The sequence below is a fragment of the Phyllobates terribilis genome, unplaced genomic scaffold (assembly GCF_046119375.1).
Source record: "Phyllobates terribilis strain yellow unplaced genomic scaffold, ASM4611937v1 Scaffold_10__3_contigs__length_209671492, whole genome shotgun sequence".
NCBI lineage: Eukaryota > Metazoa > Chordata > Amphibia > Anura > Dendrobatidae > Phyllobates > Phyllobates terribilis.
Window position 1 is genome coordinate 159,284,140 of NW_027362770.1, and position 143,846 is coordinate 159,427,985.

A 143,846-nucleotide genomic window follows, 5' to 3' on the forward strand; every position below is an offset into this window, starting at 1 on the left:
AGTACCCGTACGGGACTCAGTGGGGGACACTAGGCAGATGAAGTTCTACAAGAGAGGAACACATGTGACGCCCTCCCTGAGCTATGGGGGATACTCGGAGCCGGGCCTTGCAGATGTTGTTGGGGGGAAAGCAGTCGTGGCCTTGACCCGTTCCGTGCCCAGGGCTGTCACATGAAAAATGGGCTTTTTGGATGAGTGGTTGTTTGACTACGCCACCTGTGGTTTCTGGTGAAGGCCACCAGCGCTGCAACAGTCCTCTGAGGCTGATGTTCTGGCAGCTCGGTTGGCACTACTCCCCACAGGCGGAGTAGGCCTCAGGGCAGTGTTTGATGAACTGTGTGGAGGTATGGTGGGTGCAGTGCTGGGCAGGAATAAACAAGCGGAGGCGGTGAATGAAGTCATCCGGGTCTTTACTCACTTTAGATGAACTTTCAGCCGCAAAGCTTCTCTCTGCTACACACGGCGTACTGCGGCCACCAGGAAGGGGGTTCACCACTTCCCAGGTAGATCAGGAGCACATGTCGAGACCCCGCTGGTGTGTTCCTCTCCTTAGTAAGTTCTCCCACTGAGTCTTCTCCTGACTGTGTGTGGTATGAACGTGGTGTAAGGCCGGGTCCCACTGGGTAAACGCAGTTTGAGAGATACAAGTGGCGACTCCGCTCCATCCGTGCCCCCCTGGAATCCACTAAGCCTCCGGGCTTTTTTGACTGAGACGTGAAGTGACAAAGTCAGATGTCGGGGACCGGTTACCCCTCTTGCAGCAGGAATCCCTCTGGCTAAGCCAGAGTGAAGAATACAGGTGGCGACTCCGCTCCGTCCGTATCCCCCTGGGATCCTTTTGCCTGTGGAGCCTATCTCCTCTGCTCCCCTCCAAGTCCTTCTTAGAACAGGACCCTGACCGGGTAGAGACACTGGTTAACTCTGACCCGCTCCTCGTCTCAAGGCCAGAGTACGAGGACCGTGTATCTTCAGCCAGCTACAGACCCTTGCTGGACCCTGACAGAAGACCCACAATCAAAGACCTTGAACTAAAGATGGCCATAAATTATATATGATTCTATAAGTGCTTCCTGTAAGTGTTTCCTCTACCCTCACCCACTACATGGTTCCCCCTATCTTTGGTTCCCCCCAACTCCTCTATCCCCCAGGACGGGGCAGCACCCTGGTGCATTTAGGCCCCCTACAGGACAGGAGTGGTGTAGTGTTGAGTGTGAAGTGGGGTCCTGAGTGATGCTCCATCCTTACCTGGAAGAGGAGATACCACACCTCTATCTGAGGTGCAGTACCCCTGTGGCGACTGAACCCTCAGGGACGCCACATTCCCCCCCGGTGAAACACAGCATGTCCACGGGCTACAATAGAGCAAAGAATGGGTACAGACATTCAAAATTTTAAATGCTTTTGTAAACAGTAAAACAATCTTCCCTTTATGGGAGGTTTGGACACTTTTAACGTTGCAAGATATATATATAGTATAAATATATAAAACATTAAAGAGACATTATTCCTGTAGAAAAGTGCTAGTTCATAAAACCAATAGGGGGCACCTAAATAGGTGCAAACTATTTGCAATGTTAGTCCGTCTCATGCTCAGCTCCCGCAGGGACAAGGGTTTGTTTTAAATGAATCCGGGTGTAACAAAACTTGAGAAACAAATAACAGTTCAAACAACTGGGAGGTGCATCTCCCGGGGCTGCTTAGCAGTGGTATCCCCACCTGGAAAAAGGCTCATTCTTTCCAACGGAGCCTAACCGGTCCTCTGTAACTAGGTGCATGGGGGCATCCTCCTTGAATACCCTGTGGACATCCAGGGCATACCACCCACACTCCCCATGGTGGCGGGTGTAGGACACCAGATCGCCCGGGTAGAGGTTCCGGCCAGGGTGGCCCTGCTCCAGCCGCGGCTCGACGTCATGCCGGTTGACGAAGACTTCCCGGTTGAACTGTGGGCTACAAATGAAGCCCCATCCTGCCTCCTGGTGGAAGGGCACGATAAGGCCTTCTTCCCAGGGGCTTGGACGGGTGGCCTCCGCATGACGGGCCTGTGATTTGGCAGCCTTGGCGCGCACCTCCAGGCGCTCACAGCGGATCCTCCTCTCTCGCCGCTCCTTCTCGAGCTGGAGGAGCTCTTTACGGCAAGTCTCCTCCCGCCTCCGCGCTTCGGACTGGGTCTCCCGGGGGAAGCCCATCAGATCGCCCCCCCGGCTGTCCCAGGCAAACTCTTCTGCCGCCGGGCAAGCGACCGGTGGCGCGGGCAGCTGCAATAGCGGGGGTCGCTGCGGGCCCTCTATTGGTGCAGACCAGTCCGGGTTGGGGCAGGTGTACACCCAGGAGAGTGCAGGCTTTTCTGGACCGGGAGTCGGGAGGCATAGCAGACTTCCGGGAGTGGCGGTGGCTTGGGCCTCGGCCTCCGGAGCCAGGAGTTGCTCCCAAACTATGGCGCCCGGGGACGGGGGTGACAGCAGGAGATGTAGGAGGGCTTCGGTGCGTCCCGCGCCCGGGGTAGGGGTTTTTCGTCCTTACCCGCTCTTGGGCTGCACAGGGCCACCTGGGCTTCCTCCGCCTGGGCTGGGGCCTTTATGGTCAGGCGTGACGAGCTCTGGCGGCGGGCCTTGATCTTCCGCAGCATCTCTTCTCTCCATTCGGCGGCGGCCAGTCATTGGGCCTCTTCAACCCTCCGGGTCAGATCCTGCGTTTCACTGCGGAGGAACTCGGCCTCCTCCGCGGTCAGGTGGATTCCCTCCATAGTGAGGGAGGTAGCAGCTGGTGGGCCAGCGACGGAGAGCTTCTCCTTGGCTGCGTCCATCTCTGCTGCAGGGTGCGGTCTTCTTCTCCTCCTTCTTTTGGGGCGGCTCCAGGGTGGCTGGCTGACGGGCACTCCTTGGGACGTCCCATCCATCTTGACGCTACTATGCGGACTGTCTCTGCTGGAAGGGGTGGTCGGCACTTTTGGCGCCATTGGGGAGCCAGGCCCACGATGGGCGGTCTTGGGTTGCTGTTGTTTTTGCACATAATGGTTTCCGTTCTTCTTGGGCGGGCGCCACATTAAGTGTGTAACGACAGTCTTTTGTGAAAGGCGCACAGTACCCGGCGGCAATGGGAATTAACTTCCTCCGTTTCTGCGGGCACGCAATCCTGCTGACTACGCCAGTTCTGTGACGCCCTCCCTGAGCTATGGGGGATACTCGGAGCCGGGCCTTGCAGATGTTGTTGGGGGGAAAGCAGTCGTGGCCTTGACCCGTTCCGTGCCCAGGGCTGTCACATGAAAAATGGGCTTTTTGGATGAGTGGTTGTTCGACTACGCCACTTGTGGTTTCTGGTGAAGGCCACCAGCGCTGCAACAGTCCTCTGAGGCTGATGTTCTGGCAGCTCAGTTGGCACTACTCCCCACAGGTGGAGTAGGCCTCAGGGCAGTGTTTGATGAACTGTGTGGAGGTATGGTGGGTGCAGTGCCGCACAGGAATAAACAAGCGGAGGCGGTGAATGAAGTCATCCGGGTCTTTACTCACTTTAGATGAACTTTCAGCCGCAAAGCTTCTCTCTGCTACACACGGCATACTGCGGCCACCAGGAAGGGGGTTCAGCACATCCCAGGTAGATCAGGAGCACCTGTCGAGACCCCGCTGGTGTGTTCCTCTCCTTAGTAAGTTCTCCCACTGAGTCTTCTCCTGACTGTGTGTGGTATGAACGTGGTGTAAGGCCGGGTCCCACTGGGTAAACGCAGTTTGAGAGATACAGGTGGCGACTCCGCTCCGTCCGTACCCCCCTGGGATCCACTAAGCCTCCGGGCTTTTCTGACTGAGTCGTGAAGTGACAAAGTCAGATGTCAGGGACCGGTTACCCCTCTTGCAGCAGGAATCCCTCTGGCTAAGCCAGAGTGAAGAATACAGGTGGCGACTCCGCTCTGTCCGTATCCCCCTGGGATACTTTTGCCTGTGGAGCCTATCTCCTCTGCTCCCCTCCAAGGCCTTCTTAGAACAGGACCCTGACCGGGTAGAGACACTGGTTAACTCTGACCCGCTCCTCGTCTCAAGGCCAGAGTACGAGGACCGTGTATCTTCAGCCAGCTACAGACCCTTGCTGGACCTTGACAGAAGACCCACAATCAAAGACCTTGAACTACTGTAAAGATGGCAATAAATTATATATGATTCTATAAGTGCTTCCTGTAAGTGTTTCCTCTACCCTCACCCACTACATGGTTCCCCCTATCTTTGGTTCCCCCCAACTCCTCTATCCCAGGATGGGGCAGCACCCTGGTGCATTTAGGCCCCCTACAGGACAGGAGTGGTGTAGTGTTGAGTGTGAAGTGGGGTCCTGAGTGATGCTCCATCCTTACCTGGAAGAGGAGATACCACACCTCAATCTGAGGCGCAGTACCTCTGTGGCGACTGAACCCTCACACTAGAACGCGGGGTCCTGACAAGCGCTCCTGAACTACCGGGAGTGTGTTGAACCCCACCCTGGTGGCCGCAGCTCGCCGTGTGACAGCAGAGAGAAGCTCTGAGCTGACTACGCACTAAAGTGAGTAAAGGCTTCGATGACTTCAACTACCGCCTCTGTCTGTTCTTTCTCTCCGCGGCTCTGCACCCGCCGACGCTCTACTCTACACCCTCTCTACGCTGCCCTGAGGCCCCGCTCCACCTGTGGGGAGCCGTACCAACTAAGCTGCCTGAACACCGGCCTCAGAGTACTGTCGCAGCGCTGGTGATCCTCACCAGATACCACGGGTGGCGTCACGAACATTCCCCTATCCCATACAACTTCCCCCCTTTTTCTTCAAGAGTGACCCCAGGGTACGGGCCCGGGAGCCGGCCACCGCGACATCCCCGAAGATCAGGCAACAACAAGACCTGGGCGCCGAGTCGTCCGCCATTCCCCTGGGCGCGTCAGATGCATGGTAGTTTGTGGTCACCAGACCAGAACCCTGCGGACCTCCTCCTATCTGCTGGCTTTCCCGGCACCTCTTCTGATTCGTAGACCTGTGATGTTATCGTTGTGGCACAATACACACATGACATCGCAATATGCCTACTAACCAGTAGAGGTTCCAGGGATGCACAGTAGTTCGTAGTCACCAGACCAGAACCCTGCGGACCTCCTATCTTCTGGCTTTCCTGGCACCTCTTCTGATTCGTTGACCAGGTGTGATGTCATCGTTTTGACACAATACACACATGAAATCGCAACAAGCCTACTAATAAGAAAAGGTGCCAGGGATGCTGACAGGTAGGAAAGAGAGCCACATGGCTCTGGTTTGGTCACCACAGACTACCAACGTGGTCGCCGATCCAGGGTCCTTCAAATCTTTTTGCTCAACTCTATCCACAATCTAATGTTTGATATTCCATCAATTTTCAAATCCTGGATAACCACCTTAAAAGAATACTATATTATTATGTGTCCAAAGTTGAAGGGTGTAGCCGGCACAACGAGACACTTTTTTTTAATGGACCACAGATAATAATAATGATGACTGCTGTTGGTAGCCGACAAAGCACAGTAGAAGTGCTGACAACGAATTGTCCCACCGCCCAGAAGAAGCAGGAGCAGTTCCAAGGCAAGGTGCCCCTGCATGTGGCAAAGCAAACCTAACCTGCCTATTGGGCACTCTGCTTCCCAGACAAAGCTGGTTTAAATTATTAAGTGTGTTATAAAATCTTTGATGGATTTATCAGTTGAAGGGGTTGTCCAAGACGGTAAGATGGGTCATCGATATGAGATTCTGGGGACCCAACACTTGCCACCCCAAGTGATCAGCAATCTGCTCCAGCAGTGGCCATATACAAGCAAAGTACGGAGATTAACATATTTCTGTGTCTGATCTCCATTTAACAAAGATCTAGATGTGTATTGTGGGCATGTCACAGATATTGATATATTTTCCAAAAGTGGTATTGCTGAAGTTTGCTGTGGCCTGTGACATGCTTCTGCACCTGTTTCAAGCAGCGAAAAAAAAGAAAAACTTGATAATTTACATTTTTTTAACCATGGAGTAAAGTTTATTTTGGGGACTTCCTTTCTCTAATTTCCTGTAATGCAGAAACACTTCCCAAGATAAAATATACTTTCTGTTAGGCAGTTCACAAGATGATTTTCTTGGTTGTGTCCATATCTGGTCTTCTCGGGTCTTTCTCCGGTGAGCATTCATTGTGTTGATTATCACTGCTTTGGCTTATGGTTTGGTGGGTGCCGACATATTACCTAACTCTTCATATAGTACTTTCCACACCACGGTACCACAGAGAGAAGTGGGTCACACATGTCTGACCAAGATTGTCAACTAAAACTTTCTTGGTTTGGTTCCACCTGAAGTTGTTTAGACCACCAACCCTCTGCATAGAATAGGACTCCCCACACTCTCTAGTAGATGTGGCTCATTCTAGGGGCAGTATTATTTAATTACACAGAATTGATAATAATTGTAATTGTGTATGTTCTGACACTGCGTGTTCTGGTGTCTTTTTGTCTGAAGATAAGACATGTTGTGAGACAATGTACTAGTTGAGGAACATGTGAAGTAGAGTTACCAAGAAAAAATAGAGGTATCAATAAGAGATGAAGACGAAAGGAAGAGTGAGGCCATTCCCGGGAGATCTGAGAAATGGTGTACAAGTTCATCCCTCAAAACCGATTGCTGCTGTTGGTGGGAATATTTTTTTTACATATGTAGGAATATCGTTTCTACCTCACCTTGGTGGGATCTGTTTAAGAGTTTGGCAAAGAAGATTGATAAATAGACCTTTTTACCAACGTTTGTGATAGTAAGATCATATAACATTATCCAGCCACAGATGTCTCTGTGTAGCAGCAACCAAGACAGCATGTCCGTCACAGATAGCCCAGGAAATCATGTCCACCTAAGATGCCCCTAGAAGATCTTGTAATGTATGCCCCCAAAACATCATGTCCACCACAGATGTCTCTAGAAGAGCATGCCCATCACATATAGCCCCAGATCATCATGTGCACCGTAGATGTCTCTAGAATAGCATGCCTACGACATATGCCCCCAGAACATCATGTGCACCTTAGTTGCTTCTAGAAGTGCATGCCCACAACATATGTTCCCAAATTAGCGTGTCCAGCTTTGATGCCTCTAGAACAGCAAGCTTAGAACATCATGCCTACCATCTAGAAGAGCATGCTCACCACAGATTCTCCCATATTTCCTTCTTAGTGTTGAAATTTCAATGTTGAGTATGTCCTCAGACAGTTCTCTTCTCCTCTTTCTGTTCTCCATGCTTAGTGTGGCACAAACAGACATACAATGCAAAGATTGAGACAACTTTTCCCCTTTTTATCTGGTTTCAGGTGTGATTTTAATATTGCCCACATCTGTTACTTGCACATGCTTGAAACAAAGCTTTTTACCCACAATTTTGGAAAGGTGCCAACAGATTTGTCCGGCCCATTTTTGGGGGTTTTGTGTGAAATTACGTCCAATTTGCCTTTTTTTTGTGTTGTTCCAATACACACAAAGGAAATAAATATGTGTGTAAGAAAACGTAATAATTTTCATGGAAAAATACTTAATTTTCTGGAACAATTTCAAAGGTGCCAACACTTTTGGCCATTACTATATATATATCTATATATACATATATATATATCTATATATTTATACATTAACTGCAGGGACATGATGTGTGGATATTTTTCATACTGAATTTTGGGCCATTCAGAATTTAAAATCCCTGTTTTGGGAAATTACTGCATGAAATCAAGACACAATGATCAACGTTTATTTGTACTTTATTTCCAAATTCTTACAAGCCTCTTTGATGTGCAGTTGTATCTGTTTTGGCAAAACATGTGACCGTGACCGGATCAATTAATGGAACAGCAACGTTACCCTGCGATTATTCTACCAGCAAAGGGACCTACACTATGTGCTGGGGCCGTGGCAGATGTACTATGTTTTCTTGTAAAAATCGGATTATTGAGACTGACAGCAGAAATGTGACTTGGAGGATATCTAACAGATACCAGTTACTGGGGAATATTAGTCAGGGCAAACTGTCCCTGACCATTTCTGGGACCACCGAAAATGATGAAGGAGCGTACTGCTGCCGTGTGGAGATCCCTGGACTGTTCAATGACAAGAAGGAACATGTGTCTTTAAAGATCAAAAAAGGTAAGTGTTCTCTGGTGTGACTGCTAAAGACAACTAATACCAAGAAGAGCAAACGCTTCTTCCTTAAACGGAATGTTTAATGATCTATTGTTTTTGTCAAAGGTTTTTTTTTTTTTTTTTGACAAAGTTATTTTCAATATTCCATATATTATCTGTATATATTTAAAAAAAACACAAAAAACTTCCTGTTCTATTCAGAACATTTTTCAGCAAGCTCATTATCATTACAGTTGACTCGCCCCCTGGGCCGTGGGGCACTCGGATCCGGGCAGTAGGGGAACGATGGGAGTAGTAGTGGCAACCCGGTTCCGTGGCTCATGGTGATCAGGCCAGTGGTAGTCCGTTATGCGCTGATGATTACGTCCGACTACGCCACCCGTGGATTGCGGTTATTAGGAACCGCCGCTGCATGCAGACCGCTGGGGCTGATGAGGTGTGCAGCTAGGGTAGTGTGACTCCCCACGGGAAGAGTGCGGCCCCAGGGCAGTATAATGGATGGTGGGAGTGATGGTGGTGAGAGTCCCAGTACCGGTAGTGCTGGAGGCGCGAAGGAGCGCACAGACAACAGGTTGCAGTCCAGGGCCTTTACTAAAACAGGTAAACTGACCCATAAACAGTCCCGGCTAGGAGGGGACCTGGATGTCTGAGAGCAATGGGGAAATTGGCCCTGGTCAGGGTGAGGGTGTAGGCCTACCGTGCTTTCTGTGCTCCTTCTGGCTGTCTCCTCCTTATAGGGTAACAGCCCACGTTTCCGAGCTTTCCGTGTACTCTCGCCTGTATGGCCTGCGACGTGGGTTCCTTTCTACTCCCGGCCTGGTACGGCTTTACTGGTCCCTTCTGTTGTGGCAGAGCCTCTAGGTTTCTTAGGCCAAGGAACATACAGTCCTCTGCGGACTGGTTATCTGCTGTGGGATGTGGAATCCTCCCAGCCTCAGACACCAAAGTCTGGTAAATTAAGTCCTTTATCTGCCAAGACAGGCTCACTTCGCCTCTTGTCTCTGGCTTGTGGCTCTCCTCCTGCCACACTTCCTCTTAGGTGCAATACAACTTTCTGTCCCTGCTCTGCTCCGGGACACGTCTCGGTGCTGAGACAGGTCATCCAGTTCTCCCTAACCCTGCCCCCAGCACCAGCTTTTATAGGGGCAGCCTGCTCCCCCTACTGGCCTGAGACAGGAGGTACTGCATGCTAATGTTCCCCTGACTAGAGAACCTCCCCCTTGCTCTCAGACACAGCTTTATTACATTTTGTGGCATCCAGGCCAGGGTGACACATTCCCCCTAGTAAAATTTAGTACTCCGGGACTAAACAATAAACAAAGACAATATGCATAACCATAAAACATTAACAGACAGACGACGCACAGATTGAGTTCTTAAGGTCACAGTGTGGTCTGTGACCGGGTGTCCATATCACCAATACAATGGGGAGCCTTAACCAGGTGGGGGTCTGTCCTACCCCAAGTCCTTTACAGTCTTAGTTCATTCCTTGGTTAGGCTCCGAACGCAGTCCATACAAGGTCCCGGTTATTAAAAGTCCATAACCTTTGAGTCCTTACGGTAGCTGCAAGAAACTGAAACACAGAATTACCAAACATGCATGTAACTTGGCAAACATTCCAACATTTGGCAACAGGGTTATTTACAATTTTAGTGCACCCTATATTTTCCAGCGAGCGGGTATCTGCCCCTTTGTGCTCCTGGTTGATCTCCTTAACCCACTGTCTGGTGGCGGACCGACCTGGCTTTCTCCACTAGCGTTAGGGGTACAGCTACCAGCTGGACTTACAGGCAGGGCAGGCAGCTGTCTGCGGGTCCTTTGGCTTACCGCAGGCATGGCAGGCTCACTGTCAGCAGAGGGTTGACTCTCCTGGGCTGCTGGCACAGGCTCTTCTGCCTCTGGAACTGCTTGCTCCTCTTCACCTTCCGGCTCTGGTGTTGGTTGTTGCTGTGCCGGTTGCAGGAAATGCAGGACAGGTACCACTATGGCATCATTTATGCGAGTCCAGGACTGAGGGAACTCTCCGAGAACGGTGCTGATCATTTCTTCCTTGTCCTCTGTGGGTTCAAGGTCACTCTGATCCTCTTCTGCACTACGGAGTTGCTCAGGGCATCTTTTGAGGTGGTCTCTGGAGACGATACTAGTGGTTTCTCCTCCGTCCTTGGTGATCACGCACACCTTCGGGTTGTCGTGGTCAGACTGCAGTACGGTGTAGGGTTCCCTTTCCCACTGGTCGTCCAACTTATGTAGCCTTCTCTTCCGCTTCAGGACCTGCTCACCAGGTTCCAGGGGACCAGCAGGGGCGTGTTGGTTGAAGAGTTTTTCTTGCCTCTCTCTCACCTGGGCCAGGCTCTTCTCCACACTCTCCTGTACCTTCTTGTACTGCAGTTGCCTTTCCATATCCCAGTCCGCATCCGGGGAGGTGTCCTCAGGCGTTAGGACTCCCATCTCCAAGTCTACGGGCAGCTTACCTGGTCTGGCTCGCATCAGGTAAGCCGGGGTGCAATTTGTAGCATTCACCGGGACATGGTTGTATAGGTCTATCAGGTCCGGCAGTTTTTCTGGCCACAGGCTGCGTTCCTCCAGGGGCAACGTCTTCAGGAGGTCAATGACTATATTGTTCATTTTCTCACACATCCCGTTGGTTTGTGGGTGGTAAGGCGTTGTCCGAATCTTCTTACAGCCATAGAGGTCGCAGAACTCTTGGAAGATTTCAGCCTCGAACGCTGGACCCTGGTCTGTCAGGACCTGTTCCGGATACCCGTGTGGACGGCAGAAGTATTGCTGGAAGGCTCTGGCCGCTGTTTGGGCTGTCAAGTCCTTTACCGGGACCACCACTAGAAAACGGGAATAGTGGTCCACGATTGTCAGGGCATAGATGTATCCTGACCGGCTTGGAGCCAATTTGACGTGGTCCAGAGCTACCAGCTCAAGAGGCTGCGTGGTGACGATGGGCCTCAAGGGTGTCTTCTGGCTGGCACGGTCCTTCCTCCTTAGGTGACAAGGGCCACAGTCTCTGCACCACTTTTCTACAGCCCCTCTCATGCCGACCCAAAAGAACCGTCCTCTTAGCAGGAACTCCAGTTTATTCCAACCGAAGTGCCCCGCTCTGTCATGGTAAGCCCCCAGGACCATAGCTGCATCCCGCCTTGGGACCACGACTTGCCAGGTCAGCTCGCGCGTCCGGTGGTTGACAATCCTTCTGCACAGCTTGCCTTCGTAGAGGAACAGCTTGCTCTTCTCCTTCCACAGCTGCTTGGCTTCCTCTGGAGCATCTGGATCCATGCGGGCGTCCTCCTGGGTCAGCAGATCTTTCACCAGGCGGATGGCAGGGTCACTATCTTGGGTCTCGGCCCAGCTGTGGTGAGGTAGGGGATTGATCATCACGGTTGTTAGATCCACCTCCTTCACGCGGTGGGAGTATTGAGCGGCTCCATACCGGTGAAACGCGGAGAGTTCTACCTCCTCCTGCTCTTCTGGGTCTTCGTCACCTTCAGGTAAGTGATGCATCCTCGATAGGGCGTCAGCGTTGGCATTGGTTTTGCCGGCCCGGTACTTGATCACGAAGTCATAGTTGGAGAGACGGGTCATCCACCGCTGTTCCAGGGCACCCAGTCTTGCATTGTCCAGGTGTGTCAATGGGTTGTTGTCCGTGTACACTGTGAACTTTGCAGAGGCCAGGTAATGCTTGAAGCGTTCTGTCACGGCCCACACCACCGCCAAGAATTCTAGCTTGAAGGAGCTGTAATTCTCCGGGTTCCTCTCGGTGGGCCTCAGCTTCCGGCTGGCGTACACGATCACCCTTTCTCTGCCCTGTTGGTTTTGGGACAGTACCGCTCCCATTCCCACATTACTGGCGTCCGTGTGGAGAATAAAAGGCTGACCATAATCAGGGTAGGCCAGGATCTCATCCCCTGTGAGGGCCATCTTCAACTGGCGGAAGGACTCCTCTTCCGGTTTATCCCACTTGAAGGGCGGCTTTTGGCTCCTGGACTTAGACTGTCCGATTAGGAGGTCCTGCATAGGAGCTGCCATCCTAGTGAACCCGGGGATGAACCTTCGGTAGTAGCCTACCAATCCGAGAAACTGTCTCACCTCTTTGATGTTCGAAGGGCTTGGCCAGCTCTTGATTGCCGTGACCTTGTCAGGGTCGGGGGCCACTCCTTCCGCGCTTACCACGTGCCCTAGGTACTGGACCTTTGGTTTCAGCAGGTGAAACTTCGATGGTTTCACCTTCAGGCCATAGCCTGCCAGGGCTTCAAACACCTCGGCCAGGTGCTTTAGATGGTCCTCGTAGGTTTTCGAATAGACGATCACGTCGTCCAGGTAAAGGAGGACCGTCTCGAAGTTTCGGTGCCCTAGACAGCATTCCATCAGCCGCTGGAAGGTCCCTGGTGCGTTGCAGAGCCCGAAAGGCATACAGTTGAACTCGCTCAGTCCCATCGGGGTGGTGAAGGCGGTCTTCTCCTTGTCAGCCTCTGCCACAGGAACCTGCCAGTACCCGCTAGTAAGGTCCAAAGTAGAAAAGAAGTTAGCTGATTTTAGTGCGGCTAAAGACTCCTCTATTCTAGGCAGCGGATATGCGTCTTTGTGGGTGATACGGTTGATTTGTCTATAGTCCACGCACATTCTCATGGTGCCGTCTTTCTTTTTCACCAGAACCAAGGGGGCTGCCCATGGGCTACAGCTATCTCTAATGACCCCAGCTTCTTTCATTTCTTTTAGCATGCCCTTTGCGTTCTGATAATGTGCAGGGGGTACAGGTCTGTGTCTTTCTTTTATCGGTGGGTGGCTCCCTGTGGGGATGTGGTGTTCTATCCCCTTTACTCTGCCGAAGTCTAGCGGGTGCTTACTAAAGACTCTCTCGTACTCCTGTACCACCCGGTAGACTCCTTGTTTTTGGTGCAGGGGAGTGGAGTCAGCACCCACATGGAGTTTCTGGCACCAGTCCTCCTTTTGTTTCTGGGAGCCATTACCCTCCGCCTGAGGAGATGGAGGCAAAGGCTCCACGGCCCTGATAGCTTTGTGTTCGACATCAAACAGTTTGGCGAGTGTAGCGTACCTGGGTAAGTGTACTTCCCTCTCCCCAATGTTGAGGATACGGACGGGCACCCTCCCATGACGGACATCAACCACCCCCCGGGCTTTCAAAATGGTGGGCTTGCTGTCTGAGTACACGGGTTCTACCATGGCTTGGTAGTCTCTACCTCTCAACCCGATTGCAGTCCGACACCAGATCATCATTTCACTTTTGGGAGGCATGGAAATGGGGAATGGGTCACTCAGTCTTACGCTACTGATCTCACCACCAGACAGTTCTACCTGCTGCCGTCTCATCAGGGCTTTTATCTCCTTGTTGAGGACTCTCTGTTGGCTGGAACTAGCATTCACCGCCACCTGTTTTAGAATTACAATTACTTCTGAAAGACAATTTTCAATCACGTTAGTACCCACAGTTATTTTATGGTGACTTTCACGACGGTCAATGTCCACAATAATTACTCCCTGTGCCGGCAGTTCAACTTTACCAATCTTAATGGTCATCTCCTTGAACCCCATCTGCGGCACGGGTAAGCCATTACTGGCGATGATGCTCAAGTTACTGTCTGGATACCGTGCGATATCAGCATCAGTCCAATACTGCTTAAAAAGTACATAAGGGATAGTGGTTACTTGCGACCCAGTATCCAGCAAGGCGCTCATGGGGATACCGTCCAGCACCACGGGTAAAACCGGGCGCCCCCCAACGTACTTATCACGCCTATTATAAGGGCCTGGTGATCTTATGCCTCGGGGTTGGCCCTCTGCCCCAGGTTGGACCCGTTTAAATTACAGTACCTGGAAATGTGTCCGGGCTGGTTGCATCGACGGCAAATGGGCTGTCCATCCTCTGCATAGCGGTCTGTGGGCCTCCCTCGGAACGACGGGATCCTCCTCTGTTGACGCCACGGGACATCCTCCGGACTTGAAGCAAGCTCGATGGGTCTTGACGGGTCCACTTGTAACGCCTGGACGGTCCTGGTCAACGCCGCGACGCTCCTGGTCAGCTCCTGGACTTGGTGGTGCAGATCTTTCGACGGGGCTTGGTTCAGGGCCTTTGCATCAGCCCCCACGGAGTCCATAGAGGAGGGCGCCGCCTCCTGGTGGTAGGTAAGAGCAGGGCGCCGGGGGTTTATAGCGCCACTTGTTGCGGATTCACGGAGCACCCTTATGGCCCTGTCCTTGAATTGGGCAAAGGTCAGATCAGGGTTCTGAAAGAACATGAGGCGCAGCTGGGTCCTGTGGGCGCTAGACAGCAGACCTTCTATAAACTGTTCTGTTAGTAGCTTATCTGTTTCCTGCACGCTGCCAGGGTCAGCTTGTTGGATGGCCCTCAAGGCTTCCTGCAAATTTAGGGCATAGTCTCTGATGCTGTCCTGTGCCCGCTGCTTACATCCATAGAACCTCATTTTAATTTCAGCGGAGGTACGTGTGTCAAAGGTACCCCGCAGCCGGGCCAGAATACCCTTCACGGTCCTTTTCTCCTCAGTGGGCCATGATTTTACCTCCCTTTGGGCTGCGCCAGTTAACTGCCCTGTTAATATGCTGACCTTCTGTTCCTCTGTCAGGGGGTAGACTTGGAACAAACTGTACAGCCTTTCCTTAAAGTCAGTTAGGGCATGGGGCTCCCCTGAGTACTTGGGCAGCCAGGCCGCTCCAGGGATGTAGGGCAGGGAAAATGGCATCACCGCTGCTGCAGCTGTGTTGATGGTAGTGGGCGCCTCTGTATCCGACATCTTCCTCCCCCCTAGTTAAGCGTGGCCTACCTTCCGACGATCCTCTTCTGTAGGCCGCGGCTCTGCTGCTGCTGCTCTGGACGAGGACCTTGCGTCGCGTCCTGGTGACGTCAGCGTCGCTCTCTCTCCCTTCCAGGACCTTGCGCAGCGTTGGTGCGTGGGGCGGAGCTTCGGGTCTCGCGCGGTTTGGACGTCCACGCCCCTCTTCTTCCCGCGCGGCGTCCTGAAGATGGCGTCCGATGGCGGGAAAACGGCTGAAGATGGCGGGAACCGATGGAAGATGGCGGGAGACGGCTGGAAATGGCGGGAAACGGCTCCGGACGGCGGGAAACCTCTTTTCAGGTAAGTGCAAAGTCTTTTTCAGGCACGCAATACCCGTTTGTGGCGGGTTGGTTGCAATCCTGCCTACTACGCCAAAGCTGACTCGCCCCCTGGACCGTGGGGCACTCGGATCCGGGCAGTAGGGGAACGATGGGAGTAGTAGTGGCAACCCGGTTCCGTGGCTCAGGGTGGTCAGGCCAGTGGTAGTCCGTTATGCGCTGATGATTATGTCCGACTACGCCACCCGTGGATTGCGGTTATTAGGAACTGCCGCTGCATGCAGACCGCTGGGGCTGATGAGGTGTGCAGCTAGGGTAGTGTGACTCTCCACGGGAAGAGTGCGGCCCCAGGGCAGTATAATGGATGGTGGGAGTGATGGTGGTGAGAGTCCCAGTACTGGTAGTGCTGGAGGCGCGAAGGAGCACACAGACAACAGGTTGCAGTCCAGGGCCTTTACTAAAACAGGTAAACTGACCCATAAACAGTCCCGGCTAGGAGGGGACCTGGATGTCCGAGAGCAATGGGGAAATTGGCCCTGGTCAGGGTGAGGGTGTAGGCCTACCGTGCTTTCTGTGCGCCTTCTGGCTATCTCCTCCTTATAGGGTAACAGCCCACGTTTCCGAGCTTTCCGTGTACTCTCGCCTGTATGGCCTGCGACGTGGGTTCCTTTCTGCTCCCGGCCTGGTACGGCTTTACTGGTCCCTTCTGTTGTGGCAGAGCCTCCAGGTTTCTTAGGCCAAGGAACATACAGTCCCTTGCGGACTGGTTATTTGCTGTGGGATGTGGAATCCTCCCAGCCTCAGACACCAAAGTCTGGTAAATTAAGTCCTTTATCTGCCAAGACAGGCTCACTTCGCCTCTTGTCTCTGGCTTGTGGCTATCCTCCTGCCACACTTCCTCTTAGGTGCAATACAACTTTCTGTCCCTGCTCTGCTCCGGGACACGTCTCAGTGCTGAGACAGGTCATCCAGTTCTCCCTACCCTGCCCCCAGCACCAGCTTTTATAGGGGCAGCCTGCTCCCCCTACTGGCCTGAGACAGGAGGTACTGCATGCTAATGTTCCCCTGACTAGAGAACCTCCCCCTTGCTCTCAGACACAGCTTTATTACATTTTGTGGCATCCAGGCCAGGGTGACAAACAGTCAAGATATCAATGACTGATAACACCTCTTTATACAGAAGATGACACAGGATCCACCATTCACAATAGGTGATGTCACAGCTCACCTCCTACCCCTCCTGTACAATGACTGATAACACCTCTATATACAGTAGATAACACAGGATCCACCATTCACAATAGATGATGTCACAGCTCACCTCCTCCTCCTGTACAATGACTGATAACACCTCTATATACAGAAGATAACACAGGATCCACCATTCACAATAGGTGATGTCACAGCTCACCTCCTCCTCCTGTACAATGACTGATAACACCTCTATATACAGTAGATAACGCAGGATTCACCATTGACAATAGGTGACGTCACAGCTCACCTCCTCCTCCTGTACAATGGCTGATAACACCTCTATATACAGTAGATAACACAGGATCCACCATTCACAATAGATGATGTCACAGCTCACCTCCTCCTCCTGTACAATGACTGATAACACCTCTATATACAGAAGATAACACAGGATCCACCATTCACAATAGGTGATGTCACAGCTCACCTCCTCCTCCTGTACAATGACTGATAACACCTCTATATACAGTAGATAACGCATGATTCACCATTGACAATAGGTGACGTCACAGCTCACCTCCTCCTCCTGTACAATGACTGATAACACCTCTATATACAGTAGATGACAAAGGATCCACCATTCACAATAGGTGATGTGACAGCTCACTCCTCCTCCTGTACAATGACTGATGACACCTCTATATACAGTAGATAGCAAAGGATCCACCATTCACAATAGGTGATGTCACAGCTCACCTCCTCCTCCAGTGCAATGACTGATAACATTTCTATATACAGTAGATAACACAGGATCCACAATTCACAATAGATGATGTCACAGCTCACCTCCTCCTCCTCCTGTACAATGACTGATAACACCTCTATATACAGTAGATAACACAGGATCCACCATTCACAATAGGTGATGTCACAGCTCACCTCCTCCTCCTCCTGTAGAATGATACCACCTCTATGTACAGTAGATAACACAGGATCCATCATTCACAATAGGTGATGTCACAGCTTACCTCCTCCTTCTGTACAATGACTGATATCACCTTTATATACAGTAGATAACAAAGGATCCACCATTCACAATAGGTGATGTCACAGCTCACCTCCTCCCCCTCCTGTACAATGACTGATAACACTTCTATATACAGTGGATAACACAGGATCCACAGTTCACAATAGATGATGTAACAGCTCACTTCCTCCTCCTCCTGTACAATGACTGATAACACCTCTATATACAGTAGATAACATAGGATCCACCATTCACAATAGGTGATGGCACAGCTCACCTCCTCCTCCTGCACAATGACTGATAACACTTCTATATACAGTAGATAACACAGGATCCACAATTCACAATAGATGATGTCACAACTAGGTGATGTCACAGCTCACCTCCTCCCCCTCCTGTACAATGACTGATAACACTTCAATATACAGTAGATAACACAGGATCCACCAATCACAATAGGTGATGGCACAGCTCCCCTCCTCCTCCTGCACAATGACTGATAACACTTCTATATACAGTAGATAACACAGGATCCACAATTCACAATAGAAGATATCACAACTCACCTCCTCCTCCTCCTGTACAATGATTGATAACACCTCTATATACAGTAAATAACACAGGATCCACTATTCACAATAGGTGATGTCACAGCTCACCTCCTCCTCCTGTACAATGACTGATAACATCTCTATATACAATAGATAACACAGGTTCCACCATTCACAATAGGTGATGTCATAGCTCACCTCCTCCTCCTGTACAATGACTAATATCACCTTTATATACAGTAGATAACACAGGATACACCATTCACAATAGGTGATGTCACAGCTCACCTCCTCCTCCTCCTGTACAATGACTTATAACACCTCTATATACAGAAGATAACACAGGATTCACCATTCAAAATAGGTGATGTCACAGCTCACCTCTTCCTCCTCCTGTGCAATAATAACACCTCTATATACAGTAGATAACACAGGATCCACCATTCACAATAGGTGATATCACAGCTCACCTCCTCCTCCCTGAACAATGACTGATAACATCTCTATATACAGTATATAACACAGGATCCACCACTCACAATAGGTGATGTCACAGCTCACCTCCTCCTCCTCCTGTACAATGAGTGTTAGCACCTCAATATACAGAAGAGAACACAGATTGTTTTGGAGTTGTAGATTAACCTTTTTAAACAGTATTATCTTGAGCAGCGGGTTTACTTTTCTTGGGGAGGGGCCAGTGTATTCGAACCAAGTTGTAATGTATTTCTAGCAGAGAAATCTGCTTCTTTCTCCTCCTGGTCTGATCTTTCACTCTCAATTCACGGATAAAATGTGTCTTTAGTGAATACAGATTTTCATATTTCTGGGATAGGAGATGACAGTTGGTGCTCATAAAGTTATATGGAGAGGGGAGGAGGAGGAGTTAAAGTTACAGACACAGAGTTCTCCTGAAGTGACAGTTATACTTTAAATATTATAGGAAATCTTTTCAAAAATGTTCCTTTTTTTCCAGACAAAGATCATGAAGATGACGGGGATCTACAAACCAGCCGGCCTATCCACGAGACATTCACCAACTCCACTCAGGTTCTTATTTGACTTCTCAGGATTTATTTGATCCGTGCTTTTGTAAAAATATTTAACACCCAGGGCTTCTGTCTGCAAACAAGTGCAGATGGCCAGTATTACAGAGCTAAATTAGTGCAGTTCCTGACTTAGTTCCTCTTTCTCCGACGTCGTCACTTTCACTCTGTGTATTGGCTAAATGATATACATAAGCTTCTTATAGCAATGAACCTAATTTATGTGAATGTGTGTTTCTAAGGCTTCATTCACACCTATGTTTGAGCATCTGTTAGGAGAATCCATCGCAGGTTCCATCCATCATTTTCACAGGAAGAAAAAAAAAGCAACATTCACAATGACAGACACTCTTAAAGGGAATCTGTCAGTATGATCAAGCATCTATATGGACATGTAGGTCATCGGAAGCTGAATAAAATGATACCTTAATATCTTCAATCCGATTTCTTATTCCAAAGAAATCTACATTTTTCTTAATATGTAAATGAGCTGTTAAGATCTATGGGCGGAACATAGATCTCCCCGAGAATCTGCCTCCGGAGCATATTTTTAATGAAAGAAGGTGTTACCAGTGTGAGACATGTAATGACTGACAGTCTGCTCTCCTGATCTCACTGCAGAGCTGAACTTCATTACAACTGACACATAACAGCAGAGCTGAACTTTGTCTCATTACAGACACATCTGCTGCTGCAGCTCTCTTCTCATGGTGCTGTCAGCTCTGCTATACTGCCCCTCTTCTTTACACTAGTTGCCTTTGAGATGGAAGCTGAAACACAATGAGTAGACAACTTCAGTTGCAGATGTGTTTGTAATGAAACAAAGTTCATTTCTGCTTTACAGTGTTAGTTGTAATCACAAACAACTCTGAAGTGAGATCAGGAGAGCAGACTGTCAGTCATTATAAGTCTCTCACTGGTAACAGCATCTTTCATTAAAAATAATCTCTGGTGGCAGATTCTCAGGGAGATCTATGCCCGGACCATAGATCTTAACTGCTCATCTACACATTAAGAAAAACATGGATTTCTCTGAAATAAGACATCAAAGTATCATTGTATTCAACTTTCTATGACCTGCATGTCCATATAGACAGCTTAGGTGGGTCGATCCTACTGACAGATTCCTTTTAAAGAGTAACTGTCGTTTTCTGTATTTTTTTCAAAAATAAATAGTTCACTTGTAAATAAGAAACTTTTTAATATATCTTATCAGACAAATCTACTCCTTTCTGTTCCGTGATTGATCATTAATTTTCAAAATTCTAAATTCATGGGTATAATGTGTCTCTAGTGAACACATATTTTCCCATTGCTGAGATAACAGATAATTGGTGCTTATAACATTCTATGAAAAACTGTAACTGTCATTTCAGATGAACTTGCAGCAGAATGTTTGTGTCTGCCTCTAGCTCCTCCCTAGAATGTCTGTGTCTGCCTCTAGCTCCTCCCTAGAATGTCTGTGTCTGCATCTAGCTCCTCCCTAGAATGTCTGTGTCTGCCTCTAGCTCCTCCCTAGAATGTCTGTGTCTGCATCTAGCTCCTCCCTAGAATGTCTGTGTCTGCCTCTAGCTCCTCCCTAGAATGTCTGTGTCTGCCTCTAGTTCCTCCCTAGAATGTCTGTGTCTGCATCTAGCTCCTCCCTAGAATGTCTGTGTCTGCCTCTAGCTCCTCCCTAGAATGTCTGTCTGTCTCTAGCTCCTCCCTAGAATGTCTGTGACTTCCTCTAGCTCCTCCCTAGAATGTCTGTCTGTCTCTAGCTCCTCCCTAGAATGTCTGTGTCTGCCTCTAGCTCCTTCCTAGAATGTCAGTGTCTGCCTCTAGCTCCTCCCTAGAATGTCAGTGTCTGCCTCTAGCTCCTCCCTAGAATGTCTGTGTCTGCCTCTAGCTCCTCCTTAGAATGTCTGCGTCTGCCTCTAGCTCCTTCTTATAATGTCTGTTTCTGCCTCTAGCTCCTCCCTAGAATGTCTGTGTCTGCCTCTACATCCTCCCTACAATGTCAGTGTCTCTTGCAGCTCCTCTCTAGAATGTCGGTCTGTCTCTAGTTCCTCCTTAGAATGTCTGTGTCTGCCTCTAGCTCCTCTCTAAAATGTCTATGTCTGTCTCTAGCTCCTCCCTAGAATGTGTGTCTGCCTCTAGCTCCTCCTTAGAATGTTTGTGTCTGTCTCTAGCTCCTCCCTAGAATGTCTGTGTCTGCCTCTAGCTCCTCCCTAGAATGTCTGTGTCAGCCTCTAGCTCCTCCCTAGAATGCCTATGTCTGCCTCTTGCTCCTCCCTAAAATGTCTGCGTCTGCCTCTAGCGCCTCCCTAGAATGTCTGTGTCTGCCTCTAACTCCTCCCTAGAATGCCTATGTCTGCCTCTAGTTCCTCGCTAGAATGTCTGTCTGACTCCAGCTTCTCCCTAGAATGTCTGTGTCTGCCTCTAGCTCCTCCCCAGAATGTCTGTGTCAGTCTGTAGCTCCTCCCTAGAATGTCTCTATCTGTCTCTAGTTACTCTCTAGAATGTTTGTGTCTGCCTTTAGCTCCTCCCTAGAATCTCCGTGTTTGCCTCTAGCCCCTTCCTAGAATTTCTATGTCTGCATCTAGCTCCTCCCTAGAATGTGTGTCTGCCTCTAACTGCTCCCTAGAATGGCTGTGTCTGCCTCTAGTTCCTCCCTAGAATGTCTGTCTGACTCCAGCTCCTCCCTAGAATGTCTGTGTTGCCTCTAGCTCCTCCATAGAATGTCTGTGTCTGCCTCTAGCTCCTCCCTAGAATGTTTGTGTCTGCCTCTAGCTCCTCTCTAGAATGTTTGTGTCTGCCTCTAGCTCCTCCCTAGAATGTCTGTGTCTAGCTCCTCTCTAGACTGTTTGTGTCTGCCTTTAGCTCCTCCATAGAATGTCCATGTTTGGCTCTAGCTCCTTCCTAGAATGTCTGTGTCTACCTCTAGCTCCTCCCTAGAATGTCTGTGTCTGCCTCTAATTCCTCGCTAGAATGTATGTGTCTGTTCTAGCTCCTCCCTAGAATGTCTATGTCTGCCTCTAGCTCCTCCATAGAATGTCTGTGTCTGCCTCTACATCCTCACTAGAATGTCTGTCTGTTGTAGCTCCTCCCTAGAATGTCTATGTCTGCCTCTAGCTCCTCCCTAGAATGTCTGTGTCTCTTGTAGCTCTTCCCTAGAATATCTATGTCTGTCTCTAGCTCCTCCTTAGAATCTCTGTGTCTGCCTCTAGCTCTTCCCTAGAATGTCTATATCTGTCTCTAGCTCCTCCCTAGAATGTCTGTGTCTGTTCTAGCTCCTCCCTAGAATGTCTATGTCTGCCTCTAGCTCCTCCATAGAATGTCTGAGTCTGCCTCTAATTCCTCGCTAGAATGTATGTGTCTGTTCTAGCTCCTCCCTAGAATGTCTATGTCTGCCTCTAGCTCCTCCATAGAATGTCTGTGTCTGCCTCTACATCCTCACTAGAATGTCTGTCTGTTGTAGCTCCTCCCTAGAATGTCTATGTCTGCCTCTAGCTCCTCCCTAGAATGTCTGTGTCTCTTGTAGCTCTTCCCTAGAATATCTATGTCTGTCTCTAGCTCCTCCTTAGAATCTCTGTGTCTGCCTCTAGCTCTTCCCTAGAATGTCTATGTCTGTCTCTAGCTCCTCCCTAGAATGTATGTGTCTGTTCTAGCTCCTCCCTAGAATGTCTATGTCTGCCTCTAGCTCCTCCATAGAATGTCTGTGTCTGCCTCTACATCCTCACTAGAATGTCTGTCTGTTGTAGCTCCTCCCTAGAATGTCTATGTCTGCCTCTAGCTCCTCCCTAGAATGTCTGTGTCTCTTGTAGCTCTTCCCTAGAATATCTATGTCTGTCTCTAGCTCCTCCTTAGAATCTCTGTGTCTGCCTCTAGCTCTTCCCTAGAATGTCTATGTCTGTCTCTAGCTCCTCCCTAGAATGTCTGTGTCTGCATCTAGCTCCTCCCTAGAATGTCTGTGTCTGCCTCTAGCTCCTCCCTAGAATGTCTGTCTGTCTCTAGCTCCTCCCTAGAATGTCTGTATCTGCCTCTAGCTTCTATCTAGAATGTATGTGTCTGCCTCTAGCTCCTCCCTAGAATGTCTGTGTCTGCCTCTAGCTCCTCCCTAGAATGTCTGTGTCTGCCTCTAGCTCCTTCCTAGAATACATGTGTCTGCCTCTAGCTCCTCCCTAGAATGTCTGTATCCGCCTCTAACTCCTCCCTAAAATGTCTGTTTCTGCCTCTAGCTCCTCCCTAGAATGTCTGTGTCTGCCTTTAGCTCCTCCTTAGAATGTCTGTGTCTGTCTCTAGCTCCTCCCTGGAATGTCTGTGTCTGCCTCTAACTCCTCCCTAGAATGCCTGTGTCCGCCCCTAGCTCCTCTCTAGAGTGTATGTGTCTGCCTCTAGCTCCTCCCTAGAATGTCTGTGTCTGCCTCAAACTCCTCCATAGAATGCCTATGTCTGCCTTAGTTCCTCCCTAGAATGTCTGTCTGACTCTAGCTCCTCCCTAGAATGTTTGTGTCAGCCTCTAGCTCCTCCCTAGAATGTCTGTGTCTACCTCTAGCTCCTCCCTAGAATGTCTGTGCCTGTCTCTAGATCCTCCCTACAGTGTCTGTGTCTGCCTCTAGCTCCTCCCTAGAATGTCTGTGTCTGCCTCTAGCTCCTCCATAGAATGTCTGTATCTGCCTCTAGCTCCTCCCTAGAATTTCTGTGTCTGCCTCTAGTTCCTCCATAAAATGTCTATGTATTCCTCTAGCTCCTCTATAGAATGTCTGTGTCTGCCTCTAGCACCTCCCAAGAATGTCTTTGTTTGTCTCTAGATCCTCCCTAGAATGTCTGTCTGCCTTTAGCTCCTCCCTAGAATGTCTGGGTCTGCCTCTAGCTTCTCCCTAGAATGTCTGTGTCTGCCTCTTGCTCCTTCCTAGAATGTCTGTGTCTGCTTCTAGCTTCTCCCTAGAATGTCTGTGTCTGCCTTTAGCTCCTCCCTAGAATGAATCTGTCTTCCTTTAGTTCCTCCTTAAAATGTCTATGTCTGCCTCTAGCTCCTCCCTCGAATATCTGTGTCTGCCGTTAGCTCCTCCCTAGAATGTCTGTGTCTGCCTCTAGCTGCTCCCTAGAATGTCTGTGTTCACCTCTAGCTCCTCCTTAGAATGTCTGTGTCTGCCTCTAGCTCCTTCCTAGAATGTCTATGTCTGCCTCTAGATCCTTCCTAGAATGTTTGTGTCTGCCCCTAGCTCCTCCCTAGAATGTCTGTGTCTGCCTATATCTTCTCCCTAGAATGTCTGTGTATGCATCTAGCTCCTCCCTAGAATGTCTGTGTCCTGCTCTAGCTTCTCCCTAGAATGTCTGAGTCTGCCTCTAGCTCCTCCCTAGATTGTCTATGTCCTGCTCTAGCTCCACCCTAGAATGTCTGTGTCTGCATCTAGCTCCTCCCTAGAATGTCTGTGTCTGCCTCTAGCTCCTCCCTAGAATGTCTGTCTGTCTCTAGCTCCTCCCTAGAATGTCTGTATCTGCCTCTAGCTTCTATCTAGAATGTATGTGTCTGCCTCTAGCTCCTCCCTAGAATGTCTGTGTCTGCCTCTAGCTCCTCCCTAGAATGTCTGTGTCTGCCTCTAGCTCCTTCCTAGAATACATGTGTCTGCCTCTAGCTCCTCCCTAGAATGTTTGTATCCGCCTCTAACTCCTCCCTAAAATGTCTGTTTCTGCCTCTAGCTCCTCCCTAGAATGTCTGTGTCTGCCTTTAGCTCCTCCTTAGAATGTCTGTGTCTGTCTCTAGCTCCTCCCTGGAATGTCTGTGTCTGCTTCTAACTCCTCCCTAGAATGCCTGTGTCCGCCCCTAGCTCCTCTCTAGAGTGTATGTGTCTGCCTCTAGCTCCTCCCTAGAATGTCTGTGTCTGCCTCAAACTCCTCCCTAGAATGCCTATGTCTGCCTCTAGTTCCTCCCTAGAATGTCTGTCTGACTCCAGCTCCTCCCTAGAATGTTTGTGTCAGCCTCTAGCTCCTCCCTAGAATGTCTGTGTCTACCTCTAGCTCCTCCCTAGAATGTCTGTGCCTGTCTCTAGATCCTCCCTACAGTGTCTGTGTCTGCCTCTAGCTCCTCCCTAGAATGTCTGTGTCTGCCTCTAGCTCCTCCATAGAATGTCTGTGTCTGCCTCTAGCTCCTCCCTAGAATTTCTGTGTCTGCCTCTAGTTCCTCCATAAAATGTCTATGTATTCCTCTAGCTCCTCTATAGAATGTCTGTGTCTGCCTCTAGCACCTCCCAAGAATGTCTTTGTTTGTCTCTAGATCCTCCCTAGAATGTCTGTCTGCCTTTAGCTCCTCCCTAGAATGTCTGGGTCTGCCTCTAGCTTCTCCCTAGAATGTCTGTGTCTGCCTCTTGCTCCTTCCTAGAATGTCTGTGTCTGCTTCTAGCTTCTCCCTAGAATGTCTGTGTCTGCCTTTAGCTCCTCCCTAGAATGTATCTGTCTTCCTTTAGTTCCTCCTTAAAATGTCTATGTCTGCCTCTAGCTCCTCCCTCGAATATCTGTGTCTGCCGTTAGCTCCTTCCTAGAATGTCTGTGTCTGCCTCTAGCTGCTCCCTAGAATGTCTGTGTTCACCTCTAGCTCCTCCTTAGAATGTCTGTGTCTGCCTCTAGCTCCTTCCTAGAATGTCTATGTCTGCCTCTAGATCCTTCCTAGAATGTTTGTGTCTGCCCCTAGCTCCTCCCTAGAATGTCTGTGTCTGCCTATATCTTCTCCCTAGAATGTCTGTGTATGCATCTAGCTCCTCCCTAGAATGTCTGTGTCCTGCTCTAGCTTCTCCCTAAAATGTCTGAGTCTGCCTCTAGCTCCTCCCTAGATTGTCTATGTCCTGCTCTAGCTCCTCCCTAGAATGTCTGTGTCTGCCTCTAGCTCCTCCCTAGAATGTCTGTATTTGCCTCTAGCTTCTCGCTAGAATGTCTGAGTCAGCCTATAGCTCCTCCCTCCTCCATAGCATTTTATAACCAGCAACTGTCATCTCCTATCTCAATAATGGAAAAGTCTGTCTTTGCTGAATACAGATTTTGCGGGTACAGATAGGCATCAGGGAGTGAGAAGAGGCTAAAACGGGCTATACCTTCTTAATGGACGGTCCTAGGGAGCTGCTTCTGTTGCCATCGGACCCAGTCTGGCCCCTGCTACACGTGGATACCAAGCACTGGGGCCCTAGGGGCCACCGCAAGGCTATGCCATGTATCTCCCTTTCCCTACACGGTGGACTGTGCTGAAAGCCAGGGTGACATTCCTCATTCTCTTGGGTTTCCAAAAATCTATTTGGTGTATCACTGGGATGTATCGTATTCCCATAACTTGGTGCTGAATTATAATATCCGACACAAAGGACCACATGGCTTGGGGATCCACAGGGGGTCATCCTGTGCAGCTCACAGCTGCTGTGAGGTATGTCACTCACTGCCTCTCGGCCCCCTCCCTTGCAGGAGTGTCGAATTACACTGCACATTGAAGATCTCTATAATCCCAGCCAAACAGGGCACAATGATTGCCATGGGATTATCTTGAATATTCTTCACACCTGTGAAATGAGAGTGAAAGATCCATACAGGAGGAGAAAGAATCAGATTTCTCTGATAAGATAATATTACAAAATTTCTTATTTTCACGTGTACTATTGATTCATGAAATAAAAATAATAACAGTTATGCTTTAATAAATAAAGAGGCTGTGTAACCCATACAGTCCCTTTAACTAGAGGTGCCATAAGTCAGATTGCTGAAGCCGAGTGACCAGTGTCTATTAGTGTTGAGTGAGCACTAAAATGCTCGGGTGATCGAAGCTCGGGCCGAGCTCACCGTGATACTCGGGTGTTCGACCCCAGCAACGAGCCCAATGTTAGTCTATGGGAGACCCGAGCATTTTTGCGGCGGCACCCCCGGCAGTCTATAGAAATCCTAAAAAGTGCCCAAAACAATAGTGACGGTGCTCAAATGACATGCGGACAGCATGGGGATCACCCCAGGAAGCATTTCTGACCCCCAGGTCACTGCTGTCAACAACGTGGTCAGAGGTATTAAGCCACTTTTACGGGCTCACAATAAAACATTCAAAAACGAAACTGAAACTGCTTTCCTGTGAATTACGTTAAGGAACATCCTTTCCAGGGTAAAGACTTGTGTATAAGGTAAAATAAATAACCAAAAACAAAAATACTCCTCCACACCTTGGGCTATGTTCACAAGTAGCATTTTTTATGCGTTTTTGCACTTTTGTATTGCTTTCAACCGTGACAAATGCATTCACCGGGAAATGTCATTTTAACATTTTACAACTTTATCTGGCCATGTGCTGTGTGACACATGCATACAGTGCTGAAAAGACACGGGAACAGCATGGGGAAGACCACTGGAAGCATCTCTGACACCCAGGTCAATGCCTAAAAGTGTGCCCATCAGAAGTGATCCTTGCTGCATCAGAAGATGCAGACTTGCAACTATCCCCGTGCAAGTCCTTGTCCCAGGGCAGTGTTCAATTGTACCTCCACCATTCCTTGCAATGCAAGCGCAAGTATGCAGCCTGCCACCCACCCACCCTCAGGCTGCAATACCATACTGATTGCTTGCTTGCACTTGAAATTGGGCCTTTTAGGCATGTGGAGGCGGAATTTGGCCACCATGTCATGGCTGCGTCGGCGGCCTGGTATCCATACTCAGTCCCCAGCCACCCGGCGGCTGGGTGTCCACGCTTGGTCCCCAGTCACCAGGGGGCGGCCGGGTGTGCATAAACGGTCCCCAGCCGCCCCTATTTGTCCCGGTGCGCCTTATACACAAGCGCGCATACCAAAACATTACCTGTTCCCTCCCCAGTGCATTTAGTGGGAAGGACAGCCTAACCACAAACACGTAGACAAGTGAATGTGGCCAGGGATGGTCCATCTCACTGACGCCTTCACACTGGGTTAATATTGTGGAAGCCGGGACACAGTTGGACACTGAGATGCAACACGTCCTCCAGACATAGAGAATTGCGGGTCCTGGGTCAATCAGGCTTCAACACAAAGTTCAGAAGGTAGACAGCAGCAGTGGTCGGCCTCCTACACAACGAGTAAATTATTCATGATCATGAGGCCATCCATCTCCTTAGCTTTCTGTTCCTTGGAATGCAAGCGCATGTATGTAGTAGCGGCTAGGCCTGAGGTGGTCAGCGTTTTGGCGCATATCCTACCTCCTCCGAGGATTGCTGGATGTTTTCCTGCTACTATCCCAGTTCTATGACTCCCATTAAAACAAAGCTTCAGGTGATGAATGATGGATGAGGTGGTGGCAAAGGAGAAAGAGCAGGAGGAACAGGGACCATTCACATCAATATCAGGCCAGTCAACCACACATGTCTTGTAGGATATGTTTCTGTACCAAAAGGAGCGGTTCGGCTGCACAGTTATAGGGCATACAGTAAGTGCAATGCCTACCAAAAATTTCGAGGCACTCCAATGCCCCTTGGAAGTGACATGGAGGTCAGAGGGCATTAACTAAAACGTTTTTTCCATTTATAGCAACTGGGTCTCCTGTACACTGTTGGCCTAAGCAGTGAATGGAAGGCTTTCCAAAAATTATGAGGAACTGCAATGCCCCTTGAAACAGACGTGGATTACAGCGTACTAAAAACCTTCTACCCATTATTGGGGAGTGGGTCTCCCTTAGTGTTCGCCTATGCATTGAAAAGCAAAAGCTGACTAAAATTAGGAGGCAATGCAATGCCCGTTGGAAGAGTCGTGGAGGTTAGAGTTAATTAAAAACAACATTTCAATGCCCCTTGGAAGAGCTGTGGAGTTCAGAGTGGTTTAACAAGACGGTTTTAATGCCCCTTGGAAGAGAAGTGGAGGTCAGAGTGGTTTAACAAGACGGTTTTAATGCCCCTTGGAAGAGACGTGGAGGTCACAGTAGCTTAACAAGACGGTTTTAATGCTCCTTGGAAGAGTGGTGGAGGTCGCAGTGGAATAAAAAGACAATATCAATGCCCCGTGGAAGAGACATGGAGGTCACAGTAGCTTAACAAGACAGTTTTAATGCCCCTTGGAAAAGTGGTGGAGGTCGCAGTGGAATAAAAAGACAATATCAATGCCCCGTGGAAGAGACATGGAGGTCACAGTAGCTTAACAAGACGGTTTTAATGCCCCTTGGAAAAGTGGTGGAGGTCGCAGTGGAATAAAAAGACAACATCAATGCCCCTTGGAAGAGTAGTGGAGGTCGCAGTAGCTTAACCGGACGATTTTAATGCCCCTTGGAAGAGACGTGGAGGTCACAGTAGCTTAACAAGACGGTTTTAATGCCCCTTGGAAGAGACATGGAGGTCACAGTGGAATAAAAAGACAATATCAATGCCCCTTGGAAGAGTGGTGGAGATCGCAGTAGCTTAACAAGACGGTTTTAATGCCCCTTGGAAGAGACGTGGAGGTCACAGTAGCTTAACAAGTCGGTTTTAATGCCCCTTGGAAGAGACGTGGAGGTCACAGTGGAATAAAAAGACAACATCAATGCCCCTTGGAAGAGTGGTGGAGGTCGCAGTAGTTTAACAAGACGGTTTTAATGCCCCTTGGAAGAGTGGTGAAGGTCGCAGTAGCTTAACAAGACGGTTTTAATGCCCCTTGGAAGAGACGTGGAGGTCACAGTAGCTTAACAAGACGGTTTTAATGCCCCTTGGAAGAGACGTGGAGGTCACAGTGGCTTAACACTACGGTTTTAATGCCCCTTGGAAGAGTGGTGATGGTCGCAGTAGAATAAAAAGACAATATCAATGCCCCTTGGAAGAGTGGTGGAGGTCGCAGTAACTTAACAAGATGGTTTTAATGCCCCTTGGAAGAGTGGTGGAGGTCGCAGTAGCTTAACAAGACGGTTTTAATGCCCCTTGGAAGAGACATGGAGGTCACAGTAGCTCAACAAGACGGTTTTAATGCCCCTTGGAAGAGTGGTGGAGGTCGCAGTGGAATAAAAAGACAATATCAATGCCCCGTGGAAGAGACGTGGAGGTCACAGTAGCTTAACAAGACGGCGTTAATGCCCCTTACAAGAGCCATGCAGTACAGCATATTAAAAACATTATTTCCATTATTGGGGAGTGGGTCTCCCATAGTCTTTGCCTATGCCTTCCAAGCAAAAGCTGCCAAAAATTAGGATGGAGGAACTAGCAATGCTGGCAACACGGACCACGGTGGTATAGTGGCATAGTGGTGGTGGAGGCTGAGGATAAGGAGAAGAGCAAAAAACAGCCGAAATGAGGAAGCGTATACCCATGTGTGGGTGTGAAGCGGTGCATGGGAATACACCTCCCGAAGCAACACAGTGGATTTGACTTTATGTTTCTCTGCTGTCATTTGGTGGTGATGAGAAGTCCAATCCAGCCCTTGTTCATTTTGATAAGGGTCAGCTTGTCAGCATTGTCAGTTGACAGGCGAGTGCGCTTATCAATTATAATTCCCCCAGCGGCACTAAAAACACGCTCCGATAATACGCTAGTTGCAGGGCAGGCCAGGACCTCCAAGGCGTACAGAGCGAGTTCATTCCAAGTGTCAAGCTTGGATACCCAATAATTAAAAGGCACAGAGGAATCACGGAGGACGCTGGTACGGTCGGCAAGGTACTCCCTCATCATCTTTTGAAACTTTCCACTCCTTGTGAGAGTACCCCGCGCCTCAGGGCATGTAAGCTGGGCGGGTCTCAGAAAACTGTCCCAGAACATTGACAGTGTTCCTCTGCCTCTGCTGGATTGGAGTTGCGTCTCTCTCACCTGTACGCCTTGGTTGGTCAACGAACTGTGACCTCTGCCGCTAGCGTGTTCAGATGGGAATTTTTTTAACAGTTCTGCAGCAAGGGCATTCTGGTACTGCCCCATTTTTGTAGACCTCTCCACCTCAGGAATAAGAGAGTGAAAGTTCTCCTTGTAGCAGGGGTCTAAAAGTGTCACCAACCAGTAATGACTGTCACCCAACATTTTGACAACGCGAGGGTCACGGTTAAGGCAGCGTAACATAAAGTCAGCCATGCGTGCCAGACTGGTAACGGGCAAGTCTTTCGTGTCCTCACCAAAATGACGACTGACCATGCTCTGCTCCTCCTCCTCCTCCTCCCCCCTGTCCTCAGGCCACCCACGCTGAACCGATGGTATGACAGTTGTACAGGTACTACCGTCTACAGCGCATGATCCCAGTTCCTGTTCCTCCTCCTCCTCCTCCTCTCCCTCATTGACCCCCAATGCACGTTGGGATGAGATGAGGCTGGGCTGTGTGTAATCGCCTGCTACGGCTTCTTGATCCATCTCATCATACTCTGGCTGCAATGCCTCCTCTTTAATTCTCTGCAGAGCGCGTTGCAAAAGACAGACAAGTGGGATGCTGACGCTAATGATGGTGTCATCGCCACTCACCATTTTGGTGGACTCCTCAAAGTTTGTCAGGATGGTACATATGTCAGACATCCAGGTCCACTCCTGAGGTCTTATGTGTGGAGTCTGACCTGAATATCGACGGCCTTGTTGCAGCTGGTACGCCACAATTGCTCTCTTCTGCTCACAAATCCTTTGCAATATGTGGAGGGTAGAGTTCCAACATGTGGGGACATCACAGACCAGTCGGTGTGCCGGAAGCTGCAAACACTGCTGCAACACAGCAAGGGCGGCGGAAGCTGTAGCCGACTTCCGAAAATGAGCTGACAGGCGACGTACTTTGACGAGCAGATCTGGCAACTCGGGGTACGATTTAAGAAACCGCTGAACCACGAGGTTAAGCACATGAGCCAGGCATGGTATGTGTGTGATCTCGCCTCGCCTCACAGCCGCCACCAGGTTATGGCCATTGTCACACACAACCATGCCTGGATGTAGGTTCAGCGGTCTCAGCCACAGATCTGCCTGCTCTTTCACAGCTGTCCACAACTCACAAGCAGTGTGAGGTTTATCACCTAAGCTTATGAGTTTCAGCACAGCCTGTTGCCGCTTGGCTGAGGCAGTACTGCAGTGCTTCCAGCTTGTAACTGATGTAGTGATATCCGAGATGGAGGCTGAACATGAGGAGGAGGAGGAAGATGCGCAGGAGCTGTACACTGTGGGGGCAACTCTGACTGACATAGGGCCCGCAATCCTCAGTGTGGGGAGGATGTGTTCCGTCCCAATGTCCGACTGGGTCCCGGCTTCCACTATGTTTACCCAGTGTGCCGTCAGGGAGATGTACCGTCCCTGGCCACAAGCACTTGTCCACGTGTCCGTTGTCAGGTGGACTCTCCCAGTAACTGCGTTGTTGAGGGCACGGCAGATGTTTTGGGACACGTGCTTGTGTAGTGAAGGGATGGCACACCGGGCAAAATGGTGTCGGCTTGGGACCGAGTACCGAGGGACGGCCACCGCCATAAGGTTGCGGAAGGATTCCGTCTCCACCAGCCTAAAAGGCAGCATTTCCAATGCAAGCAGTCGTGAAATGTGCGAATTTAGGACTGTGCCCTGTGGAGCGTTGGCTGCGAATTTCCGCTTTCGTTCAAAGGTCTTGGATATGGACAATTGAACGCTGCGGTGGGACGTGGACGTTGATGCTGTTTCTTGAGAAACTGCCATAACAAGTGAAGACTGAGAGGAGGGGGCATCTTTGCATGCAGTATGGACAGGGGATTGCCTTGCACGCACAACAGGGGGTTCTCTTACATGCACAACAGCGGAAGAAGCAGTGGTGACACCCGCTGACACTGGTCGTGGACCCTGGGGTTCGCCCCACAAAGTCGGGTGCTTTGCTGACATGTGCCTGATCATGCTGGTGGTGGTCAGGCTGGTAGTTTTGTCACCCCTGCTGATGCTGGCCTGGCAGGTGGTACAAATGGCCTTTTTGGAGTTACCAGCAGAGTCTTTAAAAAAATTCCTGACTCTGGAAGACCTACCGGTTGTACTGGCAACGTCCCTCGTGTTGGTGTTACGGGGAACGGTTTCCCGCCTTCTGTCTGCGGCCACCACACTGCTTCTTCCTGCCTGTTGGGGTACTCTGCCTCCCTCCCCCTGTGTGCTGCTGGCCTCGCTCTGCGTGTCCTCCTGCCACGTTGGGTCAGTTACTAGATCATCCACCACCTCCTCCTCTTCCACTTCCTCACCACGGTCTTCCTCCTCACTTCGTGGCAATTGTGTCTCGTCATCGTCCACCTCTTGTGACAAATTGCCAGCGTCGCCTTCCTGTGGCCGTGGCTGTTCAAATATTTGGCCATCGCTACATGGGTTCTCCTCTTCCACCACTTCAAGCGGAGCAGGCGAGGGGCACAAATATGGAAATGGACCAGTGAACAGCTCTTCAGAGTGTCCAACTGTGGGATCAGTTGCTGTCTGACGACACTCGGCATGGTGGGAGGAAGGAGCATCAGGGTGAGGAGGAGTATGCAGTCGAGACTCACGGCTACTAACACTGGACCGTGTGGAAGGCAGACCGGAGGTGGTGGTGCCCAGGTGACTAGAAGTATTATCTGCTATCCAATTAATAACCTGTTCACACTGATCAGTTCGCAATAGTGGTGCTGTTGTGTGCTTCTGACATGCCCCCAGGGCAGTGGGGTACTCGGTGTCTAGGTCTATGGATGCTGGGGGGAGAATATGTCACAGTGGCTGGCCCGATTGGTGGCCCAGGGCGGTCAACAAAAGTGGGATAGTTTATATGTGATTTGTAGTTTGATCGTGACGCCACCTATGGTACCTGGTAATTATTACCAGTCCTGCTTCAGACCTCCGGGGGTGTTGGGATGGCAGATAAGGTGTTTCTGCTCCCCACAGATGGAGCGGGCCCCCGGAGCAGGGATGGTGTGAAGGGATGCAGGAGAGAGGAGACCCAGCCGGGTCAGAGGAAGAACAGACACGCACACAGGGGTTCGCTTCAGTACCTTTACTGATGATGGTAGTCAGGTACGGTCCGGGGTACTTGTAGGTGGTGTGCACTTCTGGACTTGCTCCCCAGTGAGCGGGTGTAAGGCCTCCTTGCCTGTATCTTCCTGTCTTTCTCCCTGGAGCTTCTGACCTGCCTGGAACAGGGTCTAGCTTCCTTGATGATTCTCTCACCCGTCTGCTTGGCGGCGAGGGCTTTCCTCTGGTTACCACTATCCCTGGACGCTGGGGCCTTCGTGGTACCTAGTCCTCTGAATGTGCGGTATACACGGGTGGACCGAGGGCTATAAAATCCTCCTCGGTATGCCGGATTCCCTACTGGGCATAGAGATCCCAATAGGCACAGGCCCGGTGCCCGGCTTGCGTCTGGGATGAACCTTCTAAGATCCCTCTTTCCCAGATGGCTCTTCTCCTCTACTCTGCCTTCTGGACCACTCTAGGCCCTCACTGGCCAGACTATCCCGCAGCCTGGGGCCTAGCCTGGGCTTCAGCCACACAGACTGCAGCTTGCTCTCTCTAGTTCCTCTCTGTCTGGAAACTGACTGAGAACTCCACTCAACTGCACTGAGACCTCCCTAGCTAAACTCCACCCCCCAGTATCTGCATACTTGTCAGGGCTCCATCTAGTGGGCTTGGATGGAGATGTCTGCATGTATTGAGGCCACTGGGGAGAATCCGTCTGTGCAACACCCAGGAGTTCTGTGACAGCCTGCATCTGCAGGGCGTCACACTTCCCTAGTAATTCGGTCAAGAACTGGGAGCGAGAAGATGTGGCTTTTGGTTGTGGCACATTTTCACCTTGGCCACGGCCCCATCCTCTGCACGCACCATCACCAGAACGTCCAGTTCCACGTCCCTTGCCACGTGCCTTGCCCATTGTAAATGAAGTAAAATAGCTTACACTCGCACTATCAAAGGCAAAAGGGTAATAAAAAGGGGATTTGAACCGTGGAAGAGGAAAACCACAGTTCTATTTCTCTGGCCTACACCAGACTCTTTTAAACAGATATATTGGTGTCTGAACAGTCAGCGAGACACTGAAAATGTTTTTTTTTATGCAAAAAAGACAAAAAAGTGGATAATACAGAGATTTGAACCGTGGAACTGCAAAACCACAGTTATAATTTCCTGGTGTATACCAAACTTGTTAAAATAGATATATTGGTGTCTGAACAGTCAGCGACACACTCAAACTGGTTTTTTTTTATGGAAAAAAGGCAAACAGGTTGATAACACCCAGATTTGAACAGTGAAAGAGGAAAACCACAGTTCTTGTTCTCTGGCCTACACCAGACTCTTTTAAACAGATATATTTGTGTCTGAACACTCACAGACACACTCAATTTTTTTTTTTTTTTGGGGGGGGGGATACCAAAAGGTTAATAAGACGGGTATTTGTACAGTCTGACTGAGGGAACAAAAAAAAACAGGATTTAGATGAAAAAAAAAAAGGATTTTTCCTGGCCCCTGAGACCTGGGGCTAAGTCTAGAAATTTGACCAGAAAGAGCATACAGGACTGTAATGCAGTGTTTGCTGGTATAACCTAGTCTCCTATACAGCCTGCCTGCCTGCCTGATATGTGGGATGGATATTAGTCCTGAGAAGGACTCTTTGTTTGATTTTGCAGGCTTTAGAGACCCTACACTAACTATTTCGCAGTATAAATCTCTCCCTAGCTCAGCAGCGCTGTCCCTACACTGTCTGATCCGGAGCGACTGTGTCCAAGATGGCGGCGCCCGGTTTTAAATACTCGAGGTGACGCTGTGCGGCCAGCCAATCACTGTAATGCCCACAACCAACATGGCTGCAGCATTACAGTGACTGGCTGGCAATCCCTGCATGTTCATTGGCTCTGTAAAGAGCGCCAAACATGCAGGGCGGAGACCTGAGCTCCCACCCGAGTAACCCGGAAATGCTCGGTGCTCGCCGAACATCCCGAGTAGTGAGATGCTCGGGCGAGTACCGAGCAGTGTCGAGAATGCTCGCTCAACACTAGTGTCTATTCATTAAACTGAGAGTCACAGAAATCTACAAAGTCTGGTTTTGTTTTTTTAAAAGCAACCACTCTTGTCCACGGGCTTTGTCTGCTATTGAAGTTTGTTTTTTGTTTTTTTTAATCTAATTATTTTTCCATGTTTTTTAGTTAAATTCAAAAAAAGAAAAGCTTCTATTAGGTAAGTAACAGAATACTATAGGGGTGGTTTCCATCCATGCCATTAGATGTGGAGGGTCTGGAGCTTTAGTAATTATAAAATATCATGGATATGTTACATACTTGCAGCAAAGGGCAAAAAAAACCTGTTACCCTCTTTTTTTCTGGAAGATCACCTAAAATATGAGAGTTTGCAATTGGATTTTTTTAGAAAAAATATTCCTGAGTCTAGATATTGCTGTTATAAATGTAGTATCGCGCCCCCCTGGTGTTCTTCTGATTTCCTTTTATGACGTCCACCTAATAAAGGCAACTTACTGATCTGTTAGAATATCAACGATCTTAAAAATGGGGCTTGAGGTACCCCTTTTGAATTGAGTCATGGGTGCGCATGTGTAACCCCTGTCTATTCGGTATCTATGAGAATGGGGTTCTCTATGTTCACAAGGCCCATAGACAATAATTGGGGAATTTTAAGTCCTTATTTCTGCTCTATTTCCCAAAATAATCTTCCTTGTAAAATGTCACATTTATTACTTGCTTTAGCAGCAGCTGCCTGGCATTGGGTGCTACAGACCAGTTTCCTGTCCATTAATGTCTCTATCAGTTTTATCCTATATTTTTTTTATTTTTGTATGTAAAGTTGAAATTGTCTTTCCTTTTCTTATAAGTATAATTGTACATTTAATATCAATTTTTATTAAAAAATTGATTTCATTTTTTTTTTAATTTAACAATTATTTTTATTACAGGACTGGACAAGCGACACAGTTGAATAACTTAAGCAGGCCTGTCGATCTGAAGGGGGAAAATTTTTATATCATGGACTAAAATTATTTTCATTTACTCGTTACAATCTTGGATAAGAAAAAAAAAATTCTCTTTTTCTGGAAGTGCTAGTTGTGGACCCCAAAAGACTTTATAAGCCTAGAATATCATTGACCACAGAATCATTGCTCTATACTGTAATGTAGAATCTACTATAATGTTTCTCAGTCCAAGAAAACCACAAAAATCACATCGCTGCAAGGTGAAACACTAATTCTCACAATTCCAAGGACTATTCATGAAGACTCAAGGAAAAATTAGGATCAAACATAGAGAAAAGGCCAATAGTAAAAGTAGAAACGGGGCTCCTTTTAAAGGCTGGTTGACTCTTCCCCAGTGATGTAGCATGGGGAGCGGAGGGTAGGGGGCAAGGGCATAAAATTTTATGATGGTGGGAAATTTTGTCCCTTCGTCACCCATGCTATCAAATGGTCCAGCAGCAAGCACTGCTTCTTCTTGGAGCAACAGAGACAGTATTGAATCATGTGCACTGTGCTGTGCTCTGCCGCTTCTTTATAAATATCCTCTTATGTGTTATTTTGTGAGAGGAACAAGAGAGCTCTGCCCCCCAAAAAGGATCTCCTGTAGAAAACTCCCCCTCTACTATTATAATATATTTTATATTTTTACACACTTTTTCCAACCCTAAGTAGGGTTAGGGCTAAGGATAGAGTTAGGGATACGGTTGGTGCTAGTGTTAGGGTTAGGGCTGGTTAGAGATAGGGTTGGTGGGAGTATTCGGACTAGGGTTAAGGTTGTGGCTAGGATTAGGGTTAGGGTTAGGGCTGGGATTAGGGTTAGGGCTAGGGATACAGTTAGGGTTAGGGCTAGGAGTTTGGGGCTAGGGTTGGTGCTAGTGTTATGGCTAACGTTAGATCTAGGGTTAGGGATAGGGTTGGTGGGAGTATTCGGGCTAGGGTTAAGGATAGGGCTGTGGCTAGGGTTAGGGCTAATGTTAGGGCTAGGGTTAGGGTTGGAACTAGGATTAGGGCTAGCAATAAAGTTAGTGTTAGGGATAGGGGGTTGGGGCTAGGGTTGGTGCTAGTGTTATGACTAATGCTAGATCTAGAGTTAGGGATAGGTTTGGTGGCAGTATTCGGGCTAGAGTTAGGGATAGGGTTGTGGCTAGGGTTAGGGGTAATGTTAGGGCTAGGTTTAGGGTTGGAACTAGGGCTAGGGATGGAGTTGGTGCTAGTGTTAGGGCTAATGTTAGGTCTAGGGTTAGGGATAGGGTTGTGGCTAGAGTTAGGGCTAGGGTTAGGGTTGGGACTAGGGTAAGAGTTAGGGTTGGTGCTAGGAGGTTGGGGCTATGGTTAATGCTAGTGTTAGAGCTAACATTAGATCTACGGCTAGGGTTAGGGCTTGGGTTAGGATTGGGGGTAGGGATAGGGCTAAAGTAATAGTTATACAGAAAAAAATGGAATGCAAATAATAAAAAAAAATGTAACAATGTATAACCTTAGTATTATCTTAAAATACAATATATGTGTTTGTGGGGACAAGAGGTTGCATCTCCCCGGGCGTTGCTACCACTTGCTACATCACTGCTCCATCCCAACATCAGTGCATTGATCTCTGTGGTCAGAAAACCTATGGAGTTTTGGATTTAGCTTTGGATGTGACCAGAGAAACAAAATGGAAGATTACTGTATATGATGATAGGGATTTTATGGTTTTGTGTAAATATGTAAATTATAGAATGGCTCCTACTTCATCCCTTTTCTCATTGCAGATTCTATTTTATGGCTATTTTGTTTATAATAACATTTTTTTTACTTTATTGTTTTACCATTAAAGAGTTAATTACAGTTTTAATTACTGTTTAGGAACTTACTTTATCATCGTGATTTTAAGAAATTCTCGTGTGTGTGCTGGCATGTAAGTTTGCGGTGAGCCTGTGCTTAGAAATAGAAGCTAGTCACAGCAGGTAGAGCTGCAGTGTAAAGTATGGTGCAGTGAAAGAGCTTTTGTCACTGATGAAACAGGTGACTTGATGTAGACAATGAAGCTAAGCCTGAGCTGGAAATTAATAAAATCTAAACAACGAAATAAGAAAATAACTTTTTGACCACCTTAGGAATGCAAGTAAACTACAAGTCAGTAAACTGACCTCTTCACCAAAAAATGGCTGTGATAGGAGGTTGGGTGGTGCCAAGGTACCAATAGGACAGGAACTTCTTGTGTCATACACCGCCCTCTATTAAGAGTATTACAATCTAATATTTTTGCATGGACTGCCCCTTTAACTGGATGGAGCAAAATCTACAACCATTCTATAATATTAAAGGATGTGGACTACTTTAGGGGCAATTCATGTTACTATAATCTATGCTTTTTAAGCTAATAATTATTTTTACAATTGGGTTGCATTCAATATTTTGCACCTTTTGGCTTTTACAGGCTTTTTCCACATTGCAGCCTGCAGAATGATTCAACTGAGAATTCATCAGTGAGCTGATTCTCACAGGAGTTTGTAACGTTATTTTGTATCTGTCTTTTTCAGAGCTCATTGTGGTCATAAATTAGCACAAAGGAGTTCAGAAAAAAAGACAAATAGAAGAGTTCCAAATTTTCCATCACAACAAGCTCACTGATAACTTCTCAGTTAACTCATTCTGCAGCCAATATGCCTGTACAAGCTAAACGGTGCAAAATTTTTAATGAAACCCAATTGCAAAAATGATTTTGAGGGCAAATTACATGCATTTAAGTAAAAAAAAATGTTTATATCCTTTAAAGTGAACATTTCTACTTTATAATAAACATTAAAGATGTGACAACTTGTGCATATTTCAACGTGACACCGGCCTCAAGCCATGTTCTGTGTGTTCACACATAAGTCAGTTCCTATGTCTGTGTTGTTGCTAGACGTCTTATTCTACAGTCACAAGATTCTCTTACAGAAGTTTTTGTAAAGCAGAAGTTTCCTCTAATTTCCTTCTGCAGTAAATATAAGTATCTCCGAGAGCCCCACACCCATCATCTCCTCTGCATGCAAAGGACATGAGGCAGGAACGTGTCCTTAATCACAATTTTATTTACCAAGTCTCATGGGCTTCCAAAAATGAGGATGAAAGTTTCGTGGAATCTTCATTCTTTATCTTCATTCAATCTTCATCATTGAGTTTTTATTTTAAAATGAAAAAAAATAAAATAAATAAAAAAAATGCCGGTCATGAAGGGGTTAAGCTTCACGACCATCAAAATTTTGACAAAAATCTAAAAAAAGGGACGAAAAAAAATCCCCCTTCTTCTTTCTACCGTCAGCAGTTTTGTGTAAAAGTTTCCCAAACTATCTAAAACAAGACGATTGTGCAACAATTATTTCCAAAATGAAGAACTATCCCATCCACAATGTATAGGTAAAGAGTAAAAAAGTATTCCCCCCTCCCCAATTTTTGATTTCTCATCTGTATGCACATTTATCACAGTTAAAGGGGTATTCCGTATCCACTCAAATTCACATTGGGAGGTCACGTCTGAGGATTCCTGTAGGGTGAATGTGACCTATTCATTAGTGTCTTGCTTTTTTAGAAGATTCATTGATGATATTCAGATCGTAGAAAGTCCTACTACTGTAACCGGCAGCGATCAGTTGTAATCTGTAGGAAAACCCGTCAGCAAATGCAATGTTTCCCTACAGCACCTCCTCAGGCAGAAGTAGGTATTACATCAAGCTTATTGAAATGGACCAACAGGAACCTGAATCATTGTCTGGCTTTACACTGACGACAGATGTGGATTTTTTCTTAGGATTTTATTTTTTAAATGTCACCTATTAGTTCCTTTATTTTCGGGTTGACCTTTTCACCAATTGTCTATCTTCTGGTGGGGAGGAGGTGAGATAAGGTGACTAATAATACAGCAATTACTGACGACTGAGAACGTATTGGGAAATTATGGTCATTATGGAAACACTTGTCTTTTCCTTTAATTTCTAAAAGTAAAGTTTACATCGTTATACGATTAAAAGAAGGGCAGCATTAATAAGGGTTTTCCATCCCTACTTGTTAGAAGAGTCCCTTGACAATAAGCTGACAAAGTGTCCAGAGTGCGGAGACCTCCTTTATCAGCCAGAATCTGTGAGGACACCTGGCAATAGGTGCTTAGTTTTCCTGTAGTGCCACCAATGGTGAAATGAAGTATTGCAGAGTTCTCATTAAACTAATGTTTTTTTCTGTGCAATACAGGAAGGACAGGTCCTCCAGAGTAAGAGACACTCTTCACTGTGACAGAAAGATGAGGACCCTGAATAGAGAATCCCCCTCTATAAAGTCATTAATAGGCTTTGTATAGACACATTCGTAGTTGTATCTAAACCATACAGTCCTTCACAGAGTCAGTGCTACTCTGTATATCTCATTCCTTCATAGACCCCCTGCCTGCAACGTTGTGTCCACCTGACAGAGCCCCTTCCTACGACTTTGTGTTCACCAGACAGAGCCCCTAACTATGACTTTGTGTCCACCTGAGAGAGCTCCTTCCTGTGACTTTGTGTCCACCTGAGAGAGCTCCTTCCTGTGACTTTGTGTCCACCTGAGAGAGCTCCTTCCTGTGACTTTGTGTCCACCTGAGAGAGCTCCTTCCTGTGACTTTGTGTCCACCTGAGAGAGCACCTTCCTGTGACTTTGTGTCCACCTGACTAAGCCCCTTCAAACAACTTTATGTCCACCTGACAGAGCCCCTTCTTATGACTTTGTGTCCATCTGACAGAACCACTTCCTACGACTTTGAGTCCACCAGTCAGAGCCCCTTCCTACAACTTTGTGTCTATCTGACAGAGCCCCTTCTTTCGACTTTGTGTCCACCTGACAGAGACCCTTTCTATGCCTTTTTGTTCACCTGAAAGATCGCCTTACTATGACTTTGTGTCCACCTGACTGAGCCCCTTCCAACAAATTTTTGTTCACCTCACTGACCCCCTTCCTACAACTTTGTGTCCACCTGACAGAGCCGATTCCTACAACTGTAGCCACCTGACAGAGTTCTTTCCTATGACTTGTCCACCCGACAGAGCCCCTTCCTGCGACTTTTTGTCCACCTGACAGAGCCCCTTCCTACAAATTTTGTTCACCTGACTGAGCCCCTTCCTATGACTTTGTGTCCACCTGACAGAGTCCCTTCCTACGACTTTGTGTCCACCTGATTGAGCCCCTTTTAATGACTTTGTGTCCACCTGACAGAGCCCCTTCCTACAACTTTGTGTCTACCTGACAGAGCCCCGTCCTATAACTTTGTGTCCATCCAGCCGAGCCCCTTCCTATGACTTTGTGTCCACCTGACAGAACCCCTTCCTACAACTTTGTGTCCACCTGACAGAGCCTCTTCCTACAACTTTGTGTCTACCTCACAGAGCTCCTTCCAATAACTTTGTGACCATCTGACAGAGCCCCTTCCTACGACTTTGTCTCTACCTGGCAGAACCCCTTCCTACGACATTGTGTCCACCTGACTGAGTTCCTTCCTTCAACAATCCCCTGCCTACGACTTTGTATCCACCTGACAAAGCCCCTTCCTACAACTTTGTGTCCACCTGACAGAGCCTCTTCCTACAACTTTGTGTCTACCTCACAGAGCTCCTTCCAATAACTTTGTGACCATCTGACAGAGCCCCTTCCTATGACTTTGTCTCTACCTGGCAGAACCCCTTCCTATGACTTTGTGTCCACCTGACAGAACCCCTTCCTACGACTTTGTGTCCACCTGACTGAGCCCCTTCCTATGACTTTGTGTCCACCTGATTGAGCCCCTTCCAACGCCTTTATGTTCACCTGACAGAGCCCCTTCCTAAAAGTTTGTGCCCACCTGACAGAGCCTCTTCCTACAACTTTGTGTCCACCTGACTGAGCCCCTTCCTACAACTTTGTGTCTACCTGATAGAGCCTCTTCCTCCAACTTTGTGTCTACCTCACAGAGCTCCTTCCAATAACTTTGTGTCCATCTGACAGAGCCCCTTCCTACGACTTTGTCTCTACCTGGCAGAACCCCTTCCTACGACATTGTGTCCACCTGACAGAGCCTCTTCCTACAACTTTGTGTCCACCTGACAGAGCCTCTTCCTACAACTTTGTGTCTATCTCACAGATCTCCTTCCAATAACTTTGTGACCATCTGACAGAGCCCCTTCCTGCGACTTTGTCTCTACCTGGCAGAACCCCTTCCTACGACATTGTGTCCACCTGACTGATTCCCTTCCTATGACTTTGTGTCCACCTGACTGAGTCCCTTCCTTCAACTTTCCCCTGTCTACGACTTTGTATCCACCTGACAAAGCCCCTTCCTACAACTTTGTGTCCACCTGACAGAGCCTCTTCCTACAACTTTGTGTCCACCTGACAGAGCCTCTTCCTACAACTTTGTGTCAACCTGACAGAGCCTCTTCCTACAACTTTTTGTCTACTTCACAGAGCTCCTTCCAATAACTTTGTGACCATCTGACAGAGCCCCTTCCTACGACTTTGTCTCTACCTGGCAGAACCCCTTCCTATGACTTTGTGTCCACCTGACAGAACCCCTTCCTACGACTTTGTGTCCACCTGACTGAGCCCCTTCCTATGACTTTGTGTCCACCTGATTGAGCCCCTTCCAACGCCTTTATGTCCACCTGACTGAGCCCCTTCCTCCAACTTTGTGTCTACCTCACAGAGCTCCTTCCAATAACTTTGTGTCCATCTGACAGAGCCCCTTCCTACGACTTTGTCTCTACCTGGCAGAACCCCTTCCTACGACATTGTGTCCACCTGACTGATTCCCTTCCAACAACTTTGTGTCCACCTGACTGAGCCCCTTCCTTCAACTATCCCCTGTCTACGACTTTGCATCCACCTGACAAAGCCCCTTCCTATGACTTTTTGTCCACCTGACTGATTCCCTTCCTACAACTTTGTATCTACCTGACAGAGCCCCTGCTGTAATAGGTCCTTATTATTCAATGATTTGTGGCTTTTAATTTTTATAAAGTGTTCAAGAAATGCATTATTTTCATGTTTTTTTCGTAGTTTTTTTTTTTAAACCTCTGACTTTTATTTTACCAATAGTATATTGGTATGTAGAGATGCACTGGTATATAGAGATGTATCGCAATGTACCAGCATGCAAAGAAGGAGAGTATTATTTAGATCTTTAGGCAGAGAAAATCCTCCTGTCCTTAGAAGCATACTCTGTGGCTCAAAAAAACGAATAATTAATTACCTATGTATGAAGTCATCTACTGAGCACAGACAGATTCCGGTGGCCTATTCCCAACTTTTGGAGATGGAGGACTCAACACAGCAGCGTATGTAGTGAATATCACTCAACTTCCCCACCCTCACGAGCCCCTCTGCAGATGAGCAGGCAGCACATACCATATGCCAACCCATGATCTGCGCAGTCCATAATCTACTACTAGGTTAATTGTTTTTTTGCCTCAGCATTCTACAGACTTGGCATATGTTTGTATTACTTGGAGAGGGGTGGAGAGAGCAGGGGCCGTGAATTTCTAGGAAGCCTGGATGACTCTGTGACTAAATGATGGATACTAAAAATTACAGCTGTAAGAATAGAGCAGAAGTGTAGTTAGCAGAGCACAAAAAAAGAGAGCACATTCATGAAAATACTATAATATTGTAGGGGAAGGATTTCTGGTGAGAAAAGTCAGGTTCAGATGTTCAGAAAGGTCATGGTAATAGTGGTACTGCATGAGCAGCTCTAGGAGTCATCTAGTGAACTTTATAGAAAGCAGATTCATGTGGGTGGATGGAGCTGAGTCAGGTCAGTAAGGTAGGACGAGTAACTTTGTTTTAATCTTTTTGTATGAATTTAGATTTATTTCTACACGTTACCATTATAAATAGACTACAGGTCAGTTGTACTCCGTTGGGGAAAGAAAGAAAGAGTGAGAGAGAGCACCAGCTACGGATGTCTCTGTGGAGGGCAGTAGAGGGTAGTAGAAGACAGTTGTGAGGGTGTCTATGAGGGGGGGGGGACTAGGGGTGAAGCACTAGATAGCAAGGACTCAATGGGGGTAAAGATGGCAGGCAGGGGTTCTGCCAGGGGGGGCACAACGTGGCAGAAAAATTTCTATCAGGGGGCTCAAGGCCGTAAATTGGAATTCAAGGAAGCACATGGTGGCCAGCAGGGATTCTGTATGGGGCACAAAGTGGCAGGCAGGGGCTCTGTCAGGCGGATACAAAGTGGCAGGCAGGGGATCTGTCAGGCAGACACAAAGTGGCAAGCAGGGGTTCTGTCAGGCAGACACAAAGTGGCAAGCAGGGGTTCTGTCAGGTGGACACAAAGTGGCAGGCCGGAGCTCTGTCAGGTGGACACAAAGTAGCAAGCAGGGGTTCTGTCAGGTGGACACAAAGTTGCAGGCAGGGGGTCTGTCAGGTGGACACAAAATGGCAAGCAGGGGTTCTGTCAGGCAAACACAAAGTGGCAGGCAACAGATCAGTCAGGTGGACAAAGTGGTAGGCAGGGTTCTGTCAGGTGGACAGAAAGTGGCAGGCAGGGGCTCTGTGGGGAGAATAAAATGCACAAATTCTCATTGACTCAGTGGAGGACTGTATGAGTTAGACACAAGGTGTCAGGGACTCTGAGAGTGGGGGACACTGGAGGGGGCACATAAACTTTGCCCTCCGCCATCTGTGTAGATATCAGATCATGGAGTGGAGCCTTGGCAGTTTCTTGCTGTATATTATGGCAGGCTGCTGATGTCAACCCAGCTTATTTCTGAGTCGTTTTTCTTGTGCCCACCAAAGTTTACAGCTTCATAGAAAGAATTATATCTCATTATTGTGTCAGCAAATCTGAGTCATCCACAGTATATACAATATATACGTAGAGCGGCTGTGGCGGAGTAGGAATTCCGTGATCACTACAGAACTATTGGTTTCTCAGACACATTTTGGTGAGGTCCAATGGTTTTCACACTGTGAAGCTGCCGGTCTGTGTGAGTCATCACCACACAGGGAGCTTCTCGCTTCCTTCTAGAAATACATAACCATGTAAATGTGTCAGCACAAATGTATGAGAACAGCACAGGGATCAGAAGTGCGGCTGCAGAGGAGAAATGTCACCACGGGGTATAACAATCTGCGTACTGGTGATACTGGTCAAAGGTAAGATACTGTAGCCCCATCTGCAAAATGTAGTAATAATATCTATCTATTATCTATCATCTATCTATTATCTATTTATTATCTATCTATTATCTATTTGTTATCTATCTATTTGTTATCTATCATCTATTTATTCATATATATATTATACAGTTGTGTGAAAAAGTGTTTGCCCCCTATCTGATTTCTTATTCGTTTGCATCTTTGTCACACTTAAATGTTTCAGGTCACAAAACAAATTTAAATATTAGACAAAGATAATCCAAGTAAACACAAAATGCAGTTTTTAAATGAAGGTCTTAATTATTAAGGGAAAAAGAAATCCAAACCTACAGGGCCTGTGTAAAAAAGTGATTGCCCCCTTAAACCTAATAACTGGTTGGGTCGCCCTTAGCAGCAACAACTGCAATCAAACATTTGCGATAACTGGCAATGAGTCTTTTACAACACTCTGGATGAATTTTGGCCCACTCATCTTTGCAAAATTGTTGCAATTCAGCCACATTGGAGGGTTTCCGAGTATGAACTGTTGGTATGATGTTCCTTTTCTGAAATGCTGTGTTATTTCTACGCCACATGTAATGGGACATACACTTTCCAAAAAGTTCAACTTTTGTCTCGTCAGTCCACAGAGTATTCTCCCAAAAGTCTTCGTGATCATCAAGATGTTTTCTGGCAAAACTGAAATGAACCTTTATGTTCTTTTTGCTCAGCAGTGGTTTTCATCTTGGAACTCTGCCATGCATGCCGTTTTTGCCAAGTCTCTTTCTTATGGTGGAGTCATGAACACTGACCTTAAGTGATTCAAGTGAGGTCTGCAGTTCTTTGGATGTTGTTGTGGGGTCTTTTGTGACCTCTTGCATGAGTCGTCGCTGTGTTCTTCGGGTAATTTTGGTCGGCCGGCCACTCCTGGGAAGGTTCACCACCATGTTTTCGCCATTTGTGGATAATGGCTCTCACTGTGGTTTGCTGTAGTCCCAAAGCTTTAGAAATGGCTTTATAACCGTTCCAGACTGATAGATCTCAACTTCTTTGTTTCTCATTTGTTCCTGAATTTCTTTGGATCGCAGCATGATGTCTAGCTTTTGAGGATCTTTTGATCTACTTCATTATGTCAGGCAGGTGCTATTTAAGTGATTTCTTGATTGATAACAGGTGTGGCAGTAATCAGGCTTGTGTGTGGCTAGGGAAATTGAACTCAGCTTCCCAAAGATGTGATAAACCAGTCAATTTATGTTTTAAGGGGCGTGGGGAGGAATCAGTTTTTCACAGAGGGCCCTGTAGGTTTGGATTTCTTTTTCCCTTAATAAAATCCTTAATTAAAAAACTGCATTTTGTGGTTACTTGTGTTATCTTTGCCTAATATTTAAATCTATTTTGTGATCTGAAACATTTAAGTGTGACAAACATGCAAAAGAATAAGAAATCAGGAAGGAGGCAAACACTTTTTCACACTAGTGTATATATATCTGTTTATTATCTATCTATTTATTTATCTATCTATCCATATATTATCTATCTATAAATTATCTATCCATTAATTATCTATCTATCTAGAGATAAGTGGATTGTGGAACAGCACCAATTAGTATCTACTCACAGTGGGAGCCATGCCTCCAGACAAATATCCAATTTGTTCCATAGTATGCAGCATAAAAAAGGCAGCACTCCAATAGAAAATGCTAAATTGAAAAAAGTGGACTTTATGAAGTCCAAATGGCAATGTTTCGGTTCACAGAACTTTTCTCAAGCCTTTTGGGCTTAATAAAGTCCACTTTTTTCAATTTTGCATTTTGTATTGGAGTGCTGCTTTCTTTTTATGCTACATATCCATCTGCCTCATTTTCTATCTATTATCTATCTATCTATCTTATCTATTATCTATCTATATATTATCTATTAGATATCTATCATCTATCATCTATTATCTATCTATTATCTATTATCTTTCTATCTATTATCTATCATCTATTATCTATCTATCATCTATCTATTATCTATCTATCTATCATCTATCTATTATCTATTATCTATCATCTATTATCTATCTATCATCTATTATCTATCATCTATCTATCATCTATCTATTATCTATCATCTATTATCTATCATCTATCTATTATCTATCTATTATCTATCTATTATCTATCATCTATCTATTATCTATCTATCTATCATCTATCTATTATCTATCATCTATTATCTATCTATTATCTATCTATTATCTTTCATCTATCTATCATCTATCTATCTATCATCTATTATCTATCTATTATCTATCTATCTATTATCTATCATCTATTATCTATCTATCATCTATCTATTATATATCTATCATCTATCTATTATCTATCTATCATCTATCTATTATCTATCATCTATTTATCAGCTATCTATTATCTATCATCTATCATCTATCTATTATCTATCTATCTATCATCTATCTATTATCTATTATCGATCTATCAACAATTATCTATCTATTATCTATCTATTATCTATCTATCATCTATTATCTATCTATTATCTATCTATCTATCATCTATCTATCTACCTATCTACAGTCCTGCTGATCGTTATTGACTCCCATGAAGTGTAAGTACATAATGTGGAATATCTCCTGAAAGAAATGAATCAAGTGAAACAGTTTTTTTGTATAGAGACTCGTGTTAAATACAAAAGAACAAATGATAAAGAATAATTGAAAACAAAAAACAAAGGGAGGGAATAATAGAAAAACCTAAATCTTGCTGTGTCACTGGTGTTGGCTCCCTTTACATTAATTTAGTATGGAAACACATTTTGACTCGCCTGTGGTAAATCACAAAAGAGATTTACCTGTGATTAATTGTAGGTGCTCATGTGACATGAATTAGCCAATGAATGATGACTCCACTGTTTTAAAAAGCCACATAGTAGGTCCTGTTCCTTTGTCACAATGGTGAAGACAAAGGAGCTGTCTGAGGACATCAGAGCTGCTATTATTAGCAAAAACAAGACTTCCAAAGGGTATAAGACCATCTCCAAAGACCTTGTTATCCTAGTTTCAACAGTGTCCAATGTTATTAAGAAGTTTGCCAAGCATGGAACCGTCAAGAACCTCCCTGGACGTGGGGGAAAGAGGAAAATTGACAAGAAATTTCTTCGAAGGTTGGTGGGAAGGGCGGAAAAATCACCACGTCAAACATCCAAAGACCTGAAGGCCAACCTGGAACAGGTTTCAACAAGTACGATACGCCACATACTAAACCAAGCAGAGCTTTATGTGCGAATGCCAAGGAAGAAACCATTGCTGAAGAAAAGACATAAAAAGGAACTACTGATCTTTGCCAAAGAGTACCTTGACAAATCACAATTCTTCTGGGAAAGTGTTCTGCGGAAAGATGAAACAAAAATAGAGCTTTTTAGCAATGCAAAGCAACAGTTTGTTTACAATGAAGCTTATAAGGAAAAGAACACCTTTCCAACAGTTAAACATGGTGGAGGATCCATAATGCTGTGGAGTTGCTTTGCTGTGTCTGGTACTGGAGGCCTTGACAGGATTCACAGGATTCATGAAATCAGAGAATTATCAAGAGATTTTATAGCAAAATGTCCTACCGAGTGTAAGAAAACTTGGTTTGAGTCGAAGATCATGGGTCCTCCTGCAAGACAATTACCCAAAGCACAGATCCAAAAGTACACAGGAATGGTTGAAAAATAAAAAATGGACTGTTTTAAAATGGCCAGACATGAATCCTGACCTCAATCCCATAGAAAATCTTTGGGGTGAGCTGAAATCTGCCATTGGGAAAAAGAACCCTGGAAACATTCAAGAGCTTGAACAATCTGGAAAGGAAGAGTGGGAGAAAACTCCAGCTGAGAAGAGCAAGAAGCTTATAGATGGCTACAAGAAACGTTTGGAGGCTGTCAGCAAAGCCAAAGGGTGTGCAACCAAGTATTAATTAGGGGTGCCTTTATTGCTGCACATGCTGTTTATTCTGTTTCTTCTCTGAAATTGCAACATGGACATTGAAAAGCAATGTTTTATTGTTCTATTACTTTAGACCACTAATTAAAAAATCCTGAGGATATAACTTTGGTACATTTCCATTTATTTCTGAAGATATTGTACAGTCTATGAAAAAAATTAAGGGGTGCCAATAATGGTGAGCAGCACTGTGTCTATCTATCTATCCTTCTATCTATCTATCATCTATCTGTTATCTATTATCTGTCTACTATCTATCTATCTATCTATCTGTTATCTATATATTATCTGTCTATTAGCTATCTATTATCTGTTATCGATTTATCTGTTATCTATCATCTATCTATCTATTGTGGTAGATCGCTCACTCAGCTGCACACGGAGGTAAACACAGGTACACTGTCTCTTTAAAACTTCTGGTTGGTTTATTAAAAATGCAGCATAAACTAACACTGAATCCATAAAAGAAAACAAAGCCCGCTGGGCAAACAGAAAAAAACAAAACAGGGATCTGCCTGCTCAGAGTGCAGATACTCTGTGTGGTTCAGGTTAGCTCCACATAAACAGATATGGAGTTCCTCACTCCAGTCGTACTGAAACCTGAATGCCTCAGCTGGCCAAGTATTTAAACCTTCCCCCCAGACCACACCCTGGGGAGGAGATATGGAGAACAACCTCCCACAAACTCTATAGTTGTTCTCATAAAAATACGCCCTTTGGAAATGGAGACTTAACAAAATTTATTGAATATTTTAAACTTTTTTAACAAATTAAAAACTGAAAAGTGGGGCGTGCAATATTATTCGGCCCCTTTACTTTCAGTGCAGAAGTTCAGTGAGGATCTCTGAATGATCCAATGTTCTCCTAAATGACTGGTAATGATACATAGAATCCACCTGTGTGTAATCAAGTCTCCGTATAAATGCACCTGCTCTGTGATAGTCTCAGGGTTCTGTTTCAAGTGCAGAGAGCATCATGAAGACCAAGGAACTCACCAGGCAGGTCCGAGATACTGTTGTGGCAAAGTTTAAAGCCGGATTTGGATCCAAAAAGATTTCCCAAGTTTTAAACATCTCAAGGAGCACTGTGCAAGCGATCATATTGAAATTGAAGGAGTATCTGGCCTTTATGGAAGAGTGGCAAGAAGAAAGCCATTTCTCAAAGATATCCATAAAAAGTCTTGTTTGAAGTTTGCCACAAGCCACCTGGGAGACACACCAAACATGTGGAATAAGGTGCTCTGGTCAGATGAAACCAAAATCAAACTTTTTGGCCACAATGCAAAATGATATGTTTGGCGTAAAAGCAACACAGCTCATCACCCTCAAAACACCATCCCCACTGTCAAACATGGTGGTGGCAGCATCATGGTTTGGGCCTGCTTTTCTTCAGCAGGGACAGGGAAGATGGTTAAAATTGATGGGAAGATGGACGGAGCCAAATACAGGATCATTCTGGAAGAAAATCTGTTTGAGTCTGCAAAAGACCTGAGACTGGAACGGAGATTTATCTTCCAACAAGACAATGATCCCAAACATAAAGCAAAATCTACAATGGAATGGTTCAAAACTAAACGTATCCAGGTGTTAGAATGGCCAAGTCAAAGTCCAGACCTGAATCCAATCGAGAATCTGTGGAAAGAGCTGAAAACTACTGTTCACAAACGCCCTCCATCCAACCTCAATGAGCTCGAGCTGTTTTGCAAGGAAAAATGGGCAAGGATTTCAGCCTCTCGAGGTGCAAAACTGATAGAGACATACCCCAAGCAACTGGCAGCTATAATCACAGCAAAAGGTGGCGCTACAAATTATTAATTCAAGGGGGCCGAATAATATTACACGCCACACTTTTCAGTTTTTAATTTGTTAAAAAAGTTTAAAACATCCAATAAATTTCGTTCCACTTCACAGTTGTGTCCCACTTGTTGTTGATTCTTCCCCCAAAAATTAGAATTTTATATCTTTATGTTTGAAGCCAGAAATGTGGCAAAAGGTAGAAAAGTTCAAGGGGGCCAAATACTTTCACAATGCACTGTATTATCTATCTATCTGTTATCTATGTATCTATTTATCTATCATCTATATATATAATCTATCTATTATCTATCTATATATTATCTATCTATCTACCTATCTATCTGTTAATCCTCCCACCCCATATTTGAATTCTCCCCAGTAATCGAGCTGTTATAAAGATATAATATAACAACTATTTTTTGCTAGGTCAGTGTTGGGGCTCAGTAACATTTCTATAAAGAGCATTAGACCAGCACTGGATGCCACCGGTGAATGTCTAGAGGCAAAAAAAATCATCCAACCGGTTCCTTATACTTATTTACTAACAGTTTTAAACACTCCTTCATTTTATATTGTCTTCTCGATTTGCAGGTCTGGTGGCTCCAGCGGCACTGGAGGTGACTGTATCATTGAATGGCACTGCTGTATTACCCTGCTCATATACCGGCAAGATAACCACAATGTGCTGGGGGCGAGGCAGATGTCCAACTTCTAGGTGTAATGATCAGATTATCAGGACTGATGGCCAAATTGTGCCCTGGAGGAAATCTGACCGATATCAGCTACTGGGGGCCATTAGTCAGAGGGACGTGTCCCTGACCATCTCTGGGGTCACTAAAGAAGATGAAGGAACGTACTGCTGCCGAGTAGAGATCCTTGGACCATTCAATGACCTAAAATTAGAGAGAACAGTAAAGATTCATCAGGGTGAGGAGACTGTTACACTCAAACTTTAAAATATCATTAAAATGGTTCTCTCATCACAGACAGACCCTTTAATAAGGACTCAGCTTCAGAGAGTCCTGTTACTATATATTTCTCCTGCACTGGCCACTAGAGGAGAAATGTGGTATTACATGGTGGCATGGCGCTCATGGTTCTTGAGCGGTGGTTGGCCTTGCTTAGAATAGGTCATCAATGTTTGATTGGTGAGAATGAGCTTCAAATTCAGGCACAACATTTATTTGGAAGAGTTGCTGTATCTATGTACACATAGGGGCACCTTGACTCTGTAATTGTGCTCATTGATGAGTTCTGGAGCATGAACCCCTATTGATATACCCCAACTCACCAACTTTTGCAGTCAATGCTCCTAGAGAGGTCTGTCTCTCCATTTATCCCATTAAATTGGCAAGTATGGATAAAACATTAATGGTCTATACTAAGGACAGATCAATATTATGGTCCTATAGAACTCTTGGAAAGGATAATCACTTTGTGAGTGTCATGTATTTTTACTAACTTCTCAATATTTTTTTATTTCAGCAACTCCAAATCCTCTAGAACCTACTCATAAGACTGTGCACACTACTCATGGTAAGTCTGACGTGCCTACTGATGATGTGGGCACTTATACTATTGTGTTTCCAAGGCTCAGCATCTACTGTGTTTCCCATCTGGCATAGAGGGGACAAGAGTAACTATGGCTGGTAAAGAAGTTTTCCTACTAGCCATCCCTTTCCAATTAAGTATTTGGGTACATGGTGTGGCAACAAAGTCACTGGCAGGGTGTCGGAAGGAAGATATGGAAGTTTCTCCTGCACATTAAGTGCAGAGAGGGTTAACGGCCCAGGTCTACAAGGGAATGTTTTTTAATGGATGGCGAAGTGCAGGGCGGGACGTCATCCACCATATCTCCAATCCAGGGAGTACTCTGGGTTTTAAATAGCCAGCCCTGACACTCAGGTGTGTTCAGCATCTGGGGAAATCTTGCTCCAGAGAGGAGTTCACACATGCTGTGCTGAATCGTGGGAGCTTAATCAGGCTGGGATGGTCTATGGTTATTTGACCCTTCCCAGACTAAAATTACAAGCCCGCAGCCTCCCCAGAATTGGCGCATCACATTAGTTATCACATCTAATGTGATGGGCCAATTCTGGGGTCACTGAGGGCTTGTATTTTTAGACTGGGAAGGGACCAATAACCAAGGACCTTTCCAGCCTGATAATATAAGCCCACAGGTGTCTTCTTTATCTTGGCTGGTTATCAAAAATAGGGGGGACCCCATGTAGTTTTTTTCAATTATTTATTTAATTATTATAAACCAGGCTAAAAACACCTGCTTAAACACACTTACAATGCATGTGCTTTTTTTAACTGCAGATTTACAGCAGTCAATGGGGAAATTCCGCACATTATAGTCAGTACGTAAAAGTGGCGTCATACTCTGACAACATTTTCAGAGATGCTTCCAGGCGTCTTCTCCATGCTGTTTCCATCCATTTCGGTGATTTCCCTGCCCCCAAACCTACCGTTAGGGTCTTCCGGAAAAATGCTTGAGTTTCCCATTGACATTCCCATAATACTCGGTACTCGAGGCAAGCCCATCCGTCTGACCTGCTCGATTCGAGTACCAAGCACTTAAGCATTTTAGTGCTTGATCATCACTACTCACAATCTAAATTGAATATCAGTATGTCTTTGTAGTGTGGGAGGAAATCCACACAATCACAGGGAGAACATTTAAACTCCTTGCAGATGACATTCTTGGTGGGATTTCAACCCAGGACCACAGCCCTGGAAAGCAACAGTGCTAACCTCTGAGCCACCATGCGGCCCTATGGCACCAATATATTTGAATAGTCACTATGGCTACCTCTGGCATTTAGTCTGTTTTAAGAAACAACTTGTACCTACCATTGACTGGGGCCTGGCATTTCTACTATTATAACACTGCAGTTACCTACAGTCACAACTAGGTGGAGCTCACCACGCTTCTATAGCTCCCACTGAGTTCCACATGTAGTGAGTCCCTCTAGTGGTGACTGCATGTGGCCAAAATTATATCATTTATCAAGTCAAGAAACTATCTCTCCAGTACAGATATATTATTACTAGATGGTGGCCCGATTCTAACGCATCGGGTATTCTAGAATATGTATGCGGCAGACCGGGCGCAATCAGCAGAGCGGTGTTTAAATTTGGCGCCAAAATCGCTGATTGGTCGCGGCCGGCGAACGTGACCAATCAGCAGAGCGGGGTTTAAATTTTGCGCCAATAATACTGATTGGTTGCGGCCGGCGGTCGCGACCAATCAGCAAAGCGGTATTTAAATTTGGCGCCAATAATGGTGATTGGTCACGGCCGCGACCATTCAGCAGAGCGGTGTTTACATTTGGCGGCAATAATGCTGATTAGTCGCGGCCGGCAATTTGGCGCCAACAATGCTGATCAGTCGCGGCCGGCAACCGTGACCAATCAGCAGAGCGGGGTTTAAATTTGGCGCCAAAATCGCTGATTGGTGGCGGCCGGCGGTCGCGACCAATCAGCAGAGCGGGGTTTAAATTTGGCGCCAATAATGCTGATCGGTCGCAATCGCCGGCCGCGACCAATCAGCAGAGCGGTGTTTAAATTTGGCGCCAATAATGTTGATTAGTCGCGGTTGGCAACCGCGACCAATCAGTAGAGCGGGGTTTAAATTTGGCGCCAATACTGCTGATTGGTCACGGCCGGCAACCGCGACCAATCAGCAGAGCGGGATTTAAATTTGGCGCCAATACTGCTGATTGGTCGCGGACGGCGACCGCGACCAATCAGCAGAGCGGTGTTTACATTTTGCGCCAATATTGCTGATTGGTCGCGGACGGCGACCACGACTAATCAGCAGAGCGGTGTTTAAAATTGGCGCCAATACTGCTGATTGATCTCGGCCGGCAACCGCGACCAATCAGCAGAGCGGGGTTTAAATTTGGCGCCAATACTGCTGATTGGTCGCGGCCGGCGGCCTCGACCAATTAGCAGAGCGTTGTTTAAATTTGGCGCCAATCTCGCTGATTGGTCGCGGCTGGAGTCCGCGACCAATCAGCAGAGCGTTGTTTAAATTTGGCGCCAAGCTCACTGATTGGTCGCGGACGCCAGCCGCGACCAATCAGCACAGCAGTGTTTAAATGTCGCGGCAAGATCGGTGATTGGTCGCGGCCGCTATTTAAATGTGGCGCACAAATCGGTGATTGGTCGCGGGCAGCGGCAGCGACCAATCAGCAGAGCGGTGTTTAACTTTAGCGCCAAGATCACTGTTTCGTCGCGTTCGGAGAGCGCGACCAATCAGCGAATCATATTGGTGAGGACCGGGGAGCGCCGCTGCCTGTGCGGCTACTTCCGCTGCGAGAAGCCGCGAGATGAGCGACTGCTCACAGCAGAAGTATCCCGACCCGCAGCGCCGCTCCCCGGTCCTCCCTTGACACGCTAGCCGCTGATCTCCCCACAGTATCCGCATGGTGTTACAAAGGTCCGGACATTTGTGTTAAAAATCGCTTATTGGTCGCTGGCGCTGCCCGCGACCAATCACCGATTTGGGCGCCAAATTTAAATATCGGCCGCGACCAATCACCGATCTTGGCTCCACATTTAAACACCGCTGTGCTGATTGGTCGCCGACGCTGGGCGCGACCAATCACCGATTTTGGCGCCACATTTAAATAGTGTCCGCGACCAATCAGTACAGCGGTGTTTAAATGTGGAGACAAGATCGGTGATTGTCGCGGCCGATATTTAAATTTGGCGCCCAAATCGGTTATTGGTCGCGGGCAGCGTCAGCGACCAATCAGCACAGTAGTGTTTAACTTTTGCGGCAAGATCAGTGATTGGTTGCGGGCCAAGACCGCGACCAATCACCGATTTGTGCGGCACATTTAAATAGCGGCCCCGACCAATTGGATGTCAGCGCCGCTCCCCGGTCCTCCCTTCACACCCTAGCCGCATGGATGTCAGCGCCGCTCCCCGGTCCTCCCTTCACACCCTAGCCGCATAGATGTCAGCGCCGCTCCCCGGTCCTCCCTTGACACCCTAGCAGCTGATGTCCCCACAGTATCCGCATGGTGTTACAAAGGTCCGGACATTTGTGTTAAAAATCGCTCATTGGTCGCCGACGCTGGGCGCGACCAATCACCGATTTTGGCGCCACATTTTTGCGGGTCGGGATACTTCTGCTGCAAGCGCCCGCTCATGTCCCTGGTTCTCGCAGCGGAAGTATCCGCACAGGCAGCGCCGCTGACATTCATGCGCCTAGGGTGTGAAGGGAGGACCGGGGAGCGGCGCTGACATCCAATTGGTCGTGGCCGCTATTTAAATGTGCCGCACAAATCGGTGATTGGTCGCGGTCTTGGCCCGCGACCAATCACTGATCTTGCCGCAAAAGTTAAACACTACTGTGATGATTGGTCGCGGACGCTGCCCGCGACCAATCACTGATTTGGGTGGCAAATTTAAATATCGGCCGCGACCAATCACCGATCTTGGCTCCACATTTAAACACCGCTGTGCTGATTGGTCGCGGACGCTATTTAAATGTGGCAACAAAATTGGTGATTGGTCGCGCCCAGCGTCGGCGACCAATCAGCACAGCGGTGTTTAAATGTGGAGCCAAGATCGGTGATTGGTCACGTCCGATATTTAAATGTGGCGCCCAAATCAGTGATTGGTCGCCGGCAGCGTCCGCGACCAATCAGCACAGCGGTGTTTAACTTTTGTGGTAAGATCAGTGATTGGTCGGGTCCGAAGACCGCGACCAATCATAAATCGTCTTGGTGAGGACCAGGGAGCGGCGCTGCCTGTGCGGGTACTTCCGCAGCGAGAACCCGGGACATGAGCGGGCGCTCACAGCAGAAGTATCCCGACCCGCAGCGCCGCTCCCCGGTCCTCCCTTCCGCATGGAGGTCAGCGACGCCGGGGGTCCTTCCGCTGCTACCGGCCGGGAGATGAGCGCCTCGCGCCGGTCATCTCCCGGCTGCATCTCCGTCCCGCAGATGGGTCCGGCGGTCGAGGTCCTTCTGCTGGTACCGGCCGGGAGATGAGCGCCTCGCGCCGGTCATCTCCCGGCTGCATCTCCGTCCCGCAGATGTGTCCGGCGGTCGAGGTCCTTTTGCTGTTACCGGCCGGGAGATGAGCGCCTCGCGGCGCTCATCTCCCCGCTGCATCGCCGCTGAGCTCCGTCCCGCAGATGAGCCACTAACGACCGCCATCTTTTTTCAGAAATCCCGCGGCGCTGATTGGCCGCTGCCGGACCAATGAGCGACGCGGGATTTCCAGGACAGACAGACAGAAAGACAGACAGATAGACAGACGGGATAAGACAATTATATAGTAGATATTAATCCACAAATAATTTTGGAGATAAAACAAAATAGTACCAACTACAGGTGTAGTTCATAACTTGCTTTGAACGTGTCTCTTAAAAGTTTTTTTTAACCACAGACCATGAATCTCCTTATGTTACCCCAAAGACAACCTCTTCTGACCCTCCACCCTCCAGCGTGAAGCGAGTGAGCCAGGTAGACTTTATTAAAATTGAATCGGTAATATGACTTATGTGTGCAGTAAATAGAAATCTCAGAACTGCTTCCTATACCAGCATTTTTCTGCAGCCACCCCTAGGGAGAGCTCCAGCTATACAAATTCTTACACTTCCCATTGAGTTCAGTGATGACTGTATAAACCTATGTGTAGTGAGCTCCCCCTAGTGGTGGTATTTGAAATTATACATGTGAAAAAAACTCATTTATGACCATATGCCAACACCTAGGAGCTGCCAGGATGACTATGTCCTATTTTCTACATAGTAATTTGTCTTTTTGCAGGATAGCAAAATTGAAGACACCCTAATGGCGGATAATCCTTTCACTCATATTATCGCTGGCGTCGTCATCGTTATCATCATCCTGATTTCAGTGACTACGTTAATATTTACTTGTAAGTTACTCTTATAGATTTTCCGCAAATTTAAAAAAAAATACTTTTTCTTTAATCCAACATCTGATAATTAAGAAAGTCTGACAAACCAGCGTAGGAGAGTAGTATGGAATTGATGGGAATTTCACAAGACCAAGAGGAGATGACTCGAAAATATCTGATAATCTTTCACCTGTCAGGTCCCATTGAAACATGTTAGCGGTTAAAAAATTCAGAATTTTGTAAAAAAACAAACAAATTTTTTTTGTCGCCATTTTCAATCACCTTTAATTTTTTATTTTCCCATCTATAAAGCTGTGTATGATCATCCCGAGATGTTGTTGATACATTGTTGGGGTATCTACAATTGTTTGATCGCTTCTTATTGCTTATTTTATAGGAGGTGCGATAATAACTAAAAACAGCCATTCTGGCATTTCCTTTTTTTTATTGGCTTTATTAAATGTATATTTTCATAGATTTGACTTTTACAGACGTAACAATACCAAATATGTTAGTTTTTTTAAATTGCTTTTTTATAAATTAGATGATTTAATTTTTTTATATATATTTTTTTATTTTTTTTATTAAGATCAGGGGTTTAATCGCTTGCACTATAAATTACATTACTACAGTATTTCAGTACATTATTAAGGAAATATGAGTTAATTCAGGGGGTCCCATATTGAGGACCCTCATCTCTTTCACTCTGGAGGACCTAATCTGTTCATTGATGATATTTTGAATTGTGTAATGCTCCATTTCACCTATGGTGGCGCTGCAGGGAAATTGAGCACTTGCTGATAATTCTGGCTGATCGTTGATGATCTCCTAAAGCAGGACACATCAGTATTAAATTGCAATCTTCTTTTTTTTTCAGACAGATATTGTAAAAGGAAAAATAAAAACTCATCTTCAAGGTCAGTGATAAACCTTATTAATATTTTGCAAGTCTACTGTCTGTGGATCTGCAGGTCATAAGCTTAGAAAGCTCGATGCCCCTGTCCCTCCCTCCTCTCTGTGCTTGGACATAGTTATCACACAGTGACATATCTTATCATCATGGCGATCTCATGGGGGCCGTTAGTACACCAGTAAGATCAGGAGCAGGGTAAGATCACACAGCTCTGCTCCTGACACAAATTCTGGGATCAGAGATAACTCTGATCCCCACAAATTAACTTCTTGAATGTTACAGTCAGTAGCAGACTGTGACCCTGCTCAGCCTTAACACCACCAAAATTTGGAGGTGGTGCTTATGTACAATCTACCCCTTTTTGGCATGAGACGCAACAAATTTGCCAGGTTTGTTTCCAACTTATTGAGCATGAACGCAATGTCTCTGCTGTCTGGACATGCAAAGTCAGACAACGATGCTGTGGGAAATACTCCCGTGTTTACTGTGCATGCTCAGGAAGCAAAGACATTGTGCACGTGCGCAGGCAGGAAACACATTGTGCTCATGCACAGCAAGTAAAGACAGTGTGCTCACGCACAGGAAGGAAAGACATTGTGCGCATGTGACTCGCCCCCTGGGCCTGTGCTGTGCTGCTGTGCAGGGGGAATACCCGGAGCCGGATCACTGGGGGTTGTAGTTCTCCGTGGCGGTGACCCAGTCCGTGCCCAGGGTGGTCAAACCAGTGGCAGTCTAAATGTTGTAATAAGTGTCCGACTACGCCACCCGTGGATTGCGGTCAGTGGGGACCGCCGCTGCGCTGCCGACCGCTGAGGCTGATGTTGGTTGCACAGCCGAGTATGGGATAACTCCCCACGGGAGGAGTATTGCCTCAGGGCAGCTAGTGTGGATAATGATGGGAGTGATGGTGTGAGCGTCCCAGTACTAATGGTGCTGGTGCGGCGAGGAACCACAGAGACGTGCAGTTGCAGTTTTCAATGCTTTACTCACAGTTCTTTATCAGGTCACTTGTGCACAGTTAGGACCGCCTGAGCCGTGCTGCGTTCACCAGGTGAGGGACTCGGTCAACTCCCAGGCAATTCCGGAGTGTGGTTCAGAGCTCCCTTCTCTTTCCTTTCTCTGGCTGTCCCCACCAGTGACCCACCTTTGTCCAGCTTCCTCGGGCCTTCTGTTGGCGAAACCTCTCTCCGGTTTCCCTGACCCTATACGGTATGCCTTTCTGGTGGATGTAGTGAGGGGTCGCACCAAGATGTGGTAACAACCTCCGGTCTTTGGCTGAGGAATCTGTTGCCTCCACCAATTTGGGTTCCGGTACCCTGTTCTGCCAACCCTTCACCCTGTATCTCCTGGGCATATGGGGTTCCTTCTGTCCTCGTGTCTCTGGGCCTTTCTCTGTGTTCCTTACTTCCTTTCTCCTCTGTTCCAGTTCCTTTCTTACTGTCCTTTCTGTTCCTTCTTCTCTCTCTCTCTCTCAGGCTCCAGCCTCCTGACAAGGCCTGCCTGCAGAGCAGAGCCCATGCAGGGGCTCTGCTTCCTGTCTTCTCCTCAGACTGTCTGTCTGAACTGACTACTGGACTGGACACTGATCTAAGATGGTGCCCACCTTTTATACCTCCTACTGACACCCGAGCCCAGGTGACTAGCAACCAATGGGCTCCTACCTATGCCCAGAGACCCACCCCTATCTGCTCCTACACCACTGGGTTTTCTTCCCCCTCCCCACTCCAGCCAGGAACAGATGCTGTCGTGCCTGCACTTCTGTCTAGTGGGAGCACCGTTGAGCTGTCCCTTGGAAATGGGGTGTGTGTGGTGCATGCAGCTTACCGAGCCCTAGTCCACACTCCATCCTTACCCGGGAGTGGAATATCACACCTCTGGTTCGAGGTGCAATACCCCTGTAGCAGCCGAGTCCTCGGGGTGCTACACATGCGCAGGCTGGAAAGACATCGTGCGCATGCGCAGGCAGGAAAGACAGTGTGCGCATGCGCAGGAAGGAAAGACATTGTGCACATGCGCAGGAAGGAAAGACATTGTGCACATGCGCAAGAAGAGAAGACATTGTGCACATGTGCAGGAAGGAATGACATTGTGCCCATGCGCAGCAAGTAAAGACATTGTGCTCACGCATAGTAAGGAAAGACAATGTGTGCATGCGCAGGATATTCAACATGGGTAGTGCAGAGAACATTAAACACATCCAGGGAAGGTGATTGCAGCATCTGAGGCTGAACTAGTCTGGATCGTGTGACAGAGTCACTGGGGTCATATGTGAGGGGAGGTATGTGTCCCTACGGCTGCCAGCCTGTGTGAACTGAACCTACAACTTTTCCCCAGCATGTTATACAGGTACTTCTCACTAAATTAGAATATCATCAAAAAGTTTATATATTTCAGTTCTTCAATACAAAAAGTGAAGCTCATATATTATATAGAGTCATTAAAAACAGAGTGATCTATTTCAAGTGTTTATCTTAAATCAGTAAATTAGAATACTTTATAACAACTGCTTGAAAAATGTTTTTAAAATCCGAAATGCTGGCCTACTGAAATGTATATTCAGTAAATGCCCTCAATACTTGGTCGGGGCTCCTTTTGCATCAATTACTGCATCAATGCGGCAATGTGGCATGGAGGCGATCAGCCTGTGGCACTGCTGAGGTGTTATGGAAGCCCAGGTGGCTTTGATAGCAGCCTTCAGCTCGTCTGCATTGTTGGGTTTGGTGTCTCTCATGGGGTTAAGGTCAGGCGAGTTTGCTGCCAATCAAGCACAGTGATACTGTTGTGTGTAAACCAGGTATTTGTACTTTTGGCAGTGTGGACAGGGGCCAAGTCCTGCTGGAGAACAAAATTTCCATCTCCTAAAAGCTTGTCAGCAGAGGGAAGCATGAAGTGCTCTAAAATGTCCTGGTAGACGGCTGCACTGACTTTGGTCTTGATAAAACACAGTGGACCTCCACCAGCAGATGACATGGCTCCATAAACCATCACTGATTGTGCAAACTTCACACTAGACCTCCAGCAGCTTGGATTGTGGCCTCTCCACTCTTCCCCCAGACTCTGGGACCTTGATTTCCAAATGAAAATTGGAACTCTGGGACCTTGTGGAGTGTGTCAATGACTGCCTTCTGAACATCTGTCAAGTCAAGAGTCTTCTCCTTGATTGTGGAGCCTACTGAAACAGACTAAGGGACCTTTTTAAATGCTTGGGAAGCCTTTGCAGGTGTTTTTCATTAATTATTTTAATTTACTGAGATAAGATGGAGAGGGGGCGCCAATAGCGCTGTTACCCAGACAAGTAGTGGTATAAAGGAAAAAGGATGTTCACCTTGGTGAGTTGTGAAATGCACAACTCATATGATGGTATAGTGGAGTGCTGCAGGAGACACCAAACCTCTAGGGTCCGAGTACCATAAGTTGTGGATGCAAGCACTGGGTATTGTGACTCACCCCCTGGGCCAGTGTTGTAGTGCGGCGCGCGTGCGCGCGGGGGATACCCGGAGCCGGATCCGATGGGGGTAGTAGTCTTCGTGTGGCGGTGACCTGGTCCGCGCCCAGGGTGGTCAAACTAAGTGGCAGTTATTGGTAGGATGGTATTAGTGTCCGACTACGCCACCCGTTGAATGCGGTTATGAAACCGCCGCTGCAGGGCAGACCGCTGAGGCCGGTGGTATAGGTGTGCAGCAATGTTGATATAACCCCCAACGGGAGAGGTATGGCCTCAGGGCAGCGGATGTGGGTGATGTTGGGAGTGATGGTGTGGATGTCCCAGCACTAACGGTGCGACAAGGAAGCACGGAGACGCGAGGGTACAGTTCAGGGCCTTTACTGATGGTACAAGGCAAATTCCCCCGGGAGTACTGGCTAGTAGTTGGGGCCTGGTCAGTCTGCGAGCAAGCCGGAGTTCCCCTGGCCAGGTGGAGTTGTAGGCCTTCCCGTTAGTCTGTACCCTTCCTGGCTACCCTGCTTTCGGCGGTTACAAGTAGCCCACGTCCCTGGGTATACCGTGTGGTGCTCACCCGTATGGCTGGTGACCTGGGGCCTCCTGTTAACCTCCGCTCCGGGATGGCGGTGCTGGTCCCTTCGTTGTGACTGAGCCTCCGGGCTTTTATGGCCAGAGGACCTGGAATCCCCTGCCGGATGGATTCTGCTGCTGGGTATATCTTAGTCCCCACAACCTCGGACTCCTGTGTCCGGTTTTAGTACCTTCTCCCAGGGCGAGCTCTGCACAGCTCCAACCCCTGGCGCTTCTCCTTGGCTCCTACAGAGCTCCTGATGTCTATCTGTCCCTGTTTCTGCGTGTCCAGACCAGACTCCGTCTCTGTCTGGAACTCCTCTCTCTAACCCTGCCTCAGCCCCAGTTTATGTAGGGGAAGTTCTTCCCCTCCCAGGACTGGGCAGGAGGTGTGGCATGCTTAGGATTCCTGCCCAGGAGACCTCCCACCTGCTCACAGACGTAATACTACTATTACTGTGGAAACCAGACCCCTGGGGTGCCACATTCCCCCCTAGTGAAATTTAGTACTCCCGGACTAAACATATATATATTTTTTTTTTTCAAAACATAACAGGGTATAAACAATAACAATTAAATACATGAGATGGTCACGGCGTGTCCGTAACCGGGAAGCAATAAGGGTGTCCATTTCACCAAAGAACAGGGAGCCGTAACCAGGTAGGGGTCTGTCCTGCCCCGAGTCTTCAACAGTCTTTAGTCCATTCCTGGGTTACGCTCCAAACATATTTACAACAGAGTTCCGGTTACTCACTGTCCATAACCTGTCAGTCCATATAAAGAAATCTGTAACTGAAAAACATAATTAGCAACGGCTACAACAAAACAGGTAAACATAAAATAGTTAAAGCAACTAGCCAACTTAGATTCTCCAACGTACGGGCATCTGGCCTCTGGTAACCCTAGTGGACCTACGGAGCTCACTAACTGGTCCTGCACTACAGGGTGTAGGAGGTGTTATGGGCAGGCTGGGCAGCTTTCTGCGCACTCTTTGGCTCACTAGGGGCACGGCAGGCTCACTACTAGCAGAGGGTTGATCCTCCTGTACTGCTGGCGTGGACTCTTCTGCCTCTTGGGCCGGCTGCTTTTCCAGCTCTACTGGTTCCTCTGTAGGCACTTGCGGGACTGGCTGGAGAAAGGTGAGGACGGGTACCACGACAGCACCGTTTACTTGTGTCCAAGACCGGGGGAAGTCTCCGAGTACAGTCCTGATCATTTCTTCCCTTTCCTCTGCGGGTCGAGGGTTTTCTTGATCTTCTTCTTCAGGGTTTTGCAGCTGCTTGGGACACTTCTTCAGGTGGTCTCTGGAGACAACGGCTGTGGTTTCTCCTCCATCCTTACTGATCACGCAAATCTTTGGGTTCTCATGGCTTGATGGCAGTACGGTGTACGGGTCCTTCTCCCACTGGTCGTCCAACTTGTGGAGCCGTCTTTTCCTCTTCAAGACCTGCTCTCCAGGTACCAGGGGAACAGCGGGAGCATACTGATTATAAGCCCTCTCTTGCCTTTCTCTAGCTTGAGACAGACTTCGCTCCACGCTCTCCTGCACTTTCCGATACTGCTGCTGCCGTCCTGTATCCCAGTCTGCCTCTGGCGAGGTGTCTTCGGGCGTCAGGACTCCCATATCCAGGTCGATAGGCAGCTTACCAGGCCTCGCTCTCATTAGGTAAGCCGGGGTACAGTTGGTAGAACCTACAGGGATGTGGTTGTATAGGTCCACCAGATCAGGCAGCTTCTCAGGCCACAGACTGCGTTCTTCCAGGGGCAATGTTTTCAGGAGGTCTATCACCACCTGGTTCATCTTCTCGCAAAGTCCATTAGTTTGTGGGTGATAGGGCTTTGTTCTTATCTTCGTGCAGCCATACAGGTTGCAGAACTCCTGGAAGACTTCCGCTTCGAAGGCTGGCCCTTGGTCTGTCAGCACTTGGTCCGGGTACCCGTGTGGACGGCAGAAGTGCTGCTGGAAGGCTCTAGCTGCTGTTTGAGCCGTTAAGTCCTTGACCGGGACCACCACCAGGAACCGGGAGTAATGATCTACGATTGTGAGGGCGTAGACATACCCAGATCTGCTTGGAGCCAGTTTCACATGGTCCAGGGCTACCAGTTCCAGTGGCTGTCTGGTGATGATGGGCTGCAAGGGAGTCTTCTGGCTGGCACGATCCTTTCTTCTCAGGTGGCACGGGCCACAGTCTCTGCACCACCTCTCGATGGCTCCTCTCATGCCTACCCAGTAGAACCGTTCACGCAACAAGAACTCCAGCTTCTTCCATCCGAAATGCCCTGCTCCGTTGTGGTATGCCTCCAGGATCATAGCCGCGTCTCGTCTTGGGACCACTACCTGCCAGGTCAACTCATGTGTTCGAGAGTTAACCATTCTCCGGCACAGCTTTTCCCTGTAGAGGAACAGCTTACTTTTCTCCTTCCACAGTTGCTTGGTCTCCTCCGGAGCGTCTGGGTCAAGACTGGCATCGGCTTGGGTCAGCATTTCCTTCACCAGACGGACTGCAGGATCACTGTCTTGCGTTTCTGCCCAGTTGTAGTGGGGCAAGGGATTGAACGTCACAGAGCGCCTGTCCTTCACACGGTGGGAATACAAGGTAATCCCATGACGGTGGAATGCAGGGAGCTCGACTTCTTCCAGATCTTCTGGATCTTCCCCTACGTCCAGTAAGTTCGGCATTCTAGACAGGGCATCCGCGTTGGCATTTGAGCGTCCTGCCCGGTATTTGATGGTGAATTCAAAGTTGGACAGCGGGCCATCCATCTCTGTTCCAGGGCACCGAGCCTTGCAGTGTCCAGGTGTGTCAACGGGTTGTTATCCGTGTACACGGTGAATTTGGAGGAGGCAAGGTAATGCTTGAAACGTTCGGTCACTGCCCACACTACTGCCAGGAACTCCAGCTTGAATGAGCTATAATTCTCAGGGTTCCTCTCCGTGGGCCGTAGCTTTCGGCTGGCGTAAGCGATTACCCGTTCTTTCCCTTGCTGGATCTGGGACAGTACGGCTCCTAGCCCGATGTTGCTTGCGTCCGTGTGGAGGATAAAGGGCTGGCTGTAGTCTGGATATGCCAGGATTTCATCCCCCGTGAGGGCCATTTTCAGCTGGCAGAAGGACTCCTCTTCCAGCTTTTCCCACCTGAAGGGCGGCTTCTGGTTTTTGGCTTTTCGAGATTGACCTATCAGGAGGTCCTGCATAGGGGCTGCCATTTTGGTGAAACCGGGAATGAATCTTCGGTAGTAGCCTACCAACCCGAGGAACTGCCGCACTTCCTTTATGCTGGAGGGTCTTGGCCAGTCCTTAATCACAGTGATCTTATCAGGGTCGGGAGCCACTCCGTCAGCACTCACCACGTGTCCCAGGTATTGCACCTTTGGTTTCAGGAGGTGACACTTGGAGGGTTTCACCTTTAGGCCGTAGTTTGCCAGAGCTTCAAACACTTCTGCCAGGTGTTTCAGGTGGTCCTCGTAGGTCTTGGAATAGACGATGACATCGTCCAGGTATAACAGGACCGTCTCGAAGTTCCGGTGTCCCAGACAGCATTCCATCAACCGTTGGAAGGTTCCTGGTGCGTTGCAGAGCCCGAACGGCATACAGTTAAATTCGCTGAGACCCATCGGGGTGGTGAATGCGGTCTTCTCCCGGTCCGCCTCTGCTACAGGAACCTGCCAGTACCCGCTAGTGAGATCCAAAGTAGAGAAGAAGTTAGCAGATTTTAATGCAGCTAAGGACTCTTCTATCCTTGGTAACGGGTACGCATCTGTAGCACCCTGAGGATTCGGCTGCTACAGGGGTATTGCACCTCACTCCAGAGGTGTGGTATTCCACTCCCGGGTAAGGATGGAGTGTGGGACTGAGCTCAGTAGGCTGCATGCACTACATACATCCCATTTCCAGGGGACAGAACAACGGTACTCCCACCAAGTATATGTGCAGGTACGACAGCGTCTGTCCCTGGCTGGAGTGGGAGGGGGGTGGAACATCCCAGTAGTGTAGGGGCAGATAGGGGGAGTAGTCTGGGTAAAGCTAGGAGCTCATTGGGTGCTAGTCACCTGGGCTCACACATAGAGGGAGTATATATGGTGGGCACCATCTTAGATCAGGGTTCAGTTCAGAGAGGAGGAGAAGCAGAGCAGAGGAGCTCAGCCAGGAGGGCTGACAGGGAGCTGTGGCTCCGGCTGGGCCCAGCTCCAGAGCCAAGCCTGCAGAGGAGAGAGGAGAAAGAAGGACCCAGAGAGAAAGACAGAGGGAACCCCAAGAACCCAGAAACAGACCAGAAAGGGTGAAGGGTTGGCGGACACGGGTACCGGAACCCGAACTGGTGGAGGCCACTTATCCTCAGCCAGGAACCGGAGGTCGTGGTCAAGATTTGCCACGACCCTCACCAAATCCACCAGAAAGGCACACCAAGCATAGGGTCAGGGAACCCAGAGGAGGTTTGACCACTAAGAGACCCGAGGGAGCCGGCCAAAGGTGGATCCCTGGTGGGAACGGCCAGAGACAGAGAGAGAGAAGGGAGCTCAGGACCACGCTCCAGAACTGCCTGGGGGTTAGCCAAGTCCAGGACCTGGTGGACGCAGCACGGCTCGGGTGGTCACTCAAGGCCAGAGTGACTGAGAGAACAACCGTGAGTAAAAACCCTGAAACTGCACCTCAAGTCTCTGACTCTCCTTTCTACAACATAACTACACCCATCATCCACACCTGCTGCCCTGAGGCCATACCCCTCCCGTTGGGGGTTATACCATCACTGCTGCACATATACCACCGGCCTCAGCGGACTGCTCTGCAGCGGCGGCTTCAAAGCCGCACTCAACGGGTGGCGTAGTCGATCAAATTAACATCTACTGCCATAGACTGCCACTTAGTTTGACACCCTGGGCACGGACCGGGTCACCGCCACAAGGACTACTACCCCCATCGAGATCCGGCTCCGGGTATCCCTTGCACATGGCCCAGGGGGCGCGTCAACTTTTGGCGTAGTCGGCAGGATCACGTGCCCGCAACCATCGGGTACTGCGTGCCTGAAGAAAAGTTCACATTTACCTCAAAAAGAAGTCTCCCGCCAATTCCGGAGGGTCCCCGCCATCGGACGCCATCTCGGATCGTTCCCGCCATTTGCCCGTCATCTGCAGTCTTTTCCCGCCATCTGCAGTGTTTCCCGCCATTGGGAAGCGGTTCCCGCCATCTGAGAAGATTTCCCGCCCTGGCAGAGCGGACGCCATTATGGGCGTGCCAGAGGGTGGCAAGAGGCCACCTCCCATCGTGGGCCAGGACCAAGAATGGCGCCAAAAACGAAGACCGCCCCCACCAGCAGAGGCTGCGATGCTAGTGATGTCCATCAGTGTGAGAGAACTGCCCCTGGAGCTGTCAATCACCAAGTTGCCCCAGGACCGCCCTCAATGGGGGCGGAGACAGAACAAAAGAGCGAAGATGGGTGCAGCCTGGAGAAGTCTGGAGGAGCCGTACCCGGAGATGGAGGGAGAGGCAGGCAGCACCGACCCTGTGGTCAGGAGCCTGATGCAAGCCACCACCCCACAAGACCTGGTGGAGATCCTGGCACAGCTCCCCCGAGACCGGGAGCATGCACAGACCGCGCTGGAGGGCCTCGCACGGAGGATGGCCCAGGTGCAGCGAGAAACGCTGACGGAATGGAGCAGGGAGGTGGCCCAGCAGGCTGGAGCCCGCCAGCGGAGCACACCACCCGCATCGAGGAGCACGCCTGCCCCTGAAGAGGATGCAGAAGGGACGGAGGCCGGAGACGACGCCGCAGAGGGAGCTGAAGAGACGGAGGCAAGTAAAGGGGACGTCACTACCCCAAACCCAGCCACCGTAAGCCTACCCCCGCTCCCCGTCGCAGAGCCCGAAGTCCCACTGATCGTGCCCGTTGCCGCACCGCTACCGCTCCAGACTAGGCCCCAAGCAGGAGCCGCGACCACGCCCCCTGTGACGTCACGCGCCTCAACCCTGAGCGCGGCCAAGCAGGAGACGCCACCGGCCTGGTCGCAAGGCCGAGTGCCCCCGGGCGCCGCCGTCTTCACGGTGCCCTTTACCTTCAGGGTACCCCAAGCCTGGTCGCAAGGCCTAGTGATCCCGGGCGCCGCTGCCACCACCGCGCCCTCAACTTCCACTGTGCCGCACCTGGGTGAAGACTTGCTTGCCCAACACACTTGCCCAGATGGGCAGCCCTTTGCGTGGCCACCGGAGTACCACCATCCCCGACTCCGGAAAGAAAGACCCCTGGATGAGCCCCTGATCCCAGCTCCGGCGCCCGCCAAGATCACCCCACTGGAGGAGACCTCATCGGGTTCACTCAAGAGGACCCGGACGGGTCTGAAGAATACAGAGAGGAAGCATCAGGAGGACGCCGTTATTAGAGTACGGTAAAAAAAAAAGAACTGTATATAGTTACCCGTCGGGGTATGAGAACTGTTATAAGTACTGCTGCTAGTTAAAATATAGTCCCCGTTGGGACCAGTGAACTGTTCCAGTGTGTCCCATATCCCTTAACAGGCTGAGGACTGTGAGCAGCCATCCCTAATCCCACTGGCCGAGGACTGAGAGCGGCCACCTTCCCTTGTATATAGTTGCGCTTCCTAAAGCGCCCCCTACCGGTTTTATAGGAAACTGTTTTTTCTACCAGAGACTGTGGCACTTACCTGGTCACAATTTGCACAAGTGGCCAGAGGACAAAAATGTTTATAATGAAAAGTTTTATATGAAGAGTATTATGCTGCTGATATATATATAGTGTTTTATATGTTTATGATGTTTTGAAAAAAAAAATTGTATGTTTTATGTTTTTGCTCTTTTACAGCCCGAGGACGTGCTGTGATTTACCAGGGGGGAATGTAGCACCCTGAGGATTCGGCTGCTACAGGGGTATTGCACCTCACTCCAGAGGTGTGGTATTCCACTCCCGGGTAAGGATGGAGTGTGGGACTGAGCTCAGTAGGCTGCATGCACTACATACATCCCATTTCCGGGGGACAGAACTACGGTACTCCCACCAAGTATATGTGCAGGTACGACAGCGTCTGTCCCTGGCTGGAGTGGGAGGGGGGTGGAACATCCCAGTAGTGTAGGGGCAGATAGGGGGAGTAGTCTGGGTAAAGCTAGGAGCTCATTGGGTGCTAGTCACCTGGGCTCACACATAGAGGGAGTATATATGGTGGGCACCATCTTAGATCAGGGTTCAGTTCAGAGAGGAGGAGAAGCAGAGCAGAGGAGCTCAGCCAGGAGGGCTGACAGGGAGCTGTGGCTCCGGCTGGGCCCAGCTCCAGAGCCAAGCCTGCAGAGGAGAGAGGAGAAAGAAGGACCCAGAGAGAAAGACAGAGGGAACCCCAAGAACCCAGAAACAGACCAGAAAGGGTGAAGGGTTGGCGGACACGGGTACCGGAACCCGAACTGGTGGAGGCCACTTATCCTCAGCCAGGAACCAGAGGTCGTGGTCAAGATTTGCCACGACCCTCACCAAATCCACCAGAAAGGCACACCAAGCATAGGGTCAGGGAACCCAGAGGAGGTTTGACCACTAAGAGACCCGAGGGAGCCGGCCAAAGGTGGATCCCTGGTGGGAACGGCCAGAGACAGAGAGAGAGAAGGGAGCTCAGGACCACGCTCCAGAACTGCCTGGGGGTTAGCCGAGTCCAGGACCTGGTGGACGCAGCACGGCTCGGGTGGTCACTCAAGGCCAGAGTGACTGAGAGAACAACCGTGAGTAAAAACCCTGAAACTGCACCTCAAGTCTCTGACTCTCCTTTCTACAACATAACTACACCCATCATCCACACCTGCTGCCCTGAGGCCATACCCCTCCCGTTGGGGGTTATACCATCACTGCTGCACATATACCACCGGCCTCAGCGGACTGCTCTGCAGCGGCGGCTTCAAAGCCGCACTCAACGGGTGGCGTAGTCGATCAAATTAACATCTACTGCCATAGACTGCCACTTAGTTTGACACCCTGGGCACGGACCGGGTCACCGCCACAAGGACTACTACCCCCATCGAGATCCGGCTCCGGGTATCCCTTGCACATGGCCCAGGGGGCGCGTCACATCTTTGTGTGTGATACGGTTGACCTTCCTGTAGTCTACACACATTCTCATAGTGTTGTCCTTCTTTTTCACTAAGACTAGTGGAGCTGCCCAGGGGCTACAGCTGTCCCTGATTACCCCAGCCTCCTTCATGTCTCTAAGCATCCCCTTGGCGTGTTGGTAGTGTGCAGGGGGTACGGGTCGGTATCTCTCCTTTATGGGAGGATGGTCTCCCGTGGGGATGTGGTGTTCTACCCCCTTTACTCGCCCGAAGTCTAACGGGTGTTTACTAAACACTCTCTCGTACTCTTGAACCACCCGATAGACTCCTTGTTTCTGGTGTGAGGGAGTGGAGTCAGTACCCAGATGTAGTTGCTGACACCAGTCCTCCACTGGTTTCTTAGAGCCGTTACCTTCCTCTGGTTGAGATGGAGGCAAGGGTTCCACGGCCTGTACAGAATTCTGGTTTATGGTGAACAATTTAGCTAGCGTGGCATACCGGGGCAGGTGTACTTCTCTCTCACCGATATTTATGATGCGAACGGGCACCCTCCCATGGCATACATCGACCACCCCCCGTGCTGTCAAAATGGTGGGCCTACTGTCTGAGTAGACGGGTTCTACCATTGCTTGGTAGTCTCTACCTCTTAGACCAATAGCTGCCCGGCACCAAATCATCATCTCACTTTTTGGGGGCATGGCAATAGGGAACGGGTCACACATTCTCACGCTACCTATCTCACCACCAGATAGTTCCACCTGTTGCCGCTTCATCAGTGCCCGGATCTCTTTTTGGAGCACACGCTGCTGGCCGGAACTGGCGTTCTTGGCAACCTGCTGTAAAATGAGAATCACCTCTGCAAGACAATTTTCAATTACATTGGTTCCCAGGGTGATTCTAGGGTGACTCTCATGACGGTCTATGTCCACTATAATCAGTCCTTGTGCCGCCAGTTCGACTTTACCGATTTTAATGGTCACCTCCTTGAATCCCACCTACGTCACGGGCTGACCATTGCTGGCGATGATACTCAGGTCGTCGTCTGGGTAGCGGGTTATGTCCGAATCATTCCAGTACTGCTTGAAGAGCACGTACGGGATGGTGGTGATCTGTGACCCAGTGTCTAGTAGGGCACTCATAGGAATGCCATCCAGTACCACAGGCAAGATTGGACGTCCCCCTACGTATTTATCATGCCAGTTTGATGGGCCTGATGGTCTTATGCCTGGGGGTTGGCCCTCTACCCCAGGTTGTGCCCGTTTAAATGACAGTACCTTGCCACATGTCCGGGTTGATTGCAGCGGCGGCAAATAGGTCGTCCGTCCTCGTTGTATCGATCGCTGGGTCTTCCTCTGGCCGGTGGGGTCCTCCTTGGTCAGCGCCACGGGATGTCCTCCGGTCCGGATGCCAGCTCGATCTTCCCTGCAGTAGAAACCTGTAAAGACTGCACAGTTCGGGTTAGCGCGGCAACGCTTTTAGTTAGCTCTTGGACCTGATGGTGCAGGTCTGTAGCCGGGTCACTGTTTAAAGCCTGCGCATCAGCTCCCACAGGCCCTGCAGACAAGGGCGCCGTCTCCTGGTGATAAGTGATAGCAGGGCGCCTGTGGGTCACAGCGCCACCTGGTGCCGGTTCTCGGAGCACCCGGATGGCTCTGTCCTTGAACTGTGCAAAGTCCAGGTCAGGGTCCTGTAAGGCCATTGCCCGCAACTGGGTTCGGTGGGCATTGCACAGTAGACCCTCAATGAATTGTTCAGCCAACAGCTTATCTTCATTTCCCACGCTGTCAGGGTCTGCCTGCTTAATGGCTCTCAGGGCCTCTTGTAGGTTTAGAGCATAGTCTCTTATACTCTCATGTGCCCGTTGTTTGCACCCATAAAATCTTAGTTTTATTTCGGCTGAGGTGCGGGTGTCAAATGTGTCTTTCAGCCGGGTTAGTATGTCTCTGACAGTCCTCTTCCTCCCAGGTGGCCAGGACTTTACCTCTCTTTGGGCTGCCCCGATTAATTGGGCCACCAGGATGCTCACTTTTTGCGCCTCCGTGAGGGGATACACCTGGAAGAGGCTATCCAGCCTTTCTCTGAAGTCATTTAGGGTATGTGACTCCCCTGAGTACTGGGGTAGCCAGGCTGTCCCCGGGATATAGGGCATGGTGAAAGGCATGACCGCAGCAGCGGTGGCGCTGGCGGCGGCTGTGGCGGTGAAGCTCTCCTCCGTATCCGACATCCTCCTCCCCCCTAGTGGACCGTGGCCTACCTTGCGATGATCCTCTTCCGTAGGCCGCGGCTCCGCAGTGGATCGTCAGGGTTGAGGACCTTCCGTCGCGCTCCTGTGACGTCGGCGTCTGCTGGGCTCCTTCCAGGACCTTACGCAACGTCCGGACGTGAGGCGGGGCTTCAGTTCTCGCGGGCTTTCGGAGTCCACGCCCCTCTTCTTCCCGCGCGGCGCCCTCAGGATGGCGTCCAATGGCGGGAAAACTCCACGGATGGCGGGAAGAAGGCAGAAGATGGCGTCGGATGGCGGGAATCGGCTCCAGATGGCGGGAAACGACTCCGGACGGCGGGAAACTTCACCACAGGTAAGTATAAAAGTCTCTTTTTTCAGGCACGCAGTACCCGGTGGTTGCGGGCACGTAATCCTGCCGACTACGCCAAAGTTGACTCACCCCCTGGGCCAGTGTTGTAGTGCGGCGCGGTGACCCGGTCCGCGCCCAGGGTGGTCAAACTAAGTGGCAGTTATTGGTAGGATGGTATTAGTGTCCGACTACACCACCCGTTGAATGCGGTTATGAAACCGCCGCTGCAGGGCAGACCGCTGAGGCCGGTGGTATAGGTGTGCAGCAATGTTGATATAACCCCCAACGGGAGAGGTATGGCCTCAGGGCAGCGGATGTGGGTGATGTTGGGAGTGATGGTGTGGATGTCCCAGCACTAACGGTGCGACAAGGAAGCACGGAGACGCGAGGGTACAGTTCAGGGCCTTTACTGATGGTACAAGGCAAATTCCCCCGGGAGTACTGGCTAGTAGTTGGGGCCTGGTCAGTCTGCGAGCAAGCCGGAGTTCCCCTGGCCAGGTGGAGTTGTAGGCCTTCCCGTTAGTCTGTACCCTTCCTGGCTACCCTGCTTTCGGCGGTTACAAGTAGCCCACGTCCCTGGGTATACCGTGTGGTGCTCACCCGTATGGCTGGTGACCTGGGGCCTCCTGTTAACCTCCGCTCCGGCATGGCGGTGCTGGTCCCTTCGTTGTGACTGAGCCTCCGGGCTTTTATGGCCAGAGGACCTGGAATCCCCTGCCGGATGGATTCTGCTGCTGGGTATATCTTAGTCCCCACAGCCTCGGACTCCTGTGTCCGGTTTTAGTACCTTCTCCCAGGGCGAGCTCTGCACAGCTCCAGTCCCTGGCGCTTCTCCTTGGCTCCTACAGAGCTCCTGATGTCTATCTGTCCCTGTTTCTGCGTGTCCAGACCAGACTCCGTCTCTGTCTGGAACTCCTCTCTCTAACCCTGCCTCAGCCCCAGTTTATGTAGGGGAAGTTCTTCCCCTCCCAGGACTGGGCAGGAGGTGTGGCATGCTTAGGATTCCTGCCCAGGAGACCTCCCACCTGCTCACAGACGTAATACTACTATTACTGTGGAAACCAGACCCCTGGGGTGCCACATTTGCATCCCTTTTTTGACCTGGAGGAGCACGGAATCATTGGCACTTTCTTGCATCCACAACTTAATTTACTGAGATAATGACTTTTGTGTTTTCATTTGCTGTAAGCCATAATCATCAACATTAACAGAAATAAACACTTGAAATAGATCACTCTGTTTGTAATGACACTATATAATATATGAGTTTCACTTTTTGGATTGAAGAACTGAAATAAATTAACTTTTTGATGATATTCTAATTTTGTGAGATGCACCTGTATGTTGGGGGTGTAATCACCATTGTGAAAGGAGTGGTTTTGTGTGAATGGCATAGAGATCGTGTGGGAAGTCATTCACCATACCTCCCCTCAGGGTGTGGCTGAGCAAGCTTAAATGCTCAGGCACTATTTTCTTTTCTCTCTACTTCTGGAAGCAGCCGAGTGAGTCGTCTTACCACAGTGGGTAGACACCTTGCCGGACTAGCCCTAGTTTATTTGCAGATGATGAGCGACACTATATAACTTGTTTTTGTAAAAGTATCTACATTTGGATGGAACATCTAGAACATTCATTTAGTGTGAACATAAGACTCCATAGTGTTATATTAGTGGTTTAAACATGTTGGGGGAAATGCAGGTTGCCTTTGTTAGCAGTTTCTAGTACCCCAACAGGACAAAGACCGAAATTAGGATCACAATTTTTTATAAAATAATAATTGCAGCATAATATCTTGTTTGTTACCCAATTCTTCATATTCAATACCTGCAAAAAATGTTTTTATCCCATTCTTTCCATTTAATACCTGTAAAATTGCTGTTTTTTATCCAATTCTTCTGGTCCAATACCTGCAAAATAGTTTGTTTATAAAATTCTTTGCATGTAATACCTGGAAAACTGCTGTTTTTTATCTAATTCTTCCCATTCAATACCTTCAAAATTGCTGTTCTTTATTCAGTTTTGCAAATTGCCCCTTCAATACCTGCAAAATTGCTGTTTTTAGTCAATTCTTCCCGTGTAAACCCAACAAAATTATTGTTCTTTATCCAATTCTGCCAATTGCCCATTTAGTGTCTGATATATTACTGTTTTTATCCAATTCTACCCATTCAATACCTACAAAATTGCTGTTTTTTATCTAATTCTTCTTATTCAATACCTATAGAATTACTGTTTTTTATTCAATTCTGCCAATTGCCCTTTCAATACATGTAAAATTGCTAAGTTTTACCCAATTATTCTCATTAAGTAACCTCAAAATAGTTTTTATATCCATTCTTTCTAGCCAATACTTGCAAAATTGCTTGTTTTTTTATCCAATTACTTTGATTTAATACCTGAAAAATTGTTACTATCCCATTCAATAACTGCAAAATTGTTTTTTTAGCCAATTCTTCCCAGAAAAATGTGACAAAAGTCAAACAATAAATTATAAACAGCATCACTCTTGCACATGGGTTCACTGTTGCATTGCAGCTCAGCCTTATTTAATTGAATGTAATACCAATTAAAGCCTCTGGCAAAATTGCTGTTTTTTTCATCCAATTCTTCCCATTCAATACCTTCAAAATTTTTGTTTTTTTATGCAATTCAATACCTGCTAAATTGCTGAATTTTATCCAATACTTCACACTCAAAACCCGTTAAATTGTTTTTTTTTTATCCAATTCCTCCCATTCAATACCTGAAAAGATTGCTGTTTATCAAATTCTTCAAATTCAATACCTGCAAAATTGCTGCTTTTTATCCAATTTTTCCCATTAAGTAGCTGCAAAATTGCTGTTTGTCATCCAACTCTTCCCAGAAAAATGTAATAGAAGTCAAACAATAAATTATAAGCAGCACCACTCTTGCACATGGGTTCACTGTTGTATTGCAGTTCAGCCGTATTTAATTGAATGTAATACCAATTACAGCCTCTGGACATGAGGGGCGCTGTTTCTGGAAGAAAGTAGTCAGTATAGGAAGTTTTTCTAATCTTATCCAACTCCTAAGGTTTTGGTCACATGATGACTTATGTACTTACTTACACATCCCATATAACATGACTTTTTTTTTGTAGGATTCCAGCAATCTTATCACTGGAGGGCCTAGAAAGAACACAGGACCAAATCGAACAAAATATTTATATGATAAATTAACTTTTTTTTATCTGTACATATGTAAATATTGTCTATAAGTCCTTAATAAATCAAACCATTTGTGAACACATTGATGATTATTGAAGAACATCCAACCTCGAGCTGTACATGACTTTTCCAGTCATACTGGCCAATACGAGGATGGAGCCGGCTGTTACTCATATGCCCACACTCACAGTTATTGGAGCAGTGACTTCATTGCTGTTTTCAGAAATGTACCTGCTTCCTATGCCACTGCTGCTTGCGGAGCTTCAAGTCCAGAGTTCAGTGGGTGTTTCCCGTGAAGCCTTGATTCTCCCTATCTCTGCCATTATTTAATCTCAGTCTCCCTCTTACATAATGATCTTGATGCCCAAACTTTGAATTATGTGATTACATCAAATCATAGGACTTCTTTGAAATAATCATGGAGACACATAGGTTTGTATAACAGCTGTATACAGAAAACGGTAGATTAGTTTATTTATTTTTTTAAGATTTTCAAAGTTTTTTTCATTTTTTTATTTTAAATACAGTAAAGAAAAGAAAAATTATCTCAAACTTTTACATAGCCATTGAGTAATGCATCCTTTCAATCCCTCATCCAAGACCATCCCTTTCAGAATCTTCTCCTGGGTTGATCAACTGGTCGGCTCTCGACACAAAGAGAGTTGGTCAACCAGAATGACCCTAATTGATGACCATCTAGTACATGTTCGAGTTTACCAAAGTTCTTAATTAGAGATTCTCCATTTTGACTACTAAAGGAGGGTCTAAACTGCCAACAATATGGGAGGGGAGAAGAACCAACATAAGGGATATTGACAAGGGCTGTCTTCATGAGACATCCCTTTAAGGGGTAGTTATTGCATGCAGTATGTTTTCCAGTTTCTTCTGAACAGTAGGATTATAACTCGCAACCTGCAAAATAATAAAAGATGGAGTGAAAATAATGACACCATATACACTTAAATACTTCTTATAGACACAATAATAAATATATATTAAAGTGAAACTCAGCCAACTTATCTTAAGGTCCAAAATTATAAGTTAATTACTTTCTTAACTAATATTTATAGCTTCAATATTCTGATATAAAGCTCCAAATTCCCTGCATGAACATAAATTCCGCATGATAAAATTTTGTCTACCTGCAATCAGGGCTGTGTTTAGACAAAGTGGGGCCCTGGGCCAAAGTTTAAATGCTCACATATTGCACCAACACACTCAAACATTCCAGACAGTTAAATGGGCGAGATTGACAATACTGAAGTCGTTCTGCGCTTGTTTACTGGCCTCTTCATAGGTTGACAAAGAATGATGGGCACAGAACTATCACTGGGAGATCAATCTGTCCCCATACAGTATCAAGTTATAGGCAGCACTTCTGCATTTTACACCAGGTAATGTGCCGCTGAGAACAATAATTTTCTTCCACCATAAACAATCCAGTCACTCAATGAATGATCAGCATTTTGCTCATTCGTAGGGTGATAACCAACGTGTTTACACCTATGAACTGTCTGTGCAGTCGGGATTTATAAATGGATGCTACATACACCGTACTTGACACAAACAAATGCATGTATACACAGAGCACATACACACATATACACAGAGCACATACATACATATAAACATATGTGTATTCACAGACAAAAAGTACCTTCATACAGACACAGGCATACATAGAGCACATACATACAGACACATATATACCTACCAGCAGCTCAAACATTTTAATGTTTTCATTAATATACAAGTGCTTCTCACAAAATTAGAATATCATCAAAAAGTTAATTTACATTACAAATAGAGTGATCTATTTAAAGTGTTTATTTCTGTTAATTGTGATGATTATGGCTTACAGCCAATGAAAACACAAAAGTCATTATCTCAGTAAGTTAGAATAATTAACAAAAAACAACTGCAAAGCCTTCCTAAGCGTTTAAAAAGGTCCCTTTGTCTGTTTCAGTAGGCTCCACAATCATGGGGAAGACTGCTGACTTGATAGATGTCCAGAAGTCAGTCATTGACACACTCCACAAGGAGGGTAAGCCACAAAAGGTCATGGCTAAAGAAGCTGGCTGTTCACAGAGTGCTGTATCCAAGCATATTAATGGAAAGTTTAGTGGAAGGAAAAAGTGTGGTAGGAAAAGGTGCACAAGCAACCGGGATAACCGCAGCCTTGAAAGGATAGTTAAGAAAAGGCCATTCAAAAATTTGGGAGAGATTCACAAGGAGTGGACTGCTGCTGGAGTCATTGCTTCAAGAGCAACCACACACAGACGTATCCAGGACATGGGCTACAAGTGTCGCATTCCTTGTGTCAAGCCACTCATGACCAATAGACAACGCCAGAAGCGTCTTACCTGGACCAAGGAGAAAGAAGACCTGGACTGATGCTCAGTGGTCCAAGGTGTTGTTTTCAGATGAAAGTAAATTTTGCATTTCATTTGGAAATCAAGGTCCCAGAGTCTGGAGGAAGAGTGGAGAGGCCACAATCCAAGCTGCTTGAGGTCTAGTGTGAAGTTTCCACAATCAGTGATGGTTTGGGGAGCCATGTCACCTGCTGGTGTAGGTCCACTGTGTTTTATCAAGACCAAAGTCAACGCAGCCGTCTACCAGGAAATTTTAGAGCACTTCATGCTTCCCTCTGCCGGCAAGCTTTCTGGAGATGGAAATGTCATTCTTCAGCAGGACTTGGCACCTGTCCACACTGCCAAAAGTACCAATACCTGATTTACAAACAACAGTATCACTGTGCTTGATTGGCAGCAAACTCGCCTGACCTTAACCCCATAGAGAATCTATTATAGAGAATCTATGGGGTATTGTCAAGAGGAAGATGAGAGACCCCAGACCCAACAATGCAGATGTGGCACCCTTCTGTTCACAGGTACCACAGGACCCAGGGTGCATGGATGAACTTCTACACAGGAGGCGCTCACTACATACAAACACCTCCACCCTTCCACCTCATACCACCAGAGGGAGCCAGTTAGGGATATATATATGGAGGGTGGAGCCAGGCAGTTCAGTCAGAGTTTAGAGTCAGACAGAGTCAGAGAGTCTGAGAGCGTGCTGACGCTGAGAGCAGCGAAGACGCAGCACATCTGCTGCTGAGATCTGAGAGCCCCGAGTGTGTCCGACAGCAAGGAGGAGAGGAGAGAGGAGTTGAAAGGGGCAGAGTAGCATTCTAGGCTCACCCCAAAGATACAAACCGGACACCGGGTCCGTGCCTACAGAGTCCTTTATACCCAGTAGGGACCACCGGCATTCCAGGAGGACTACAAGTCGCTGGCAGACCTGAAGCTAGACCCATTACAGGACCAGGAACCACGAAGGCCCCGGCGACCAGGGATAGTGGTTGCCAGCAGAAGGTCCCACTACCAAGCGACAGGTGAAGGAACAGCACGACACATAAGCTAGGCCCAGTTGCAGGCTGGCCAGGAGCATACAGAGAGGCAGACATGGACCAGGAGGCCTTATACCCGCTCATTGGGGAGAAGTACTGAAGTGCACCCATCCTACTGAGTACCCTGGACCGTACCTGACATCCGCACCAGTAAAGGTATTGAAGCGAATCCCCTGTCTCTGTCAGTTACTCCTGCTGCGCCATCCCGCCTGCACTACAAGCCCCAGCATCACCACCCACCATCAAACTACACACTGCCCTGGGGGCCCGCTCCGCCTGTGCGGAGCCGAAACATCCCAGCTGCCATCCGATCACCCCCCTGGAGGTCTGCAGCGGCGCTGGTAATCCTTACCAGGTACCACAGGTGGCATCACAAACTATTTACTTTATTTTTATTTCTAACCAAGTTCCAGTCCCCTTTTTAAAGAGTGACCCCAGGGTACGGGCTTGGGAGCCAACCACCGCGACATCCCCAAACCAGGCAAAGGCCTGGGTACAGAGTCGCCCCCATCCCCTGGGCGCGTCACAGACGAGCTGAAGGCTGCTATCAAAGCAACCTGGGCTTCCATAACACCTCAGCAGAGCCACAGGCTGATCGCCTCCATGCCACATTGCCGCATTGATGCAGTAATTGATGCAAAAGGAGCCCCGACCAAGTATTGAGGGCATTTACTGAACATACATTTCAGTAGGACAACATCTCGGATTTTAAAACCATTTTTCAAGCTGTTGTATAAAGTATTCTAATTTACTGAGATAATGACTTTTGTGTTTTCATTGGCTGTAAGCCATAATCATCAACATTAACAGAAATAAATACTTGAAATAGATCACTCTGTGTGTAATGACTCTATATAATATAGGAGCTTCACTTTTTGTATTGAAGAACTGAAATAAATTAACTTTTTGATGATATTCTAATTTATTGAGAAGCACCTGTATACTGTGACCTGGCGACATTCCAGCAGGAGGAGGTGACAACAGATTTGAATACTTATTCCATATCTATTATTTCTTTAACTTTGCACTGGTCGCTATTTGGACATCTATACTCGGACTGTTACTATTATAGCATTTTACCTTTCACATATATATCCTGCATATTGTGATCATATACTGACTTTTATTCATCTTGTCTCCTCCTGCTGTCATGTGTCCCCCCCCCCCCTTTTGGGTACTCCTCTTATTTTTAACCCTTTGTGTTATTTAATATAACTAATAAATATAAAAAATTGTATACCTCTATCTTGGCTGTATTTTTTGTGAATAGGTTTTGGCGTAGCTATTTATTTATGACCATATGTACCACCATTATCCAAACATTAACATCTACTGACATTATGTATTCTAAATAATGGGACTTTTTGATATACATAAAAAATATAAAAACTTTTTTTAAGTCCTTGCTCTCAGGCACTCATTTATTGGCTGAGATTTTTGTTTTACTAATATACACCACCAGGATCTCATACATTGTACAGTCATGGCCAAAAGTTTTGAGAATGACACCAAAATTATATTTTCACATGATCTCCTGGCCTCTGGTTTTTATTAGTGTTTGTCTGATGTTTTTATCACATACAGAAATATAATTGCAATCATATTATGAGTACCAATAGGTTATATTGACAGTTAGAATGAGTTAATGCAGCAAGTCAATATTTGCAGTGTTGCCCCTTCTTCTTCAAGACCTCTGTAATTCTCCCTGGCATGCTCTCAATCAACTTTTGGACCAAATCCTGACTGATAGCAGTCCATTCTTGCATAATCAATGCTTGCATTTTGCCAGAATTTGTTGGTTTTTGTTTGTCCACCCGTCTCTTGATGATTGACCACAAGTTCTCAATGGGATTAAGATCTGGGGAGTTTCCAGGCCATGGACCCAAAATCTCTATGTTTTGTTCCATGAGCCATTTAGTTATCACCTTTGCTTTATGGCAAGGTGCTCCATCATACTGGAAAAGGCATTGTTGGGCGCCAAACTGCTCTTGGACGGTTGGGAGAAGTTGCTCTTGGAGGACATTCTGGTACCATTCTTTATTCATGGCTGTGTTTTTAGGCAAGACTGTGAGTGAGCCGATTCCCTTGGCTGAGAAGCAACCCCACACATGAATGGTTTCAGGATTCTTTACAGTTGGCATGAGACAAGACTGGTGGTAGCGCTCACCTCTTCTTCTCCGAATAAGCTGTTTTCCAGATGTCCCAAACAATCGAAAAGGGGATTCATCAGAGAAAATGACTTTGCCCCAGTCCTCAGCAGTCCACTCCCTGTACCTTTTGCAGAATATCAGTCGGTCCCTGATGTTTTTTCTGGAGAGAAGTGGCTTCTTTGCTGCCCTCCTTGAAACCAGCCCTTGCTCAAAGAGTCTTCGCCTCACAGTGCGTGCTGAAGCACTCACACCAGCCTGCTGCCATTCCTGAGCAAGCTCGGCACTGCTGGTAGTCCGATCCCGCAGCTGAAACAGTTTTAAGATACGGTCCTGGCGCTTGCTGGTCTTTCTTGGGCGCCCTGGAGCCTTTTTGACAACAATGGAAGCTCTCTCCTTGAAGTTCTTGATGATGCGATAGATTGTTGACTGAGGTGCAATCTTTGTAGTTGCGATACTCTTCCCTGTTAGGCCATTTTTGTGCAGTGCAATGATGGCTGCATGTGTTTCTTTAGAGATAGCCATGGTTAACTGAAGAGAAACAATGATACCAAGAACCAGCCTCCTTTTAAAGTGTCCAGTGATGTCATTCTTACTTAATCATGACTGATTGATCGCCAGCCCTGTCCTCATCAACACCCACACCTGTGTTAATGGATCAATCACTAAAACGATGTTAGCTGCTCCTTTTAAGGCAGGACTGCAATGATATTGAAATGTGTTTTGGGGGTTAAAGTTCATTTTCTGGGCAAATATTGACTTTGCAAGTACAGTAATTGCTGTTAAGCTGATCACTCTATGACATTCAGGAGTATATGCAAATTGCCATTACAAAAAATGAAGCAGTAAACTTTGGAAAAATTACTATTTGTCTCATTCTCAATACTTTTGGCCAATGCTGTAGGATCAACCACATACACAATAATGTATAATAATGCTTTTAGCAGTGAAGCTCCTGTTGTAGGTGCTGAGGGCCTCCAAGGAAGTGGGGGCCCTGGGCAATTGCCCAGTTTGCTTCCCCATGCCAGTCCTGTCTGCAGTCACCACCAGAGGGAGCTCAGGAGCTAACTGCTTTAAGTTCTATGTAGAACAGTATGCAGTGAGCTCCCTCTAGTGATGGCTACAGACAGAATGATATCATACAAATCTATGTCTGCACAGGGGGTTTGGAGCTCTGTATCATTATCTCCTCCACATTGGCGACCTACAGATCTGACCACAAAATGAGTACATTCTGGCACATAGTCAATGAGTAAATCGTACTTACGTTTATAGACGAACAGGGCCATGGCGGGTACCATGAGAATTATAATCCCTCTTATCACGTTTCCAAGTGTTCCCCAGCTAAGTTTCTCATCATCTACATATATAAATTATATTTAGATTAATAATATAGAGATCAGCCATTATGCATCTTGATTTTGACACTATCAACAATAAATTGCTTTCCAAGGAACTGTATTATGTCTTCTTAAAGGGGACCTTTCACTGGATTATTTAATTTAAACTATGTACCTCCTATAATTGCCTCTTCTCCACGGATTCTGGAACAGTTTTTCTTTTTCTTCTGTGCCCCTCTATTCCATAGTTATGCCCCCAGGAAATACTGATGCAAATTTTCCTTTTCTTTTTTCCTGTTTGCTTTTGCTCCTCTGATGCTGGCCAATCAGAACATAGCCACGCCCACAGAGAACTTCTGTTTTATGTGTCCAGTAGGTTGAAGGGAATTTTTGCATAATTATTTCTAGGGGGGCATAACTTTGGAATGGAGGGGCTCAGAAGAAAAAGGCTGGAAAAATTGTCACCAGGTCAAAAGTATCCAGTTTTTGTTCTTAACTTATTCCCGTTGCTTCCCAAAATATTACATTTTCTGTTTTGCTTTTTTTTAATCCATCATACAGGTCCAGAGATATGGGGCTTTTAATTTAGTCCTAATTTTTATGGACTTTACTAAGTGAGCGTGGCTCACATGACAATTATGCAGAGCAGCGAAAGACACGCCCCAGAGGATCCTTTGATCCTTTGGTAAAGGCCATAAAAATTTGCATTGACTTAAAAAGGCCCATATCTTTGGACCCATAGGCCAGAAAATACATAAAACAGAATACTAAGGGGAGCAATAAGAATAAAAATAAGAGCACAAACTGGACACTTTTGACCTGTTGACAGCTCCTCTTTAAATTAAAAGTATTTCCCATTCATTGGCTATAGCGTACACAGGAACTCAAACAATGGAGTGAAAGACAGCCAATCACAGGCTTAGAGACATCTTAATCTTATTGACTGCAAGGTGCTCATTTGATGTCACCCCCTCTCTTCACTGGCACTGCCAGACTATGTAACCTCCTCCCCTAGTTCATCATTGAATGGTAGGAAGTCTTCAGCTGGTCATACATGCAAGCCAAACCTGACAATTTCAGTGAGACCTGAAGACTATTGTGTATGAGGGCCTCTTTCCCCTCCCAACAGATGATGATGAAGGAAAGAGATCAGGCAGATGGATTTCAACAAGCCCAATCCTATTATTCCCAGGAGACATAAGCCTCCACCAGAGGTGTCTGGCAGAAACTTACTACCCTTTTCCAATTGGAAACTCAATCAACCCAAGTGTGCCCGACTATGGGGAAATCAACAGAGCAGCCTATCGGCCAAACGAATGATCGGCGTCAGCTATCTGGTCAGCTTTAACCAAAAAGCATACTCCACCCCCCCCCCCATTGCATTGTTTTTGACTTGAGGTCTACAGAGACCTTAAATCAGACCTTGAATTCACATGATAACCTCTGTTCATGGAAGTTCTCAAGTTCCATTCATAGTTCACTATTTAAGGATATTCCATAGACTGGAGCAAGCGGCACCCATGATAACCCCCATGAGCTGCCCATAATAATTTCACCCATGTCATACTAAGGAAATAGTGGAAACATGGCTTGTTGAAGGTTCTTGAGACCTGGAGTAGCCTGTGCGTTCTCTAAATTCTGTATTCGTATATAATACTTGAAAAAACTTTTCCTTACATTCCATGACCTGTAAATGTATTTCTCTTCTCACGTCATTGCATGGTCCTGGGATTGATACTTTGCACCAGTAAGTTCCTTTATCTTTCGTAGCCAACTTGGTGATGGTCAGGGATGCGTCGCCCCACGTGACATTCCCCAGTAACTTATATCTTTTAGATGTCCTCTTGTTTACTCTGCTGCCATTAGTGTGGAGGATGGTAGAAATGCATGTAGTGTTAGTACAGCTGGCTCTTCTCCAGCGCAGCCCAGCGGCCGCCTCTCTGACAGAATATGTGCAAGGTAAAGTGACCGTGTCATTCACCAATCCGGTTATATCTTCGATGGTCATACCTGTTCATTAAAAAAAAAAAGACTTGATTTTGGTACTACAGCAGCAAAAGATGCCAAAAATGACAACACAAAGAAATATGTTATATTTTGTAGCAAGAGTCAATGGAACCAAGGATCAATTTGAGGCTGAATTTAAACTGGTACAACGAGTTATCACTCATCTAGACAGATTGATCACCAGAAAAGAGGTCCCATATGGAGTACATGCATAGTGCCGCACCAATAAAAGTCAATAGGACTGAGATATAAGACTTCCCATCTATCTCTGACAGTCCCATAGACTTTGAAAGGAGTCTCATATGTGGCACCCCTGCGGGTTCAGTCGCCACAGAGGTACTGCATCTCACCCAGAGGTGTGGTATCTCACTCTCAGGTAAGGATAGAGTGCTGCCCGGGACCCTAACACCTGCATGCAACACATTCCACTTCAGTGGGGGTAGCGCGAGATTGCTCCTAAGGGAGAGCACAGTCCCTGGTCCCTAGCTGAAGGGTGGAACTATGTAGTGGGTGTGGGTGGAGGATGTAGTTCAGGGGAGCACAGGAAAGGAGGATATAAAAGAGGGAACCATCTTGGAAAGAGAGTTCAGTCAGAGGAGAAGTAGTGGGAGCAGGAGCTCTGCAGGAGCTCTGCTCAGGAGGAGGGCCTAGCAGAGAGGCCCAAGACTGTGAAGGAGAGAGGAGCAGGAGAGAATGCTCCAGGAGGAAGGAGGGGATCCCAGGGGTACGGGCAGTGCTGGAGGCCACCCGTACGCCCGAATCTACCAGAGGGTGGAGGGATCAAGCCGCAGAGGGGACCGGCCCCTGACCAGTGAGAATTACAAGGTTCAACTGGAAACCGGAGGCTTCTGTACTTTTAGGGTGCAGTTGCCACAGCCACAATTACATCACCGAAAAGGTGGTCACAGAGGGTCCAGGGGACTGCAGGTCGCCCGACAAGACCCGAGGCTACTGGCTTGGGACACTGATTGTGAGATGCAGGGCAGGAGGGTGAGAGCCAGCGCAGGAAGACGACTGAGAAAGGCACACAGAAGAGGGTCCCGTTAAGTGCTCTTGAAAAACCTGAGGGATTGCTGAACCCCTCCCTGAGTAAGCACAGGATGACGTGGGAAGTTACACCGGTACCTGTAACTTGGATTGCAACAACTGTGTGTAAACTCTGAAGACTGCACCCCACTGTCTCCATGAATTACTGCTGCGCCATCACCCCCTGCACTACACCGCAACATCCATAACATCTCAGCACAGCCCTGGAGCTAAGCTCTACCTGTGGAAAGCTAAACCAACTCTGCTGCATTAACAACCGCTCCAGAGGACTTGCTCCGCAGCGGCGGCTCCCTTTAGCCGCATACCACAGGTGGAGTCACGAACTGTATATAAGAACTAGAAATCCCCTGTAAATAATATTCCCCTTTGGATTGACCGCCCTGGGTCATGGACCGGGTCACCGCCATTGTGACATCTCCCCTAGCAACAACCGGCCCGGCACCGAGTACCCCACGGCCCAGGGGGCACGTCACATACACAGCCACTCCTCCATTTTAACGGGACACTGGACTTTTGTTCTGACAATTGGTGAGGCTCCCACTGTTTGGTAGCCCCCACCAATCCAGCAGTTATTCTCTACCACATGGATAGGTGATTACTTGCTAGAACCAGAAATAACCCTTTAAAGGGGGTATTCCATGATATGGATGACCTATTCCTAGGATGTGTAAATATTATCAGATCGGTGGGGGTCCTACACCTGGTGCTCACACAAATCAGTTGTTCTCAGGTCTGTCGGTGACTGGATGTGAATAGCTGCAGACCTGAGTAGCACAGCTGTCAACTGTTTAGTTGCTACTGTAATACCTGGCATCGGCCACTAAACAGTAGACAAAGTTGTGCTGTTAGGTTCCACAACTGTTAACATCCATTGGTCTTGATGCTGATACCGCCTTTTTCGGGAATACCACAGTTCCAGCTTTCCCCTCTCTTATTCTGCCAAGACCCAAAACGACAAATAACTAGGAGAAACTTTAGGACCGGATGTAATCAAGAAAATGTTCTCACTTACCTGACGAGCAGAGAACGATCACAGATGTTGTCAGGGCATACAGGAATATCATCTTGTGTGCAAAAATAGAAAAATGCAAACAAGCCGATCAATGGGTCACAAGAAAAGTAATAAAATTTTGAAGTATAATTGCTAATATATTGGTTTCTTACTAAGACATTGCAAAAATTGTATAACTTCTGGAGATAAAAAAGGCAAGCCCCAACCCTAAAGTGCTTCCAAACAGAGTGAAAAAAGTGTAAGTGACTTTTGATTTTATCTGCGCATGTTATTTTTTCCCACTTCTTCTTAAATCTATAAATAAAATGGCCATATGAGATCACAGTTTATTACTCACAGGAAGTTTCCTCTTGAAAGACATAATTAGTTAAAGTTTTAACTAAGTCCGAGCTCCAACCACAAGCAATAAACTGATGTTTTTAATTCATAAAAGTATAATTCAATTAATAACATTTCATTAGTTTTTTAATTTTTGCATTCATTTTCAGACCTCTAGATATACAGTTTGCTGCCTGATCAAGTTTGAGATTTTTCTCTTGTGGCAGTGTTTCTCCCAGTAATATAGGCCTGGACGTGAGAACGATGTCTCTCTCCCAGTAAACATTGAATATATGAAATTGGAATTGCATTACTGCTGTAGAAAATAAGTTAAAAAAATGAAGGTACTCAGCGTATAAATTGGCCAATTCACGTCTGCCCAATAACCAAAGACAAAGTGTACCTCTTTGTTGGGACCTGACCTAACATGATACTGTACCTCTCCTGGGCTAAAAGCCTACAATTATATTGGCAGGTAGGATCAAACTCTATTTAAAACCGCCATAGGCTAATGGCTGGAGTGCTCAGTCAGTTCATTTTTTAACTTATTTTCTATAGCAGTATTGCAAGTTCAATTTCATATATTCAATGTTTACATACAATAGCATTCCAGAGTGCAGCTTTAATTTGTTAGTTACATATAGAGTGGCTCTCTTAGCTTGCACCTGTTCAGTCTTTTGATATTCGTAGTACACACTTTCTGACTGAACACTCCACCCACCAGCCTATGGCAGTTTTAAATAGAGGTTGATGCCTATATAATTGAAGGCTTTTAGCCCGAGAGAGGTACCATGTTAGATCAGGGTCCCAACAAAGGGGTACGCCTTGTCACTGGCTATTGGGCTCATATGAATTGGCCAATTTATGAGCTAAGTACCTTCATTTTCAACTTCTTTTCTATAGCAGAAATGCAATTTCATATATTCAATGTTTACGTGATATAGTGTTTCAGAGCGCAGTTTTAATTTGTTATATATAGAGTGGCTCTCTTAGATTGCACCTGTTCACATATGTCTTTCTGTTTGGAAGTGACGGTCAGTCCTTTGATATCCTATATGCCTGATTGTACAGACTACAAGCTGTCAAGTAAAAGTTTGATTACTTTTACTACTCTCTTGTCCCTTGGATTATTTGCTCCAAAGGCTCTGGAAGAAGAAGGTCTGGAGAAAGAGGAGGCCTATAGGCCAGAAGTAAGTATGATGCACCTCACACACAGCAGCATACCGGGACGGGGACATGTTTTGTCTGTAAGGTGCCAGAGGCCGGAGCTCGCCCATGACTAACTCGATCGGTCACCTAACAACTGCACATATTATACTGCAAGAAACGTGACTGCCAAAAGAATATCAAATTATTAGATAGAGGACTGAATATTTGCAGACGTTATACTTAGGGGAAGAGTACTGTAAGCTCCTGCAACATTGCGCTCTGACAAAGCAGAGGGAACAACAAATAACATTAAATTACATAACTCAGGTGAAAGATGAGACGGTGGAAAGGTATTTTGGCTGTTTTCAGATGAGTTGGATGGACTATCTTTAATGTATACATATTTCATTCTGCTTTTGTAAATGAAGCGTGGCCCAAGTGGAGAGGGAAGGATTCAAAAGACCTGTTAAAATTAGCTAAAGGGGAGGATCAGCAATTATTATCTCTCACTCTCTTCCATTATTCCATGGCGCTTTACATGTGAAAAGAGGTATGCATAATAAAAAACAGGTACAATAATCTTGAACAATACAAGACACCGAGTGGTAAAGGAAGAGAGAGGACCCTACCCTCGAGGACTCACTGTCCATAAGGGATGGGTGAGGATACAGTAGGTGAGGGTAGAGCTGGTCGTGCAGCGGTATGGTGGGTAGAGGGTTACTGCAGGTTGTAGGCTTGTCGGAAGAGGTGAGTCTTCAGGTTCCTTTTGAAGGTTTCCACAGTAGGCGAGAGTTCTGATATGTTGAGGAAGAGAGTTCCAGAGTAGGGGGGATGCACATATATATTCAGCTCTGACTCGGGATAGCACTATTTAAGTGTAATAGTTAAAAGTGCAGTTATACATGGCCGGAAGCTGATAATCCACTCTCCTCTCTTCTTCTTCTTCACACAGGTATTTAATTCATCCATCCGTTTGCGTGCTGTCTGATAAGTGTGAACAGAGTCATATTCTCTAGCAATATTTTTCCATGGTATTTAATTCATCCATGCGTTTGTGTGCTGTCTGATAAGTGTGTACAGAGTCATATTCTCTAGCAACATTTTTCCATTGTATTTAATTCCTTGGTCCTGTGTATTTTTGTCTTTTTTGTTTTTGTTGTCTTGTTTCTATTTTAAAATGTTCAAAGCCTTCTATTTCACTGTTTTATGGCCTCTGTGTTTATCTTACATAGCATTGCCTGCTCTAGCCCTGTGCTAATTGGCTAATTACTCAGTATGAACAACTGGTGTTGGACTCTAGCAGACATTTCATTTCATATATATTCAGCTCTGGCTCAGGGTAGCACGCGTGCTGGGTCACGTGTGCAATAGATTTTAAGTGCAATAGTTAAAAGTGCAGTTATACATGGCCGGAAGCTGATAATCCACTCTCCTCTCTTCTTCTTCTTCACACAGGTATTTAATTCATCCATCCGTTTGCGTGCTGTCTGATAAGTGTCAACAGAGTCATATTCTCTAGCAACATTTTTCCATGGTATTTAATTCATCCATCCATTTGTGTGTTGTCTGATAAGTGTGAACAGAGTCATATTCTCTAGCAACATTTTTCCATGGTATTTAATTCATCCATCCGTTTGTGTGCTGTCTGATAAGTGTGAACAGAGTCATATTCTCTAGCAACATTTTTCCATTGTATTTAATTCCTTGGTCCTGTGTATTTTTGTCTTTTTTGTTTTTGTTGTCTTGTTTCTATTTTAAAATGTTCAAAGCCTTCTATTTCACTGTTTTATGGCCTCTGTGTTTACCTTACATAGCATTGCCTGCTCTAGCCCTGTGCTAATTGGCTAATTACTCAGTATGACCAACTGGTGCTGGACTCTAGCAGACATTTCATTTCATATATATTCAGCTCTGGCTCAGGATAGCATGCGTGCTGGGTCACGTGTGCAATAGATTTTAAGTGCAATAGTTAAAAGTGCAGTTATACATGGCCGGAAGCTGATAATCCACTCTCCTCTCTTCTTCTTCTTCACACAGGTATTTAATTCATCCATCCGTTTGCGTGCTGTCTGATAAGTGTGAACAGAGTCATATTCTCTAGCAACATTTTTCCATGCGTTTGTGTGCTGTCTGATAAGTGTGTACAGAGTCATATTCTCTAGCAACATTTTTCCATGGTATTTAATTCATCCATGCGTTTGTGTGCTGTCTGATAAGTCTGTACAGAGTCATATTCTCTAGCAACATTTTTCCATTGTATCTAATTCCTTGGTCCTGTGTATTTTTGTCTTTTTTGTTTTTGTTGTCCTGTTTCTATTTTAAAATGTTCAAAGCCTTCTATTTCACTGTTTTATGGCCTCTGTGTTTATCTTACATAGCATTGCCTGCTCTAGCCCTGTGCTAATTGGCTAATTACTCAGTATGACCAACTGGTGCTGGACTCTAGCAGACATTTCATTTCATATATATTCAGCTCTGGCTCAGGATAGCACGCGTGCTGGGTCACGCGTGCAATAGATTTTAAGTGCAATAGTTAAAAGTGCAGTTATACATGGCCGGAAGCTGATAATCCACTCTCCTCTCTTCTTCTTCTTCACACAGGTATTTAATTCATCCATCCGTTTGCGTGCTGTCTGATAACTGTGAACAGAGTCATATTCTCTCGCAACATTTTTCCATGGTATTTAATTCATTCATGAGTTTGTGTGCTGTCTGATGAGTGTGTACAGAGTCATATTCTCTAGCAACATTTTTCCATTGTAATTAATTCCTTGGTCCTGTGTATTTTTGTCTTTTTTGTTTTTGTTGTCTTGTTTCTATTTTAAAATGTTCGAAGCCTTCTATGTCACTGTTTTATGGCCTCTGTGTGTATCTTACATAGCATTGCCTTCTCTAGCCCTGTGCTAATTGGCTAATTACTCAGTATGACCAACTGGTGCTGGACTCTAGCAGACATTTCATTTCATATATATTCAGCTCTGGCTCAGGATAGCACGCGTGCAATAGATTTTAAGTGCAATAGTTAAAAGTGCAGTTATACATGTCCGGAAGCTGATAATCCACTCTCCTCTCTTCTTCTTCTTCACACAGGTATTTAATTCATCCATCCGTTTGCGTGCTGTCTGATAAGTGTGAACAGAGTCATATTCTCTAGCAACATTTTTCCATGGTATTTAATTCATCCATGCGTTTGTGTGCTGTCTGATAAGTGTCAACAGAGTCATATTCTCTAGCAACATTTTTCCATGGTATTTAATTCATCCATCCGTTTGTGTGCTGTCTGATAAGTGTGAACAGAGTCATATTCTCTAGAAACATTTTTCCATTGTATTTAATTCCTTGGTCCTGTGTATTTTTGTCTTTTTTGTTTTTGTTGTCTTGTTTCTATTTTAAAATGTTCAAAGCCTTCTATTTCACTGTTTTATGGCCTCTGTGTTTACCTTACATAGCATTGCCTGCTCTAGCCCTGTGCTAATTGGCTAATTACTCAGTATGACCAACTGGTGCTGGACTCTAGCAGACATTTCATTTCATATATATTCAGCTCTGGCTCAGGATAGCATGCGTGCTGGGTCACGCGTGCAATAGATTTTAAGTGCAATAGTTAAAAGTGCAGTTATACATGGCCGGAAGCTGATAATCCACTCTCCTCTCTTCTTCTTCTTCACACAGGTATTTAATTCATCCATCCGTTTGCGTGCTGTCTGATAAGTGTGAACAGAGTCATATTCTCTAGCAACATTTTTCCATGCGTTTGTGTGCTGTCTGATAAGTGTGTACAGAGTCATATTCTCTAGCAACATTTTTCCATTGTATTTAATTCCTTGGTCCTGTGTATTTTTGTCTTTTTTGGTTTTGTTGGCTTGTTTCTATTTTAAAATGTTCAAAGCCTTCTATTTCACTGTTGTATGGCCTCTGTGTTTATCTTACATAGCATTGCCTGCTCTAGCCCTGTGCTACTTGGCTAATTACTCAGTATGACCAACTGGTGCTGGACTCTAGCAGACATTTCATTTCATATATATTCAGCTCTGGCTCAGGGTAGCACGCGTGCTGGGTCACGCGTGCAATAGATTTTAAGTGCAATAGATAAAAGTGCAGTTATACATGGCCGGAAGCTGATAATCCACTCTCCTCTCTTCTTCTTCTTCACACAGGTATTTAATTCATCCATCCGTTTGCGTGCTGTCTGATAAGTGTGAACAGAGTCATATTCTCTAGCAACATTTTTCCATGGTATTTAATTCATCCATGCGTTTGTGTGCTGTCTGATAAGTGTGTGCAGAGTCATATTCTCTAGCAACATTTTACCATTGTATTTAATTCCTTGGTCCTGTGTATTTTTGTCTTTTTTGTTTTTGTTGTCTTGTTTCTATCTTAAAATGTTCAAAGCCTTCTATTTCACTGTTTTATGGCCTCTGTGTTTTTCTTACATAGTATTGCCTGCTCTAGCCCTGTGCTAATTGGCTAATTACTCAGTATGACCAACTGGTGCTGGACTCTAGCAGACATTTCATTTCATATATATTCAGCTCTGGCTCAGGATAGCACGCATGCTGGGTCACGCGTGCAATAGATTTTAAGTGCAATAGTTAAAAGTGCAGTTATACATGTCCAGAAGCTGATAATCCACTCTCCTCTCTTCTTCTTCTTCACACAGATATTTAATTCATCCATCCGTTTGCGTGCTGTCTGATAAGCGTGAACAGAGTCATATTCTCTAGCAACATTTTTCCATGGTATTTAATTCATCCATGCGTTTGTGTGCTGTCTGATAAGTGTGTACAGAGTCATATTCTCTAGCAACATTTTTCCATTGTATTTAATTCCTTGGTCCTGTGTATTTTTGTCTTTTTTGTTTTTGTTGTCTTGTTTCTATTTTAAAATGTTCAAAGCCTTCTATTTCACTCTTTTATGGCCTCTGTGTTTTTCTTACATATCATTGCCTGCTCTAGCCCTGTGCTAATTGGCTAATTACTCAGTATGACCAACTGGTGCTGGACTCTAGCAGACATTTCATTTCATATATATTCAGCTCTGGCTCAGGATAGCACGCGTGCTGGGTCACGCGTGCAATAGATTTTAAGTGCAATAGTTAAAAGTGCAGTTATACATGGCCGGAAGCTGATAATCCACTCTCCTCTCTTCTTCTTCACACAGGAATTTAATTCATCCATCCGTTTGCGTGCTGTCTGATAAGTGTGAAAAGAGTCATATTCTCTAGCAACATTTTTCCATGGTATTTAATTCATCCATGCGTTTGTGTGCTGTCTGATAAGTCTGTACAGAGTCATATTCTCTAGCAACATTTTTCCATTGTATCTAATTCCTTGGTCCTGTGTATTTTTGTCTTTTTTGTTTTTGTTGTCCTGTTTCTATTTTAAAATGTTCAAAGCCTTCTATTTCACTGTTTTATGGCCTCTGTGTTTATCTTACATAGCATTGCCTGCTCTAGCCCTGTGCTAATTGGCTAATTACTCAGTATGACCAACTGGTGCTGGACTCTAGCAGACATTTCATTTCATATATATTCAGCTCTGGCTCAGGATAGCACGCGTGCTGGGTCACGCGTGCAATAGATTTTAAGTGCAATAGTTAAAAGTGCAGTTATACATGGCCGGAAGCTGATAATCCACTCTCCTCTCTTCTTCTTCTTCACACAGGTATTTAATTCATCCATCCGTTTGCGTGCTGTCTGATAAGTGTGAACAGAGTCATATTCTCTAGCAACATTTTTCCATGGTATTTAATTAATCCATGAGTTTGTGTGCTGTCTGATGAGTGTGTACAGAGTCATATTCTCTAGCAACATTTTTCCATTGTATTTAATTCCTTGGTCCTGTGTATTTTGTCTTTTTTGTTTTTGTTGTCTTGTTTCTATTTTAAAATGTTCAAAGCCTTCTACGTCACTGTTTTATGGCCTCTGTGTGTATCTTACTGGGTCACGAGTGCAATAGATTTTAAGTGCAATAGCTAAAAGTGCATACATGGCAGTTGGACAGGGCAGGAGACAGGTAAGGTGCATAATAGATTCATACAAACATGCTTCTCGGTCACTCATACTGCATTATGCATTAGTCTTATCAATCTGCTTTTTATTTGTTTTCACTTCTGCTTTCTCACAACTCGCCTGACTTTTAACACATTCTGTGCACTCTCTCTACATGAACCCCTCCCTTCTCCCCTCTCCCGTGTATAACTCTGAGGCTCTACTGACATTCCTCACCCACTGCAAACCATCCTCTACCTCCATACAGCACTCAAAATGTTCATACAAATCATTAGACCACCTGCTCTTTCTCTTCTTTCTCCTTTTACTAGTCGCAGACGACATCTCCCCCAACCCTGGGCCCCCCTCCACTAGCATACATTACTCTCCTCCAGCTGCATATAGAAACCCTGCTAATCTTATTAACCTTCAGTGCATGCCCTCTCCTATCGATTTCCATTGTGCTCTCTGGAACGCATGGTCTGTGTGTAACAAACTAACTTACATCCATGATTTTTTCCTCTCTAATTCCCTTAACCTTCTGGCTATCACAGAAACCTGAATTCAGCAGCCAGACACCACCGCTGCTGCTGCTCTCTCGTTTGGTGGGCTGAAATTTTCACATACCGCCAGACCTGGCAACAGACAGGGTGGAGGTGTTGGTCTGCTCCTTTCCTCACAATGTGCTTTCCACGTCATCCCCCCGGTTCCCTCACTTATGTTTCCTTCCTTTGAAGTCCACACCATCAGACTCTTTAAACCCTTCTCCCTGCGAGTGGCAGTTGTGTATCGCCCTCCAGGCTCCTCCCGCCAGTTTTTGGATCACTTTGCCACCTGGCTTCCTCACTTTCTATCCTGTGACATCCCCACTCTCATCATGGGCGACTTTTACATCCCCATCGATGATCCCCTCTCCCAATCTGCCTCTCATCTACTTTCTCTAGCCTCTTCATTCTGCCTCTCAGTTTACTAATTCTCCTACCCATGAAAACGGGAATACTCTGGACCTGTTTTTTTCCAGTCTCTGCTTGCTGGATGACTTTACCAACTCCCCTCTCCCGCTCTCGGACCACAACCTTCTTTCCTTCTCTGTTAAGAATTGTCTCCTCACCCGTGACACCCCCACTTACCACACTTATAGGAATACACATACTATTAATATCCAGCAGCTTATGGATAATCTCCACACATCTTTATCCCCCATCTCCCCTTCTCCTGTCCAGACTTAGCATTTTCACACTACAATAATACACTGAAGCATGCCCTAGATGAAGCAGCTCCTTCTACTCGCAGAAAGATCCGACACAGACAACGGCAGCCCTGGCACACGATGCAAACACGTTTTCTTCAACGATGCTCAAGGTGTGCTGAGCGTCAGTTGTGAAAATCTCTTTTAGCAGAGGACTTCATCCACTATAAATTCATGCTCAAAACCTATAACTCTGCCCTTCATCTGGCCAAACAATCCTACTTCACCACCCTCATAACTTCAATGTCCAACAATCCAAAATGACTTTTTGAAACCTTAAACTCCCTCCTGAAACCTAAAGCACAGGCCCCCACCACCAACCTCAGCGGGGAGGATCTGGCCACTTATTTCTTTGAAAAAATCAACCACATCCATCAGGACATTTCAGCCCAATCTCCTCAGCGCCTGGATCCCCTTTCCTGCCGCACTTCAAGCTCACTTGCCATCTTTGAGCCTGTCACAGAAGAAGAAGTTACCCAGCTCCTCGCTTCTTCTCGGCCTACATCGTGCAACAGTGACCCCATTCCTTCACATCTCATGCAGTCCCTCTCACCGGTGGTCACCACTCACCTGACTAAAATATTTAACCTCTCTCTTTCTTCAGGTATCTTTCCCTCCTCATTTAAACATGCCATCATAACCCCTTTACTTAAAAAGCCATGCCTGGACCAGAACTGCGCTGCTAACTACAGACCTGTCTCTAATCTTCCTTTCATCTCTAAACTCCTGGAACGCTTGGTCCACTCCCGTCTAATCCGCTATCTCTCAGATAACTCTCTCCTCGACCCTCTACAATCTGGTTTCCGCTCCTTACACTCCACTAAAACTGCCCTCACTAAAGTCTCTAATGATCTACTAACAGCCAAATCCAAAGGTCACTGCTCCCTGCTGATTCTCCTGGATCTCTCTGCAGCATTTGACACTGTGGATCACCAGCTCCTCCTCACTATGCTCAGCTCTATAGGCCTCAAGGAAACCGTTCTCTCCTGGTTCTCCTCCTACCTCTCTGACCACTCCTTCACTGTATCTTTTGCCGGCTCCTCTTCCCCTCATCATCCCCTTACTATTGGGGTTCCGCAGGGCTCAGTCCTAGGCCCCCTCCTCTTCTCTCTATACACTGCCCCTATTGGACAAACAATCAGCAGATTTGGGTTCCAGTATCATCTCTATGCTGACGACACTCAATTATATATTTCTTCCCCTGACATCACCACTACTCTAATACAAAATACCAAGGATTGTTTGTCTGCTGTGTCTAGCATCATGTCCTCCCTCTATCTTAAACTGAATCTCTCCAAAACCGAACTTCTTGTGTTTCCCCCCTCTACTAACCTAACTCTACCTAACCTCGAAATTACCTTGGAGGGTTCAACCATAACTCCCAAGCAGCACGCCCGCTGCCTTGAGGTCATATTCGACACTAACCTTTCCTTTACTCCCAATATCCGATCACTCACTCTTGTCACCTGCATCTTAAAAACATCTCCAGAATCCGATCTTTTCTCACTTTTGAAACTGCTAAAACTCTTACTGTTGCTCTTATTCACTCTCGTCTGGATTACTGCAACTCTCTTCTGATCGATCTCCCTCTTACCAAAATTTCCCCTCTCCAATCTATCCTGAATGCGGCATCCAGGGTCTTATTTCTGTCCAGCTGCTTCACCGATGCCTCCACCTTGTGCCAGTCATTACACTGGTTACCCATTCGCTACAGGGTCCAATATAAACTCATTGCTCTCACCCACAAAGCTCTCCACAGTTCTGCACCACCTTATATCTCCTCTCTCTTCTCAGTCTATCATCCTACACATGCCCTCCGTTCCACAAATGACCTAAGATTAACATCCCCCATAATCCGAACCTCGCACCTCCATCTCCAAGACTTCTCTCGTGCTGGGGCAGTTCTCTGGAATGCTCTACCCCAGAAGATCCGATTGATGCCTAGCCCCGATGTCTTCAAGCGAGCTTTAAAAACCCATCTCTTTAAACAAGCCTACCACCTCAAATACCCAGTAAACTAACTTTCCCCTGTTCCCTCCTAAATACTATTCAGAATCTGCTCCCTACTGTTCATCTGTCTCTACACTCTCCATGCACACGATAACTGCACTCGGTAATTGAGTATTGCACTTGAACATACAGGCTGATGACCGGATCATACAGCTTTATATGATAATCCTGACTTATTATAATTGCCTGACCTGAAATAACAAGCACTTTCCACCTATTGTCCCCCCCCCAATTTCCTTGTAGAATGTAAGCTTGCGAGCAGGGACCTCACTCCTGATGTAACTGTTAAACTGTCTCACCTTGTATTGAATTTATTGTTTGTACATGTCCCCGCTTAATTGTAAAGTGCTGCGGAATATGTTGGCACTATATAAATAAAAATTATTATTATTATTATTATGCACAGGAGAAATCTTGTATGCGATTGTGGGAAGAGAGGAGATAAGAGGGGAGTAGAGAAGGAGATCTTGTGAGGAATGGAGTTTGCGTTCAGGTAAGTACCAGGAGACTAGATCACAGATGTATGGATTAGACAGGTTGTGGATGGCTTTGTATGCCATGGTTAGGGTTTTGAACTGGAGTCTCTGGGCACCGGGGGGACAGTGAAGGGATTGATAGAGAGGAGAGGCCGGGGAATAGCGGGGGGACAGGTGGAATAGTCAGGCAGTAGAGTTTAGGATAGATTGGAGGGGTGCGAGAGTGTTAGAGGGGAGGCCACAGAGCAGGAGGTTGCAGTAGTCGAGGTGGAAGATGATGAGTGCATGGACTAGGGTTTTTGCAGATACTTGATTAAGGAATATATGAATCCGGGAAATAATTTTGAGTTGGAGTCGGCAGGAAGTGGAAAAGGCTTGGATATATGGTTTGAAATAGAGATCAGAGTCCAGGATTACCCCGTGGCAGCGAGCTTGCAGGACTAGGGAGAGTGAGCATCCATTTACTTTAATGGATAGGTCCGTTGGGGGGGTTGAGTGAGATAGTGGAAAGATGATGAATTCTGTTTTGTTCATGTTAAGTTTTAGAAATCTAGCAGAGAAGAAGGATGAAATAAGGGACAGACATTGTAGGATTTTGGTTAGTAGGGAGGTAATATTAGGTCCAGAGAGGTAGATCCGTGTGTCATCAGCATAGAAGTGATACTGAAAGCCGTGAAACTCTATGAGCTCTCCCAGGCCGAAGGTGTAAATGGAGAAGAGCAGGGGCCCTAGGAATGAACCTTGGGGGACACCGACAAATAGGGTGTGAGGTGAGGAGGTGGTGTGTGAGGGGGAGGAGGAGTGCGGAGTAGTTATGAGGAAGGGCTGTGGGGGTTGTAGGTCAAAGCTTTCTCTAATGTTATCAATCTTTTTCTTGAAGAATGAGGCAAAGTCTTCAGCTGAGATGAGTGGAGAGGGAGGAGGTCTTGGAGGACAAAGGAGAGAATTGAAAGTGTTGAATAGCTGTTTAGGGTTGTGAGACAGGGAGGATATGAGAGATGAGAAGTAGATTTGCTTTGCTGCAGTGAGTGTGGACTTGAAATTAGTGAGGAACTGTTTGAATGCAATGAAGTTCTCGTTGGAGTGTGATTTTTTCCATCTCCGCTCAGCAACCCTGGAAGCCTGCCACAGTTCTTTAGTCAGGTTGATGTGCCAGGGTTTCCTGTTGATTTTGAAAGCTTTGGTATTTGTGAGAGAGGCGACCGATTTGAGAGCTGCAGCTGTTATGGTGTTATATAAAGTGGCAGCAGCTTCTGCATTGTATAAGGAACTGTAAGAGTGAAAAGGTATTCAGAGAGTGAGTGTAGGTCAAGGTGTTTGAGATTTCTGCGAGGCTGTGCAAGTTTGTGGAGTGGGGATTGTGGACCTAGAGAGGAGAGGGAAGAGAATGTAAGTAGGCTGTGGTCAGAAAAAGGGAGAGGTGAGTTAAAGAGGTTAGATAGGGAACAGAGACGGGTGAAGATGAGGTCCAGTGTGTTGCCATATTTGTGAGTGGCTGTGGAAGACCATTGAGTGAGACCAAATGAGGAAGTGAGAGATAGAAGCTTAGAGATAGCTGAGAGGGAGGTTTCAATGGGGATGTTGAAGTCACCCATGATGATAGTAGGGATATCAGCGGGAAGGAAGTGAAATAGCCAAGTGGTGAAGTGGTCGAAGAAGGTGGCAGCTGGCCCTGGGGGACCGTAAATGACAGCCAGTTGGAGGTTAGAGGTGGAGTAGATGTGCACAGAGTGAACCTCAAAAGAAGGGAGGGTAACGGAGGGTGGCAATGGGATTGGGGTGAAGGAGCAGTTATCTGACAGGACAAAACCAACTCCTCCACCCTGCTTGCTGTGGGGGTTGGAGAGTGTGAGAAAGATGGAATTCACCGTAAGAAAGTGCAGCAGGAGAGGCTGTGTCAGAGGGGGTGAGCCAGGTTTCAGTGATGCCAAGGAAGGTAAGATAGTAATGAAAAGATCATAAATGTAGGAAATTTTGTTGCAGACAGAGCGAGCGTTCCATAGAGCTCCTGTTAGTGGAATTGAGGAAGCAGGGGCTGGGCAGATGGGTATAAGGTTAAAAGGGTTATAGAAATTTATAATAGATTGTGGATGAGAGATAGAAGTGACTGTAGGGATGTGGTGGGGAGGACCAGGATTTAGAGAGATATCGTCGGCAGTGAGGAGGAGCAGAGAAAGTGTTAGCAAGTGAGAGCAGTAGAGGGCTAGAGGTGGCTGTCTGTGTTTGGAGACACAGGATTGTATGTTGAGGAACAGATCTGAGGAGGAGGTGAGATTGATGGGGAGGATGGAGGAAGAGATGACCAGGTCCTTACTAGGTTCAGGGATTAGGGGGGGGGGGTTAGTAGAAAGGGAAGGATTAATGGGGTGAGAGTGAAAACAAACAGAAACATTGTTTACCGTGACTATGTATTCAGTTACCTTCTGTATCAATTCTAGTATAATTCATAGCTGCACATGACGCACCCCTGGGCCTGTGTCGCGCAGCGTTGCGCATGTAGGAGCTTACCCGGAGCCGGATCTGTTGAGGGTTGTAGTCTCGTGGCGGTGACCCGGTCCGTGCCCAGGGAGTCAGACTAAGTGGCGTTGTATTAGCGGTAGATGTTGGACGACTACGCCACCCGTTGAATGCAGCGAAGGAGCTGCCGCTGCAGGGCAGACCGCTGAGGCCGGTGGTAGGATTGTGCAGCGTGATAGTATCACCCCCAACAGGAGGGGTATGGCCTCAGGGCAGCCGACGTGGATGATGGGGGTAGCAGGAATCACTCGGAGACGATGCGGTGTAGTTCAGGGTCTTTACTGGTGATAAAGATAGACCCTCCCGGAGTACTGGCTAGCGATCGGGGCCTGGTCAGTCCTTGAGCAGATGGGATCTCCCCTGGCCAGGCGGAGTTGTAGGCCTCCCAAACTGACTGTACTCTTCTGGCTACCTTGCTAGAGGCGGGTATAAGTAGCCCACGTCCCTGAGTGTACCGTGTGGTGCTCACCCGTATGGCCGGTGACTCGGGGCCTTCTAGTGGCGTCCGCTCCACGACGGCGGTGCTGGTCCCACGCGTGTGACCGCGCCTTCGGGTTTCTTGGCCAGAGGACCTGAAATCCCCTGCCGGGCGGTTTCTGCTGCTGGGTAAGGATTAGTCCCCACAGCCTCGGACTCCGGGTCTGGTGATAGCTTCTCAGTCAGGGCGAGCTCTGCAGCTGCCAGCCCCTGACTCCTTATAGCACTGCTCCCACAGAGCTCCTGATGTTCTTTTCCTATATCTGCTTCTCTTCTCTGTCTCTACTTCTTCTCTACTCACTAACCCTGCCTCAGCCCTAGGTTTATATAGGGGAAGTCCTTCCCCTCCCAGGACTGGGCAGGAGGTGTGGCATGCATAGGATCCCTGACCAAGAGACCTCCCACCTGCTCTCAGACATAACATAGCTGTTACTGTGGAAACCAGACCCCTGGGGTGCCACATTCCCCCCTAGTGAAATTTAGTACTCCGGGACTAAACATATTTTTAGAAAAACATAACAAGGTATAACAATAATAATACAATAAGAAAAACACATAAAGATGGTTACGGCGTGTCCGCAACCGGGTGCAGTTTTGAAGAAAAGCAAGGTGTCCATTTCACCAAAACAGGGAGACGTAACCAGGTAGGGGTCTGTCCTGCCCCGAGTCCTTATCAGTCTTTTAGTCCATCCTGGGTTACGCTCCAACTATATGCAAAAAGGATTCCCGGTAAATCCACCAAGGACTCCTAAAAATAACTAGAAACACATAATTATTTACAAGTAACAGACAGGTGACCACAAATAAAACAATTTAAACGCTTCAAATCCTCCAACGTGCGGGTAACTGGCCTCTAGTGGCCCTAGTGGACCTACGGAGCTGACTGTCTGGCCCTGAACTACAGGGTGTAGGAGCTGTCAAGGGTAAACTGGGCAGCTGTTTACGGGCTCTTTGGCTCACTAGGGGTACGGCAGGCTCACTATGAGCAGAGGGTTGATCCTCCTGTTCTGCTTGTGTGGAGTCTGCTGCCTCCTGGACCGGCTGCTCTTCCAGCTCTACCTGTTGCTCCGTAGGCACTTGGGATGCTGGTTGGAGGAACGTGAGGACGGGTACCACAACTGCACCATTGACTTGAGTCCAGGACCGAGGGAAGTCTCCGAGCACAGTACTAACCATATCTTCCCTTTCCTCTACGGGTCGAGGGTCTTCTTGCTCTCCTTCTGGGTTCCGTAGCTGTTCGGGACACTTCTTCAGGTGATCCCGGGATACAATGGCTGTGGTTTCCCCTCCGTCTTTACTGATGGTACAAACCTTCGGGTTGTCGTGGCTTGAGGGCAGTACGGTGTACGGGTCCTTCTCCCACTGGTCGTCCAACTTGTGGAGCCGTCTCTTCCTCTTCAAGACCTGCTCTCCGGGTACCAGGGGAACAGCGGGAGCATACTGGTTGTAAGTTTTCTCTTGTCTTTCCCTAGCGAGACAGAGACTTCGCTCCACGCTCTCCTGTACTTTCCGGTACTGCTGCTGCCTCTCTGTGTCCCAGTCTGCTTCCGGTGAAGTGTCCTCAGGTGTCAGGACTCCCATCTCCAGGTCAACAGGTAGCTTACCAGGCCTTGCCCTCATTAGGTAAGCCGGGGTACAGTTGGTGGAACCTACAGGGATGTAGTTGTATAGGTCCACCAGGTCGGGCAGCTTCTCAGGCCACAGACTGCGTTCTTCCAGGGGCAACGTTTTCAGAAGATCCATTACCACCTGGTTCATTTTCTCACAAAGTCCATTAGTTTGCGGATGATAGGGTGTCGTCCTTATCTTCCGGCAGGAATACAGATTGCAGAATTCCTGGAAGACCTCCGCTTCAAAGGCAGGTCCCTGGTCCGTCAGCACTTGGTCCGGGTACCCGTGTGGACGGCAGAAGTGCTGCTGGAAGGCTCTAGCTGCTGTTTGAGCTGTTAAGTCCTTAACGGGGATGACAACCAAGAACCGGGAGTAATGATCCACAATGGTTAACGCGTAGACGTAGCCACTTCTGCTTGGGGTCAGTTTTACATGATCCAAGGCTACCAGTTCCAACGGCTGCTTGGTGACGATGGACTGAAGGGGGGGTCTTCTGGCTGGCACGGTCCTTCTTTCTTAGGTTGCACGGGCCACAGTCTCTGCACCACCTCTCGATGGTTCCCCTCATGCCTACCCAGTGGAACCGCCCGCGCAGCAGGAACTCCAGCTTCTTCCATCCGAAGTGTCCAGCCCCGTCGTGGTATGCCTCCATCACCATGGCTGCGTCTCTTCGTGGCACCACTACTTGCCAGATTAGTTCATGCGTCCGGGAGTTAACCATTCTGCGGCACAACTTCCCCTTGTAAAGGAACAGTCGACTCTTCTCAGCCCACAGTTGTTTGGCTTCCTCCGGAGCGTCTGGGTCAAGGCGAGCCTCTGGCCGAGTCAACATCTCCTTCACCAGTCGGACGGCAGGGTCACTGTCTTGCGTTTCCTCCCAGTTGTAGTGAGGCAAGGGGTTAAACGTAGCGGCTTGCTTACTCCTTACCCGATGGGAATACTGGATAGTCCCATGACGGTGGAACGCGGGGAGTTCGACTTCTTCCAGCCCCTCTGAATCTTCTCCTACGTCCGGTAGGTTTGGCATCCTGGACAGGGCGTCCGCGTTGGTATTGGAGCGTCCTGCCCGGTATTTGATTGTGAACTCGTAGTTGGACAGACGGGCCATCCATCTCTGCTCTAAGGCACCGAGTCTTGCCGTGTCCAGGTGTGTCAACGGGTTGTTATCCGTGTACACGGTGAACCGGGAAGCAGCGAGGTAGTGCTTAAAGCGTTCGGTGACTGCCCACACCACTGCCAGGAACTCTAGCTTAAATGAGCTGTAATTCTCAGGGTTTCTTTCGGTGGGTCGCAGTTTTCGGCTGGCGTAAGCAATTACCCGTTCCTTCCCCTGCTGGATCTGGGACAGTACGGCTCCTAGCCCGATGTTACTGGCGTCGGTGTAGAGGATAAAGGGCTGGCTGTAATCAGGGTACGCCAGGATTTCATCCCCCGTGAGGGCCATCTTCAGCTGGCGGAAGGACTCTTCTTCTAACTTCTCCCATTTGAAGGGCGGCTTCTGGTTCTTGGCCTTCCGGGACTGGCCTATCAGGAGGTCCTGCATAGGAGCTGCCTTTTTGGTGAAACCGGGGATGAATCTGCGGTAATAGCCTACCAACCCGAGGAACTGCCGCACTTCCTTTACACTGGAGGGACTTGGCCATTCCTTAATTGCGGTGATCTTATCAGGGTCGGGAGCCACTCCGTCAGCGCTCACCACGTGTCCCAGGAACTGCACCTTTGGTTTTAGGAGGTGACACTTGGAGGGTTTTACCTTTAGGCTGTAGTTTGCCAGAGCTTCGAACACTTCCGCCAAGTGTTTCAGGTGGTCCTCATAAGTCTTGGAATATACGATGACATCGTCCAGGTACAACAGGACCGTCTCGAAGTTTTTGTGGCCCAGACAGCACTCCATTAATCGTTGAAAGGTTCCTGGTGCGTTACAGAGTCCGAACGGCATGCAGGTAAACTCGCTAAGTCCCATCGGGGTGGTGAATGCGGTCTTCTCCCGGTCCGCCTCTGCTACAGGAACCTGCCAGTACCCACTAGTGAGATCCAAGGTAGAGAAGAAGTTAGCAGATCTTAAAGCAGCCAAAGACTCCTCTATCCTTGGTAAGGGGTACGCATCCTTGTGTGTGATACGGTTGATTTTCCGGTAATCTACACACATCCTCATGGTGTTGTCTTTCTTTTTGACTAAGACTAGTGGAGCTGCCCAGGGGCTACAGCTATCCCTGATCACCCCAGCCTCCTTCATGTCCCTAAGCATCCCCTTGGCGTGTTGGTAGTGTGCAGGGGGTACGGGTCGATACCTCTCTTTTATGGGAAGATGGTCTCCCGTGGGGATGCGGTGTTCTACCCCCTTGACTCGCCCGAAGTCTAACGGGTGTTTACTAAACACTCTCTCGTACTCTTGAACCACCCGATAGACTCCCTGTCTCTGGTGTGAGGGAGTGGAGTCAGTACCCAAATGTAGTTGCTGACACCAGTCCTCCATTGTTTCCTTAGAGCCGTTACCTTCCTCCGGGGAAGATGGAGGCAAGGGTTCTACGGACTGTATGGAATTTTGATTGATGGTATACAATTTGGCTAGCGTGGCATACCGGGGCAGGTACACTTCCCTCTTCCCGATATTTATTATGCGAATGGGCACCCTCCCATGGAGTACATTGACCACCCCCCGTGCTGTCAAAATGGTGGGCCTACTGTCTGAGTAAACTGGTTCTACCATTGCCTGGTAATCTCTACCTCTCAGACCAATAGCTGCCCGGCACCAAATCATCATTTCACTTTTTGGGGGCATGGCAATAGGGAAAGGGTCACACATTCTTACGCTACCAATCTCACCACCGGAGAGTTCTATCTGTTGCCGTCGCATCAGTGCCCGGATCTCTTTCTGGAGCACTCGCTGCTGGCCGGAGCTGGCGTTCTTGGCAACCTGCTGTAAAAGGAAAATCACCTCTGCAAGACAATTTTCAATTACATTAGTTCCTAGAGTTATCTTTGGGTGACTCTCGTGCTTGTCAATGTCTACAATGATCAATCCCTGTGCCGCCAGTTCAACTCTACCGATTTTAATGGTCACCTCTTTAAATCCAATCTGTGGCACGGGCTGACCATTGCTGGCGATGATACTCAAATCATCGTCAGGGTAGCGGGTGATATCCGAGTCATTCCAGTACTGCTTGAAGAGCACGTACGGGATAGTGGTAACCTGTGACCCGGTGTCCAGTAGGGCACTCATAGGGATGCCATCCAGTACCACAGGCAAGACTGGACGTCCTCCCACATATTTGTCGCGCCAGTTCGATGAGCCTGATGATCTTTTTCCTGGGGTTTGGCCCTCTACCCCAGGTTGTGCCAGTTTAAAGGACAGTACCTTGCCATATGTCCGGGTTGATTGCAGCGGCGGCAGATGGGTTGTCCGTCCTCGTTGTATCGGTCGCTGGGTCTTCCTCTGGCCGGTGGGGTCCTCCTTGGTTGACGCCACGGGATGTCCTCCGGTCCGGATGCCAGCTGGATCTTCCCTGGAGTGGAAACCTGTAAAGACTGCACAGTTCGGGTTAGCGCGGCAACGCTTTTAGCTAGCTCTTGGACCTGATGGTGCAGGTCTGGAGCCGGGTCATTGTTCAAAGCCTGCGCATCAGCTCCCACAGGCCCTGCCGACAAGGGCGCCGCCTCCTGGTGGTAAGTGGTAGTGGGGCGTCTGTGGGTCACAACGCCACCTGGTGCCGGTTCTCGGAGCACCCGGATGGCTCTGTCCTTGAACTGTGCAAATCCCAGATGAGGGTCCTGTAAGGCCATTGCCCGCAACTGGGTTCGGTGGGCATTGCAATATAAACCCTCTATAAATTGTTCAGTCAACAGCCTGTCCTCGTCTCCCACGCCGTCAGGGTCAGTCTGCTTAATGGCTCTCAGGGCCTCTTGTAGGTTCAGGGCATAGTCCCTTATACTCTCGTATGCTCGCTGCTTGCACCCGTAGAATCTAAGCTTGATCTCGGCTGAGGTGCGGGTATCAAAGGTGTCCCTCAGCCGGGTTAGTATCCCTGCAACAGTCCTCCCCCCAGGTGGCCAGGACTTTACCTCCCTTTGGGCTGCCCCGGTTAATTGGGCCACCAGGATGCTCACTTTTTGCTCTTCTGTGAGGGGGTACACCTGGAAGAGGCTATCCAGCTTTTCTCTAAAGTCATGCAGGGTATGTGACTCCCCTGAGTACTGGGGTAGCCAGGCCGCTCCCGGGATATAGGGCATGGTGAAAGGCATGACTGCAGCAGCGGTGGCGCTGGCGGGGGTTGAGGCAGTGAAGCTCTCCTCCGTATCCTACATCTTCCTCCCCCCTAGTGGACCGTGGCCTACCTTGCGATGATCCTCTTCCGTAGGCCGCGGCTCCGCAGTGGATCGTCAGGGTTGAGGACCTTCCGTCGCGCTCCTGTGACGTCGGCGTCTGCTGGGCTCCTTCCAGGACCTTACGCAACGTCCGGACGTGAGGCGGGGCTTCAGTTCTCGCGCGCTTTCGGAGTCCACGCCCCTCTTCTTCCCGCGCGGCGTCTTCAAGATGGCGTCCAACGGCGGGAAAACTCCACGGATGGCAGGAAGAAGGCAGAAGATGGCGCCGGATGGCGGGAAAACTTCGCGGATGGCGGGAAGAAGGTAGAAGATGGCGCCGGATGGCGGGAAACCTCCACGGATGGCGGGAATCTTCACCACTGGCAAGTTTGAACAGTCTTTTTCAGGCACGCAGTACCCGGTGGTTGCGGGCACGAAATCCTGCCGACTACGCCAAAAGTTGACGCACCCCTGGGCCTGTGTCGCACAGCGTTGCGCATGCAGGAGCTTACCCGGAGCCGGATCTGTTGAGGGTTGTAGTCTCGTGGCGGTGACCCGGTCCGTGCCCAGGGAGTCAGACTAAGTGGCGTTGTATTAGCGGTAGATGTTGGACGACTACGCCACCCGTTGAATGCAGCGAAGGAGCTGCCGCTGCAGGGCAGACCGCTGAGGCCGGTGGTAGGATTGTGCAGCGTGATAGTATCACCCCCAACGGGAGGGGTATGGCCTCAGGGCAGCCGACGTGGATGATGGGGGTAGCAGGAATCACTCGGAGACGATGCGGTGTAGTTCAGGGTCTTTACTGGTGATAAAGATAGACCCTCCCGGAGTACTGGCTAGCGATCGGGGCCTGGTCAGTCCTTGAGCAGATGGGATCTCCCCTGGCCAGGCGGAGTTGTAGGCCTCCCAAACTGACTGTACTCTTCTGGCTACCTTGCTAGAGGCGGGTATAAGTAGCCCACGTCCCTGAGTGTACCGTGTGGTGCTCACCCGTATGGCCGGTGACTCGGGGCCTTCTAGTGGCGTCCGCTCCACGACGGCGGTGCTGGTCCCACGCGTGTGACCGTGCCTTCGGGTTTCTTGGCCAGAGGACCTGAAATCCCCTGCCGGGCGGTTTCTGCTGCTGGGTAAGGATTAGTCCCCACAGCCTCGGACTCCGGGTCTGGTGATAGCTTCTCAGTCAGGGCGAGCTCTGCAGCTGCCAGCCCCTGACTCCTTATAGCACTGCTCCCACAGAGCTCCTGGTGTTCTTTTCCTATATCTGCTTCTCTTCTCTGTCTCTACTTCTTCTCTACTCACTAACCCTGCCTCAGCCCTAGGTTTATATAGGGGAAGTTCTTCCCCTCCCAGGACTGGGCAGGAGGTGTGGCATGCATAGGATCCCTGACCAAGAGACCTCCCACCTGCTCTCAGACATAACATAGCTGTTACTGTGGAAACCAGACCCCTGGGGTGCCACACACATTTATATGTTACATTTGTATGGTGCACTGAGCAGTCTGACATCTTGCAGACAAACTTTTCATAATATATTTGCTAAGAAATGCATTCAGGTAAGAAACAGAGGGGGTGGCCTGTGCTCATCTTTATCAGATAATTAAGACTGAGCCAGATGCAGGATATTCAAAGGCAGAGTAAACAAGGAGGTCATAAAGAAAAGTGGGGGTAGAGCAGTGGTTAGTTGAAAAACATACCAAGTGAATGCAAGGTGCAGAGGTAGGGAAAATCGTAGGATGGAGAAGCTGAGTGACGTACTAAGTGAATGCAAGGAGCAGAGGAGCAATTGATATAAACTCATAGGACAAAGGGACTGATTTCTTCTCAGAGAGCAATGACGAGAGAGGAAAACAGCAAAACAGCAGCTCAAGCAGCAGCCCCGGCTCACTCAACAGATAACTCTGAATGATTTTTTCCTCATCATAGTTGTTGGCAACCCAGCAGTAGCATGCATCCTGTTATAGTTTACAATTCTGCTGGTCCTACTCCAATGATTACATTAACTCTGAACAGAACTTTAGATTTCTTAATAAATATTGGAGCAGCCAAGTCTGTATATTACGTACCCCAAAATAGAAGAGATCCATTGTTGTGATACAATTATAGGTATTCAGATAGGGAACTGAGGTTAAGCAGGAAGAAAAGTCCTGAGGATGTAGGTAATGTGCTCCTCTATACCTCCTGAAATATCCATAATTGATCAAAAAAGGGGAGAATGTGAGACAACAGACTTCATTTTGTCTCAGTGTATCCATCTTGTCTTATTCTATTGTTCTATGGAAATCAAATAGTTAACACTGCTAGGCAAATAAGTCTCACATTTCAGTTCATGCCCCTAAATTACTATTGGCTACATTTTTTGATAAAAAGTTAGCTCCATGACATTATTTTAAGTACACCTGTCAGCATGATTGTGCTCAGTAACCTACATACACTGTCTGGTGGGTGACATTACACTAATTAAAATGATACCTTGGTTGATGAAATCCATCCTGTGGTTCTTGTGTAATCTTTACTTTCAGTTTGGAGATAATGATATGCCCGTGCTGTGGGGCGGCCTGTGGGGGCGCTGTATCTGGTGCTCTGCTTACATATTCATCTGTATGCTCTTATGACAGCTCATTGTGCCTTCACTGACCTTATGATCAGAGTCATTTGGATGTTTTTGGTTGTCATTAAGATTTAAAAAGAGAAAACACAGTAGTTTGACAATAAATGGTTTCACCCAACCAATAACCATGAGTGGAGAAAAAGCTTTTTGGTCATCATTCATATTCTCTGAAACAAGGCCAAGAAAGGAAAAATTCTGCCGGGGTATGTAAACTTGTATATATAGTACAGACCAAAAGTTTGGACACACCTTCTCATTTAAAGATTTTTCTGTATTTTCATGACTATGAAAATTGTACATTCACACTGAAGGCATCAAAACTATGAATTAACACATGTGGAATTATATACTTAGCAAAAAAGTGTGAAACAACTGAAAATATGTCTTATATTCTAGGTTCTTCAAAGTAGCCACCTTTTGCTTTGATGACTTCTTTGCACACTCTTGGCGAGCTTCAAGTGGTAGTCACTGGAAACAATCTTGAAGGAGTTCCCAGAGATGCTTAGCACTTGTGGGCCCTTTTGCCTTCACTCTGCGGTCCAGCTCACCCCAAACCATCTCGATTGGGTTCAGGTCTGGTGACTATGGAGGCCAGGTCATCTGGCGTAGCACCCTATCACTCTCACTCTTGGTCAAATAGCCCTTACACAGCCTGGCGGTGTGTTTGGGTTCAATGTCCTGTTGAAAAATAAATGATGGTCCAACTAAACGCAAACCAGATGGAATAGTATGCCGCTGCAAGATGCTGTGGTAGCCATGCTGGTTCAGTATGCCTTCAATTTTGAATAAATCTCCAACAGTGTCACCAGAAAAGCACCCCAACACCATCACACCTCCTCCTCCATGCTTCACGGTGGGAACCAGGCATGTAGAGTCCATCCGTTCACCTTTCCGCGTCGCACAAAGACACGGTGGTTGGAACCAAAGATTTCAAATTTGGACTAAGCAGACCAAAGCACAGATTTCCACTGGTCTAAGGTCCATTCCTTGTGTTCTTTAGCCCAAACTTGCCTCTTCTGCTTGTTGCCTGTCCTTAGCAGTGGTTTCCTAGCAGCTATTTTACCATGAAGGCCTGCTGCACAAAGTCTCCTCTTAACAGTTGTTGAAGAGATGTGTCTGCTGCTAGAACTCTGTGTGGGATTGACCTGGTCTCTAATCTGAGCTGCTGTTAACCTGCGATTTCTGAGGCTGGTGACTCAGATAAACTTATCCTCAGAAGCAGAGGTGACTCTTGGTCTTCCTGTCCTGGGGCGGTCCTCATTGTAGCGCTTGATGGTTTTTGTAACTGCACTTGGGGACACTTTCAAAGTTTTCCCAATTTTTCGGACTGACTGACCTTCATTTCTTAAAGTAATGATGGCCACTCATTTTTTCTTTACTTAGCTGCTTTTTTCTTGCCATAATACAAATTCTAACAGTCTATTCAGTAGGACTATCAGCTGTGTATCCACCGGACTTCTGCACAACACAACTGATGGTCCCAACCCCATTTATAAGCCAAGAAATCCCACTTATTAAACCTGACAGGTCACACCTGTGAAGTGAAAATCATTTCCGGTGACTACCACTTGAAGCTCATCAAGAGAATGCCAAGAGTGTGCAAAGCAGCCATCAAAGCAAAAGATGGCTACTTTGAAGAACCTAGAATATAAGACATATTTTCAGTTGTTTCACACTTTTTTGTTAAGGTGACCCGGTCCGTGACCCAGGGAGGTCAATCCAAAGGGGAATATTATTTACAGGGGATTTATAGCTCTTATATACAGTTCGTGACGCCACCTGTGATATGAGGCTAAAGGGAGCTTCCGCTGCGGAGCAGGTCCTCTGGAGCGGTTGTTAATGCAGCAGAGTTGGTTTAGCTAAGCATATCTCGGAACTCCTTCAAGATTGTTGGAAGACCATTTCCAGTGACTACCTCTTGAAGCTCATCAAGAGAATGCCAAGAGTGTGCAAAGCAGTCATCAAAGCAAAAGGTGGCTACTTTGAAGAACCTAGAATATAAGACATATTTTCAGTTGTTTCACACTTTTTTGTTAAGTATATAATTCCACATGTGTTAATTCATAGTTTTGATGCCTTCAGTGTGAATGTACAATTTTCATAGTCATGAAAATACATAAAAATCTTTAAATGAGAAGGTGTGTCCAAACTTTTCGTCTGTACTGTATATATATATGGATTGTACCCATAAATAAACATTTTTATGAAGAAAAAAAAGTACTATAAAACTTTCCCACTAGTTAACCCCTTCAATGAACACCATAAAAAAAACGAGGCAAAAAACGATGCTTTTTCATCATACCGCCAAACAAAAAGTGGAATAAAACGCAATAAAAAAGACGAATGTAAATAAAAATGGTACCACTGAAGATGTATTCTTGTCCAGCAAGCAACAAGCCGCCATTCAGCTCCATCAGCAGAAAATTTAAAAAGTTATAGCTCTCAGAATAAAGTGATGCATAAATAATTATTTTTTCTATAAAATTGTTTTTATTGTGTAAAAGCCCCAAAACATAAAAAACTATATAAATGTAATATCGCTGTAAATGTACTGAACCAAAGAATAAAGTTGCCTTATCAATTTTACCACACACGGAACGACATAAAAACACCTGAAAAAACAATTCCTGAATTGCTGTTTTTTGTTCATTTTGCATCCCAAAAATCGAAACAGAAAGTGATCAAAAAATGTTGTGTGCTCAAAAATTTTACCAATGAAAACATCAACTTTTCCCGCATAAAAACAAGCCCTCACATGGCAGAAATATGGAAATATTATAGCTCTCAAAATTTGGCGTCTTTTAGTGTGTGACAGTAGTCAAACATAAAAACTCGATATAAATCTGGTATCGCTGTAATCGCACGAACCCGAAGAATAAAGTCGTCTAATCACTTATACCGCACGAGAGACGGCGTAAAAAATAAATAAAACCAATTCTTCACCTGCTGTTGATTTGTTCACTCTGCTTCCCAAAGATCGCAGTAAGGCTTGGCTCACATTTATCCTGCGCTCTGCGCTGAGCGTTTAACCTAATACGTGATTTAGATAGAACCCCTGGTGGAAGATTCCCTCTATTGAGGCAGATGGAAGCACTGAGGACTCCGTCTGACCTGTGATCCAGCAGTATCTGTCTTTATAGGCATGCATAAAAGTGCCGTTGGCCACAGTTTTGTGCACCTCTGAAAAGGAGGACATTGCGGAATAGAGGCCAGACGTCTAGAGTTACTCTCTCTCGTCATTCAGAGATTTAGATGGAAGCCCCGATGTAAGTGCTCAGCGTAGAGAGCAGGATAAATGTGATCCCAATAAATGTAAAATGTTTCCAATAAAAGCTTCAACTCAATCCACAAAAAAAAGCAAGTCCCAACTGAGGTCTGTCATCTGCTAATGGAAATATAGAGGGCTTTCACGTTACTGGTAGCACAAAGGCTCTAGAAAAGCACTGTGGCTCCTTGCCCCCAAAAGAAATCTAGTGAATTCTGCGCTCCCAAATCCCTTCTGAGCCACATAGTGTGCCTAAAACACATTTAGTGTCCACGTTTGGCATTTCTGTAGCGATGAGAGCCCGCCTAATTTATGGCTGCATAACTCCAGAAGCATGAGCTGGGCAAAATGTACTAGGCCCTACAACATACTGGTCACTACAATGGCAGATTTGCAATTTTGACTCAGCAACATCCACTGCTTCTTGTTTCTGGAAAAGACCCATGGAGTCAAAATCAACTGAAAAAACAAACAAACAAAAAAAGGAGCGCCAAGCTGACGAGCACGGTAGGTCCACATGGCGAGTAGAGGAGTCGAAGGATTGAAGCTCCACTTACTTCATAGGGGGAGAAAGATTCCTATCTTCCCTTCTTCCAGGTCAGCTTCTCCTCCTTGCACACTGAGCAATGCAGTGCACATTAAACCATATACTGGAGTGGTTGCCAATCCAGCCAGAGACTTGCAGAATTAATTTAATAGATAAAAATACTTTTACAACTCAATAATAAACAAACAGAGCCTGTCGGCTGGCACTCCTTTTTTTGTTTGTTTGTTTTTTCAGTTGTCTTACAATACAGAACCTCCTTAGGATGTCCGGACCTGGTAGCAGCAGGCTGATTGAGCTATAACAAAGTTGTCCACATTCAATATATCTATTCAGTGTAAGTGTTTTGTTGTTTTTTCTTCCCCTCCTCCCTCCTAAGATGCGCTCCTTTTCAGCCTTCTTGTTTTTTTCTTATGGAGTCAAAATTATCATTACACCAGTAGATAAGTTCTCAAAGGGGTATAATTTGCTAAATGGGCTCATTTGAGGGGAAATTATGCTCTTCTTCCACTTAAGGGCTCTGTATATAGAGTCTGCAAACTATTCTAGGAAAATCTGCTCTCCAGGAATCAAATAACGCCCCGTCTCTACCAAGCCTAGCTGTGTGGCTAAGCAGTACTGAACAACCACATATGAGCTATTTCCACATTTAGCAGAAATTGTGTGACAAATTGTGGTGCCATTTTTACCCATTTCCACTTGCAAAAATGGAAATCCTGGGGCTAAAACAAAGCCCGGGGATCTGTAAAAAAGCCCGGGAAACAGAGAACCAGGAAGTACTCTGAGGAGACGAGATGTGTCTGATGCCCAGGAGGACATTTGGGAACTTATACAGACTGCAGCCAGACGGTGTGTCCAAGAAGAAGCTGTGCCTTGTGAGTAACTGAGATATCTGACCGGTCACCAACTGTGTAGTCAGTTAGGGAAAGCTAGTTAGTGATTCCAGTAGTGCTGAGAACTGCCTGGTGTATATCACTGCTGATGGACTGATCAGGCTTGATCCAGAAATTGTGAAGGATCTGACATACTAAGATTCTGTGTGTAACGGGTCTGGGAGGCGGAACCTCTGAGTAACTATACAAGGGGGCGGTCCTTGTAAGGAAGCGGGTGGCTCCCAGGGAAGACGGGCAGGTAGTCACGGCAAGTGACAGGGACAGTCTCTGGGTGGAAGTGCAGGTAGTCACGGCAAATGACAGGGACAGTCTCTGGGTAGAAGGGCAGGTAGTCACGGCAAGTGACAGGGACAGTCTCTGAGTAGAAGGACGGGTACTCACGGCAAGTGACAGGGACAGTCTCTGGGTAGAAGGACAGCAGGCAGGTGGCTGGTGAGCGCTCCCAGGTGAGCGGGCAAGAGTCTCTGGACGGGCAGGTGGTCACGGCAAGTGACGGCAGAGCCTCCGGGTAGGCTAGCAGGCAGGTAGCAGGTGAGCGCTCCCAGGTGAGCGGGCAAGAGTCTCTGGACAGGCAGGTGGTCACGGCAAGTGACGGCAGAGCCTCCAGGTAGGCTAGCAGGCAGGTAGCAGGTGAGCGCTCCCAGGTGAGCAGGCAAGAGTCTCTGGACAGGCAGGTGGTCACGGCAAGTGACGGCAGAGCCTCCAGGTAGGCTAGCAGGCAGGTAGCAGGTGAGCGCTCCCAGGTGAGTGGGCAAGAGTCTCTGGACAGGCAGGTGGTCACGGCAAGTGATGGCAGAGCGTCCAGGTAGGCTAGCAGGCAGGTAGCAGGTGAGCGCTCCCAGGTGAGCGGGCAGGCTGGTCCATAGACAGACTGACAGGTGTAGGAAGGCAGACCGTCGGACCGCAGGCTTGCAAGCAGGTAAGCGGATAACAAGCAGGTATCAGGCAGGAATCTGGCATGAGACTGGCAGGTAACAGGCAGGATTCTGTCAGGTGACTGGCAGGTAACAAGCAGGAATCTGGCAGGTGACTGGCAGGTAACTGGTAACGGGACCTGAGGGCTGAAGCAGAGTGAAGGCTTTGCAACAACATTGCTCGGGCACCTCCATTTTGGAGGAGGTGCCTTATATATGGTGAAGTCCTCCGGCCATTGGCCGGGGACTCCTTAGGACGGCGCGCGCGGCCCCTTTAAGAGAGGGGGAGCGCGCGCGCGCGCGCACTAAGCACCGTGGCCGGGAAGCAGTGCGCGCTACCAGCAGAGCGGGAGGAAGACGCCGGGCACGGAGCGGAGAGGTGAGGGGAACAGCGTCCCTGCCTAGCAGGAGGCAGGGACGCCGACGCTACACTATGTATGTGGATACTACAAAGGAGCCCTGTTGTGAACTACACTTTGAGACTGAGATTGATTATAATTCCTGCTTACACCTGAATATGCTGAAGAGCTTGCTGAGAAGGAGAAGCTGATCAAACCCTGTGGCCAGAGATCAGGGTCTAATAAAAGGTTTTGTTTGTTAACTGTTTGTATGTGCATTAAGTCTGAGAGATTTCTCTTCGCTCTTGTGAGAAGATTAACTGTATACTGTATAGGTAACGTGTTGGCTAAATATATATATTGTTACGGGTCCGGGAGGTGGAACCTCTGAGCTGCAATACAAGGGGGAAGTCCTTGTAAGGAAGCGGGTGACTCCCAGGGAGGGCAAGCAGATAGTCACGGCAAGTGACAGGGACAGTTTCTGGGTAGATAGGCAGGTGGTCACGGCAAAGTGACCGGGGCAGTCTCTGGGTAGATAGGCAGGTGGTCACGGCAAGTGACCGGGGCAGTCTCTGGGTAGATAGGCAGGTGGTCACGGCAAGTGACCGGGGCAGTCTCTGGGTAGACAGGCGAGGCGGGTACCTGACAGGTAGCTGGCGGGCGCTCCCAGGTGAGCGGGCTGACGGAGACAGCAGGTAACAGGCAGGTGACTGATGGGCGCTCCCAGGTGAGCAGTCTGACAGACGAGGCAGGAGACAGGCAGGTGACTGATGGGCGCTCCCAGGTGAGCAGTCTGGCAGACAAGGCAGGTAACAGGCAAGTAACTGGTGTACGCTCCCCGGTGAGCGGTCTGACAGACGAGGCAGGTAACAGGCAGGTAACTGAAGGACGCTCACAAGTGAGCGGACTGGCAGACAAGGCAGGTAAGTAGTAGACGCTCCCAGGTGAGCGGTCCGACGGACAAGGCAAGTAACAGGCTGGCAGGCAGGATGAGAAGTCAGGCTAGCAGCGGAACCTAAGGGCTGAAGCACAGGTGAGACACAGTGCAAACAACATAGCTCGGGCACCTCCATTTTGGAGGAGGTGCCTTATAAATGGGAGGTCCTCCGGCAATTGGCCGGGGACTCCTTAGGACGGCGCACGCGGTCCCTTTAAGAGCGGGGGAGCGCGCGCGCGCGCGCCCTAAGCACACTGCCGGGGAAGGAGCGCGTGCCGGAAGCAGCGGGGAGAGAAGCGCTGGAGGACGCCGCGCCAGGAGCGGGGAGGTGAGAGGGACGGCGTCTCTGCCTAGTACAGGGCAGAGACGCCGATGCTACAGTACCCCCCCCTTTAGGCCCCCTCTTTTTTTGGCCAGAAAGAAATTTTTCAAGGAGAAGCGGGGCGTTGATGTTCTCCCTGGGTTCCCAAGTTCTCTCCTCAGGACCAAACCCCTTCCAATCTACAAGAAAAAAGGTCTTTCCTCTTACCCTCTTGGAGGCCAGAATACTCTCTACCTCAAAGACGTCATCAGCAGAAACCGGAGCAGGAGGGGCACCTGGATTATTGGAAAAAGAGTTAAAGACAACGGGTTTGAGGAGAGATACGTGGAAGGAGTTAGGAATCCGTAAGGTGGCCGGGAGTTTTAATTTGTAGGCTACTGGATTTATTTGCCTGAGGATCTCGAATGGGCCGATGAAGCGAGGACCTAACTTGTAGGAGGGTATCTTGAGCCGCACATGTTTGGAGGAGAGCCAAACATTGTCTCCCGGACGGAATTGAGGCGGATCCAGACGCCTCTTATCAGCATATCTCTTCATCCGCTCGGAGGACAGAAGAAGTGCGGACCTAGTACTCTCCCAAATGGTAGAAAACTCGCTGACAAGAGACTGCGCGGCAGGGTTGTCCACAGAGGCGGAGACAGGAAACGGAATCCGGGGGTGCTGGCCATAGACAACAAAGAACAGGGATTTGGAAGAGGACTCGCTCTCGTGGTTATTGGAAGAGAACTCTGCCCAAGGGAGGAGGTCCACCCAATCAGAATGGTGGGCATTAACAAAGTGCCGGAGATAGCTGGTAAGGATCTGATTGATCCGCTCCACTTGACCATTGGACTGAGGGTGGTAAGCGGAGGAGAAGTCCAGGGTGACGTCCAGCAGTTTACATGTGGCTCTCCAGAAGCGCGAGGTGAACTGAACCCCTCGATCCGACACGATGTGGAGGGGTAGGCCATGAAGACGGAAGATATGGCGGATAAAGTCCTTAGCCAGCTCAGGTGCAGACGGAAGGCCAGGCAGGGGAATGAAGTGGGCCATTTTAGAAAAGCGGTCCGCGACCACCCAAATGACAGTACACCCAGCAGAGACAGGAAGATCGGTAATGAAGTCCATAGCGATGTGTTGCCATGGGGCAACAGGTATGGGAAGTGGCAGGAGATGACCAGCTGGTAAGTGTCTGGGAACTTTGTTGCGGCCACAAGATGAACAGGCAGAGACGAAGTCTACCACATCCTTACGCAGGGTAGGCCACCAGTAATGCCGGGAAATGAGTAAGAAGGTCTTCTTTTGGCCGGCATGGCCAGCAAGTTTAGAAGAATGACCCCAGTGAAGAACCTTCTCACGGTCAGGAGGCGCCACGAACGTCTTGCCGGGTGGAAGACGAGTCAAATCCAGGGGGGCCACATTCATCACCTTGGAGGGGTCGATAATGTGCATAGGCTCCTCCTCTTGGTCGGAGGACAGGAAGGATCGTGACAAGGCATCAGTTTTGACATTCTTGTCTGCCGGGCGGAAATGAAGGCTGAAATCGAAGCGGGCAAAAAACAAAGACCACCGGGCCTGACGTGGATTAAGTCTCTGGGCATTTTGGAGATATGCCAGGTTTTTGTGATCCGTGTAGATGATCACCGGGTATAGAGCCCCTTCAAGCAGGTAACGCCACTCCTCCAGCGCCAATTTAACGGCTAACAGTTCTCGGTCTCCAATGGAGTAATTGCGCTCAGAGGAGGAGAGGATTTTAGAGAAGAAGCCGCAGGTTACCATTCTCCCGGAAGAAGACTTTTGGGTGAGCACCGCTCCGGCTCCAGAGGAGGAAGCATCAACCTCCAGGTAGAACTGTTTGTTGCAGTCCGGACGGTGCAGCACAGGGGCAGAGGAGAAGGCTTGCTTCAGGTAAAGGAAGGCCTCCTCAGCTTCGGTTGGCCATTCCTTGGGATTTGCTCCCTTACGGGTGAGCGCAGATATGGGCGCAGTCCGAGACGAGAAGTGAGGAATGAAGAGACGATAGTAATTAGCGAAGCCCAGGAATCGCTGTATCGCCTTCAAGCCCTCCGGACGGGGCCACTTTAGGACAGCAGAGAGCTTCTCGGGATCCATTCGCAAACCTGTCTGGGAGATAACATAGCCGAGGAATGGAAGAGAGGTCTGCTCAAAAAGGCACTTCTCGTATTTAGCATAGAGGTGGTTCTGCCTGAGCCTCAGCAGAACCTGACGAACATCCCTCCGGTGTGAGGGAAGATCCGGAGAGAAGACCAAGATGTCGTCCAGGTATACCACCACGCAGGAGTAAAGAAGGTCACGGAAGATGTCGTTGACCAGTTCTTGGAAGACGGCGGGAGCATTGCAGAGACCGAAGGGCATCACACGGTACTCATAGTGTCCGTGTGACGCCTTTAAGGCGATCAAATAACTCAGAGATGAGCGGAAGGGGGTATTTATTTTTAACCGTGATCTGATTGACTCCTCTATAGTCAATACAGGGGCGTAGCAAGCCATCCTTTTTTTTGACAAAGAAGAATCCGGCTCCAGCCGGGGAAGTAGACTTCCGGATGAATCCCCTGGCCAGATTCTCCTCTATGTACTCAGACATGGCCCGGGTTTCGGCTGCAGACAACGGATAAATACGCCCACGGGGTGGAGTGGCGCCAGGTACCAGGTCGATCGGGCAATCATATGGCCTATGAGGTGGCAATGTCTCTGCTTCCTTCTTACCAAAGACGTCAGCATAGGTCCAGTAAGGAGCCGGAAGACCGGGTAAATTAGCTGGGGTAGGTGGAGGACGAACCGGATGAACCGGAACCAGGCAGGTCTTATGGCAGACTGGCCCCCAGCGGAGTACTTCACCAGAATGCCAGTTCAACACGGGTTCATGTGTCTGGAGCCAAGGTAGACCTAGCAATAGGGAGTGGGAGAGTCCGGGCAACACATGGAAGGAGATTACCTCAGAGTGCAGCATTCCCACCTGCAGGGTTATGGGTTCCGTGGTGAGCAGGATGGTCACCGGAAGGAGTCTTCCATCCACGGAGGCGACTGACAAAGGTTCAGCCAGAGACTTGGTGGGAATACGGTATTTCTCAACCAGGGACTGGGAGATGAGATTTCCAGCGGATCCAGAATCCAGGTGGGCGAGTTCAAAGTGACGGTTCTCTCCCCAGGAGATAGATACAGACAAAGTCAGGGTTGGAGAGGATTTATTTTTGTCTAGGGTGACCTCTCCGAGCGGTCCTAGACACTGGAGTTTCCCGACCTCTCCGGGCAGGAACGAATCAGGTGCTCCTTACTGCCACAATAGAAGCAGCTCCCCTCGGCTCGGCGAGACTCTTGGCGAGATTTGACCATCTTGGTCTGGTCGACCTGCATGGGCTCAGGTGAGTGCGCCCGGGGAGTGACAGAAGAGGAGACAGGTTTCTGGAAAGTAGGAGCTAGGCGGGGAAACCTTCTATCACGGGTGGACTCTTTGGTGCGTTCTTGAAACCGGATGTCAATCCGGGTAGCCAGTGACACCAGGTCATCCAGGGTGGTAGGAATATCCCGACCGGCGAGCTCATCTTTAATCCGACCGGAAAAACCCTCCCAGAAGACGGACACCAGGGCCTCATTATCCCAAGCAAGCTCAGAAGCGAGGGTGCGGAACCGTATGGCATATTGGCCCACAGTGAGACTCCCTTGACGGAGACGTAGCAAAGAGGAGGCAGATGAGGTCTTTCGTCCCGGTTCATCAAAGACTCTCCGGAAAGCAGTGAGGAAAGACGACAGGTTGGACACCAGGGGATCCCCTCTCTCCCACAGGGGGTTAAGCCATGCCAGTGCCTCCCCAGTGAGATGGGACATGATGAATGCCACTTTGGCCCGGTCGGAGATAAACTGGTGAGCCAAGAGTTCAAAGTGCAGGGTGCACTGGTTTATGAAGCCCCGTGCTTGAGCGGGGTCGCCTCCGAAGCGAGGAGGTGCAGACAGCCGGGGTCCGGGGCAGGATGCCATGGTATTGGTGGGCAGCGGCGCTGCCGGGGTGCGAGTCGTGACACTAGCGGTGGTTGCTGGTGGAGCAGTCAGTGTGTCCAGGAGGGAGTTGACATTCCGCAGGTGGTTCAGGATGGACTCCTGCTGGGATCTCTGACGGGAGACTTCATGGTATAGGTCAGAGAGCGAGGGAGCTTGGGTGCCACCGGGTTCCATGGCCCGAGCTAACTGTTACGGGTCCAGGAGGTGGAACCTCTGAGCTGCAATACAAGGGGGAAGTCGTTGTAAGGAAGCGGGTGACTCCCAGGGAGGGCAAGCAGATAGTCACGGCAAGTGACGGGGACAGTTTCTGGGTAGATAGGCAGGTGGTCACGGCAAAGTGACCAGGGCAGTCTCTGGGTAGATAGGCAGGTGGTCACGGCAAGTGACCGGGGCAGTCTCTGGGTAGATAGGCAGGTGGTCACGGCAAGTGACCGGGGCAGTCTCTGGGTAGATAGGCAGGTGGTCACGGCAAGTGACCGGGGCAGTCTCTGGGTAGACAGGCGAGGCGGGTACCTGACAGGTAGCTGGCGGGCGCTCCCAGGTGAGCGGGCTGACGGAGACAGCAGGTAACAGGCAGGTGACTGATGGGCGCTCCCAGGTGAGCAGTCTGACAGACGAGGCAGGAGACAGGCAGGTGACTGATGGGCGCTCCCAGGTGAGCAGTCTGGCAGACAAGGCAGGTAACAGGCAAGTAACTGGTGTACGCTCCCAGGTGAGCGGTCTGACAGACGAGGCAGGTAACAGGCAGGTAACTGAAGGACGCTCCCAGGTGAGCGGACTGGCAGACAAGGCAGGTAAGTAGTAGACGCTCCCAGGTGAGTGGTCCGACGGACAAGGCAAGTAACAGGCTGGCAGGCAGGACGAGAAGTCAGGCTAGCAGCGGAACCTGAGGGCTGAAGCACAGGTGAGACACAGTGCAAACAACATAGCTCGGGCACCTCCATTTTGGAGGAGGTGCCTTATAAATGGGAGGTCCTCCGGCAATTGGCCGGGGACTCCTTAGGACGGCGCGCGCGGTCCCTTTAAGAGCGGGGGAGCGCGCGCGCGCCCTAAGCACACTGCCGGGGAAGGAGCGCGTGCCGGAAGCAGCGGGGAGAGAAGCGCTGGAGGACGCCGCGCCAGGAGCGGGGAGGTGAGAGGGACGACGTCTCTGCCTAGTACAGGGCAGAGACGTCGATGCTACATATATGAGTGTTCTCTAAGGGAAAACAAGGGTACCCAGATCCTATTGTATTAGTGTGGGAGGGGTGTGTAAGGTTATATTCCTGGGAGGACCACATGCAACATCCGCGGTAACATCCTGGGTAGGCCCTGTACTGAATAAGGGTGGGAGCGGCATAGCCAGGGGTAGTTTGGCTCATTCTCGCGAGATTGGCACTTGGGCTCTCTCGGGCTGCATAACTTGTATTTTGTGTTAGTGGCTGTTGTAGCCCATATTTTGTAGAATCGTTTAACCCTGTCATTTGTGTGACCAGTATAAAGAAAGTTATTTGCCGCTATACCGAGGTCGGAGTCATTCATAGCAGTGCCGTATCCCTTATACACATTCGATCGGCGTTCCGGTCGTTACATCTATATGATCACTGCACTCTTAGATGAATTCATTGAGAGGTGTAGTTTGTAAAAATGGGTCACTAATGGGGGGTTCTGCTGGTCTGGCACCCCAGGGGCTCTCCAAGTGCATCATGGTACCCGCAAACCATAACAACAAAATGTGCACTACAATATGGTGCTGCTTCCCTTCTAAGTTTTGCACTCTGCCTCAAAAGTAATTCCTGATTACATGTAGGGTATTGGCGCACTCAGGAAAAATTGCACAGCAAACTGTGAGGTCCATTTTTACCTATTAGCCCTTATAAAAATTTAAAATTTGGGGCTAAAACAACATTTTAGTGGTAAAAATGTAATTACGGTATTCTTTCTTCACCGCCCAATGGCATAAATTTCTGTGAGGCAAATTTGGTGACAATATGCTCACTGCACCCCTAGATGAGTTCATTGAGAGGTGTAGTCTGTAAAATGACGTCACATATGGAGGGTTTCTGCTGTTCTGGCAACTCAGGGGCTATGCCTATGGGACATGGCACACTCAAACCATTCCAGCAAAATCTGAACTCCAATATGGTGGGTCTTACCTTCTGAGCTTAAAAGTAGTTTTCGACCACATATGGGGTATCGGTGTACTTTTTCAGAAATTGCACAACAAATTGTATGGTGTAATTTCTCCTGTTACCATTGTGAAAATAAAAAAAGTTTTTATTTTCACAGCTCAACATTATAAACTTCTGTGAAGAACCTGAGGATTCAAAGGGCTCACCACATATCTAGATACATTCCTTCAGGGGTATAGTTTCCAAAATGGGGTCACTTGTGGGGAACTTACACTGTTTGGGCATATCAGGGGCTCTCCAAATACGAAATGGTGTCTGCTAATTAGTCCTGCAAATTTTATGTTCACAAAGTCAAATGGCGCTCCTTCCCTTCTGAGCCCTGCAATTCTCCCAAATAGTAGTTTTCCTCCACATATGGGGTATCGGCATACTCTGGAGAAATTGCACAATAAATTGTACGGTACAATTTCTCCTGTTACCCTTATGAAAATAAAAAGGGGACTAAAGGGACATTTTTTGTGGGAAAATGTGATTTTTTAATTTCACAGCTCAAGGTTATAAATTTCTATGAAGCATCTGTGGGTTGAAAATGCTCACAACACATCTATTCACATCTATTCCATGAGGGGTCTAGTTTCTGAAATGGGGTCACTGTTATGATCTGCTACAAGCACTAAGGAAAGACAGGAGATCTGTCCCTACAATAGAACTAAACTGGATCCCTACGATGTAACGGGGAACCTGATCCTGCGATCAGACCCGCTAAAGTCCTAGGCTAGTCTGTACGAAGACCTATAGATGTAAGGGAGGGATCCCTACAAGAACTAGGGACTGGGATAAAGTTGGTCATCTCCTAGCAGAAATAGTAGCAGTCAAAGACAAACACACAACAAAGAACATAGAGGTCAGAAGACCTAGCAAAACTAACAGAGAACGGTAACAGAGCAACAAGCTAGCTCAAGAGTAGTAAATACAATGAAGTCTAGCAAGGCCAGGAGGGCGGAGCCGGATCAAATAGGCAAAAAAGGTCATGTGACCAGTAAACTAGAAAAAAACCAACAGGAGAGTTCTAACAGTACCCCCTCTTCTAAGAGGATCCTCCGGATCCCCTAGGCCCGGGCTTATCAGGAAACCTCCTGTGAAACGCTCTGACAAGTCTGGAAGCAGAAACATCATCCGCCCTCACCCATAAGTTATCCTCGGGTCCGAAACCCTTCCAAGCGACGAGATACTGCAAGCTCCCTCTATACCGTCTAGAATTTAGGATGCGGGAAATTTCATATTCCCCGTCCTCCACCACCGGAGGAACAGTGGCAGAGGCGTCACCAACCGACACATCAGCTTTTTTCAACAGAGAAACATGAAACACGGGATTAATCTTCCAGGAGGTAGGAACCTCCAACCTAACAGCAGATTGGTTAACTATCTGAAGCACCTTAAAGGGCCCTACAAACTTGGGACCCAATTTTTTAGAAGGAATACTCAATCGCAGATTCTTAGAGGACAACCAAACCATGTCACCAATAGTAAACGAAACCTCTTGCCGTTTCCTATCAAAGTACCTCTTAGATTTTTTGTTAGCCTCCTGAAGATTATCACGCACATCCTTCCAAACTCTCTCCAAATCACCGGAAAAACTCTCCTCCTCAGGCACAGCCGATACCAATTTGGAGAATGACCCAAAAGACGGATGTCTCCCAGAACAACAAAAAAAAGGCGAACACCCAGCAGAAGAGGATGTATGGTTGTTAAGAGCAAATTCAGCAAGTGGCAGAAACTCAGACCACCCCTCTTGATTGTCTGCCACAAAGCAACGCAAGAACTGCTCAACATCCTGGTTCTTTCTTTCTGTCTGGCCATTAGACTCAGGATGATATCCGGATGAAAACGACAAATGAACTCCCAACCTGTCACAAAAGGCACGCCAAAAACGAGCCACGAACTGAGGTCCCCTATCAGAAACAATGTCAGTAGGAACACCATGTAGTCTGACAATTTCCTTGACAAAGGCCTTAGCGAGTGTCTTAGCGCAAGGCAGTTTGATGAAGGGAACCAAGTGACACATCTTGCTAAAACGGTCCACGACCACCCAGATGACCGTGAAACCTTCAGAGGGGGGAAGATCAGTAATAAAGTCCATAGCCAGATGTGTCCAAGGTGCACTAGGAACCTCCAGAGGGCAAAGCAACCCCGCAGCAGGAGCATGCGAAGATTTAGATCTAGCACACACAGTACATTGACGCACCCACTTAATGACTTCCTTCTGCCATCCAGGCCACCAAAAACTGCGACCCACAAGTCTCTTGGTCTCCGAAATTCCTGGATGACCTGCCAACCGAGACTCATGACACTCAACAAACAAATCTCTCCTAAAGGTCCTTGGCACAAACAACCTCCCATTGGGAGTGTTAGATGGGGCATTCTCCTGAGCTTTAAGAATATCATCCTCCAAAACGGAGTCCAAAGCAGCAATCACAACACCTTCTTGTAAAATGCTCTCCTCCTCCTCCTCACCACCGACCATGGGAGAAAAGCTGCGAGACAAAGCATCCGCTTTAACATTCTTGGTACCCGGGATGTAAGTAACGGAAAAATTAAACCGCGAGAAAAAAAGTGCCCACCTAGCCTGACGGGCATTCAAGCGCTTGGCAGCATCAAGATAGATCAGATTTTTATGATAGTGAAAACCTGAATGGGAAATTCAGCACCTTCCAAGAGATGACGCCAGTGTTCAAATGCGAGTTTAATAGCCAGCAATTCTCAATTACCAATATCGTAATTAAGTTCATTCTCAGAAATTTTTTTTGAAAAAAAGGCACAGGGATGTACTCCATCCTTGCTTTCCTGAGACAACACCGCACCAACCCCCACAGAAGAAGCATCAACCTCAACCAAAAACGGCTTAGTCACATCAGGCTGCATAAGGATGGGAGCAGAGGTGAACCTCTTCTTTAGAAACACAAAAGCTTCAATGGCCTCAGAAGTCCACTGAACCACATTAGCACCTTTCCTGGTGAGATCGGTCAGCGGTTTGACAATAATAGAAATTTTTTTTATGAATTTTCTGTAATAATTGGCGAAACCCAAAAACCTCTGTATCGATTTCAAACCAATAGGCCTAGGCCATTCCTGCACAGCTTGAACTTTAACCGGGTCCATCTCAAAACCTTCACTGGAGATAATGTAACCCAAAAAACTAATTCTCTGAACAGCGAACTCACATTTCTCCAGCTTAGCAAAAAGCGAATTGTCCATTAATAACTGTAAAACCTCACGTACGCTCCGCCAATGAGACTCCAAATCAGGCGAATAAATCAAAATGTCATCCAAATACACAACCACATTTTTGCCGATCAAAGGTCTAAGGATGTCATTAATAAGATTCTGAAAAAATGCTGGAGCATTGGTAAGACCAAAAGGCATAACCAGATTCTCAAAATGACCCACAGGAGTGTTAAAAGCAGTCTTCCATTCATCACCCTCCTTCATGCGCAACAAATTGTATGCCCCCCGGAGATCAATTTTAGAGAACCACTTGGCCCCCACTAACTGGTTAAACAAATCAGGAATCAATGGCAGTGGGTAGGGATTGCGTACAGTAATTTTATTAATCTCATGAAAGTCCAGACAAGGACGTAAACCGCCATCTTTTTTTTTAACAAAAAAAAATCCAACAGCCACAGGAGACTTGGAAGGCCTAATGTGACCGGCGGCCAAGCTTGTCTGTATGTATTCCTCCAAAGCTTTTCTCTCAGGAATAGTAAGATTAAATAAACGACTTTTAGGAAGAGTCGCTCCAGGGACAAATTCAATGGTACAATCATAGTCTCTATGGGGAGGCAAAATTTGTGACTCCTCCTCAGAAAAAACTCTCCAAAAATCCTGAATAGGTACAGGTAATTCCCCTTTTTCCACCGCAGCAATACGTCCGTTACAACACTTGTCATAACATTTAGGACTCCAGGACTTAATTTCATTGGTAGACCAATCCAGTACAGGATTATGCAATTTTAACCAGGGCAACCCCAAAATTACAGGAGAAGGCAAATTATTTAATACTACCAAATCCAAATTCTCTTGATGAATACCATTAATAGTGAGGGGAAATTCACAGACCTTGTGAGTAACACTCTTCAAGGGAGAGCCATCAACAGAAACCACAGCAATAGGGGATGACAAAGGTTTGGGTTTTAATTTAAGTTTTTCCAAGAATCCCCCATCAATCACATTCAGAGTAGAACCACAATCCACAAATACCCGAAATTCAATTAATTCTTCCTGAGCAGCGGTAGTAGCAGATAGGAATATTCCCTTAGTAGTTAAACAGACTATGCATGCATAACTGACCTTTTTTTTTCTTTGTTCATACGAAGCACACAGTTCTTAATAAAATGACCAGAATTTCCGCAATAGAAGCACAAACTTTCAGAAAGCCTGTGGTCTTTTTCCTGAGAGCGGGGTGCCATCGCCCCAATCTCCATCGGCTCTCCTTTGTCAGCACAGACCCTCTCAAGACTCGGAGCTGACACAGCAGAGGATTTGCTCTCATTAACCCTTGCACGCAGTCTCCTGTCCACCCGTATAGCTAATTGCATAGCCTCCTGCAAGTTTCCAGGTGTGGGATAAGCAATCAGCAAATCTTTAACCCTTTCACCTAGCCCCGCAAGAAACAAACTTTTCAAAGCTGAATCGTTCCACCCCACCTGGGCAGACCACCGACGGAAGTGAGAACAATATTTTTCCACATTACCTGATCCCTGCCTCAAACGTCTCAATTCAGACTCAGCAGATGAAACACGATCAGGATCATCGTACAACAAACCCAAAGCAGAAAAAAAACTATCCACTGATCTAAAGCACGGATCACTAGGTTGGAGAGAAAAAGCCCATCCCTGAGGATCCTTGCGCAAAAGTGACATTATGAACCCTATGCGCTGTGATTCATCACCAGAGGATCCGGGTCTTAAACGAAAATACAATAAACAAGCATTTTTAAAAGAAAAAAAAATCTTGTTGTTCACCAAAAAATAGATCAGGCAGACGTACCTTTGGCTCTACAAAATGTGCTCCAGGGCAGCTACTCACGTGTTGTCGGAGCTCGGCCACCTCCAGAGAGAGTCCCTGCAAGCGTTGAGCCAAATCTTGAACCGAGACCATGATGGAAACTGGAGGTCTTTCCTTAGAGAAATTTTTACGGCTGGACTTACTGTTATGATCTGCTACAAGCACTAAGGAAAGACAGGAGATCTGTCCCTACAATAGAACTAAACTGGATCCCTACGATGTAACAGGGAACCTGATCCTGTGATCAGACCCGCTAAAGTCCTAGGCTAGTCTGTACGAAGACCTATAGATGTAAGGGAGGAATCCCTACAAGAACTAGGGACTGGGATAAAGTTGGTCACCTCCTAGCAGAAATGGTAGCAGTCAAAGACAAACACACAACAAAGAACATAGAGGTCAGAAGACCTAGCAAAACTAACAGAGAACGGTAACAGAGCAACAAGCTAGCTCAAGAGTAGTAAATACAATGAAGTCCAGCAAGGCCAGGAGGGCGGAGCCGGATCAAATAGGCAAAAAAGGTCATGTGACCAGTAAACTAGAAAAAAAACAACAGGAAAGTTCTAACAGTTTCCACTGTTTAGGCACATCAGAGACTCTCCAAACGTGACATGGTGTCAGCTAATGATTCCAGCAAATTTTGCGTTCAAAAAGTCAAATTTCACTCCTTCCCTTCCAAGCCCTGCCAAGCGCCCAAACAGTAGTTTTCCTCCATATATTGGGTAAAGGCGTACTCAGAAAAAATTGCACAAAAAATTTCTCCTGTTACCCTTGTGAAAATGCAAAATTTGGGGCTAAAAGAACATTTTTGTGGGAATAATGAGTTTTTTTTTTATTTTCATGGTTCTACATTATAAACTTTTGTGACGCACCCAGGGATTCAAGGTGCTCACCACACACCTAGATACATTCCTTGAGAGGTCTAGTTTAAAAACTTGAGTTACTTGGGGTTTCCACTGTTTAGGGACATCACTGGCTCTCCAAAAAGTCAAAAAAGTGTTCAAAAAGTCAAGCTATGCTGATTCCCTTCCAAGCTCTGCCGAGCACCCGCACAGTGGTTTTCCCCCACATATGGGGTATCGGCGTGCTCAGGAGAAATTGAACAACAAATTTTGGGGTCCATTTTCTCTTGTTACCCTTGTGAAAATAAACATTTTTTTAGACTAAGATATAATTTTTGTGAAAAAAAGTTAAATGTTAATTTTTTCCTTCCATATTGCTTCAGTTCCTGTGACGCACCTAAAGGGTTAATAAACTTCTTGAATATGGTTTTGAGCACTTTGAGGGGTGCAGTTTTTAGAATGGTGTCAAGTTTGGGTATTTTCTGTCATACAGACCCCTCAAAGTCACTGCAAATGTGATGTGGTCCCTAAAAAAATGGTTTTGTAAATTTTGTTGGAAAAATGAGAAATCGCTGGTCAACATTTAACCCTTATAACTTCCTAATAAAATACATATACATGGACGGAGTGAGCCGTCCTTCTTTTTGACGAAGAAGAAGCCTGCTCCCGCCGGGGAGGTAGATTTCCGGATAAATCCCCGGGCCAGGTTCTCCTCAATATATTCTGACATGGACCGGGTCTCTGCAGCGGACAAAGGGTAGATACGCCCACGGGGAGGAGTAGAGCCGGGTATCAGATCGATTGGGCAGTCGTATGGTCTATGAGGGGGTAATGTCTCTGCTTCTTTTTTATTGAAGACATCCGCATAAAACCAATAAGGAACCGGTAGACCGGGTAGATTGACTGGGGTAGGAGAAGGACGAGCGGGATGAACGGGAACTAGACAAGTCTTATGGCAGTCCTGTCCCCAGCGAAGGACTTCTCCGGTCTGCCAGTCAAGCACGGGTGCATGTTTCTGGAGCCAAGGTAGACCTAGCAAGAGTGCGTGAGAGAGTCCAGGCAGAACATGAAAGGAAATGCTCTCAGAATGCAGCATTCCCACCTGTAGAGTTAGAGATTCGGTGATGAGTTGGATGGGATGTGGTAAGAGGCCCCCATCCACGGCGGCGACAGATAAAGGTACGGCCAGAGGTTTGGTGGGAATGCGGTATTTCTCTACCAGGGATTGAGAGATTAGATTTCCAGCAGCTCCTGAGTCAAGTTGAGCCAGTTCGAAATAGCGGTTCTCTCCGCAGATGATAGAGACTGACAGCATCAGGGATGGAGAGGGTTTACTTTTGTCTAGGGCGACCTCTCTGAGCGATCCTAGACACAGGCGTTTCCCGACCTCTCTGGGCAGGAACAGATCCGGTGCTCCTTACTGCCACAGTAGAAGCAGCTCCCCTCAGCACGGCGTAAGTCTTGACGGGTTTTGACCATCTTGGTCTGGTCGACCTGCATAGGCTCAGGTGAGTGTGCCTGGGGAGTAACGGAGGGAGTGACGGGTTTCTGGAAAGTAGAGGCTAGACGTGGAAACCTCCTCTCACGGGTGACCTCTTTGGCGCGCTCCTGGAAACGGATGTCAATCCGGGTGGCAAGTGTTATTAAGTCGTCGAGAGTGGTAGGAATATCCCGACCGGCGAGTTCATCTTTAATACGACCGGACAGACCCTCCCAGAAGACAGAAACCAGGGCGTCGTTATCCCAGGCCAGCTCCGAAGCAAGGGTACGGAACCGTATGGCATATTGGCCCACGGTGAGATTCCCTTGATGGAGGCGTAGCAGAGACGATGCGGATGAGGTCTTCCGTCCGGGTTCGTCGAAGACTTTCCAGAAAGCCGTGAGAAAGGCTGGCAGGTCGGACACCAGGGGGTCTCCTCTCTCCCATAGAGGATTTAGCCAAGCCAGAGCCTCCCCCGTGAGGTGGGACATGATAAAGGCTACTTTGGACCGGTCGGAGATAAACTGGTGGGACAAGACTTCAAAGTGCAGGGTGCACTGGTTTATGAAGCCCCGAGCTTGAGCGGAGTCACCTCCGAAGCGAGGAGGTGCAGAAAGCCGGGGTCCGGGGCAGGATACCATGGTATTGGTGGGCAGCGGCGCTGCCGGGTTGCGAGTCATGACACTAGCGGTGGTTGCTGGTGGAGCAGTCAGAGTGTCCAGACGAGAGTTGACACTCCGCAGGTGACTCAGGATGGACTCCTGTTGGGACCTCTGACGGGACAGTTCATGACATAGGTCCGAGAGCGAGGGAGCTTGGGTGCCACCGGGTTCCATGGCCCAAGCAAACTGTAACGGGTCTGGGAGGCGGAACCTCTGAGCAGCTATACAAGGGGGCGGTCCTTGTAAGGAAGCGGGTGGCTCCCAGGGAAGACGGGCAGGTAGTCACGGCAAGTGACAGGGACAGTCTCTGGGTGGAAGGGCAGGTAGTCACGGCAAATGACAGGGACAGTCTCTGGGTAGAAGGGCAGGTAGTCACGGCAAGTGACAGGGACAGTCTCTGAGTAGAAGGACGGGTACTCACGGCAAGTGACAGGGACAGTCTCTGGGTAGAAGGACAGCAGGCAGGTGGCTGGTGAGCGCTCCCAGGTGAGCGGGCAAGAGTCTCTGGACGGGCAGGTGGTCACGGCAAGTGACGGCAGAGCCTCCGGGTAGGCTAGCAGGCAGGTAGCAGGTGAGCGCTCCCAGGTGAGCGGGCAAGAGTCTCTGGACAGGCAGGTGGTCACGGCAAGTGACGGCAGAGCCTCCAGGTAGGCTAGCAGGCAGGTAGCAGGTGAGCGCTCCCAGGTGAGCAGGCAAGAGTCTCTGGACAGGCAGGTGGTCACGGCAAGTGACGGCAGAGCCTCCAGGTAGGCTAGCAGGCAGGTAGCAGGTGAGCGCTCCCAGGTGAGCGGGCAAGAGTCTCTGGACAGGCAGGTGGTCACGGCAAGTGATGGCAGAGCCTCCAGGTAGGCTAGCAGGCAGGTAGCAGGTGAGCGCTCCCAGGTGAGCGGGCAGGCTGGTCCATAGACTGACTGACAGGTGTAGGAAGGCAGACCGTCGGACCGCAGGCTTGCAAGCAGGTAAGCGGATAACAAGCAGGTATCAGGCAGGAATCTGGCAGGAGACTGGCAGGTAACAGGCAGGATTCTGTCAGGTGACTGGCAGGTAACAAGCAGGAATCTGGCAGGTGACTGGCAGGTAACTGGTAACGGGACCTGAGGGCTGAAGCAGAGTGAAGGCTTTGCAACAACATTGCTCGGGCACCTCCATTTTGGAGGAGGTGCCTTATATATGGTGAAGTCCTCCGGCCATTGGCCGGGGACTCCTTAGGACGGCGCGCGCGGCCCCTTTAAGAGAGGGGGAGCGCGCGCGCGCGCACTAAGCACCGTGGCCGGGAAGCAGTGCGCACTACCAGCAGAGCGGGAGGAAGACGCCGGGCACGGAGCGGAGAGGTGAGGGGAACAGCGTCCCTGCCTAGCAGGAGGCAGGGACGCCGACGCTACACTATGTATGTGGATACTACAAAGGAGCCCTGTTGTGAACTACACTTTGAGACTGAGATTGATTATAATTCCTGCTTACACCTGAATATGCTGAAGAGCTTGCTGAGAAGGAGAAGCTGATCAAACCCTGTGGCCAGAGATCAGGGTCTAATAAAAGGTTTTGTTTGTTAACTGTTTGTATGTGCATTAAGTCTGAGAGATTTCTCTTCGCTCTTGTGAGAAGATAAACTGTATACTGTATAGGTAACGTGTTGGCTAAATATATATATTGTTACGGGTCCGGGAGGTGGAACCTCTGAGCTGCAATACAAGGGGGAAGTCCTTGTAAGGAAGCGGGTGACTCCCAGGGAGGGCAAGCAGATAGTCACGGCAAGTGACAGGGACAGTCTCTGGGTAGATAGGCAGGTGGTCACGGCAAAGTGACCGGGGCAGTCTCTGGGTAGATAGGCAGGTGGTCACGGCAAGTGACCGGGGCAGTCTCTGGGTAGATAGGCAGGTGGTCACGGCAAGTGACCGGGGCAGTCTCTGGGTAGACAGGCGAGGCGGGTACCTGACAGGTAGCTGGCGGGCGCTCCCAGGTGAGCGGGCTGACGGAGACAGCAGGTAACAGGCAGGTGACTGATGGGCGCTCCCAGGTGAGCAGTCTGACAGACGAGGCAGGAGACAGGCAGGTGACTGATGGGCGCTCCCAGGTGAGCAGTCTGGCAGACAAGGCAGGTAACAGGCAAGTAACTGGTGTACGCTCCCAGGTGAGCGGTCTGACAGACGAGGCAGGTGACAGGCAGGTAACTGAAGGACGCTCACAAGTGAGCGGACTGGCAGACAAGGCAGGTAAGTAGTAGACGCTCCCAGGTGAGCGGTCCGACGGACAAGGCAAGTAACAGGCTGGCAGGCAGGATGAGAAGTCAGGCTAGCAGCGGAACCTGAGGGCTGAAGCACAGGTGAGACACAGTGCAAACAACATAGCTCGGGCACCTCCATTTTGGAGGAGGTGCCTTATAAATGGGAGGTCCTCCGGCAATTGGCCGGGGACTCCTTAGGACGGCGCACGCGGTCCCTTTAAGAGCGGGGGAGCGCGCGCGCGCGCGCCCTAAGCACACTGCCGGGGAAGGAGCGCGTGCCGGAAGCAGCGGGGAGAGAAGCGCTGGAGGACGCCGCGCCAGGAGCGGGGAGGTGAGAGGGACGGCGTCTCTGCCTAGTACAGGGCAGAGACGCCGATGCTACAGTACCCCCCCCCTTTAGGCCCCCTCTTTTTTTGGCCAGAAAGAAATTTTTCAAGGAGAAGCGGGGCGTTGATGTTCTCCCTGGGTTCCCAAGTTCTCTCCTCAGGACCAAACCCCTTCCAATCTACAAGAAAAAAGGTCTTTCCTCTTACCCTCTTGGAGGCCAGAATACTCTCTACCTCAAAGACGTCATCAGCAGAAACCGGAGCAGGAGGGGCACCTGGATTATTGGAAAAAGAGTTAAAGACAACGGGTTTGAGGTGAGATACGTGGAAGGAGTTAGGAATCCGTAAGGTGGCCGGGAGTTTTAATTTGTAGGCTACTGGATTTATTTGCCTGAGGATCTCGAATGGGCCGATGAAGCGAGGACCTAACTTGTAGGAGGGTATCTTGAGCCGCACATGTTTGGAGGAGAGCCAAACCTTGTCTCCCGGACGGAATTGAGGCGGATCCAGACGCCTCTTATCAGCATATCTCTTCATCCGCTCGGAGGACAGAAGAAGTGCGGACCTAGTACTCTCCCAAATGGTAGAAAACTCGCTGACAAGAGACTGCGCGGCAGGGTTGTCCACAGAGGCGGAGACAGGAAACGGAATCCGGGGGTGCTGGCCATAGACAACAAAGAACAGGGATTTGGAAGAGGACTCGCTCTCGTGGTTATTGGAAGAGAACTCTGCCCAAGGGAGGAGGTCCACCCAATCAGAATGGTGGGCATTAACAAAGTGCCGGAGATAGCTGGTAAGGATCTGATTGATCCGCTCCACTTGACCATTGGACTGAGGGTGGTAAGCGGAGGAGAAGTCCAGGGTGACGTCCAGCAGTTTACATGTGGCTCTCCAGAAGCGCGAGGTGAACTGAACCCCTCGATCCGACACGATGTGGAGGGGTAGGCCATGAAGACGGAAGATATGGCGGATAAAGTCCTTAGCCAGCTCAGGTGCAGACGGAAGGCCAGGCAGGGGAATGAAGTGGGCCATTTTAGAAAAGCGGTCCGCGACCACCCAAATGACAGTACACCCAGCAGAGACAGGAAGATCGGTAATGAAGTCCATAGCGATGTGTTGCCATGGGGCAACAGGTATGGGAAGTGGCAGGAGATGACCAGCTGGTAAGTGTCTGGGAACTTTGTTGCGGCCACAAGATGAACAGGCAGAGACGAAGTCTACCACATCCTTACGCAGGGTAGGCCACCAGTAATGCCGGGAAATGAGTAAGAAGGTCTTCTTTTGGCCGGCATGGCCAGCAAGTTTAGAAGAATGACCCCAGTGAAGAACCTTCTCACGGTCAGGAGGCGCCACGAACGTCTTGCCGGGTGGAAGACGAGTCAAATCCAGGGGGGCCACATTCATCACCTTGGAGGGGTCGATAATGTGCATAGGCTCCTCCTCTTGGTCGGAGGACAGGAAGGATCGGGACAAGGCATCAGCTTTGACATTCTTGTCTGCCGGGCGGAAATGAAGGCTGAAATCGAAGCGGGCAAAAAACAAAGACCACCGGGCCTGACGTGGATTAAGTCTCTGGGCATTTTGGAGATATGCCAGGTTTTTGTGATCCGTGTAGATGATCACCGGGTATAGAGCCCCTTCAAGCAGGTAACGCCACTCCTCCAGCGCCAATTTAACGGCTAACAGTTCTCGGTCTCCAATGGAGTAATTGCGCTCAGAGGAGGAGAAGATTTTAGAGAAGAAGCCGCAGGTTACCATTCTCCCGGAAGAAGACTTTTGGGTGAGCACCGCTCCGGCTCCAGAGGAGGAAGCATCAACCTCCAGGTAGAACTGTTTGTTGCAGTCCGGACGGTGCAGCACAGGGGCAGAGGAGAAGGCTTGCTTCAGGTAAAGGAAGGCCTCCTCAGCTTCGGGTGGCCATTCCTTGGGATTTGCTCCCTTACGGGTGAGCGCAGATATGGGCGCAGTCCGAGACGAGAAGTGAGGAATGAAGAGACGATAGTAATTAGCGAAGCCCAGGAATCGCTGTATCGCCTTCAAGCCCTCCGGACGGGGCCACTTTAGGACAGCAGAGAGCTTCTCGGGATCCATTCGCAAACCTGTCTGGGAGATAACATAGCCGAGGAATGGAAGAGAGGTCTGCTCAAAAAGGCACTTCTCGTATTTAGCATAGAGGTGGTTCTGCCTGAGCCTCAGCAGAACCTGACGAACATCCCTCCGGTGTGAGGGAAGATCCGGAGAGAAGACCAAGATGTCGTCCAGGTATACCACCACGCAGGAGTAAAGAAGGTCACGGAAGATGTCGTTGACCAGTTCTTGGAAGACGGCGGGAGCATTGCAGAGACCGAAGGGCATCACACGGTACTCATAGTGTCCGTGTGACGCCTTTAAGGCGATCAAATAACTCAGAGATGAGCGGAAGGGGGTATTTATTTTTAACCGTGATCTGATTGAGTCCTCTATAGTCAATACAGGGGCGTAGCGAGTAGTGTTGAGCCACCCCCGTAGTGTTCGAGTTCGGTTCGGTTCGTCGAACACCCGTGTGTTCGCCGAACTGTTCGTCGAACTGTTCGTCGAACACCTTCGAACACCGTTAAAACCAATGGCAGGCAAACAAAAACACATAGAAACACATAGAAAACACCTTCAAAGGTGTCCAAAAGCTGACAAACTGCTCAGAAGACACAACTAACACATGGAAAAGTGACAAGTACATATAGTCATGCGAAAAGAAAAGAGGTGGAGGAGTAAAAGGAGGGGGAGATACAGATATAGGCATGTCATGCCCTTCTAAAATCCAAAAAGTGAGAAGCCGAGACGGCCAGTCCGCTCCTGCCCGTGCCACCTCCGTGTCGCCGGGTTTGTGCCAGAGCCGCGGTGAACCCTGACGGCCAGCCCCCCTCTCCCAATACTGGTGCCTGTCCGCTGGTGGGTCGAGAGAGCCCCCCTGTGGTGGAGGCAGCTCTAAGCTTTTTAATTTAAATTGTCCCTCTAATTTGAATGAATACACTTTAAATCCATTTACAAGGATCTATTGGAGGGCAAGTCTCATGCCAGCAGCCGCGTAATTCCAGCTCCAGTAGCGTCCACTAAAGCTGCTGCAGTTAAAAAGCTTTTATAAGGATCGAGCTCGGCTGTCCACCGCAAGGCATCCTAGTGCCAGTCCCAGCCCCTATGCCTTGGGGTGCCTCCTGATGCTCTTCACTAAGTATCCCGTGGTCCCGAAGCATTTCCTTTGAAAAAATTAAGTGTCCAAACTACAGGTGGTGTAGCTTGCTTAACAGCCGGGATAATCCGCTGACTAGCAGACACTGCTACTAGGCACAAAGTATTTCCTGGGCTAGATGCAGTTAAAAATTTGTAAGTAGATACTCTCGTTGGATGCTGAGAAAGCATTCCATAGAGTCTCCTGGCACGCCATATATGATTGTCTTAAAAAGCTTGGGGTAGGGGTCTAGGGGACCCTTTTATAGCCAAAATCACGGCCCTGTATCACAATACGTCACCTAGGCTGAAGATAAATGGAACTGTAGCACCGAGGGCTCGGTTGCTACAGACGTATTGCACCTCACCCAGAGGTGTGATATCTCACTCTCAGATAAGGATGGAGTGTGGATCAGGACCCGACACCTGCATGCATTACACCACATTGCCGTGGGGCAGGGCGACCAATATGCCCCTGAGATGGGCACGACAGTCCCTGTCCCTGGCTGGAGTGGGGGGAGGGAACACTGAGGAAGGGGAACCCTGCAGTGCAGGAGCAGGGAGGAAGCAGTTCCTGGGTGCATTGAGAAGGGAGTATAAAAGGTGGGCACCATCTTAGTTCAGTGCAGAGAAGTCTGAGCAGAAGTGGCAGGGAGCAGGGGCTCTGCATGAGCTCTGCTCCGGAGGCGGGCCTAGTAACAGAGGCCCAGGCCTGCAAGAGGGAGAAGGAAGGAAGAGGAGCGGAGAAGGCTCCAGGAACGAGGAATGAAGGGATCCCAGGGGTGCGGACGGGCGAGTCGCCACCGCACGCCCGAATCCACCTGCGTGGAGGGGTCAGGCCAAAGGGGGAGACCGGTCCCCGAACTAGTGGAGGCAGGAAACGACCCTCAGCTAGAAACCGGAGGCTCTGACATTTTATGTGGCGCAGCCCCTTGCTCCACCCGCTAGGAAGGCACCACATAGGGTCAGGGAAACTGGCGCCAAGTTTACCAAGAGGAGGCCCGAGGCAGCCGGACAGAAGTGTTGGTAAGAAAGGCCAGACAAAGGACACACAAAGGGGGTCCTGTGAAGCGCTCCAAAGTTATCTGGGAGTTGTCTGAGCCCCTCACCTGGTGAGCATAGTACGACGTGGGCAGCCGTTACCTGCAGACGTGGTCTGGATAATAAGAACTGTGAGTAAAGGCCCTGAACTGCATCACTGACTCCGTGTCGTTACTGCTGCTGCCCTGCACCATCACCCCCATCCTCCGCATACACTGCCCTGAGGCTATACTCCTCCCGTGGGGAGTTATGCTACGCTCTGCTGCACCCACAACACCAGCCTTAGCGGTCTGCCCTGTAGTGGCGGTTCACTCTGACCGCAATCCACGGGTGGCGTAGTCGGACATTTAAACATCAAAACCACATAAATAGTTCCGCCACTGGTTTGACCGCCCTGAGCCACGGAACCGGATCGCCGCCACGAAGACTACAACCACCAGCATCCACCAAAAAGGGTCCGGCTCCGGGTGTCCCAAGGCCCAGGGGGTGCGTCAGAACATTTTCATCACCTTTCACAATCACCAATGGGACAAGGCAGGGATGTCCTCTGTCCCCTCTCTTATACATCCTAGTGACGGAGCACCTGCTCTCATCAATTCGCCATAACCCCAATATTAGGTGGATTGAGGTGGGAGGCACCGAGTACAAGTGCTCTCTATTTGCTGATGATGTCCTAGTATATATCACTCAATCACATATATCCATCCCTGCTGTTATGGCTGAAATAGATCACTTTGTTACATGGTAAAATTTTAAAATCAATGCAGCGAAGTCTGAGGCCCTCGATGTCTCCCTCCCTAAATCCATATAGGATTCCATCCAGTCCAACTTTCCCTTTGCCTGGCCCTCACAGGGTATCAAATACTTAGGAATTCCTATTCATAGAGACCTCTCCCATCTATGTTATCTTAATTTTGGGCCCTTTATTGAACAATTCCATACAGACCACGGTTGGCAAGTTGGAACTGTGAGATTCACTACGTGCACCACTGGTATTTTGTGGAAAAGCACATGTAAGATTCTGCAACAGTCTCTGCTGATACTCCTGCATGCGTGCATCCCTTTCTATGGCAGGAATAATTTCTGCAAATTTACTTTTGTACCGGGGATCTAACAGTGTGGCAACCCAGTAGTCAGGATTATTTCTAATTCTCACAATTCGAGGGTCATGTTGCAGGTAGTGCAGCAAGAAGGCACTCATGTGTGTTGCGCATCCAGGAGCACCAAGTCCCTGTTGTGTTGGTGGCGAGGTAACAATCATGCTTCCTTCCTCTGTCCTCTCCCCCCAACCTCGCACAACAGAAATGTGATCAAGGTCTCCCTCATCTGATGAGTCTTCCATCAGTTCGTCCTCCACTTCTTCCTGGGCTCCTGCACCTTCCTCACTAGTTTGGCTGCTACCATGCGCCCTGGTAAAATCATCTCCCCCACCCTCACATGCCTGCCGCCCTGGTGCTGCCGACCGTCTGGACCTTGCAGATGTTAGCCCTTCCGCATACAATTCCTCCTCCTCTACTTCCTCCACCTCCTCTTGTGCCACCACCTGACTCCGAATTCTGTTTAACATGTGCTCCAGCATGTAAATCACCGGAATAGTCATGCTGATAATGGCATCGTCAGCACTAAACATCTTCGTCGCCATTTCAAAACTGTGCAGAAGGGTGCATAGGTCCCTGATCTGAGACCACTCCTCCAGCGTGATTTGCCCCACCTCTGAATCTCGTTGGCCCAGGCTATACGTCAGAACGTATTGCACCAGGGCTTGTCGGTGCTGCCACAGTCGCTGCAACATGTGCAGAGTTGAATTCCACCGGGTAGGCACATCGCATTTTAGCCGGTGAAGTGGCAGGCCCAACGACTTCTGTAGAGATGTAAGTCGCTGAGCTGCGGGATGCGAACGGCGGAAGTGAGCAAACAGCGACCGTGCCCTCTGCAGAAGGCCATCTAGTCTGGGATAGTGGGCTAAAAATTGCTGGACAACCAGGTTCAACACGTGAGCCATACAAGGCACGTGTGTGACATTGCCCCGGCGAAGGGCCGCACCCAGGTTTGCAGCATTGTCGCACACGGCCTTCCCTGGTTTCAGGTCCAGTGGAGACAACCATTCATGAAATTGGTTCTCCAGAGCTGACCACAACTCCTCAGCTGTGTGACTCACATTTCCCAGACATTTCAATGTAAAAACCGCCTGATGACGTTGAGCCCTACTGCCAGCATAGTAAGGAGGTGTGCAGGATCCCTTCTGCGCAGTTAGAAAGCTTGTGGCATGACCAGACAGGCTTTGGGTGCAGGTGGAAGACCGAGAGGAGGTTGAGGAGGCAGAAGCAGTGGAGGAAAAATGACATAAAGAGGATTGACGCACAACTCGTGGGGACGGCAAGACTTGGACAGCAGCCCCTTGTCCTGCTGTCACCATAGTTACCCAGTGCCCAGTCAGCGACATGTAACGCCCCTGTCCATGCCTACTCGTCCAAGTGTCTGTGGTGAAATGCACCCTGTCACACACAGAGTTTCTCAAAGAAGCGGTGATGTTGTGTGCGACATGCTGGTGGAGCGCAGGCACACCTTTCTTTGAGAAGTAGTGCCGACTGGGCATCTGGTACTGGGGCACTGCGACGGACATAAGGTCTCGAAAATCCTCTGTGTCCACCAGGCGGAAAGGCAGCATTTCTGTAGCCAAGAGCTTGCAGATGGTGAAATTCAACCTCTTAGCTTTCTCATGGCTAGGAGGAAATGGTCTTTTACTTGTCCACATCTGAGGGACCGAGGGCTGGCTATTGTGCTTAGACGGGGTTGATAAGGGTGTCCCCGGCAAACTGCCGGTCTGTGAGGAAGATGCAGGCGGACATGTTAGGTTGCCTTGATCCAAAGGTGGTGCTATCGATGTCGGACAGCGCTCAAGACCAGCTGGTGTTACCACCTCCAAAGAAAATGATGACCTGCCAATCACGCTGGCTGTTGCGGGTAAAGAGGTGGCAGGTCTGCGCCCCAAAACAGGTGTGACTGCTGTCCCCCCAGTCACAGAGGATGAAGAGGCCGCGGATGCACAAGATATGGCAGACGGTGGTTGGCCCGGCCGGCTAGACCGCATTGTAGCACACTGAGCTTCCCACTGCAACTTATGCTTCATGTCCATGTGCCGGTTCATGCATGAAGTACTCAAACTATGTATTTTTTGGCCTCTACTTAGCTTTTGCTGACAAATGTTACAGATAACACGAGTTGGGTCATCTTTATTGATCTGAAAAAATGCCCAGGCTATGCAAGGCTTAGCACCCATGCGACCTGAAGAGCCACCACGACTTGTGGTGAGAGGCAGAGTTGTGTTTGAGGATGCAGTTGTTGACGTGCTTCCAGTACTACGTCTCTGTCCAGGAAGGCGCAACCTGACCTCGTCGTCACTAGCATCTTCCTCCACCTCCTCTGCTGACCTCATCTCTTGGCTGACTGTGGGTTGACAGTAAGTGGGATCTCCGACCTCATCATCATCACCCTGTGCGTTATCACACCCGTCGTCCTCAGAGCCAACCTGTTCCTGCCCTGACAAAAAACTAAAGTTGTCGCTCCAATCAGGTATTTGAGTCTTATCATCGTCTTCCTCATTGTCTCCACCAACAGGAGTTACAGTTTGGGAATGAGGGTCTACATTATGGTCAGAACCTTCTGCGTCTGGTCCTGGATCCGACTCATAAAGATTCTGGGCATCAGTGCAGATCATTTCCTCGTCTGGATTCACAGAAGCGCTGGAGTCGACCTCTGATTCCCAGGCTATAGTATGAGTAAACAGCTCTGCAGACTCAACCATCTGTTCTACCTCATACTCAGACGGGCAGCTGGAGATTTGGGAGCTGTGAGGAAGCAAGTGCGATTTGGGTGACACCTTTGAGGACTGGAGTATTTGTGATGTTGAAGTTGATGTGGAGGAGAGCCCACTTAAAGGAGCACTTGATATCCGTTGAAGCACCTGCTGTTTTTGTGCCTCATCTGGAATTTGTAGCGATTGGCGTGGCCGTAAGAAAGGGATCTTATCACATTGTCCGCTAAAAGAAGTAGACATTTTAGTTTGGCTGGAAGATGGTCTTTCTTCTGCACCTACCCCACGGACACAACCTTTTTTCCCCTTCCCAACACGCCTATTCCCCTTTCCACCAGCAGCAGGCCTTTTTCCACTCATTTTGGTGGTTAACTAATTCACAACTCTGGAGTTGTTTGCACAAAAAAACAATGGATGGTAACCGAGCAGAGCTGAGTGGCCAAACTGTGGTATTAGGCCAAAACTATTGGCTGGGTTAGATGCAGAAAAAAATTATTTTTAATTTGCAACCTGATGGAGGTCAGTATAGATGGACTAATAGACCAAGTCCCACACACCGCTAGAAGCCCAAATATTTTTTCAGAGCTAGATGCAGAAAAAAATTATTTTTAATTTGCAACCTGATGGAGGTCAGTATAGATGGACTAATAGACCAAGTCCCACACACCGCTAGAAGCCCAAATATTTTTTCAGAGCTAGATGCAGAAAAAAATTATATTCAATTTGCAACCTGCTGGACGTCAGTATAGAAGGACTAATAGAACAAGTCCCACACACTGCTAGAAGCCCAAATATTTTTTCAGAGCTAAATGAAGAAAAAAATTATTTTTAATTTGCAACCTGATGGAGGTCA

General features: G+C 48.0%; 3 protein-coding genes across 5 annotated transcripts; 2 read left to right on the forward strand and 1 right to left on the reverse strand.

Moving 5' to 3' along the window:
• The first annotated feature begins 6,034 nt into the window (after positions 1 to 6,034).
• On the forward strand, positions 6,035 to 38,596 carry LOC141164183 (hepatitis A virus cellular receptor 1 homolog). Its single transcript, XM_073649315.1, has 5 exons — positions 6,035 to 6,139; positions 7,793 to 8,137; positions 18,977 to 19,050; positions 36,036 to 36,066; positions 36,797 to 38,596. The coding sequence occupies exons 1-5, from the start codon at positions 6,091 to 6,093 to the stop codon at positions 36,817 to 36,819; spliced, it is 522 nt and encodes a 173-aa protein (XP_073505416.1). The 5' UTR covers positions 6,035 to 6,090; the 3' UTR covers positions 36,820 to 38,596.
• A 7,155-nt stretch (positions 38,597 to 45,751) lies between these two features.
• Positions 45,752 to 79,177, forward strand: LOC141164184 (hepatitis A virus cellular receptor 2 homolog). Of its 2 annotated transcripts, none has more exons than XM_073649318.1 (7): positions 45,752 to 45,970; positions 52,328 to 52,663; positions 53,222 to 53,272; positions 58,148 to 58,224; positions 58,531 to 58,642; positions 59,506 to 59,541; positions 77,282 to 79,177. In XM_073649318.1, the coding sequence occupies exons 1-7, from the start codon at positions 45,922 to 45,924 to the stop codon at positions 77,311 to 77,313; spliced, it is 693 nt and encodes a 230-aa protein (XP_073505419.1). In that variant the 5' UTR covers positions 45,752 to 45,921; the 3' UTR covers positions 77,314 to 79,177. The 2 variants fall into 2 exon arrangements, with proteins under 2 accessions (XP_073505419.1, XP_073505418.1); XM_073649317.1 differs by having other exon boundaries at positions 45,754 to 45,970; positions 59,502 to 59,541.
• On the reverse strand, positions 77,545 to 88,535 carry LOC141164185 (hepatitis A virus cellular receptor 1 homolog). Of its 2 annotated transcripts, none has more exons than XM_073649319.1 (4): positions 88,311 to 88,535; positions 85,922 to 86,254; positions 84,172 to 84,264; positions 77,545 to 77,793 (listed from the first exon to the last, which is right to left on the reverse strand). In XM_073649319.1, the coding sequence occupies exons 1-4, from the start codon at positions 88,360 to 88,362 to the stop codon at positions 77,765 to 77,767; spliced, it is 507 nt and encodes a 168-aa protein (XP_073505420.1). In that variant the 5' UTR covers positions 88,363 to 88,535; the 3' UTR covers positions 77,545 to 77,764. The 2 variants fall into 2 exon arrangements, with proteins under 2 accessions (XP_073505420.1, XP_073505421.1); XM_073649320.1 differs by having other exon boundaries at positions 77,545 to 78,260.
• Positions 88,536 to 143,846: the final 55,311 nt, after the last annotated feature.

Coding starts and splice junctions, on each gene's coding strand:
- LOC141164185 (XM_073649319.1), bottom strand. CDS start 88,362: ATGATATTCCTGTATGCCCTGACAACATCTGTGATCGTTCTCTGCTCG. Junction 84,265..85,921: donor ACATTTACAGGTCATGGAAT/GTAAGGAAAAGT, acceptor TTATATATGTAG/ATGATGAGAAACTTAGCTGG. Junction 77,794..84,171: donor GGCCCTGTTCGTCTATAAAC/GTAAGTACGATT, acceptor TTCTGTATACAG/CTGTTATACAAACCTATGTG.
- LOC141164183 (XM_073649315.1), top strand. CDS start 6,091: ATGATTTTCTTGGTTGTGTCCATATCTGGTCTTCTCGGGTCTTTCTCC. Junction 8,138..18,976: donor GTCTTTAAAGATCAAAAAAG/GTAAGTGTTCTC, acceptor CTTTTTTTCCAG/ACAAAGATCATGAAGATGAC. Junction 19,051..36,035: donor CATTCACCAACTCCACTCAG/GTTCTTATTTGA, acceptor CATGTTTTTTAG/TTAAATTCAAAAAAAGAAAA.
- LOC141164184 (XM_073649317.1), top strand. CDS start 45,922: ATGTCACCACGGGGTATAACAATCTGCGTACTGGTGATACTGGTCAAA. Junction 53,273..58,147: donor GACTGTGCACACTACTCATG/GTAAGTCTGACG, acceptor TTTTAACCACAG/ACCATGAATCTCCTTATGTT. Junction 59,542..77,281: donor AATAAAAACTCATCTTCAAG/GTCAGTGATAAA, acceptor TTTTTTTTGTAG/GATTCCAGCAATCTTATCAC.